This window comes from Gallinula chloropus (assembly GCF_964237585.1).
Source record: "Gallinula chloropus genome assembly, chromosome: 3".
Lineage (NCBI taxonomy): Eukaryota > Metazoa > Chordata > Aves > Gruiformes > Rallidae > Gallinula > Gallinula chloropus.
The window spans coordinates 68,184,369-68,328,205 of record NC_140087.1 but is presented as its reverse complement, the minus strand read 5'-3'; the positions used below and the strand labels follow the sequence as shown (position 1 = coordinate 68,328,205).

General features: G+C 45.4%; 2 protein-coding genes across 3 annotated transcripts in view; one reads left to right on the top strand and one right to left on the bottom strand.

Moving 5' to 3' along the window:
* Positions 1-40,202: 40,202 nt before the first annotated feature.
* On the top strand, positions 40,203-102,620 carry SPRED2 (sprouty related EVH1 domain containing 2; the record flags this gene model as incomplete). The annotated part of the gene is made up of 6 exons (XM_084261311.1): positions 40,203-40,249; positions 77,750-77,927; positions 79,290-79,458; positions 82,273-82,337; positions 101,403-101,552; positions 101,970-102,620. The coding sequence occupies 6 exons, from the start codon at positions 40,203-40,205 to the stop codon at positions 102,618-102,620; spliced, it is 1,260 nt and encodes a 419-aa protein (XP_084117437.1).
* A 26,489-nt stretch (positions 102,621-129,109) lies between these two features.
* Positions 129,110-143,837, bottom strand: part of ACTR2 (actin related protein 2) — a gene marked incomplete at its 5' end in the record, with an annotated part of 22,715 nt that continues 7,987 nt past the window's right edge. The window contains 8 exons of one of the 2 annotated variants that reach the window (XM_084262423.1): positions 129,110-130,855; positions 132,089-132,221; positions 132,593-132,738; positions 133,414-133,563; positions 134,509-134,645; positions 137,006-137,078; positions 141,048-141,263; positions 143,269-143,283. In XM_084262423.1, coding sequence (XP_084118549.1) covers positions 130,685-130,855; positions 132,089-132,221; positions 132,593-132,738; positions 133,414-133,563; positions 134,509-134,645; positions 137,006-137,078; positions 141,048-141,263; positions 143,269-143,283 — 1,041 coding nt within the window. In that variant the 3' untranslated portion in view covers positions 129,110-130,684. The remainder of the gene's footprint in view (positions 130,856-132,088; positions 132,222-132,592; positions 132,739-133,413; positions 133,564-134,508; positions 134,646-137,005; positions 137,079-141,047; positions 141,264-143,268; positions 143,284-143,837) is intronic. The other variant, XM_084262422.1, reaches the window with a different exon arrangement.

Below are 143,837 nucleotides of genomic sequence, written 5' to 3'. Positions count from 1 at the left end.
GAAAGCCTGAGGAAAGCATATTATCCATGAAACACAGACTTACCAAAAAAAAACCCATAAAAAACCCTCGATATTTTGAATTTAGCTTACCTTGGATCATCCCTGCTAGTTTAATGGAAAGATACATCAGCATGCAAACACTGACATACGGGTTAAGAACAGCTGAAACCTAGGGCACAGTTTTCTTCCTGTTCTCATTTCTGAAATAAACTCATTTGGAGCCAGGATGTTCCTCGGCTTTTGTATCACCAAACTCATGAGTAAAACCTAAATGATTCCTGGTAAAATACTTCTGGAACATTCAGCATTAAATACACTTATTCCTCCTTCACATTGTACACTGCATGTACCTGATGGCACAAGCTAATGGAAAAATGTGCTGGTTTTCTGTGTTCACTTGTGTTCCTCTGAACAAGTACAGAAAATACTGAAGATTTTCTCCTAAGTTACTTTGGAAAAGCTCCTACAGTCGTTCTTGCAGTATAGTGAGCAATTCCTCTAATAAATGCAACACCCAGAAAGACTGAGTTTGTGTGACGGAGACACATCCCTAGAGCTGGGAATCATTTTCAGGCTTTGGATCCAGCTAAAAGGAGATGCATTAACAAATGCAGATGATGCATTGCTGTTCCCCTTTGAAGGAGGTCTGACTGGTACACGTGATGAATTCTCAGACCCTTACATGATATAAATAAATTGCCATGATTTTTAAAATAATTATTTAGAGCATCAGACAAGCTTTTTCAGTTTGAGATTTAAACGAGAGAGACCATGCTTTTTCGCATTGATAGTCCATACCTTGGACAGCGCTGACAACAATTAAAATGGGGTAAAAAGGTTTCCCAAATACAATAACAATTTCAGTTCATTAAGACAGGAAAATACCAGAATCCTAAAAACAGTACTATTTTATTGGCAGGCTACTGAGGGGGTGGGGGTGGGGGGAATGAGAATTTATCTGTTGGCCAGCAATACAAATCAAAATAACTGCAGGTAGCCGTGGGGCTAGATTCTGCTCTTATTTACACCATCCAGGTAATTCCATTTATAGCAGTGGGATTACTCCAGGAAGATATTATGGGAAGGATGCTATTGTACACCTCCTGTAGTACAGAGCCCTCCAAGGAGAATTTGGCTCCATGCATTTACGCTTTCTATCAGGAACATACCACTAAGGGGCTATAATGAAGTGTTAAATAAAGCAAAATAAAAATAGGGACTTCTGGGTCAGGTTTTAACTCCAGCTCCTGGCACAAGGTTCCAATGGATTTACCAAGTTAGCACTGTGTCTGGGAGGTGCAGCAAAGTATGAGGCGTAAAGGGCTCATTTCTTTACTAATCCCTGTTATCATTAGCTGGAGTCAAGAATAAGGTGATGCAGAGTGAAGATGTCAGAAAAAAAGATCAAATAACTCGAACAGGCAATAAGAGCACACTTACTAGCTGCAGCAGCTGGCTTACAGGTGGTAGTCCTTCCTCCTAAAGAACAGCCAGCACAGCAAACACTCTTCAGGGTTAAACATGGGATGCTGCTCAGGAGAATAAAAGAAGATATGATCTTCAAATGAATTCTCCATTGCAGGAGCCCTGAAGTAAGGTATCAACCTAGGAGGAGGAAGATAAACTTTGTATTTTCACAGGCCTTGATGTTTCCTTATGCTCCCTTACGTTTCTGAGTCACCCTGGAAGAAGTATCAGCTCAGGCTGAATGTATCACTGGAAGGTAAGCGAGTGATGTGACTGAGGATCTGTCCCCTGCAACGGCTCACACTAGACATGAAAATGATGTCTTTGGTTGAGGTCAGTGGGCCAGGAAATGTTCATGCACGTGAGAAATTCAAAATGGTGCGAGCAGGAATGGCAGTAGAATTTGACTCCCTGCCACTAGGTCAGGCAGCAGAGTCTTCATCTTGGTGGCTGTTTTTTCCTGACCTTTCTCAGTTGTGGCCCAGGGGTGGAGCGTATTAAGACAGATGTACTGCCTCCATCGGACCCCTTCAGCTCCTAAGTAGGCTCTCGTGACCTCGTCACAGTAAACTGTGAAACAAATGATCTGCAATATAAAATGACTTCCAACCAAACTGATTCAATTTCACAGGTCTTTAAGGATCAAATGCTTAAGGACATGGTTTCAAGAGAATGTATGCAGATGCTTTTAATTAGATACAGAAAGAAGTGCTCTGCTGAATGAGAAGCTAATGTGCAGCTGTGAAAGAGAAAGGTTGGCTTGTTAAATGCAAGATTTCTCACATACCTGGAATAATACACCTGCTTAAGTTTGAAAGCAATAGCCGTTTTCTACCTACACTACCCACTGAAGGACAGGCAACCAAGCACGTCTTTTGTCTGCACTGAAGTTGCAGGAAAGTCTCAGGCAAACAATTCAGCAGAGAGAAAAGTGTGATTTACATGGCACAATGTGGATGATGTTTTTCTTTACAAAACACTGCAGGTTGATGGCAGGGTATCGACACAGAGAAGTTATCCTCTATTCCAAAGTTATTCACCTTTGGAAGATACTGCTCCAACAGCTGATAACACACTGAGACAGGAGTCCTGCCCCAGAAATAATTTCCCATCAATCTCAATCACTCTGAAAGGCTCAGCCACCAAAGGTTCCCAAGTCAGCTGGCACACAAATGTCCAGACCCTGCCAATAGTTTGTGATCCACTTACTGTAAACACACAGCTAATGAATGTTCATTCCCTTGATGATTCTTTTGGAAAGCAGAGATGTGTCTAAGAGTCTTTAGGAGCTGTGTGGTACTCCAAAAAATTGATAAATATTCTGTCACATCTTAAAACAGAGGCACCAATGCCTTCAGCCAAATAAATAATGCTAATCTTGTATAAAGACATGAGTTACCTCAGGAGCCCAAACATATTAATTTCATTATCACTGACCATCACAGTTGATAAACATTCTGACCCCATAGCATGGGGAAGGACAGGAACAGTCTAATGCAGATGAAAACTGTCAGCTGTTATGGAAGTCTTTGCACAGTTGTGATGGGAGTTTTGTGTCAGTCTGTGGATTACATATTTCCTCCATCAGCAATGGTCATTGCTAAGCCATAACAGTATCAGAAGGACAGAGACAGGTTCTTCTTAGTGATGACCAGCGATACAAGGAGCAATGGGTGCAAGCTGGAGTGCAAGCTAGAGCATAGGAAGTTCCATGTGAACATCAAGAGAAACTTTTTCACTGTGAGGGTGATAGAACACTGGGACAGACTGCCCAGAGAGGTTGTGGAGCCTCCTTCTCTGGAGACATTCAAAACCCACCTGGACATGTTTCTGTGTGACCTTATCAAGGTGATCCTGCTCTGGCAGGGGGGGTGGACTAGATGATGTTTCAAGGTCCCTTCCAACCCCTAACATTCTGTGATTCTGTGATAAAGTCCACTTATCTCCAGGATCTGAGACAGTGCAGTTATTCCAGCAAACAGCATGTCCCAGCTCTGGGAGATATGCTGACCTGCAAGCTAAATTGTGATGTGCCAGCATTGCTATCCACCTTCCCACTGAGCTAAGCCAGAACATGGCAACACAGTGCCAATAGCCTATAGGAAGACTTGAATCCTGTTTGTCTTGATGCCCAGAGGGACTGATCTTCTAAATAGCTGGGACAGGATAAAAATTGTTGTATAAATACACTCATGTGCAGAAAGACACTTAAAAAGAAAGTTGAAAATGAGGTTTTAACAGTATTTTGCTGAGAATCAGCATGAAAAAAAAAAAAAATGTGACCTGAGTTTCTTTCCACTACAAGTCCCTAGAGGCAGATGATGTGACCCTTTGAACACAGTAAGAATTTGTCAATATGAACTTGCAGAAGCTGGCACAGGCACAGTACATCTTCTGTAAGGCTGTTTTCACTGACTGCCATCTTAGAAAGCTTCGAGGCTTGAAGGAAGTTGAATGCAATCTTCCTGTCCTTCCTTCCACAGAGAGCGTGTCTTCCAAGGAAGGGAATAGGAAACCTGCCGCTGCGTGGGATCATGTTGCCATCTAGTGACCGCAGCCTGGAGAATACTCAAGCCCTATCACTCCTACACAAGCACAAGGCTGTGGGCGAAGCAAGTGTCTTGTCTATCTGAGACCTCAGTGGAAGTCTAAGCAGTTGCCAAGGTACACTGAATTATTTCTCCTAAAGTTACAAATCCCACTTAAGCAGAAACAGCAAGTTCCTTGGGCAGAGTGATAGCAAACTGAAAGCTCTCAGAGGTTGTAGCTCTCACAGTACCATTTTTGTGCCACCCTTCAGGTCTGGGGCCAATACAGCGCTTCACTTCCCCGAATTCACTCGGAAAGCTGGCAAGACCAGCCATGACACTCAGCCGTGGCCAGCTGCTCTCTGGCATTCCTCTGAGATTTGCTCAGCTGCCAAGCACGAAGAAGAACAAAACATCCCAGCCTGAATGGTACACCTGCCTTACTGCTCCTTGCACCTGGATTCAACAGCAGATTTTCCAGGGCAGGAGGAAAACAGAGTTACTTTCTACAGCCCAAAGGATATACATACAAAGTACACTTCTTTTAAATGGCCAAGATGTGTAGGCAAATAAAATTTGGAGATCCCACACAGAGGCACCCCTGAATTCAGGCATTCTGAAATACAACTCTGGCTGCCCTTTAGGCATCTTTTATCAATTCTGGCCCAAAGCACCCCAATCTCTATCCAAGCTGTTTGAGTGCTTTTCAAACTTACGATTATGGTGGCACACTTCTTTTCTGGCCACTTGAGATGGCAAACTTTCATTCATAAACATGTATGTGCTCAGTCCATTTGTATGTAGAGAACTGCACATATACATGTACATAAACTGTATTTATTTACACACACATACACAAAAAAAAAAAAAAAATCCTCTCCAGGATCAAATCTGTGGGGTTTTTTTTCCCTATATACACATTGCTACAAAGTCAGTCGTAGACAACTGGCCAAAGATAGAGAGATGCACTTCTTTGTGACTTCCTGCAGTAAGTCTTGTGCATTTTTCACCCTGCCTAAGCAATAGACATTACCACCCCACAGTGTCTGTGTACTGAAAACTACTTCTTCCCACAGCATCAGGTTTTGTGGAATTTGTTTTCCCCCTTGTCGAAATAAGGCCTTCTGTTTCTGCCTTCACAGTCACACATCAACCTGGATCAGTATCATCTTGTTGGGGCTGCCTGTAAACACACACACAGAGAAAACAAAAACAGTTCATGTGTTTTCTTCCTATTATTCTCTGTACTATCTCTTCCTTTTGCCTTGAGATCTGAAAAGCCACTGATTTGTTTTTACTAAAATATAAATAAAATAGAGGCCACATATTCTCTGATCAAATACAGACAATGAAAGGCGAATTTCAGCATGCTTTTCTCCTTAAGCTGTTATAGAAGTCTCAGAGTGGTTTCCTGAGAGATATGATACACAGAAGAATTGCTAGCAGATATAATTTACTAGCTCAAATTTATTAGAGATCAAAGAATGGGGAAAATAGGCCTCATTTTTCTTGTTCCCGGCAGTGGAACTTTTAGATCACTTAGAAAACCAAAAGGCAAGGGGAAAAGAACAACATGAGGATATACAATTGCACTGGGGAGAAAATCATGATCACACTGAATTACCTAAGGACAGCTTCCAAAAGCCTTCCTAATAATTAAATACATAAACCAAGTCAGATGCAGATTACTAAGCACCATGGGCCTTATCCTCAACAGCCAAAAATATACCTTGAGGTAGATAGGATAGTGTGAAAGTGACAAAAGACCTTCCTTCACTGTGGGGATGCTCTAGGGTTTGGGATGGGATAGTTCCAATGGAACATGGAGGAGAGCATGCAACTACATACGTTCCTGCCTGGGAAATAAGGAAATCACAATTTTTAAAATATTTTCCCTCAAAATGCACTAGCTGATGAAGCTAACCTCCACCAGTCCTGTGAGATTTGCTCAACATTTCCTGTTAAGCACAAAGAAGAAAAGAAACACAAAGGAAAATGAAGGATGGCCTCGTGCAGGATTGCTACTTTTTTCTCTATTATGCTATATATGATTATTAGTAGTAGTCAATTATTTTTTCCCCAAAAATAACTCACTAGTTGAGACTAGAGACTAAGTTTTTGTTCTACTCTCTCTTATGGGAACTTATATTCCTCAGGCAACTCCATAAAATCAGGTCTTCTTTTAGTCTTTAGCAAAGTGCTTCCCTTCCAAAGAGACCACCCAGTAGAAAGTAGGCAGTTCCATAGTTTCATATTCTTCGAGGAGCAAAATGCTGAGTTCAAGCCCCAAACCCAGCCACCAAGGAGTTAACATGTTGAGCAGCTACTTCATGTTCTGCAGCTATGTATGTACTGATTAGCAGTGGTTGGAATAAAAGACTACAGCCCAAGGAAGGCGGAGCATTCTCAGAAACAGCAGTCTGGCAAGAAACTGTCAAAGGAATAGATCCAGAACCCCCAAGAAGAATGAGACAGACTGACTGGGAACAGTTAAGAAAAATCGCTGCATTCTCTATAACAGGGATCACAGAGCATCTTTCTGAAGTTGTGGGGTCCCTGGAAATCCCCATTAACACAGGATATAGAAGGGACTAAAAGACCAATAGACTGGACCATTCCTAATCTCACAGAGGCTAAGAGCAAACCCCCTTGCAAGGAGAGTGGAAAGTCTTCCCCAGCATTATCTCCCTATCAAATGTGCTGAAGATGGCAACAGTGCTTCTAGAGCAGGTTTCATCCCAGTGCAAACCAGACAGCTGCTGGGTCCTTCTTTTAGGAGTCGTTCACCACAGCTGTCTATTTCAAACAGCAAAGCAAAATGCTCCAATGCTAGCTGCCAGTCTCTCCACTCTTCCTATCTGACCAGAAGTTGTACTGGACAAAGCTATCCAAAGGCAAAAGATAAGAGTACACATCCAAGGCCTTAGCTCTTTGATCACTCTAATGAAAGACAATACTAATGATTAGCAATGACTATTGAGTGGCTGAACTGCCTGATTGACTGACATTACCAGCTCCTTCTATGCAGACCACCAGTCCGGTCTAGGAACTTTCTTACTGAATCTTAGCCAGTTCCAGCTTGGGAAGCAGGCAGCAGTAGTCATCTCAGGGAAAGACACAAGACACTACAGATCAACAACAGTCTGTTCTCCATCCTTGATTTTGAACTCCACCTTGATTCTATCAAGTTTTGTGTTTTCTTCAAAAAGCACGTTTAGCATACACTGATATGAAACTGGTTATCTTAATTAAGAAGACAAAGAAGATTTCTTCTCTCTCTGTTGCTGGCTGAGCTTTGGTCTCAATGTAGTCTAGCAGCAATGAGTTTCACTGGCTACATAATGCTTCACATTACGTACAGATGCATTCCCACAGGGCAGCTGTGATCCTTTCCAGGAATCAGCAGCTTTAAAGTTCTGATACAGTGAGCACGGCCTCTGTGGTCATCACTGCTTCTTTCTTTTTCCTGTGAGACCTCAGAGGACAAGGGCATGTTTCCAGCTGGTCCTGTGTCACAGGATGATAATCACAATACAAAAGTAGCTCTCCCCTCCCCCCCCCAAAAAAAAACCAACCCCAGTTTATTAACACTATTAAACAATCTTTAAGGGTTCTTTTTAATAAACTGATTTTAAGGAGCAGGGCTCCTTAAAGATCAGAGGCTTAACTGGACCCATGTTTCAAGCTGGAGTGAGGGCAAGTTACAGATCAGGCTAATCAGCGCTCTCACAAAACAGGAGTGAATAGGGGACTGAATGCGTGATACAGAAATATATGGAATATATATGCGTGAGACAGAGATATGACAGGAGGAAACCGTGTGCAGGGACTCAAAGGTGTGAGTCCCATTGCTACACAGGGGATGTGCCAGCAAGTTGTATTCCACAGATGATGAAACAAAGAGAAAAATTATTCCATCATCTGTTCCATCAATCCTACATTATTCCTTATTTGGGGAACTTTATCACATCCTATCTCCTTCATCCTTGTAAGGCAAATGAGTCTGTTCTATAGCAGTGACATCCTTCTGGTACATGAGGATGAGACAAGTTGAATGCACTGCATGACCTCAGCACTTCCATTGAGTACTTCTGTGCCTATACACCTCTTTGGGTACAAAGACAGGAGCAAAGGTTGTGACTTGCATCCCATCAGTCAACAGGTATTCTCAAATTCCCCCGAGCGTAACATACCTGGGTAGAGCAAAGAGACAGTCCTGTTTCTCTGGACTAACATTCTCAGGTCTGGCCTGGAAAAGCCAGATAAATCCATGCCCCGACCTTCAGAGGTATCACAGAATTGCATAATGGTTGAGGATGGAAGGAGGTCATCTTGTCCAACCGCCGTGCTCAGGTAGGGTCACCTACAGCAGGCTGTCCAGGAACATCAGCCTTGTTCCTAATGGTTTTAGTGGGAAGTTCTGGTGCTTTGAGCACCTGTGCAGGACAGATTTCTCACCTTATTGGAGGTAACAATAAATAGATGAGGAAAGCAAGTGCTAATATTTCACAGGAAGTAGTGTTATTTGGAATGGAGATATGGACTTCGATACTAAAGACTGTTCATAAAGCAACTACTTCTATGTATGCAAATAAGGGTAGAAATGTTTAAAATATTTATGTGCAGGATTAATTCACAGACTGTAAAACTCTGACTGCAATCTTACATCAGAATGAGCCATCTGCTTATTTATCCATCTTAGTAAACTGAAAATACAAAGAACAGCAAAACCACACAAACCATCCCCTCCTCTGAAGGCAAATACATGCTGTTGTCTCAACACTGAAACAAAAATAAAAGCAATCATCTTTGAAAATTAATTAATTTATTGAACTCTTAAAGACCAAATCTGAAACAGTTGTTAAAAAATAAGGCTGTTTAGGCTGTAGAACAATTCAGTAATGAAAAATCCTATTATTCTCTTTGAAGTGCTTTGAAAGGGACTGCTATCAACTTTACAGGTGGGAAAGCTAAGGCCTTAAGAGGTAATATGATTTACTTGAGGTCACTTCACCACTTAGTAGCAGAAAGAGCAATATCAAAAATGTTTCTTAACCCCAGCCCACCGCCACCTTCCTTCCTTTAGCCTTACCTCTGTCACAGGCCCGGAACAGCAGTGGATAACCCATCTCTTTGCTTGTGGGCCCTCCCATTGTGCTTGCATCGCAATCCATGCGGAAGCCTAGGGGGGTGTAACAGCACTGGAGGACACCCTGCCACAGATCGCTTCTTCCTTACGCAACTAAAGAAGCTCAGATGCAGCAAGGCCTGAAGAAAAGCCAGCACCGTTCCATACTGATGTGAAAAGGCCTTTTGCGGGAGATGAGTGCGAGTGCTCGGGTTTAGGTAATCACAGCCAGTCAAGCGGGGCCATTCCAGGTAGCCCTGCGAGGAGTTGGGCTCGTACGGGTCCCTTCCAACTTAGATATTCCATGCCGGGGAAAGGCTTTGAACAACTTGCCCCGAGCTGAGTAACTTGAGGGCGCTGCGTCCCCCTCCCCAACGGGACCCCCACGGCCCACGCTCCTTATTCTCCCGCCCCGCACTGCATCCCCCGCACGCGGTACGAGAACGCACCGGCGCTCCCGTTCTGTGTGCCCGCGCCGCGGCGCCCACCCCACCCCACCCCAGCCCGGCCCGGTGCCCGCCGCTGTTCCCTATGCAGGTATCTCCATCTTCAGAACCGTTACGTCCCCAGGTCGGGCTTGGCGAAGCGCTGCCAGCGGCAGGCTGGAGCAGGGTGCCGCGGCTGGAGGCTTGGCCAGCCCAACCAGCACGTTCAGGATGACCCGGCGGAGGAAATCCTTTCCACCGGCGGCTCGGAATTAGCTCTGCCAGCCGAGCGGGGCCGTGAGCCGGTGAGGCAGAGGCAGGTGCCCCGGCGGACGGAGCCCCCTGGTCGGGGCGCCCTGACCGGAATGCTCCGCCCGGCGCGCGCCTCGCCACCAGATGTCGCCCGCCCCTCAGGCAGCGCCGGGGCCGGCGGGGCGGCCCGGGGGGAGCAGCCCCCGCAGGGCCAGCCCCGGCACCGCTTCGGCGGCAGGGCGGGGTGGTGGCGGCGACAGCTCACCGTGGCCGCCCCGGGACCTGCCGGCTTCCACCTGGCGGCGGCGCCTGGCCGGCGCGGAAATGCGCCGCCGGGCGAGCGGCCGCCATGTCGCGGAGCCGCTCGCCGCCCCTTTCCAAGGCCGTGGGGCTGTCGGCTTTCGGGGGCTGCTGGCCGCCTGCCCTCTGCCCCTCAGAGCTGCTGCTTCTTTCTTGGAGACCCTGGGGAAAAGCCACGGCGCCGGTGTCGGTCGCTGGAAAAGGGAGACTGTAGGCACTTGGTTTGGGGACGAAAAGGGCTGCCTGGGGCTGCCTCCCCTCAGCGGGGCTCCTGCTAAACTGCAAGTGCTGGCTTCAAACCAGCTGCCCTCCTTGCACCCAGGGCTGGGAGGCTCCAGCTCTGCGAGACTGTACAGGGACAGTTTTGCTTTGCAAAACTCTTCCTTTCCATGGCCAGTTCATGCTGCTCTGCTCCTGTGACACCCCTGCCCTTCAGTCCAACCTGGCTTTCACCATGCCTTTGGGACACTGACAAAATACCCCAATCCAGCAGTCTATACAATAGAATCCCAGAGCAGTTTGGGTTGGAAGGGACCCCAAAGCCCATTTAATTCCAACGCCCTGCCATGGGCAGGGACACCCTAATTAGACCAGGTTGCCCAAAGCCCCATCCAACCCTGGCCAGGGATGGGGCAGACACAGCTTCTCTGGGCAGCCTAGCCAGGGCCTCATCACCCTCACAGTGAGGAATTTCTTCCTAATGTCTAATAATCTAAAGCTTAAATCAGTTACCCCTTATCCCATCACTGCATTCCCAGACAACCAGTCCCTTTCCAGCTTTCCTGTAGCCTCTCAGGCTCTGGAAGGCTGCAGTAAGATGTCCTCAGAGGCTTCTCTTCTCCAGGCTGAACAAGCCCAACTCTCTCAGCCTGTCTTCATAGGAGAGGTGCTCCAGCCCCATGACTAACCTTGTAGCTCTCCTCTGGACTTGCTCCAACAGCTCAGTGACTTTCTTGTACTGAGGACCCTGGATCTGGATGCAATACTCTAGGTGAGGTCTCACAAGAGCAGAGCAGAGGGGCAGAATCTCCTTTGTCAACCTGCTGGCCACACTTCTCTTGATGCCACCCGGGGTATGGTTGGCCTAAGCATCTAAGAGGGCGCCCGCTATTTCCTGCTGCTTGGAGCATGCAGCAACATCTTATGGTGATTCAGTGTTAAGGTAAAGCTACGATCTTTACTAAATCCCTCTCTCTGGACTGAACATCCCCCCCAGAAATGACCAGATGCAACAACTTGATCTTAAAGTGAGTCTCTTGCTAGGCTCCGGAGCCTCCACTCCTTTTCAGTTGACTCCTGGAAGGCAGTTACAAGTTAGGACTGAAAGACCTGGCTGGGATGCAAACAGCTGCTCTGCTGGAAGATGTATCCACCTCCCACTTACTTGTCAGCTCCTGCCTGCTAGAGGGTTACCACCTTCCTGACTCTGTAGGTCGGATCACCTTATCTAAGTGCTGCCTAATCCACTTCAGGCACAGTCAGCCAGCCTGGCTCAAACACTCTGAACTGGTGGGCTAAGCTCAGCCAACAGATGGTCCTTGAAGCCCATAATGGATGCTGGATGGACAATTCCATCAAAGTGACAGTGGTGTTATCTTTCCACAGGTCAACCAGAGAGAGAAGAGAATGAGTGAAGGAGCATTTTCCTGGACTGTCACTCTCCAGTGGCTTTCCAAGCCAAGTGACCCTTTTCAGACATACCACTAATTCCTTTCACTAAAGATCTTCCGTGTTCCCAGAGGAGGCTTCCTATCCCTGCCATATATAACATCTAGATCCAGCCCAGAGCACATGTGTTAGTACTCTGGTTCTGACTCCAGGAGACTCACACACATATAACCATAAGTGTGGGGGAGACGGGAAGAACAAGGTCACCCACAGCAGCCTCTGAGCAATCCTGTAACGTAAATGACGTAGGAGTGTTCAGAACAGGAATCTGCTCTCAGAAAATATTTGCCCTCTGTGACACGAAGAGTCCTGCTGATGTCAGTGAAACAGGAGTGGCAAGCCCTGGTCCTCAGTAAGGAGTCAGATTTCCCCTTTTTTTAATATATTTACAGGGTTATTATGAACATCTGGAAAACAAATTCTTTCTTAACGATTGACAAGATTTTGACCATTTCCCTTCAGACAGCTGGCTTAGAGTAGAAAGACACAGACTCTAGGGTTTAGATGCTCTCTTGTTTTCATATGTAGCTTCTTCCACACAAGAACCAAGAAAAGTTTCTGCTTACACATAATTGTATTTGCCAGCAAACCATAACTGCTGGGGGGGGGGGGAATTTTTCCCTAAGGCTGCATTTAAACCCAAGCATCCTCCTTCCTTCTCAAGGTAGTGCTTATTACTACACGACAGTCATAATGGTACTTGTGTTGTAGGATCCCATGTTTGTTGGATACCTCTGGAAAAGAAGATCGAACAATCCCAAACTCTGTGCAGGAGGTTAGGAGAGTTACATAGTGATTAAACGCACAAGGAGGAGAGAAGTAAACCTGGCGCGCGGGAGAATCCTTCCTAATTGACTCCCTGGATCAGATTTTGCTGGCAACCATTGGAAGTGAAGATTGAAAGAGTTTAACCGCTCCCATTTTCAAAACATGATTAAGTGACTTTTAAGAGGAAAATATCACACTTCATTAAGAATTTCATTGGAGCTGCCATGAATTATGTTCTAAACAAGCTATACTTAATCGCTGTCTTTGCTTACATTGGTTCCATCGACTCAAGTGCATTCTAGGGGAGGGTATTTTTTGTTACCATGGTAAAAATAATTTTAACTGTATATGATCAGCATTGCCCCCTCTGTTTGCTCATAATCTCTTCTACTCCTCCAGTTTCCCCTTCCAAGTATATAAGCATCAAGATTTTTTTCCTTCTTCCTTTCACTCACATAGGTAACAGAGAAACAATATCCAGCGATGGCACCCATTTATTAACTGGTCTGGATGAAGACCAGCTCTCTTTGTACAGCTAAGCGTTCAAGACAAATCAAAAGAACTTAATAGCTGGAAGATAAACTCTCTTTTTTTAGCCTGGCTTCCTAATGAAATGAGGCTTATGTGATCCTGCTGCTTTGCTCTCCTTTTCCACTCTCCTCCCCCATCAAAGGCTTTTAAACCTGTTGGCCAATTCCAGCTAAATTTGGCAGAGAGGAAAATAGTATCCTTGCAGCCTCACCAAGCTTAATGAAAATCAACGCTGGGCTGAGAAGACATCTCCAAATGAATGCCCTTGTTTTAGGAAGGCCGTGTAGTTCCACAGGCATCCATCTGGCTCCCGGGGTCACCCAGCAGCGTGCACACACCAGCCAGCCTATATATTGGTTACTTGAGCTTTCCTACCACAAGTGTCTGTTGCTTGGCTGGCTGGCGCTGTGATATAGGAAAGCAGGTGAGACTTACGTGCTGGGGAGAACTGGGGCTGTGGTTACAGGGTTCTGCATAGAGAGGCATGCAAAAAAGACACACGGGAAGCAGCTTTCTCTACATCAGCTGCATCCAGATCAGCTACTGTCAGTGACTGATACTACCCACCTGGTAATAGCCACCTTCAAACAGCACAGTAATCCAAACCAGCACACTCCTTTCCCCCTTTTGCTGTTCTACATAAGCAATTTGGTAGGGCACGTACAAGAAGATTCCCTGTACAAAATGCTGAACAGGAATATTCCTTATCTTCCTTAGCCACTGCCTCCAGACAACCTATATTATGCCCTTTGCATCCTGGGTGGGAGCCAGGACTGCTAGAGTGATGAATCAATAACCTCCATAAGGAAAATGAAATGGAGGAGGCTCTTATTCAGTACATTTCTCTTTTGTTAATTGTTGCTATATTTTATTCCAGCCACCCATCCTTCCGAACAGCTGGGACTGTGACTCAGCTTCAGCAGCTTACATGCTCAGAAGAGAGAGGAGTCACCCTCCAGGGGCTGATTTCACTATGGCCTCATAAGCTCCATGGCTCGGCAGGCTTGTCCCTCACATGGGATCCCTGTCTTGTCCCAGGCAGCCGACCACAATGCACAAGGACAAGGACAGATACAGGATCAGGCCAGAAAAATAATCCTGCTAGCAGGACAGCTGCATAGGGAAACTCTAGCCTTGCTCACCTGGTATCACTGTCCTGTCCTCATCAGACACATAATGTAAGTGACAGAGCATGAACTGGGTGTAAAGACTGAGAGAAAGAAGACCCACTCTCCAGCCCTGCTGCAGAAATGCCATCACCTGATGGACAGGTAATGCAAACTAAGAAGGGCAATTATTTCTTTGGCTGTGGCACTTAAACCCAGTAGATTTGGTTTGTCAGTCATGAGTCAGCTCTGAACCAAGCCTGTGCCTTCTAGGTACGGTATAGATGCTTCAGAGCTGACACCTAATAAGTTACTCTCTATGTATGGAAAGCGTAACACTGCTGTTCCTAGGTAGCAATTACACTAGACAGCAGGTTGGAAGGAGGGGTTCACATAACTGGCAACCAGAAAAAAGGAGTCAAAATAAAGTTAATGAGGTTCCTTTTTAAGGTTACTGCTGTGCCTCCTCAAAATAGATCAAGGTCCCTTAGGTGGAAATTGAGGGGAAAGCATAGTGAAAGCAAAACAAAAAAACAATGAATAGTAACAGGAAAATAAACTAGAAATATATGTCAAAGACAGAGACAAACCAGACTGGTCTTTCCAAGCCTCACCCTTTAAGCCCCAGCTCCTGGAGCCCGGAGATTGCATACAGTCCCCAGTCTCATTAAAGCAAGCTATTTTCTCCTTCTTGATATCCTTTGCAAAGAAGACTTCAAAACCATGACACGGGAGTGCTGTAAAAAGCCAGAAAAGGCACCCAGGTTCAGCCAGCAAACACTGGGTCTTTAAATCCAAAGTGGCCTGGTAGTTCTTCAAGGTTTGCCCCACAACTTTCCAACAGTGGTGTTCAAAATGCTGGGAATGGGTTGGATGAATTAACAGTTTGGGCCCTGGAAACACTATACAACTATGCTGCTTTCTGAACATAATGAGACTATTTCAAAGTGTGTGTGGGGGGGAATAAGTGTTTATGTGCAAACATGTACATTTCAGGTCAAAGAGAAACCTAGTACCAGAAGGTAAACAAGGAGGGCAGAGATGGCCCCTGTCAGGCTAATGTTCTAGGGGCATTGATAGACATCCATACTGCTAAAAGACCCAGCTCGCACCGCAGTGACAGCAGGATGCTATAATGATATTGGAAGCTGACTGCCAGTCTTCTACTACTGATGTTTTAGAATAGGTCAGACACCACAACCCATATTTAGAGATTGCTTTTCAGAGACACTGGCCACCCACAATTCCTACAGGGCTGGGCACAGACACCAAGCCAACAGCTGTAAAGCTGTTATTTCCAATGTTGTGTTTCCAGTCGACACACAAAGCTTAGGTAGGGAACATATTGTCAGGAATGTCTTCTGGGTTTGTCTTTTATTATTTTTTTCAGCCTGTTTCCCAGCTAGTCTCACTGAGGAACAAGAAAATCAAATGACTTGCATGGAGGTCATGGAGTGAGTCATCAGCTCAGCCCAGTGACGGTCAAATAATGCTTATTTGTAAAACTGTAATTTTATAGTGCTCTACTGCATAGCTTTAAAAATGAATGTATGGGAAAAATACACCCACATATGACAAACGTACTTATACTCTCTCCACTTTGGGTGGACGTTCTGTTAGTCACAGGGAAGCATCTGTGTAAAGCTTTTTTTGTTGCTGCTTTTTGCTTCTCTAGACATTTCATCAAATGGTCCCTGAGTCAGAAGAAGTGGGTTTTTCTATTAAAGTCTGTGTGGAGGCTGCATTCCAAAGCTGTTGGAGGATTCAAAGATAAATATTCCTACTTTGGGGAAAGAGAAGGAAAAAAAAATTCAAACATCTTTGATTTAAAAAAAAAAAATCAACAACAACAACAACAGCACTCCAAGCTGAATGTAATGTTTACAAAGACAGCAAATAACTAATGATCCTGCTTGATAGTCACTTTGGAACTGAAACCTGTGAGGAGTTTCATTAAGGCACAAGTTCCTTTAAAACTGCTTTCAGTTGTATAGCGTATGTGCCTGCCGCGCTGAAAAAAAGGGTATTGATTCATATTGAAACTAATTCCAACAGCAACAAAATATTAGCCAGCAACCTCACGCAGCCACTGTGTGATGAACAAAGCTCTTTGGAGCAGGAGCCATCTCTGTTCTGTGATTTGTATTTTGTGTGGTGAGGGTGGAATGCAAGCCTGTAATAATCTGTCTCAAGGAAATATTTGGGGGTGAGCATATAGGGTATGGCTCCTTCGGCTCCCTACTTGGGAAGCCTCACGCATCCTCACAGATGTGTGGCTCGCTCCAACAGCATGAGGGAGAGGTGTGCCGCGGAAGATGGTAGAAGCGCCCCATCCTGTGAACGCCTGTATCCCATAGACATGTCAAGCCTGCAGCTGGAGAACATGCTGGAGATGTAGCACAAGGAGGTCAGACTTGAACTTAAATCTAGGTACGGTGCTCAAAGTAGCATCCCTGCCTTAGTTCAGGCAGCTGCTGAGCAGTGCCTTCAGACCCGCAGTTCTTGCTGCCATGTGCAGTAGAAATTACAAAGTCAGTGCTCTCCTTGCAGAGCGTCTGTCATCATCCCTTCTATGAGGGTACCTAAGCCTGGATGAGCTTGGCAGGATTTTGGCCTCCCTTGTGAGGCAGAAAGAGTGTTTTCTCCTTTTTGCCTTGGGTGGGCCAACAGGCAGGATGGAGGGACTGACTCATCCAAGGGCAGGGAAACCCACAGCAAAGCTGGGCCCAAAGGCAGTGACCAAAATTGAGTTCTCACCCCATCCCATTTTGCCCATGAGGCGATGAGCCTCTAAAAGTGGAGCTTTGCAGAAGAACTGTTGAGAGAGACTGCACAGGAAAAGGAGACAATTTTGTTTGAGCTGGCCAGGTCCTAGCCTCACACAGCTGATATGATCATGACCTAGGGAAAAACAGTCCTCCAGCAACAGTGCTGAGCCTGGCGCACCTCATCTCCGATAGCCAGATCACCAAGGCAATTACAGCTCACGTCCAAGAAAAGCTAAGAAGATGAATGAAGAAAAATGTTGAAATATTAGATCATCAGCAGAACAATGAAAACCCAAACCAGATACAAACAACATTATTGCCTTTTTTTTTTTTTTTCAAACTTCAAGCTGAAAACCTGTTTGGGCCAGAATTCTTTGGAATCGTGCTACTGAATGTGCCTATGGTTGGGAGATAAAAAAAGAGGCGTTAAAAGCTGCTAGGAGATGTGATCATCACAATGAGGGACTGGTTGCAGCCTGCAGGAACCTGAAAAGAAACTGGTGAGTGCAGGAGTTAGAAGGCATTGCTATGACAACAAAGCAAACCACCCCTGAAGAGAATAGAAAATATGTATAGCCATGCCAAGATCATAAGCAAAGAAATGTATATTCTAAGAGGAGGCAAATGAAACATTGACTTGGAAAACAAAATGACGCCTGTAGCATGATTTCTTCTTTATACATGGCACCTCTTCAGGAAAAGCATGCATTTAGCAGAGGGGAAGAAACTTTCATCAAAGCACCTCTTTGCCCAGTCCTTACACTTTGAGGAGGTAACAGAAAGATCTGTGCTCTATGTTTGCACTCTCAGATTTCGGTAAGCTGTGGTTGTTTCAGCTATCCATAAGGTGGTCTCTATGCTTTTTTCCCAACCAACACTTACTGTACTTGTGAACAAACTTAATTCTAACTTTCTTACATTTTCCCTCCTAATAAAATTAATCTCATTTACCAGAAGATGCCTTTTTATTGACATTCAAAGCCTAGGATACTCCACGGAGGGTTAAACCTAGAAATTCCTCTAGCATTCTGGCAGAGAAGGTTTCCATGTTCTTCTACAGCTGCGCATAAGTCATTACAAGATCGGTCCAAGAGGTTGTCTGGACCATACCTAGCAGAAAGCTCCCTGGCGACACTGATGCTTGATGACAGTCAACCCCTGAAATTAGAGCCAGCATGGATGTTGACATAACGGTCCACACTTTGTGTGCTCAGCCAGGAGGGGGAAAATCCTCTGGTTCCCAAAGCAAAGGAGCAAATGAGCAAGCTGGAGTAATACTCTATAACAGGAGTGTGGTGAAGAGGTGGTGAGCAGGATCAAGGGCTTGTCGCAGGGAGCAGAGCTAGGCAGTTCTGTGCCACAGGATTGTTCTGCATAGGGGATGGCTTACACAGAAGAACTGCACAGATGCTGTGGGGACAGAGCACTATCAGTCTTTACCTGGACAGTCAATGGCTTTTAAGATTTATCTTCTAATTTAGCTCAGGGATGGTAGGGCAGAGGGTGTTATATACACAGGCTCAAGGATCTCTACAAGGTCCTCCTGGTGCAGACTCCTGCCTCCCTCCAGCAGAGCGGAGGGGTTCTGCATCACTTCCTGGCATAAATTACTTTCCTGCTTTGGCCTCAGAGATTTCATTCCCCTATGGCACTCCTTAGCCTGAGACTGAAACACAGAGCTCAGCTGTTACAAACACATGCTGTACGCTGTAACACGTCTGGAACATCAGCAAACTAACACATGAAAAACATTGTTCCGGCCTAGGACTTATCTTGCTGTAACAACAACTACAACAAAAGTGTAATTGTCCTTGCCCATCCTGTGAAAGCTACTGCCATGAAGCAGCACACGTTGAACCCCTTCGCAGAGACACGGCCTGTGCCACCAAAGGGAATTTCAGCCTACGGCAACACCACCTACGTACCCAGACACGCTAAACTGTCAGAAACACTCATCTGTCAGCATAGCTCTGTCTACACCAGCGCCTTGCCAGCAGTGGGGGAGTTGATTTCTTTCCACACCCTAGAATTACACTGGCAAACTCCACAGGTTACACTAAGCCACAGAGTGCAGGCCACGTGTGCGTACACTTTATTTGCCTTCATTTGATCCTGTGCATTAAAGGCAGCTGGGCTTCCTCTCTTTCCAACTAAATAATAATTACACCTATTGTTCCCAGTGGGCAAAGAGACCCTGTTCGCACATATCCAGAAAGACAAGGCGTATAATTAACACCTTGCTGGGATAGAGAGCTTTTGTTCAGGTTAGTTATTACATGTCTTGCAGCCTGAAAACAGTGCTTCTTACATTCATTTCAGCTCATTTCCTCCCTGCCTCAGAGCTTAACTCCCTGCTTCTTCCCAGGTCTCTGTGCGTGAGTATGTCCAGCAGCAGGGCTCGGTAAGCTGGGGCCAACAGCTTAATCCAGATGTCTGAAGCAGGGGGTCCCAAACCCTCACATGCATCCTGCATTCCTGCATACAGACATGTGCTGTGGTTGTCACAGCTGCTGCTAGACCCGTTTGCAAGCAAATGGCAAAAGTCTTCAATGAAGATGCAAGGCAGAGGACAAGCCTCCCACCTCAAGACTAAGTTCCACCAAATGGCTGCTCTTAAATAACAACTCGTTGCTCTCCTTTTCCTCCTTCCTTTCTCTTTTCTTCTTTATTCCACTTCCATCCTCATGGCAGCTCTCATTCTCACTCTGCGTTTTGTCCCTTCCCATGTGCTGGACTCCACCCTCTGCTGACCAGTGTGGTCAAAAATTCTCCTTTTGCATGTGTAGGTGGATTTGAGGTTTTACTTTTTCATTTTAGGTTTCCCTTTTCAAGCCTCTGGTTCAGTGCATTCAACTGAAGGATCCCAGGCAGGCTGAAGACTGGACCAAAGGGAGAAGCAGAACAGTCACAGTTGAGGGCAGAGAAATGTGGGATGTGCTCCCCTCTGCTAGCAGCAACATGCCATTAGGTCAGCTCAAGCTCTCTTCTGTAACTTTGCCATTTGTTTTACCAACACAGCGATTTGGATTACAGTGCTGCAAGGAGGTAGGGAAGGTTGAACTACATCATTTTGTCAGTAATGATGTTGCCTAGGTACAGTTATAGCACCAAAGAATCACTTCATTTCAGGGCCAAAACCCCATAGGCAAAAGCAGCCTATTGCCAGAGTAAAGTCTATCTCTGACACATCTGTGGTTACTGCCTTCTCAGGAAGGCAGCTCTCAAACCCCTTTTTGGACATGGTGCTCCCCAGCACACAGAAAGGCCCGATCACTCATTCGGGCAGAGCAGGAAACTTCTGCGCCTCCAGATTTGATGTACTGACAAGACCGCCGCTTGCACCCATAGGCACCAGCACTTGTGAACACAAGGCAGAGAGCAGGAGCTGAAGAACAGAAGCTACGCTCAAGACATGAGGAACCAGCACAAGAGCAGAAACCAAATGGTTTGGCACAATCAGTACAGGTTGTGGCCATCGACTGACAAAGGAGCAGCTGCGGCTGCTGCCTCACAGCAGCAGTAGGTCTTGGCAAGCAGCGGGGTTACCAACGCCCAACTGACAAGCATTTCATCACTTTGTTCCAAGCTCAGTCCAGCTGGTACTACCTGATTTGGCAAGGTCTCTGATTTGGCAAGGTCTCTGCAACCCCAGGGCAGTGTTTTGCCCACTGAGAGCTTTAACCATAAATATCCAAAGCCTCATACCAATACAACCTGTGTGAGAAGGAGCACTTACCTCAGCTTAAAGACCAAGTACTAAGTTTCCTTGATGGGTCCACCCTCTGTTGCCTATCATCAACATGAAGCCAGAGGTCAGCTCTGTATCAGAGCACTCCCAAATCAGCTGGATTAGTTTAAAACCCGTTTGTCAGCTCCATAAACTAACATGGTGCACAGCTGGGTTGGTAGCATGTAACATTTTCACTGCCTCAAAACAAAGCAGCACCTATGCTTTGAGGAGGAAAGGTCTAAAAAAGACCATTTCACACCTGTACTAATTTAATAAAACCAGTAATAGCTGTGTTTTGTAAATGGAAAGTGCAACCACACTCATGCAGACTAAAAACTGCTGTACAGCACGCAGTTCTGTCCTCTTCTGCAGCCTCTAAATGCAATGGCATTGACACCTTGGGGTTTCACCCTTCCAATTAACTAACAAGCTTTATCTCCCTCTGGTGCAACTGAAAGGTGATTCTGTGATCTCAGGAAACACTAATTGCTCTTCTCCCCCTCCCCATTCTAATTTAAATAACATCCAGTCCCACCCTCCCAAATAGCCACTGTAAGGAGCTCTAAAAAGGTGTGCACCCAGCATAACGAGATTGTGGCAGACAGGTAAGCAATTAGGCAAAACATGCAGCAATTTCTACAACAGCCATGCAAAGGCACTGCTCATTTCCTGTGACAACTGCTGTGCCTAAATGATGTAGGATGTTTAAAGTGATTTGACACATGACAACTTGCTAATAATCTCTGGTTTCAGACCTCAGTGTTACAAAGTACTGTGAAAGTCCCTTATGTATGCACCCCACCAAAATCGGTAGGACATAGGCAAGCATCTAACACCACCATGATAGCAACGTCCCTAAAACACATGGTGGTATTATTGGACTGTGTTTTGAAATGTTGTTAGAATTAGCAGTTTAAAGCAAAAAAAAAAAAAAAAAACAAAAAAACAAACCCAACCCAAAACAAAGCAATAACCCAGCCCCAGCTTCAGTTCTCTTTCCAATTCTATGTTCAACAGTATTTCAGCAGCTGCCTCTGGAGAGGCTAAAATATCTCTGCAAGAGCTAGGCACTGCCAGGAGAAGGACACAGACTGCTCTAGATGGGCATTGCTTCCCCTGTCCCATGAAGCCAGCAACCAGAGCAGCGTTGTTTCAGATCCTTTTGTAACAGCAAGTTGGGAGAGTTCAGCAGTGCCCAGCAGGCCAGGCAGAGGCACAAAGGATTTGCCCTGGACACCCCTTTTCTACTTTCCATAGGAGGTCTTTAATCTGCTTTTGCTGCTGGTGACTGGAGATAATAGCAGCTGTACTGCCTTGAGATATTTTTCTCACAGATCTCATCCGGTTCCCAGTCCATTCCCTGGACGAAAAGTTATCTACTGTCCCAGTTACCTCTAAAGCGTGGCTCCAGGCTTGCCCTGAAAAAGGCCCTGTTGTGAGGATACGGGGGAAGTAAGAATAAAGAGAAATGCAGCAGCAAAAGTGGACCACATCATCTGATTAAAATCTCAGGTTTTACTCACGGTTTACTGAAACTAGACTCTCCCCCTCCCCCCCACTTCCAAATTTTCTCATGGCAGAATGAATTACTCTATCAACAAGTGTAAAAGGAAATGATTAATTTACCTCTCCCATCCAAACTGATTACCGAGACTTCCATATCTTCAGGACCTGAGTAATGAATGAGCTTCCTGTGATTATAGCCAGGCACCCGGAGAGGGCTCTGGTGTTAGCGTTCACGCCTCTGGGTCAAAAGCTGTAAGGACCACACAGCATATCTGTGCTCATCAGAGACAGCAGCAATGTTTGAGCATGGCTAACTCACCCCTGTAGTCTTTGACCTTGGGCACAGTAGTAATCTTGTTTTAAAAAAAAAATAACCACCTCTGTTTCACACAGCACAACGTGGCACATGGAGCACTAGGCTAATGGGAAAAGGCTGGAATCCTGGTTTCCCTGCCATGCAGACCAGAGCAAGGGTAGCACGCCAGCTTGGACTTTTCTTTCTGAAATGGGAGGCTTCGCTTGCTGGGAGAAACACAAGAGGAATCGGAAGCTCCTATCTCGCAGAAAGACCGAACGCTGCCAGCAATTAATGGATGGTGCCTTGCTTTCTTACATGACAAGCCTCACTCCTGGTGAGATGGGAATTCAGCGTGAGCTGGAAGCTGCAGTTTCTTACACAGCTCCTTCTCTTGTGGTGGCATGGTTCCCAGTCGCTGCTCTTACCGTGTGCCAGGCAAAAATCTGTTCTGCTATCTTTGGCCTCCATGCTATCAAATGCTGACCCTGATTCAGAGCTGTGCTGGTCTGAGTTAAATGGCGTGGCAGTGAGACAGCACTGATGTGCTCGCTCCCTGTTGCTAACAGCAGTGGGAAAACCAGGCTGGAGATCCAAGCTGGGATGTGATGGTCACCCTCTGTTCTGTCCTTCAGATCAGGTGGTGAGCCAAATGCTCTTCTCCAGCTGCTTTCAAGGTAGAAATTACAAACGGCCACTGTCATTCTCAAAACGAATAAAGAACAAAGCTCAGCTGCAGCACACAGGCCAGCACCTCCCTTCCCCCCGGAGGAAAATGGTTTCTGTGTTAAACTTTCACAACTAAACCTGAAACCCAGTGATGTTTGTTTTAGGTTTTGTTACAAACCTAGAACACGGGCCAAGTTTGGGGAAGAAGAAAAAAAAAAAGGCAACAAAAACCTGGGCAAAGTTTCAAGCAAATCAAGACCGATTTATGGTTTTGACTGGAAACCATACTCAACTCACTACTTTCACAGGGGTTTGATCTGAAACCAGGCACAATCTGGCAGCCTGAAGCTGACTTTCGCTTCGGGTTAAATGGAAAGCCAAGCCCAATGCATCTGCCCAAGTATCCAGGTCTATGGGCTCCTCAGAGGAAGGAAGTATTCAGTCTCAGATGCTCTAGAGATCCTGTAACAGCAGCAGCAGTACCTACACACTGGTGTAAGTCACTCCAGCCTCACATGGGTGACACATTGGACTTCAGGACAGTATTGTAATATATGCTGAGAGCTTTCAGTATAAAATACATCATATAATTGCAACTTTTCTATTCCACTCCCCCCCCCCCCCATTTCCTTTAATTGTTTGTTTTGCTTTTAATCTCTTTGCTGCTTTGGTACGGTTGGCTTGTTATCAGATCACAGACAAAAATTCTGGTGGCCTTGTATCAAAGGCCCTAAGTTGCTGCAGTAATTGAGAACGCTGCTGTAGCGCTGATAGCGATTCACCAATTCGCTGGGAGATAAGGCGCATGCCTTGCTACGCGCATAGGCCGCGTTATCTCTGAGCTCTCTTCTGCCTCTGCCTCACGCTGATACGTTGTGTACGTTTTAGGCCTGCTTTCAAAATACGAAACAGAAGGGCCCGTTTGAGAAAAGTGATGGCGACCGTGCCATTGCTAGAGTGACAGCACAGGCGTCAGCCTTTCCCAGAGGCAGAAGGAAGGCCGAAGCAAATAATGGACAACCAAAACCATTATTTCACGGTCCGTGCCTGGCTTCTACTATTATTTCGCATCGTTAAGTGTAACGTCTTGCCTCTCCCTGCCAGCCCTCTGTTTTCCAAGTCCCACTTAATACCTTCTAGATGTGGACAGCGAGGGTTTATGCATCCTTGAGTCTGATAAGATGCTCCAGACACACAGCCGCTCGCAACACAACAGCCCAAAGCCAGCACACCAGTACTGGGGCCCTGCATCCTGCGCCTCACACAGATGTATGTGTGTGCTTGTCTATACGCTGGGAGTAGACTTTCATGGGATTAGCCACTGGGAACATTAAGTGCATGCTTCAGTTTCTGTGGGACTGGCAGGCCTATCTATTAGCAAGAGAAACAGATACATAAATGCTACTTTGCACGTACCCAGTCCCCCATCCTAAATCTTTGTATTTCAATTAGATTAAACTCTGCAGAAACGTATTATTTCATGAAAAAAAAAAATGCCACAAAGAACAATCCTTTGTATAGGATATCAAAGAGCCATCTTGAGACATGGCTCCAGTCGAGTTGGCACGGAAGAGGTAAAGCATCCCCAGCCACGAATCCTTCCCAAACCAGCAGGAAGCCACAGGGAAGTTTGCTTGTTGGAGCCAGGCTCCTGGAAACGTGCTGCTCTCTGTAGTGGTTTCAACAACAACAACAAAAAATCCAGCAGCAAGTATGATGGCCTTAACATATGAGCTACCCGCCTTATGAGCTTCAGTGGGTGCAGGGGAATTGTTTTGTCACTGACCATTTCCCCAGGTCCCTGCTGAGATGGGCTTTGCCTCCCAAGTGGTCCTTTCCCAGTGTGAGGATACAGGTGGAGAAACAGCTGTGCCGGCTGAGTGGCTCCCACCACCACTGTCCCCACAGGTCCATCAACCTGGTCCCTTCAAAATCTGCTCTTTACTCTAATTATTGAGCTCATTTTCACCTTCCTGACAGAAGCAAATTGGAGACAGGCTGCAAGCAGCAAACATCTGCCTGCACCTTCACTGTCACATCTCCCACAGGCCTTGGCTTCCTTCTCCGTGACACCTTGAGCCCCGGCAAGCCATGACAGCCACCTCTGGGCACTCCTCCAAGCTGGGGGACCAGCCAGTGGGTTTCACCCACAATTCTTCACCTCTGCATGGACTTTGCATAGGGTTAAACCAAAGCAGAGCTTAGCCCAGCACTGCCAGCCCTTGCAAGACAGAAGGCAGTTTGGGTTGGTATTCCTGTACTTACCCTTCCCAAATGCGCCAGGCTGCATGATCTTTGCAGGCGCAAATCACCTGAGGTGACCAAGGTTAGCCATGATCCTCTGGATGTTAATAACAGCCACCAACGATGCCACCATTTGGTCTGTGCGCAGAGCTGCCAAGCAGCCAACCAAATTCCTCCTTAATATCACCCCAACGAAAGGAAGGTTATTCCGGCAGGGGTAATTCTTATGTCTTCATGCTAGACATGTGGAGATCCTTAAATCCAGATTTCTATTTACATTTAAAGTATCCTTCTCAGAGGGTAAGTGAATTAGTCAGCTGTGCTGTCTACTAAGGCAGACTGAAAAAATGAAGAAACTATTCCAGCTGAAGCACAGCTGGACAACTTTTCTTGTTCTTATTATTTGATGCCCTTCAGGATATAAAGAAAGTCCGTGCTCCATTGTTCCAGTGACAGAATAAGGCCTGCTGAGACCTCACCACTTCATTACAAAACATTGCATGCTGGAGCAACCACAGAAGGCCACAGCTAGCCAGCTCCGGGAAAATCAGAAAAAGAGTTTGCTAGCTTAAAGTGGCTCAAATTCAGAATTTCTATCCCCTGCTAGTCAGAACACACAGCATTATTTGTTGGTCTGGAAGGAAATGCTGGTCACTTAAGCTGCCAGTTACCATACATCTGGTTTTAAAGGGGTACTGACTTCACATTAGACGTTACAGCTGGAATGTGAAGCTCTAGGACTTGACTGTCTTCTGGACATTGTAGTGCAGCCACCGTTCCCCTGGACCAGCTCCTGCCTGTCCCTGCCCAAGAGTGCCAACGAGCCAGGCAAACACTTGAGCTGCAAACCACATTTGAGCTTCAGTCAGTTGCTTGGGATGTTTCTCTCATGCCTATCAGCATCACCTCTCTTATCAGGAGTGAGCACAAGGCACTTTGCTTCTCTCTACATCCCTAGCCTTGCCTGATGGTGAGCAAGCAAGCTCCCAGTTTGAGCACACCTCCACACTCGTAGCACCAACAGAGCCAACCTTGGAAGACAGAGGCCTGCAGAGCCCCACCAGGGATGGGGTACATTCTAATAACACTAGCCCCCGGTGCCTCTTGCATGACCCTACACATCTACCTCTATGCGACCTGCCAGCAAACTGAGAAACCCCGGAGCCTATTGGGATGAAAGGCTGGTGCCAGTGATCCGGTTGTTAGAAAACCAACCATCCAGTGGCACAGCCACTTAAAACCAAGCACCATAAAGCTGTATGCATCCATCCCCTGTTGCTTCGAGTCTTTTCCTCACTGCTGCTTCTTCAATATCTTTGCCTTCAGCCATAGCCCAGGCTCTACCCCAGGCACTGTTGTGAGTCTCCACCTGTGCCCTGGAGACACATCCAGGAGTTGCAAGCACTCCCCCGGGCCTTAAGGTAGTAGAGCTTCCAGCCACCCGTTCCCCAGGTTAAACGCCTCCCTTTTCTTGTTTCTGCCAAAGCATATTGCTCAGCAGGAGTTGAATGAGGCCAAAAAACCCCAAAACATTTCTAGGAAAAAAAAAAAGACAAACCCAAAACATGCAATTTTGGAGCTTCCAAAATGAGTGAAGCATGGCAAATACTTTCAACTGTATCCAAAATATAGGGGGAAAGACATACATATCTACATTTCTTGAACGAAACTGTTTTGTAAATGCCACAGCATTTTATTTCAATGCCTCTTAAGCACAACCCTTTGATTTGCTATTTTGAAGTGGCATTTTCCACTCAAAAGAGACCTGAAATAGAAGAAAGTGTGAGAAGCAAGAGGGGTAACTAACCTCAAAACAAAACATTACATTCAACATGCGATTCGTGTTGACCCAAAATAACACGTTGGGTTTTTTCTCATTTCCCTCAAGCAAAAAAAAAAATAAGGGAGGAGGAAGGGAAGGAGTAGGGAATTGACCCAATCCAAGTCTTTTTCTCTCCACTTTCCAGCTCAGCCCCTGAACTGTGGCATATTCTCTGCTTTGTGCCTCCTTGCCATGCAAACACGGAGTGAGCAGCAAACTGATCTGCTTTGGGGCAAACCAAACCCTCAGGTGTCTTGCCTTTGCTCAGTCTTAACTGGAACGTATGAAGCGCGTCGGTATTACCCGGGCTGCCTGACTCATGAATTTCAGGAGCATCTAGAAGGTGCATTGCAGATGATAGAACCTTTGCATAGCACGTGAGGCAGGGTGAGGGGAATCGGTTCATGTTTAATCTTTTCTTCCTAACCCTGTCACACTCACTGTACGGCTTTGGCAAGTTGATTCACTGGTGTGACTCAGTTTCCCTGACTCCAGAGCAGAAACAGGCTTTATCAGCACAGCAAGTGGCTGTGCCGGCTCATGGGTGTGCTCTCCCAAAACCATCACATTAACCTCTGCACTCACGTGCAGAAAAGTTTCTTTCCTGCTATTTCGGCATCTACAGAATACAGAAAGGCTGTAATGGTCTAACCCTGCCTAAGGCAGGTGTCTCTTTTGGGATATAACTCTTGTTTGCAAGGGCAGCCAAGCCTTGAGAAAAACAGCTTCTTCCCTCCCCCCATTTCCACTTTTCACTTTTTTTTTTGCATCTTCCTCCGCGGTTTCCGGCGGTTCCTTACAGCCCCACAACAGACAGCTGTGATCACTGTACCTGTGAGTGTGTGTCTGACTTTTTCCTCCCCAAGAGATTTGTCTAGAAGATAAGCAGAAGCTTGCGGAAATCCCGTGACACCGACCGTACGGCAGCTCTTTCTAGCGGTGATCCCAGTGACAGTTTGTCCTTCTGGAGGTCCTGCTGACAGACACGTCCGTGCATTTTGCACCCCCTGAAAAACTGAAGTAAAGCTTTGGGTGTCTTACACTGTGGCCCCAAACACATGAAGCTCCACTGCTGCTCTGTGGTTTTGCTGTGGCCAAGCTTGCTTTCATTTTTATGTGGTGGAGGGGAACGCGGCATCTGGCTTTCACCCAGGGAATCCCTGCACTGTGGTCCTGCATGCTGCACCCTAAAGATACCACACACGCAAGGACGATCCCTCCCTCTGCATGGGATCAACAGGGAATTCATCCCCCGAGATCTAGGAGAACAGAGGTATAATAAATGCAGTGAAATTATGAAGTGCTTTGTTGAGTGATGACTCTGAAGGGAGAAAGGAGCAGTGAAGAGATGAAGAGTTGGGGAGGAGGGTGAGATGGGTCAGGCACGTGTCACCTGCATGGGAGAATCCCATTGTCTTGTCATGGAGTGAGGCCAGTTAATTAAGAAGGGTTTGTTGGGAGAAAAAAACTTACCCAGAAAAGGAAATCAGGACAAAACAATATTCCAAAGATGCCTGTTAGGAGGCCAGGATGGACCTAAGCCTTTGGGATCTGGTCAGGTGGAAGCGGGGTGCAGACCCCCTGTGGTTTGGCTGAGGTTGTAGTTGAGTTCAGGGGCTCCTAAGAACAGGCAGCCAGATTTCAGCCTTTCCAAAGGAGCCTCCTTAGGTCCTGACAGCCACCTTCTCCTCAGCATCATGCCAAACCTTCCCAAGGCAGACCCTACCACATTCAACACAAACCCACACAAATACACATGAAAAGACAAAGCCAGGCCCTCCTCTCTCCCTTGAGCTAGGACTGTGTACAACGTATCAGACCTTCCCAGTTCCACTCCAAGGAAAGGTTTATATGCATATGCTTTGCTTTTTTTCCTAGTTTGGAAAAGCAGAAAAATATTTCTTGGGCTTTTCTTTCAAAAATCACTATGCTGTCATATTTTTGCAGCAAAATATTTCAATTAGGGTTTTATTGTTCTTTCTTTTTGTCAGTAAGATGAATTTAGTATCTGGTTCCATAGACACAGCAAGAGTGTAAATCAGAAATTAGAGGAAACTGGGAAGTCCCAAGTGGACCTACCTGGCTACAGAGCAAAGATTTAAGATTTATTTGAGGACACGGAAGTAGAAAGAACAACAACATTTCCTCTGGGAGGAGCATCTCTTGTATTCATGGCTTTCAGTTTAAACAGAAATGTCCTCCCTCAGCGATTTTGCATCACAGTGAACTTGGGAGATGTAACGCAACTGGAAGAGGGCAGGGAGGGGAATCCCTAGGACTTGATGACAACATTAAGTAAATCCAGAAACTCTCCTACAGGAAACAAAAGTCAAAAGAGGAAAAGGAAAAAGGTCAACACCACCTTCCAGTTTAAAACTCTCTGTAAGCCATTGTTTTGCAAATGAAAACGTCAAGGGAGGCAGTGTCTTCTGGTGGTGAATATTCCCGTATTTCCTCCTCCTTTTGAACTTGGCCAGCACATTTGTGTGGAACCTGGTAACCCCACAGGCAGCTACACACTTACTGCAGTGCCTAGACACGGGAGAGCAGTGTGCCTCCGGAGTGAGCCCAGGATACTCCAACTGCCATGCTCTACCAGAGCAACTGCCAGTATCTGATACTTGAAGGGGATTGCAAAACCTTTCCCCCCAGCCATGAGTTACAGGTAAAGACTGTCAGGGAATAGAGGCAGAAGAGGTAAGTCTCACTCCAGCAAGAGTTTGGGGAGAAATTCGATGGAGCCAGTGGTCTCTGAATCTACCCATTCAGCTCCCAGGAACCATTGAGGTGGAGGATGAATTTGGCATCAATCCCATATGAACCCAGAAAGGAGGAATGTGGTTCTGCCTGGATGCACAGCCCATGGCAAGGTTTCCATAGCTGCATACTTTCCGGGAGCTATGTTAAAAGCCAGCTGCTGGTCTCACCGTGGTATATGTATATCCAAAATAAAGGCACCAGTGGTGCTACTCCTGGTCCACACCACCATACTGGAGAGGAGAAATTTTCATCAGTAGTTTTAAAGTCACCTAGAGCTCAATGGTAATTCTTCATACCAGGCATGATCACCCCTTCTCAGCCTGAAAACCACTACCCAAAATCTTCACACCACAGGGAGCCACCAGACCTTGACCCCCCAGCCCAAAATCCATGGTGTGGAGGAGCTGGGAGGGAGAAAGGGAGAGTTACCTCATCCCCAAGCTCCGCAGCTCCCTGGGTGCCTGGCCACAGGGGTTCCCACACAGGCTCACACCCTCCCAGGCAATCGGCCACCCTCACTTCAGCACCAAGACCAATTTTTGCAATCGCACCCTTCTTCAAACCAGTGGGAATTAGAGGGTTTGTGACCCGACTTCCATGATTCAGGCGCTTGCAATTCTGCGGGATGTGGGTGCTTCCCTCGCGCGGGACATCTGAAAGGGCAAGCCTTGCTCATCCTCAAAATTACATACAGTGTTTGGATCTCTTTCATGTCGCAGCACAACTTCCTGGCTGAATGCATATGCTGCACCCCTTTATGGTAAGCGTGTTTTAATTTAGGCCTCTGTGATGTAAGACCCTGAAAAGTGCATTTAAAATTGAAAAGGCAGCTGGTCCTCTACACTAAAGGCACAAATAAGATACCGCAGAACATTTTCTGTTGGGCGTGCCTTCTTCAAACACACCTTCATTAGAAAGATTAAAATTCAGAAGACAGGCAGCATATGTCTTACAGTCATTATTTTAAAAAAAAAAATAGAAGTTGGGGGAAGCATTATAATGAAGAATCTAAGTTTAATTCTTTATCCAAGTTGCATGTTGGCACAAGTGCAAAGGAAAGGGCTTTTGTTTAGGCAGCAGAAACTATTTGTAGGTGAAAACACTTCTTTGGAGGGTGAAAAAAGCGTTTCATCTCTAGAGAGTTATTTTCAAACCTGGAAATCTGGGTGTCAAGAATTTTCCTAGGGTGGATGTGCACACTGGAGCACTTTTACTCAGGCCACACTGGGCAAACGATTACAACCATGTTCAGTTTGATGGGGCAGCTCTTTGTTTTAATCCACACTGGCACAAGTTGTGAGAAGAGAATAAGCAGGGTGGTGTTCAGGCTTGAAGTGCTTCCCAAAATTCTCCTAAGGTTGGAGTAATTCTGGTGTGTCTCACAAGCAGGTTAGAATTTATTCCTGTCCTTTCTGACAGTAAATCACAGGGAAACAGAGGGGCTTGGGTGATTGGAATACCACTACAGACAGGCAATTAGACACATGTAAATAAGCACAGGAAACTAAATTCAAGTGCAGTTGTCTTCCTATCATCGATGACTCCCAAGTGCTCCTGAGTCTGAGTTCTCCCCAACACCTGGGTATCTCCTTGGGCTGTGATTTCTTCATTGCTTCTGCTGCAAGGGAAGATCAGCACTCTTCTCCATCTTTACAAAGGACTGTGAAGGATGCTCATGAAGATCGGTATGTCAGACCAGACATGATTACACAGATGTACCAACTATATCAAAAGCTACAATATATCATTTATTACCTGGGTGATTATCTTTTTGCAAGATCTTGTGTTCCTCAGTGATTATCTCCCCACCACTCCCTACCCACTCCCCACCCCCCCGCTTTGGAAAATTAATATGAGAAACTTCTGTGTAATGAAGTGCCACTGTTAAAAGATCAAGGTCCCTTTTGGAGTAATGGTGTGCAGCAAAGTAAGTTGCTGCAAAGCTTCCACTCCTTTCTGGTACAGCAGATTTTATGGTCAAGTAAAGCTCTGGCTGTGATTTTGGTGACAACAGTGGCACAAAGTCCTTTCTGCTGTCCGTATTCTTCAGAAAGCAGGAGGCAGCAAGCTCTGGTGCCCCTTCTCAAAGGCTGCTTTGCTTATCCTGTTACTAGCAGAGGAAAAGTCCATCAGCAGAGGGGATAGTGTTGACTTTGACTTGCAACAGCAAGGTGAAATCTCCTTTGCTTTGCACCCTCCCAGGATTTTAAATCTACCTATCTTTCTTTCAGGAAGACAAAGATTTAGCCTGGTTTGCCTGTGACCCCAAAGAGGAGAAGGGACAAAAATCAGACTGCCATCTCCCAGGCCTTTGATCAAGTCTTGTAGGAAACCTTTCACATTTGTTACTTCCTTAGACTCAGAAACGTCAAAGAGAAGACCCAAATCTCTTTAGAGCTGAGCAGGAACCAATCTGTAAGCAGCTTTTCAATGTCACAGTTACCCTGAGCATTTTATGTGGTAACAAATTAAATACTAGTAGCGTGGCGATGGCTTTGGTAGGAAGAGCAGCAGCCACATGTAATGCATACTGCCCATGCAGTTAGGGTAATTCCCTGAGTTTTGGGAGGCTACACTGTGTGGGAGGAACAGATCTGGTAGGAGAGAAGCAGCAGGACACAAAAAATAAAAGCAGAGCCCTGGATTCCGTGATAGGTCCGATGAAGACGAAATTAATGGCATTAAACAAAATACCATCAGTCACCAAAATGTCTTCTTTATAGCCTCTCTAGCTCCCTGGGTAAAAAAAATAAAAGAAGTGATAAAATGCTTAAAATGCCAGACAGTGCTGCCAAGTTGGGGATGTAATAAGAAGGTAGGTATCTGGATACTGCTGCAGATCTTGTTCTTTGTTCCCCCAGAAATGTAGGGCAATTGAAAACCTTTCTGAAGAGAAGCCCAGAGTTTTGCAGAGCTGGATGCCCACGCTGAAGCTGTGTGACGCTGAAGCTGCGCGTGGTCCCAGCGCACACGCGTGTTCCCCGTGTTGTCAATGGGACAGCTCCAATGTGTGAAATCCAGAGGCAGGAATTTGCCATAAGCCACTAAAGGTAAAACATAAAGTCTCTTCTGATCCTGGTGCCTTCAGCGGGGTCGAATCAGGCAGTTGCCATCAGTGCCACATAACTCCTCCTGTACAACCCACCCCTCCAGCCACATTTTGTTAGGCTGCAGTTAAACAATTATCACGTGTTAAAAGTACATGCAGGAGGGGATGAAATTCTCTTCCTAAACACAGCTTTCAGCACGTCCATCTGAGTGTAAATGATGGGGTTTATAAACTCCAAGAGAAAAACAGAATCAAAGGCAAATATTTACCTGCCACGGATCTAGGAGGTTTCCTTCACACTCCCTGCAACATTAAGTCAATACCCCTGACTGCGGAAATTAAGCTTATTTTCCAGAATGTCTTCCATTTGCTGTTTCCCAGCACTTTCTAAATGATTCTTCATCACAATAAACCTTAAATTAACCCCCACTCCTTCCCGCTGCAATTTTAGCACAATGGTGTCTATGACTGTAGAATGACCCATAAAAAGCCCTTCAGCTGCCACTTCAGTAGGCCCCATATCTTGGGTTGTTTTTACTTCCAGCTTTTAAGGTCAGAATGTGCACCCACCAATAACCAGCCCATTTTTTTTTTTTTTCTGCTAAGAGACAGGAGAGGCTTCTACATGAAACAAGGGAGTTTTGTGAGCAGGCAGCGAGCTCTGGGGAGGCGAGCTGGTGCTTTTAGCTTTGCAGGCCTGAAACTCTCATAACCTGGCCTTGCATTTCTGGACTTCATTAGCCCTGGCAGCAAACGCTGCTGGAGATGCGGCTGGCGGTGAGCGTGTCAAAGGCCTTGCACCCGGTTTCTGCACATGGCAGCCTCTGTTAATAACCACGCACAGAGCAGAGCTGTACGTCTTCATTCCCTTGCAGACAGAGCTGGCACACATACCAGAGTGTATGTATAGTCCTGAAAGATTTGTGTGGGGCGACTAATTACTTTTCTCCTTCGAAGTGGGCAGGGAAGCATAATATGTTCATGATTACAAGGGCATAAAAGGAGCATGTGATTATTTTCCATGGGAATCCTTGGGAACAGCAATGCAAACATCTCAGAGGATGGCTGTCTAAGGTGGTGCTCTCTACAGGACCATTAAACCCTCCTCCCAGCTTCTCAACCTTCTACTACAACTAATCCCTGGCAGTGGCATCCAGCAGCACACAGGCTTAGCCATGAACTTTCTTCATCTTGACCTATCCACCTCCGAGTCCTCCCAGGACACTCAGAAGCCATATGCTATATTTGCCTAGCTGGAGTTGTTATGAGGATGTTACCACAAGGGAAAATATCTGCCTGGAGAAGAGGGTGGACTGCTACCCTTTGAAATTAAATATTGTCAAGCATCTGTAAAGGACTGCGTGGGTTGGTGTCGCGGAGCAGCCCTGAAGCCGAGGGCTCAGTTAAGGAGGATGCAAGCAAGGGACATGCAGCGCTTGTTCCACTCGTTTCCCCTGCGTACCATATGTCACTGACGCCTGACCCAGCCACATCCTCATTTCCATATATCAAAAGCTTAATTTAGCTCCAGAAGCCTTTCCCAATCAATACCTGTGCGGGGGTGTTCTGCCACGGCCAGGCCTGGACTGGGTAAACCTGGGATTATAACAGCTCAGGAACTGAACTAGGGCCCTCTGGTCACACAGTGATGCCAGATGAGAAAGGCAGGGCAAGCCATGAAAACTAGTTTTGCCAAAGAGTTCCTTCTAACACCTGCTGAGGCCAGACAGAAAGCTCTGGAGCAGAGGAGAGATGCAGGTTTTAGCTCTGTGAGAAGAGGAGGAACACTGGTTATCGAGTGAAGTTTGAGTATTGGAAGGCAACTTTCTTAAAATGTGCTTAATTTTCCAAGCCCAATTCCAATGATTCCCAGGGAGGGGAGAAAAAGGTGTTTACAACTCCAGCATTTTTTCCCAGATCCATCCACTTTTGTGTTCCCTGAAGTAAAAACAGATTATTTGGCATCTGTTTATTCAGTTCCCATGAGGCGCCTGGAAACAGCTGTATCATAAATGCCGAAACCTCTCAAGGGTGGAAAAGGCATCTTGAGAGGAGAGTGGCCCTTCCCTCAAGCCAGAAGTAGCCCAGCTTTAGAACTAATCCTGACGTTGTTAGTGCATCTGTGACACTGGCAGAGTTTGTGCACACTTATTTTTCGATCTGATGGTCCACGGCATCCTCTGAACCAGGAACGTGCAGAAGCAAAGAGCTGCTGAGGAACCAATGGCGACACGTGAAGGTTTTGTACCAGGTTTTTTCCTTCCAAGCATTCGGCAAAATAAGAAGCAGTCCTGCACCCATCTCTTGTTGTGCCCATGCCGGGGACCCGGCTCTAGTGGGACTCCCAGGAAACGTCTGAAGGAATCACCCCTGACAACGGTGCTGTCTCACTAAACCTGCTAGTGCCACCCCGTCACCAGGGTGAGATCTGGGGGTTGGGAGGGAGGCTGAAGCACTGAACTCAAGATCAGAACATTTTCCTGCTATCTGCACCACAAAGACTGTGTGTCATGTGCTCATGAGATTACAATTTGGGTTTGTTATCATCCCTTTATATCAAAAGGAAGTTATGCACACAAGGGAAACACCAAACCATCATGACAGAAGGGCTATAAATCACTTACTGCTGAATATCAAGAGGACATGAGAGCACCCAGTAGGAAAGCAAGAGTTTTGAAAAGCCCTCTTTTCCTCACAATCCCCTCATTTCAGTAAGCTTGCTTTTCTTTTGGGAGAGGGTGAAGGAGATCACATGATTTCAAGATAAGAACTACAAATTAATCCAGGTTTGCCCCATATGTGTGACTCATGGCTGACTGCAAGCATTGGTCAATGCCTTCCTAGTCATCAGGATGTTGCCATGGCCCAGGTGGATCCTGTGGCATCCAGAATGGGCTTGAGCTCCTGCTCTACCTCTGCTTTCAGCTGAAAGCACCAAGCTGATCCTCTAACCAGACATTTTATGGAACCAGTGAGCACTGGGTTGTTTTGAATATCTTTACTCTCCTTCCCCATTTCTCCCTTCCCCTTCTCCCCCCACCCTGACCAGCAGCCCCAGCATCTCTAAAGTTGTGCAGAGGCACATGCGTGCAGTAGCAAAGAGCTCACATAAGCTTTCTTACCAGTTACTGTTACACAAAACAAGAAATGGAGAAAACAGTGGGACAGTGAGCTCTGGGGCAAAGCAATCCATATTGCAGCAAGGATCTCTTTCTGCTTCCCTGCTTTGCTCTTCCCATCCTTTAGAAGGATGTCCTGGAAAGAACACGAGGAGCCCTCTGCCTCCTCTTTCCCTGGCAGGTGCCCAAAATCCTCCCAACATTTCTCTAAACCGCCTGCTGAAATCCCACTCCCACTAAAAAAAAAAACAACAACAAAAAAACCCCAAACTTTGTATTTCCAAACTCCATGACCTCCCAAAATGTGTCAACAACTCTGAAAGCTTTTAAGCTGACTGCAAATGTTGCAGACCATTTCTGTAGCTCTTACATTCTGCGTGATTATAATGGGGGAAAACACGGGTGTAATCATTGCTTTTAAAATGTGATTGCTGCTCGAAAGAATTATCAGGGAGGGGGGTAACTGTCTGGAGGATGGCATGATTCAGGACTGCTGACTTCTACTCCTCACTCATTCAAAGTCACCGTGTGAGTCAGTGGAAAAGTCACTGAGACTAGCACAGTCAACAAAGTACTGACATTCACATTTAGGTTCCTAAATCAACAGTGTGGAAGGTTTCAGCTCAAAGGTATGGGTTTTAAAAGAAAGAGTGGGTGAAGGGAGCAGGCTACATTGCAAGCCCTGCAGTAAATGCCATCCCAAACTGGGCCGCTTCAAATTCCAGTGCTTCTTACCCCCTCCCCCGAAAAAAAAGCACCGGCTAAAAGTGTAACACCACTTTGGGGAAGTCCATTTTCAATCCAAGCAGAAGCAAGGTCCATATAGCAGGTCCTCTGCAATGGCTGAAATATTACTCCGCAAAATTAATGTTCCTTTTAAACATCCAATGCAGAATACCTATAGCACGCAAATAGTTAGCATGCAGAAGCTGCTGTTTTGAAGCTCTGCCACCAATGGCTAATTAATTCTAGGTACCGTAACGATCGCATGGCAGGGAAGCGCTATTCTGTGTGTAAGCAGAAGCTCTGTATACAAACAGCACAATGCACGAACAGAAATCGCACCTCCGAGAGCCTTTTCATTCAGAAAAGTCAGTCATCTTGAAAGCGCTACTCACAAGAGCCGGCATGGTAACCTGAATTTTAGAGAAATAAAATTCAGCGTTTCTCTGTGTGAAAGCAAAAGGAAGAGGGTTGCGCGGTGAGAGAAATCGTTCAGAGAATAAATAGCTTGGCAGCTTCCGAATTAGCGGGGCAGTGAAAGCAGAGATCAAGTGAGAGATCTTGCAAATCCACAGGAAATGACTCAAGAAACTAGATCGAGTAAAACTTCAGCTTCCAAGCCTCAAACATATTTGCTGCTTGCCATTGGGGCAGGTACACACACACACACACACACGTACACAACAATACACCCGGATCATACAGTCAAGCTCTCAGGCATTAATCAGACGGTGATTAATACCCAGACCTCCTCAGCGGTATATGCATTATAATGGCCTTTTAATTACATGACTGCACGCTGGGTTTTTCACGTGGCCATAACTTTGTCCTTATTCTGGGTCTGTAGTAGCCAACTGCTAAATGCCACACTCCCCACTTCACGCGCATCGATGCTCCTGCTGACCATGGACATTTTTGGCATGAAAGATGCTAAGGATGTTAGACATCTGTGCAATCCCAGCAGCATTTGGGGGAAAAAACATACATAGGATGGGTGGAAGTGTGTCAAATCATTACATCTGGTCTTTTATGGCACAGCAGCTGAAGCCGTTCCTGCCATTTCCTTGCTCCCAACTGCTTACTCCTGCCCTGACACTTCCTTTCGCTGCCAACCCAGCTCTGCCAAGATGTTTATCGTGCCATTCTGCAAGTTGGATCCTTGAATAACTTTCCAAAATAAAGATGTATTGGGGGGTGGGGGGTATTCTTAGCTGGGACCATTTAGCAGACCCAGCAGTGCAACTCCCCAGCGGGGCGGGGGGAGTGGGGTGGTACATTAGCAGAGCCAAGGAGGTATCAAACTGCTTTGCAGAGGAATGAATGGGTGGGAAGGGGATGGAGGGAGAGGCAGCATTGCCACCCAAATAAGTATGCCACAGGCTGCCAAGGGGAGCACTCTCATATGTGAGCTGGTGCTATGGCCAAACCTCTAGCAATGGCAAGTGTGGTGCAACGCCACCAAAGCTGGAGATCCTGGCATCATCTCCATAGGACATGCTGCTTATCCCTGTGGGTAACCTCCCATAAAGACGACCTCAAAGTTTTCATCAGCTCTTGCCTCCATCGCTTTACTAGCAGTCCACAGATTTTTCTCCAAGTTTCCACTTCTGTTCCTGAAAAGAAAATTTACAGCACTTAGAAACTGAAACCCAACAGAGCAGAAACACAATTTCCATGGCAAAATCTGGACTAAACCCCATAGGCTAGACTTGAAAGACAAATCGGTAAGCGGGTTCCTTAGAAATCACAACCGTACAGGGTCTGCATATCCCTGAGCAGTGGGAGCAGAGATGGGACGTGTCCCCACCCACAATAGGAAAGAGATGCTGCAGTTGAGGAGCCCACAGAGAGCCCAGAAGTGCAAGGTGATGTGTTTGCATGGCACAGACAGATTTCTTCTCCCAGGTCACAGAGGACCTGATGGAGAAGCAAAAAGTCACTGCTAGTTACTCAACTTCACCCACCAAACATTCCTTTCTAAAGTCAGCTCCCGTCACCCCTTCCTCTGTGGACCAGGCAAGTTTCCAGCTCAGAAGATGGCAAGGTGTAGCTGAGGAGGCACCAGAGAGTCTTCACAGGTACAATACTGTTCAGTGTGGCAAAACCCAATTAAAATTACCTGCACAAATCACTGCATGATGCTAGCAAGCATGCCTGCGCTCATGCCATAGTGCTGCTGAGCACGGCTCCGAGGGTTGATTTGAGCTCTTGTAGAGGGCAGGATGGGTGGTAAGAATGTGAGCGTGGAGGAACCTCTGACCATGGCTCCGTGGGGTAACGCCAGCTCCCCGAGCTCCTCTATCAACAGGCTGTTAAACTCCCCGCTGCGCACACGGCATCGCGCTCATCGCTTACGGGAAAGTAAAGCCTTCCTAGGGGTCTTGTCAGCCATGATGAGGAGCTGCGCCGAGCCAGGCTGGGTCGGGCAGAACCGACCTGAGCTGGGCCAGGCTGGGTCGGGTTGAACCCTGCCAAGCTGGGCAAAGTTGGGTTGAAGCCAGCCAGGCCCGGCAGGGCTGAGAAGGGCGAGATCGGGCTGAGCCGGGCCTTACTAGGTTAGGCTAAACGGAACTGAGCGGGGCCGAGCCCGGCTGAACTCAGCCGGGACAGGCTGAAGTGAGCCGAGAGCCGGGCCGGGCCGGGCCGGGCCGAGCCGCGGCGGGCGGGGCGCGGGGGCTGCGGCGCGGGGGGCGGTGCCGGCGGGCGGAGGCGAGCGCAGCGGCGGCCGCACCCCGGGCACTGCGCCGCGGGGGCTCGGTGGGCCGGGCCGGGGCGGGCCGCGCCGCCGCGGGGGAGGTGCCACTGGCAGGCGTGTCTCCTCCTTCCTCGCCGCCGCGGCTCCCTCCCTCCCGCCTGGGTCCGGCGCTGCCCTGCCCGCTCCCGGCGGCCGCGGCCGCTCGGCAGCGCCGCCGCTTCCTGCTGGGGTTCCCTCCCTCTCCGCTCCGCCGCCACCCGCGGCGCCCCGACATGGCGTGAGCGCGGCCATGGGGCTGGCCCGGCGCCGCCGCCTGCCCCCGGGCGCTGCGCCGCTCCCCCGGGCCCGGACCCCGCGCCGCCGCCGTCGCCGCCGCGCCCCGCCGCGCCCCCGCGGCGCGCTGACCGCCGCCTCTCCTCCTCCGCCCCCTGCCGCCGCCGCCCGGCGACAAGCGCGGCCGTAGCCCCCTCCCACCCCCACCCCCCCCCCTCCTTTCCACCCCCTTCCCCCCCATCCCCCGCCGCCGCCCGCGCTCCCGCGCCGTCGGGCCCGGCGCGGCCGCCAGCCCCGGCCCGCCGCGGCGCGGCCTCCCCCGCCATGTGAAGCGCAGGAAGATGCGGAGGCGCAGCCCGGCCGCCCGCGGCGAGGGATGAGCCTAGACGGGGAGAAGATGACCGAGGAAGCCTACCCTGACGAGTGAGCGGGGCCGGGGCCGGGCGGGGGCGGTGGACGGACGGACGGGCGGGCGGGCGGGCGGGGGCCGCCTTTTGTTGCCCCGGCGGGAGCCGGTGCGGATCCCTCAAAACACACACACCCCCACCCCCCACGCCGGTCCCCCACACGCACACAGACCGCGGGCGGACAGAGGGACACGGACACGCGCGTACGTGTGCGCGCTGCCCGCCCGCGCATCCGCCATTTCGCGCTCCCCCCCGGCCGCGCTCATTTGCATACCGCCTTTTCATTCATAAAAACCCCGGGAGGCGCGGGGCCGCCGGGGTGCGGGGGGCGGTGGTGGGGGGGGGAAAGGACGGGACGCTGCCCCCCTCTCCGCCGGGCGTCCCTCGCCGCCACCTCTCGAGGTGCGGGGGGGGACGGACGGAGGGGGAGGGGAGTCGGGGCGCCCGGCGGGGGCGGCCTGCGGCGGAAGCGGGCGGCGCGGCGGTGCGCTCCCCCTTCCCCCTCCCCGCATCCCCGGGGTTGGGGGGCTGGGGGTGGGGAGGGGGTGCCGGGAAGCGGCGGGAGGTGGTGTTGGGGGAGGAGGACGGGGACACGACGACGACACGACGTCGCGGATCCCCGCCCCGGTCGCCGCCGTTTTGTGAATAAGAGGGCGGCCGCCGCCGCCGTCACATGACGCCGCATTCATAAACCCGGTCACCGGCGGCCTCCCCATTCACCGCCACCCCCTCCCCGCCGCGGGGGGAGCTGCTGCACCCCCGCACACGCACCCCCCTCTACAACACCCCATTCCCGCGCAGGCACCCCTGCTCGGGGACGCTTCCCACCCCCACCCCACCCCACCCCCCAAACCAACCCTCCGGGGGAGGCTGCACCGAGGCTTCCAAAATGCCCGACGGTGCTCTTTGCCCTTCTTGAAAACCAGCCCTCCCCCGAAATCAGACCCAGGAGGAACTCGGGCGGCGTTACAGGAAAGGCTGTTACAAGCCCAAACGTTGTTCCTGGCTATCTCTTTTTTTTCTGGGCTTTGACAGTCGAGAGCCATGACTCACTGGCGTGCAGTGCTGGTGCCGTGCCAAGCGCCATAGGATGTGCCGCGCTTTAAAATGACTGCTCGCGGGGCTCGGAAAGCGCCGCCGGAATTGGGCAACTTTTCCGACTCGGTTCTGGAATCTGAAGGGAAAAAAAAAAGATACTGGGGAAAAAAAAAAAAAACTCCTAAAGGGCAGCACGCACCTTCCTACCGTCAGATGGATTTTTAAGGCTGTTTACTGGAGAAACGTGAGCGGCGAAGGAAATGGCTCCTGCCTGCAACGCGCCTGTTACGGGGAATTGTTATTTTGGCACCTCTTAATGAAGAGGCTATAAATACGCATTTATATGGTAGCTTCTGAAATCGGGGCTATTTTGAAGTCGCTTAGGGTTCTTCCCTCCCTCCCCTCACCCCCACAAAAAAAAACCCCAAGTTGCATTTTTGTTGGGTGGATGACCTAGTAGGCTGGAAAAATGTGGCCAACTCATTTCCAATAAAAGCCCACTGGTTCTTGGTTTGGGGTTTGTTTTGGTTTTTTCTTTGTTTCGTTTCTCAAATTGGACGAGAGGAAGAGAGGTGGGTCTGTGTCTCTGGGCTTACTGGCACGGGGCAAACCTTCATGCACTACATCTGGTTAAGCTGGTGCTCTCCAACCTCCATCTCGCTGGCAGGCGTTGCTCTGAATGCGCTTTCTTGCAGGGCTTGGTGTGAAGGTGAGGGTTGGTGTAAAACAGTGAGTGCTTGGCTCCGATGGTTAGGGTTGATTGGTTTGGGTTTTGGGTTTTTTCCTTAATTGGAGGCTGCAGTTTGTTTTGGAGCAAATTCTTCTTCTACATGCTGCTGCGCTGACACAACAAGGGAGGCTTTGGCAGATGGGCTTTTGTGTGTGTCCTACCTGGGCTGGGGAGGGAGGGAGACTCTCGGGTCCCCCCACTCTCCTGGGGTCAACCCAGCAGTGCTGTGCTTCGGTCCTTGGGAGATGGAGAGTGCTGGTGGCCCTGGGGAGCTGGTACCCGACCTGCTTTGCAGCCCAGCATTGGTTGGATGTGTTGGTTTTCAGTGTAAATGATGTGACATGATCCTTACCCCGGTGCACATCCCGAATGTCTGTTTGCGGGGCTGCAGTTGGGCTTGTCACAGTTTAGCAAGGGCCGCCTTCGCCTTGCAGGGCACAGCAAGGTGGTTTAGGTAAGCCATGGCTTCCTCCGTAAGCTCCTCACTTCCAGCCTTGCATTGATTGATAGCGTCGCTGAGGCCGGTGACTCATGGGTTGTTTTTCATTTCGGTGGTGGGTGAAGTGATTTAATTTTTTTTGTTTTGTTTTGTTTTCAACATATATGGTGTTAAAAGAAATAAGGACAGGCTCTCCTGATAAGTTTTCTCAAGCTGTCAGAACAATGGTAGTATAGCGTGCTATTTGCCCTAGATATCTGGCTTTAATTTGCATAGCTATTCTCATTTCACTGAGTGCACTGTGAGCAAATGTTAACAGCCAGATCACCAAAAATAAAAAAGGACCAGTGTCAGGATGCTTTTTAAAATAACTCTCTTCAACTGAATGATGTGGGTGTTTGTTTCCTTCCCTCCCCCTCCACCCCCCTCCATTTTTGGCTTTTTTAAAATTCTTTGAGCACCGCTCGATAGCGGTTTGAGTTTTGAAACGATTTATAAAAACCGAGGAGGGAGAAAATAGTGCTCAGGATGCTGGAAACTCATTGGTCCCTTCATGACTGCACCATTTCAGATCGATACTTAGAGGTCAATTTGTCATTGCAAAGTGAGCGCCTCTTTCTGCATCTCAGCCTTTAGTTCTGCATCCCTCCTTCCCCCCACCCCACCCCGCCCCATCACCGCTCCGTTTCCTCTTCGCACATTGCAGGGCAGAGGGAAATGGTGGGACGCTCCCGGTAACCAGACTGTGGCACAAAGCTTTAGTGCTGAGCCAAAGTGGTGGGGTGAGAGATTTTCAGGCAGCACCGCCTGCACCCGGGAAGAGGGGCAGCTGCCTGCCCACTGCTAGTGGTGACCTGCTCCGCTGCCGACAGCTCCCGGGTGGGCTGCTGGCTCCTTTCCACTCATAAGTAGGAGGATGGAGCCGAACCCTTAAAGTGATTCGGTTACGCCCGGAGGCTGCCGCCTGCTCGTTCCGATGCACGGTTCCAAGAAAGTCACAGGAAGTAATTAAATGGAAAAGGTCAGAGAACGAGGAAGTGTTGGTCCGCAGCCTCTCGCTGCTTGGGATGGAGCTGCGACGCCCTGCCCGAGCCAGGCAGACTTCATCTGGGGGTGTCCCAGCTGCTCAGCCAACACGTGCTTGATTTATTCCAGCGAGCCCTGAGCGTGTGTGCCAAGTGCTTGCAAGTGGGACCGGTCCCCTGGAGGTTTTTAACAAGCTGGGTTAAGTGGGATACGTCTCGGGCAGTACAGGGAGTCGCTGTGATGTCATGTGGGACGGCAAAATGTGGCGAGAGAGCAGGCTGATGCTTCGGGGCAATGTATTTTTTCCTGTTCCAGGGAAAGAAAATTAAATTTGACTCAACCCTTCTTTGTCCTTTCACTTGTCCAAAATCTTGCTTCTCCATCGCTGAGCGGGGACCGACAGTGTGACCAGCGGCACTTGCTCTGAACACTGAGTCTTGCAGTGTTGAAGTTTTGCCCTTTACACTGAAAAAACACCCCCCCCCCCCCCCCCAATTTTATTTTTATCACACTTTTTTGCCCAATACTGATGACTTCTCTGTAGCTGTCATAAGCGTCTCATTCAGCCAACTTTCTTTTTTCTGCTGCAAGCTTAAGCTTGGGGAGAAAGGCACGGGACATGCCGTATGTCATGACATTATTGCTCGCAAATAGGACAGGAAATGAAGGATTGCCAAAATACAACTGTTTATTTCTTGGCCTGAAAACATGCCTGTTTAAAATACGACATGTAAGTGGCTGCTTTGTTCGGTTACTGGGAGAAGTTGCTGTTTATGAGGGAATAAGAGTTTACCCTTTCTACTTGGATATGGCTTGGAAAGGAGCGGTGGGCGTAAAATGGATGGAGGGGGTGTTTGGTTGGACAACTGGACAGCAGGCCAGTGGGAAGAGGGTTGCCACGAATAGGAGGGAGCCAGGGTTGAATTTCTCTCCATATTAGTCCACGCTATGACTGCAGGCAGCCCTTGGGGGTAACCCTGATCCTCTGTTGAATGGGAGAAACATGAGCAACCTGCCTTTGGGCCAGAAAGTAAGGGGTGTTTTTTTTTCCTGATGAGGCTCCCCTCAGCAAGAAACGTGGTGGAACGATGTTAGCGTGGCACGGATGCTGCATCAGCAATAGGATCGTCTTCAACCTGTTTTTGCAGCCTGTTTTTTATCTTGCTGGGGCGCACCCTCGAGCGTGGGTTAAAAGGTAGGCTTTATCTGCTCGTTTTAATTAAATCCCGAGGCTGCAAACAAAAGTACATTGTGCGGTGAGGCTCACTCTTAACATGGACTTGGTTTGCTGGTAGCTGGATTTAAACCACAAAATTGTTTCCGGTTGGCCACCAAACTGCAGGGAAGTGCTGGTAATTGTACTCCTTTTTCTGGACCAGGCTGGAAAAGAGGAGCTGAGGGCTGAGAGACAACTTAACGATTGGTTTCAGTCCCTCTTTTTGCTTTCTTACGCATTCTGGCAGTCTTGAGGAATGGGTAAATTCAGTTCTCTTCCCTCCAGCAGAATAAGAATAAACCGTCCTTCAAAGATATTAAACCTGGGAGAGAAGTACTGGGTAAGTTTGGGTACAAAACAGTGCAGGTGGGCAGCCTCATCCCATCATATGCAGGATTGCATGTTGATCCAGCATGTTGAGTGTCAGCGCCCTGTTTCCACAGAAGTTGAGATCTTGTGGCTCATTGGCAGAGGTGTACCTCTTTCTTGCTTTGATGTTAGGACCAGCTTTAGGAACGTTAGGACCAGCTTTAGGACTGAGCTGTAGGAACTGCCACCTTCAACAAATTCAGTAAAAAAAGAAGTGTTTTCTTTTTCCTTCCCTTCCACCCACCCCTTTAAGAGAAGAGGGTAATCCTTCTTGCAGGAGATGTACAGGTGTGAAGAGGGCATAGAGGATCAGTAAAACTAAAAGTACAGCTCTGGAGACGGCGTGTTTGGTACATGCTGTGTTTGCGAAGGGGAGCATTGGGGTTCTGGAGGACTCCCACTTCTGAAGCAATGTATAAATTTAAAAAGAAAGACAATTTAAAAGGTCAGTTGACTAAAAAAGGCACAGATAGACTGCTGAGTTGATTGACAGCAGATGTGAGCCGCAGTGGTCCCTGCTTCTGTGGACTACCAAAAGCAAGTGAGAAGCTGTTGTCACATACATCCTGGCAGCATTAAGAGAGGTCTTCTCCAAGCCTGCAGCAAAGCAGAGCAGTGCAGCATCTCAGCACCTTGCACTGACCCTTTCTTTCCACCTTAGCATGGGTCAACTCAGATGGTGGTTTCTAATGCTTTTTTGTTGTTGTTTTGTTTCTTACCTGTTGGTTTTCTGCCAAGATTTTGTGCATCTTCTTTTCCTTCCTTTCCTTCCCTTTTCCTTGCCCACATCCACCCCCTTCCCTTGTCAAATTTCCATTAATCATTTCTTTTTCTGGTGCTTGCTCAGTACTGAAAACCTGATACTCCAAAGCTACAGAGAAATGCAGCTGGGCTATGCCAGCAGCCTGCTTGATGCCTGCCCGTTGTGCCTAACACTCATCTTTGGTTTTGGATCAGCTTTTTGAAGCAAAAATTGGACTTGCCCACATAGTTCCTCATACAAGGCTGGCCTGGCTGGCTGCTGGTCCCCTCTGCTCAGTGAGTCAAGGGTGCTGCCTTGCGGAAACTGAGCCGAGGTGAACCCTGCTGATGCAGCAAGAGTAGTGTTTTGGGCATTGCTTTGCTGTGCTCCTGCCCACTGGTGCAGTTGTTTTGGGTGTTTTATCATGCCATTGTGGCCAACAGAGTTGATACCCCCAAATACAGCGATGCTCCTCGCCTCTATTCCTGCTGCAGCTAGATGCCAAACAAATGTTGGGTGGGCAGTGGAAGGTCATGTCCTTTATGTCCAGTAGGATGTATTCACTCTTGTCTTATCGCTGTCCCTCATCCAGCAAAATATCTCATGGTTCCTCCCTGTCCTGCACCCATCACACCCAGGGAAGCAGGCTTACCCAGCAGCAGCTGGACGGCTCTTGAGCACAGGAGGCTTAGCCTTGCCTCTGAGGCTGGAGCAGCTCTCCACATGGAGCTGATGTGGGGCTGTTCCCTCCTTCTCCTGGGTTTCTGTGTTTTCCTGCCCACTTTCTCTGGTACGTTTCTTGTTCTGTGCTTTCATTTCCTTCCCCCTGCACTCGTGAGTTTTTGGTTTCTTCTTCTCCCCCCGTGCCCCCCCTCCTCCCCCCCACTTCTTCTCACACCATTCCTGTCTGGAAGCAAGATTTCTGCCATCAACATGTCTCCTGCTGCAAACCAAACCCTCTGGCGATACTTCCTCCCTAGCATCAGGGGAAGGTGGTCTCCCATCATGTGTACCTGATGTAGATAGGCACTGGGGCAAAACGCTGTCCACTTCCTGCAGTAGAAGCTTCACCTTAGAAGTCAGCTGTGTTTTACCCAAAGCAGCATTACAAAGTCTGCTCTCAAGGCCGCTAAAGACGTTTACTGCTGTTGCAGTAGGTCTAAGTGAGATTTAACCCAAATTACTATTTTTGTCTCTAGTCTGCTCGTTCTTAGACTTTTTGAATAACTAACTTACTTTGTCTTTCTTTGCTTGCAACTCACAGCTCAAGGATTGTGTTTTGGTTTGGTGGTTGGGGTTTTCCCCCCTCCCCTTTGTTCTCAACTGTAATCAGAGGAGAGATCTGGATCTGTCTCAGCTGAGCCCTACAGCTGATGGTGATTCCAGCTAGGAAGGAAACTTCTTGCCAACAGGCATGGGGAGGAGGTCTTGTAGAGCTCTTTAACAGAATCACCTGATTTCCCCATCTGTGATGTCTTCAAAGGTGAGATTATGGAGTTGCCCACCACCCCCAAGACCTTGGACTTAGATGTGAAGAAAAGTGTTTGATGGCATGAAGTCTACCGTGGTGGTGGAGCTTCTTCCTTGCTAGCTAGTGCTTTTTGTCTGAGGTGCTACAGAATCTAGGCAAGATGCAAGCCAGAAATGAACTGCCTAAACAATTAAAAAGACTTTTGTTTGCACGTGTGTAAAGTAAAGGCCTTGTTACCCATGTGTATCTCTCTCCAGGAACAAAAAGTGTGTTTCTCTTATTGAGAGCAGCCGCTTGGGTTTTTTGGGGTTTTTTAACTGGAAAAGTTGAGTTGGTCGCTGTTACACCTCGGCTGTTGCTTTTTGTGAGACTTGCATTGATAGTGTTGGGAGATGTGTGGTAAAACCTGATAGTGTCTTTTGATCTAGCGTATGGGGAAACACGTGTCTCTGCTTGTAAGGACCTGTGCTGCTGTGCAAGGACAGGAGCGTGTTCCACACATGCACTCGAGTACCAAGGAGGTCTGGAAACACTTAGATTAGTTTTTTAATTGAATTATATATGCGTCCTGTTTGGATAGTCTCATTACTTATGGGGGTGTTTTTTGCAAGTTAAAAGTGGGTCTGAAGCCAAGGCAGCTTCTCTCCCTGCACTGTACGTTAGAGCTTTTCAGTGTTGCTTGCCTGCTCAGTGTGTGTAGTTAGGAGAAAGATTAGTTTCCTTTGTAATAGCTGAAACACGCCAGAGGTGTTTGCACAGCAGTCAAGAGTTTCAAAACTCTGTGGGAAATCACGAAGCTTCTTCCCTAAACACCGGAGCCTGTTGCAGCACCACGGTCTTGCTTATCAGCTCCTTCCTCATCCCTCCCCTTGCGTGTGGAAAGATGTTTCTTAAACAATGTGATTTTATAGCAGCTAAGTCCATGCTTAGGATTAGTTGATGCCACTAGCAGCAATTAGCATCTGAGCTAAAGCACATCTGGGTAACTTTTTAATTACTCTTTTGCTGAGTCTCTAGACCGTTTATGCTTTTTGCTTATGAATTCACATACTGGTGGTGGAAAGCACTTTTTAAAGGGATGGGGGAATGTGAGGGGAAAGTTCTCCTATAGCCTTGTTTATATGTCTTTATAGGTGTGGGGGCAATGCTCGTTTTTCTGCAACCGAGATCCCTCCTCGCCTGTAGCACCTTCAGCAGGTCCCCACGGTGAGGGGGCCGTTGCCCAAAAAGATGCCTGTCCTGCTCGCCCCCTTCTTCCAGTGACTGCGCAGCGGTGGAGAGCTCAGCTCGCCTCCGCTCGCTGCATTTCTTCCGCCGACATGTCCAAACACTCCCGTCTGGGTTTAAGTGCTTGGAAGGCAGGCTGGCTGTTTGCGTGGTTTTACGAGTGGAAAGGTATGCCCCCAAGCTGATATAAGGTTACTAACGCTTCAAGTTGCGGCATATAAGGGAGTGTGTGCTTTGCCTCCAGTTGAGACGAAATGAGGCAAAGGGAGTGTGTGTGAATAGAATAGCTGGGTTCATGCCCCGGTAGCGAGCAGCAGCTCCAGTGCCTCTTCACATGCATCCTTCCCCACCCCCGCAGCCCATCACCCCACCCCTTGGCTAAGGCACCAGGAGGGTACCACTGGCATGGTGGTTTGTGGGGTCTTTACACAATCTCTGAGAGCTGAAAAAAAAAGCATCCAGGTGTTAATACTGGAGAGCTAGGGGTTTGGTGTTTTTATTTTCCAGGAATCAAAGGGGTGCTCTGACGAGTTGCTGGAAGGCAGCAGCGGAGCTGGCGAGTGGACTTGGCCGCTGCTGCAGGGCTGGGTCTGGGGTTGCAGGTTATTTACAAACAGTCTGGCTCTTAAAAATTACATAGAGATCAGAAAATATCACCCGAGCTAATTCAAAGCATGCTCCGAGTTTTTCCAGCTGTTTTAATTCGATAGTGCGGTTCCTTTAGCCCTCAGACCTTTCCATCTCTACATCTTTTGTCTGTACTGCATGGGTGGGGGCGCAGGGGCAGAAGTCCAGTGGCACAATGGGGAGCCAAGTGTCTTTTATTTTGCCTTAGATGCCGAATGCGATGGGTCCTCACAGTGTCGCCAAGCCAAGCGATGCACCCTCCTCTGCTTCCAGGTTGGCTCTTGAAGAGCTGTGTGGGAGAGTATGCTGCTGAAAGTGGGGGCTAGACCTGCCTTCTACCATCTTCTCCACAGTTTTGGAAATAGAGGTGCCTTTTTTGATCATGTTTCTTAAAATTCAAGGTGCACAATTCCTTAGTACTGATTTTTTTTTTTAAATTATTTAATTTTTATTTTTTTAACTGCTGTTAAAACCCCCCACTGCCTTGGTGGGGATAGAGAACCAGGGACCAGACATCCCTGTTAGACCACGGCATAAATCCCGATATTTCAGAGCTCATTACACTCCACATTTTTAAAGCATGTGAGTATAAATTACAGAAAAGGCATTGGTATTTCGGCAGAGCACACTTGTGCCTTTTTTTTCTTTTTTAAATACTGGTGAAATTACAGCAAAAAACTTTTTCAATGGAGATATACAGCTCTGCCAACATAATTCATCCTCGACTGAAACTTGGCATGGGAGGTGTTAAGCTGATTGCAGCCCGCCGTTGCTTTACATGTTGTTGCTGGATGTGTATAGTTGGGTGGATGTGCAGATAGAAAGGTTAGGAAATGTTAGAGGGGTTTGTAAAATCATGGTTCCAGTGCTTGTGTTGCTTGAATGACCTTGTGTTTTTAAAAAGGCATCTGATGTTTAGTTGAACTAGGGGAAAAACGTACTGCAGAGCTTGTTGTCTGTGTTTCAAAACAAGAATAAAAGATTGCAGTACAATTAAACCACTAGAGCTGCTTAAGAGAAAAATTTCCTGTTTTATTTTTTGGGGCTTGATTGTAGTGGGTTTTTTTTTCCTACCAGTATTTAGCATTTGGGTATACTGCATGAGAGCCTGAATGTGGGGTGGCTGGAAAAGTTAGTAAACAATGCTGAAGATGAGCTTCTGCTTGTTGTCCGAAGGAAATGTAGAGAGTTAACTAGCTTGTTTTAAAAAAATAAATAATAAAGGAGGAGTGATGGGGCTGGGGGGGGGAGGAAACGACACAAAATGCATTTTTGAAGACCCAAACAATTTTGTGTGTTATAGTCACAGATAACTGGCGGTATTTTCCAATGAAAAAACCACATGAAGAAGAGCTGTGATTTTCCTATGTTTCACGCACCGTAGTGACTTGGAGCTTGGTCCTGCTGAGCTGCAGGATATACAGCCTCTGTCCCTCTACGCCCTGGGTATAAATGTTGTGGGTAGGCAGGCTGGTGTGGAGAGGAGCTGGCGGATCTGGAGGCGTAGGGAGAGCATGGTCTCACAAATGCACTCAGGAAGTTCTAGAAATACCCTTTATAAACACTGCATCCTACAGGAAGAACCTTAGAGCCCAAATAAACCGTTTCCCCCTATGCCTATGTATACATAAACTCTACTAGTTTGGAAGATCTTATCGGGTCAGTGATGTGCTTTTTTACAGTAGTTCCTGAAACAAGTTCTGTGATAAATAACAACTTTTGTCCTTGCTGAGCTGTTTGTCAGGCCTGACTGTGCTTTTATCATTCATTCAAAAGTCTGTGCCTCCCTTGCCCTCACCCAGAAGTCCTAAACCTTCCCAGGTCAGTGCGCCTGGGTAAGTGACCATGTTTGGTTAAAATCCTTCCAGACATGGAGTGGTGTGGCTTGGTGTGGATGGGCAGAGGCAGGAGGAGGGTGGGGGATTTTATCCATTCAACTTGATGTGTGCGTGGAGGGGGGGGGGTCATTCCGGAGTTGTGCTTGCATGTGTGTGGTGCGCTTAGGAATTATTACAGGCAGCAGACAAAGGGGAGGCAGAAATTAGCCTTATTTTAATGCCTGGGATTGAACTAGAATTGAAGAATTTCTTGGTTCTGGGATTGCCGTGGCCATGTTGCATGATGCTGGGCTGGATGGTGTTAAAATAGGCATGCTTGCAGTACAGTGATGTTCAACTTCACTCCTGTGTTTGCACTATAAAAAAATATCCTTGCATCTCTTCCAGCTTTATTATAGTCACATAAATGTCTGTGGACCCAGAGGCCAGGAGGTAGCTGGGGTCTCCCAGTTTTTGGATGTGGAGGTTGGTGTGGCCGTTGACCTCAGCCATGCCAGTCCTTCCCCAGTGAGTGGCTAAGAAGGCTTTTGAAATCACAGCCTACAAATGAAAAAAAGTTACAGCTTAATGAGGTCTGCACCAACCACTCATTTGTTTTGGTTCTGCATGCATGCCTTTAAACCGGATTCCAGAAATAAATTTCCAGGGTGTGCAGAAAAGCCCCCTCTTTCCCCCCCCCCGCTCCCCACCCCAAACATGAAGACAACCCTTCGCTGAAGTTAACAGCCACATGGACTATTTCAGAAATAGTGATCGTGAAGATCCATAGATTGAAACACAAAAACCCCTGGCTGAGGCATTTTTGGGGGAGGTTGGGGGAGTTTGGCTGCTGAGCACTGAAATGCTGCTGGGGTTAGTGCCTCTGCACCCATGTATCTCCATGCTGTCTTGGTCAGGAGAGCTCATGGTGAAGTGTAAACTGGATTAGTTTGTTGATATCACTTGCTGTTCTGTACAGAAGTAATGAAAAAGCATTTCTATCAGCTTTGTTGCTGGTGGGGGTGTTTGGGTGGTTTGTTAGTTAGCTGTTTCGGGGTTGGTTTTTTTTCCTGCTTTCCTTTACTATATCTCTAAGGAAGCGTGGGCTACCTTTATCAGAGTATTGGTGGAATAGCTTCCCCAACCTTTCATAAGGTCGAATAAAAAAAACAAACACCCCTCCTTATGGGAAGGAAGGGATGGAGAAAGAAGGCTGTTTGTGTACACTTTCCCATTCATGTTTTGAAAAGAAAATATATAAACTTCTGGAGTTGTCGCAGTAACTCATGTGATTAAAGGAGCTGAGAGTCAGGAGCTTAATTTGGCTTCTCAGTGCTGACTTAAAGACAGAAAAAACAGAGGAGAGTGAGCAGGAGAGCACTTGCAGCTTGGTTTTGCATCTGTTGGACAAAATGCACTCCAAATTCTGCAGTGATTTAAGCAATAAAATCACAGGGTGCTTTGGCAACTCACTTCTCTTTGGGTTACAGTGGTCTCTAAGGTTCATGTGTTGTCTTGGGATGAAATGGTACAGAGGAAAGTGTCTCCTGTGTTCCAGCAGTTAAATGTTGAGATTTCAGTAAAACGCATTCCCTCTGTGTAAGCTTTGTATCAAGAAAAAAATAGTTAAATGGTACTAGACTCTACCTCTTCTGCTTCCTCACTGCTGCAGGGTTAGGAGAAACAATTTTTCACAAGAGCATTTGGTTGTGGTTGTACATGAGTCTGGTACCCTGCTGAAAACGAGTACCCAACTGCAAGTAGTACTTCCCTGTATATGTTTTAAGAAGGAAAAAGTTGATCTGATATCTGTGCTTGTGGTATGAGTGGTAGAGGTGGGACTAGAAATGAGCAATCCCAGTTGGACTTTCTCCAGATGATCATCCGCCTTGGGTCATTGGTGTCAAGCCCAGGCTACCTACTTGTGCTGTAGACATGTAAAGCAGTGTTGGTCCAGCAGAAAAGCAACCCCTGCCCTGTAAGTGAGGGTAGAAAAACATGAATGCTTTGCCAGGAGCTTCTGGATCTGTGTTATCTGATGGGTCATCAGTGGAACAGTAGGAGACAATATATAACATATGTTTGTTGCAGTTAATGCTGTAAAGGACTCATTCGGTAGACTGCCAGGGGTCTAGCTGAGAGCTGCTGCTGGTGGTTGCAGGGAACGTGCTTGTGCCCGGAAGAGGTTGCATCTTCAGATGGTTAACATTAACTGTCTTTCAGCTTTGAACTGAGCATCAGAGATCTTTCACATCCTCTCTTTATCTTTTTATGAAAGTGACAGTCCAGATATTAGGATGCATTAAAAAATACTTGGTAAACAGCCAATGTCACTTTTGAGTGCGGTTAGTACTGGGTTTTTTGGAGTGTGTGTGTAAGCAAACACCCCTGTGTGTAAATGGGGGGTGGTGGGGGCAGAAGGAAAGAGAAGGGAAGGATGGGGTGGCAGAGAAATTCGTGACCTTAATTGGCAGTGGGTCAGCAGAAAACGTATTAATGAATTTTGTACTGATCTTGCCAGTTTGTGGTTCTGTAAGCTGTCATGATGTGAACCTGGGCAGGCGAAGGTGGCGACTGTTTTTCTTTCATCAGTGGAACTGAACCTTCCTGGTGTTTGCAGACAGTGACTTTCAGTGTCAGGTGGTGTGCGTCTTCCTTGGCTTGTTGTCTGGATGTGCGTTTCCTGTCAGGTACAGAGCACCTGGCTTGTTTTCTTACCCGTTAAGCCTAGAACCATGTCTTAGTTTCTGGCTTCTGGCAGGATCCAGATGCCCAGCCGCATGGCAGGGTAGCTGGGGACCTGCTGTTGGCTTCAACCCAACCGCTGGCTCAGGCTCATCCTCACTGCCTTGTGCTCTTGGCGTGACCCAGATGTGCAGCTTCGGGTGACCCAGGGGTACAACAACAGCAGTTGGATGCATTTGCTTGGCAGTACTGACTTGCTATGATGCTTGCAGAGGAAATCCCGATTCTTCTGTCTTCCGTGAAGCGGTGAGAAGCATGAGGTCACACTGAGTGACTGTTTGCAAAGTAGCCTGAGGGGGGACGTGGATGCTTTGGGGTTCACAAGTTCTTTAATTGAAAGAGGCTCCCAAGAGCTAATGCCCAACTGCTCTTCTAGCTGAATCTGTTGTTTCCTTAGGTAGAAGGAATCAATGCTCAGCCCCTTTCCTCTGCTTCTGCGTCTGACTTCTGCCAGCGAGAAACCTCTGCTGATCCCTGAACTGTGTAAAAACGGTTAAGCACCTGGTTCAGGCATCTCTTGCCATATAATTCATAAAGAGGATTTAGGAACTCCCTTGATAGCAAAGGTAAATTTTTAAAACCCAGAGAAAACTCAAGATGGGAGAGAAGGAAAATGTGGCTCGTTGGGAGGTGCTGCATTGCAGGGAACCCGAGTGCTGCTGTGCAAGAGTTTCTTTGCTTAATTGAGTAAAAGAAGTTGAAAGGTTTGTGCATGTTCTCGCTATTTTATATTTAACTTTTTGTGAAAACTGTAGCCTTTAAATATGGGGAAGGAAATACCGAAGGTGCTAAAAACCCGGTCTCTATACTCATTTTATTTTGGAACATCGTGAATAAAGGAACTTCTCTATTTTGCAGAAATGTGGCTTTGTAATTTATGTGATCTACTTAAAATGCTAAATATTCTAACCTCTGCTGTGCTTAAGGAAGATATTTGCTGTATGTGGTAACTTACCTCTGCAGGTTAGCCTTGATTTTGTCAAGAGTGCCTTGTTCTGAATAAAGGTCAGAAGGTGGTTAGTGTCCTCCTTCCAATCAAATGTCTGCAGGAAGACGTGGGAAATGTCTCTGAGGTTTGCTCTTTGTGGGTTTTTGTACTAAAACACACAACAACCTGGCAAGGGGGGATATGCAAGTTTGCAAGAAACCTGTTTAAGAAAGTATTTCCTGTATGTTTGGAGCCAGAGAGGTAACTTGAAGATGCAGTCTCCTGCCCGAGCACAGCCAGTAGCCTCTGTGAGGCACTACCTTTGACAACAGTTCAAGGATAGGTTTGCAATAGGCTCCTTCAGCGTGTGGGTGCACACATGCCTTGGTAGCTTCCCGGGTTGTGCAGGCTTTCTCCCCATGTTGTGTCGCTTAATTTAGATAGTATCTGGCTGTAGCTCTAGTTTTGTGAAAGATTTTTGCCTTGTAGTGGTCCTCTGCATTACGGATCATGTGTGTGTTAGTCTGTCCGTGCCAGAGAGCAGGAATGTTGCAGGGTAGATTTTGATTTTATTTTATTCCCTCAGCTAGGCAGCGTGCTGAACATGTTCTTCGTTTTGGCTAAAATTAAACCTTCTCCCCACCCCAAGTTGCTCTCCCACCCTTGGACTTCCACGACGTGAAGCATGAGAGACATGCAGAGGACACCATAGGTTGGCATGATGTTTCAATCAACTATTAAATTCTTGAGCCTAGGATATGACCTAATTAAGCTTGAAGAGCATGCTTGCCCCAGGTGAACAGAATGCCTGCCTGAACAAGCACTGGGGCACCGAGCAAAAATTACTCCATATCAAAGAAGAAACTTTGAAACTTAAGTGGCAGCCCATGGATGCGGCTGTGGCCCTGCCAGCTGTTAGCAGGTTAAAGCTGTTAAAATCTGCTGCTTGGAAATGGCATGGGCTTGTCAGAGCTGTCCCGTGCCCCTTCCACAGCAGCGTTTCAGGAAAGCAAGCGAGGAGCCGCCTTGAGCTTGCAGTGCCGCTTGCTTGGCAGAGGGTCACGAGGAAGTTCCGAGTGCTATCCAGGAGTGGGATTTTTGGAATAGTCCCCGTACCATCCTTCATACTGACAACAGCTGGTCATTGTAGGCATGATGGGTGTCTGGGGTCCCTGGCACCAGACCCCAGCCTTTCCTGTTGCTACCTTGCTTGGCAAGAAGGTCCATGGTCTGTAAATACTATGGAAACTTTTTAAGCTGCTTGATTTTCTTGCTAATTATTATTTCATATTTTAATTCTGATGTCATTGGCATGCGTCTCTTACTTGCTGAAATGCCCGTGGACCTCAAACGCTGGTTGATTTAATGGATACAGCAAAAACGCCCTGTGCAGCCAGGGCTGTGGAAAGCCAAGAAGCCATGAGATGCCCCAGAAGAGATGTCTGACACTTTGAGCATCAGCTGGCTTACAGCTGTCCTCCAGCACCGCATGCACTGTTACCAAGGCTGCCAAAGCTCAAGAGAGCTTCCCTGGACAAGGCACCCATCATTTTCTTCTGCTTTTTGTCTTCATGCTATTTTTATATGCTTAGAAGAAAGGGGCTTGAAGAGCCATCTATGACTTCTGAAAGCATCTCTTGGATATTGGCGGACTATGGAGAAAAATAGACTGCTGTATTTTGCTAATTGGCTCACACTTGATGAACTGCCTTGGTGGCAGGAGTCAGAGTTTGGTGTTTTTGTTGGAAGTACTGCCCCTGATTTTGGTATCTCGTTCTTTCATCTTCACCTATAGCAAAGAAGGGTGAAACCAGAATATCTGCGCATTGTTTCAGGATTGAAATGATATTTCTGGGTGACATTTCAGGGTGCAAAGCATGGGGAACCTTGGCACACACTGTATATGGGTGCAGCTTCACTGCTGCCTCAAGTACTTAATTAGTTGGAGAGCCTGATCTTTCATAGGGCTCATGATAGAGATTTCCAAGAAGCCAGCGCGTGGGGTCTCCGCCTGTGTCTGTTGCTGTTATTCCAATTTCTGCTTGTAATTGGTAATTAAACAACTCACATCAATACCATCAGTTAACATGAGGAGCTGATAGATGGTGTAAAACGTTTTGTCACGTGAAACCCTGGTACTGTAGTGTGCATGGGAAACAAAGCAAAAATTAGGAGAGATTAACAGCTGGGCTACTTGGATGTGCAGCAATTTGGCAGGATTTTCATGTAAGTCATCACTTGAGAAGGGAATGTGAATTGGCACAAGGCAGGTGCCCACTGGCTAGCCTGGCTGGCTCGGGTGGGTTTTTGAGCACAAACCTTCGCTTATCCGTTGTCATCGAGGAGTGTGTCGATGCACTCTGCAGCGCTGGCATTTCTCTAGACAGGAATAACTTGGGTGAAGTGAAATTTTAAGTTGTTTCAGACTTCTAACATTACTTCTCTGATTTTACTGCAGTTTAATTGACCATGCTGTTGTTGCTGTCAGTCATTGTCCTGGTTGACATGCACAAAATCAGAAAACCTGTGGCTTGGTATAGTCTGTGTCACACAAACAGCAGATGTTTAGTATTTGATACAATATTGAGATATTTATATATCTAGTCAAATGTGCCATACAGTAAGCACACAAATAACATCTAGATCTTCAGTGCACTTGTGGCAGAGGCCAAACCCAAGTGGAAAGCTAGGTTGATAGTACTGCACTGGATTATTTCTTATTAATGTAGGTCATTGTCCTCCATAGTTAACTAACATCTGCTAACTATTTTGGAAACTTAATTATATTTCCTAAGCAATGAATGCTTCAAAGGGATCACTACCAGTGGACAAAAATAATTCAGTAGTATACAGTACTGAAGAGCAAGATGACAATAACATTTCAGAAACATAAATACTTAAATAATTTCTTTTTTTGGTTTCAAGTTATACTCCATTTCTGTAGTTAAAGCTGGGAACTCCGCAGAGAAACGTGAGTCTAATTCAGTTCTTAGAGTGGTGTTCAGTAGATCACTGTAGCATTGGTTGCAGTGGGAATGATCTGGATCTTGTGCAGGCTTTGGCAAGAATGAGTTGGAGAAGTCACTTCAAAAAGTTCCTGAGCAAGGATAAATTGATGTGGTGTCACTGTCCCCTACTCTTCCCACCTCCTTTAGTAGCAGAAGACCCCTGGGCAGTGCTGTGCTTCAGCCTGACTAACCTAATTAAGACTGCTTACATGTAAGATGTGACATGAGTCTGAGGGCTCCTTGTGGTGCCACCATAGGCTAGTGTGGGATGCTTGAGATGGAAGAAAAGGTTAATGCCTCCAGACAGGGTGGTTGTGTCTGTTCAGCTTAAGTGACTTGTGGTGGTCCAAAAATAGCTGTGTCACCAGGTCGCAGCAGAAGTGGTGGTTGGCTTCAGCATATCCCCTCTGCATCCTTGGAGGGGCTGTCATTCATGGCAGTGGTATCTTTACATTGACCAGAACAAAAACCAAGGCGGGGGAGGGTCCAGAACAGCTTTTCTGGATAGTTTGCTTGTGGCAAAACACTTCCATACTGGAATATTACAGCAAATTTGGCAAAATGCATATATGGAGGTATATATGCCTTTGTCCTCTGGGTGGGGGCGGGAAATGCAACAACAGGAGAACTTGATTTATGGGTGTCACCTACAGAACATTGTCCACACAGGGACAAGCCTTTCTGTGACTACTGATGACTTTAAACAAGGTGAAAACTGAATAACAATGTTGGCTAGGGAGGCAGCTATTCTGTAAGGTGCAGGATGGGCTCCCCAGATTGCCAGCTCTGGGGACCTGGGTGAGGAAACTCTTGGCAGCTGCTTTTGTATAGAGAATAGTGTGATCTGCAGATGGAGGCTTTTGCTGGTATCTTAAGCTTCAGAAAAACAAATATTCCCTCAAAATAACATAAAAAAAATAAACTTCCACTTCTTCCTGTTTTTATAGTTTGCTTATTTCCTCAGTGTCATGGTTTTGTCTCCAGTACTGTAGATTATTAATCTTCAGAGGATCAGGACCTTCATAGAAGTATTTCCTGTACATGTTTATCTGTCTCTTTAGCAAATTAGTATCTACTTGTTCTCTTCTGAATTTTTCTGCAAATAATAGGAAACTCTCCCTCAGTAATAAGGCTTTTTGCTAGAAAAAATAGCTAGATGAATCACTGCCAGGGGTTAAAGTACCTTTTGTATGACTTGGTTGATGGCATCCTTTAGGACATCTGCAAGTAGCCCCAAATTCCAGAGGTCACTTGTCTTTGTGTTGGTTTTGGCGAAGCATTACTTCAGCTAAACTTCATTTATTTGGTTCTAAGCGCATCTGGAGGTCTCCTGTTTGTTACCTAGATTTCTGAAGAGAGATGCTGCCACATCTAGAGCTTGTTTCAAGACAGTCATGGATTTCCACCTAATTTATTAGCAAGGCGAGTATTGGCTGTGAGTCAGCAGACAACTGCCTGATTTCTACACCTAGCTCTTGCTTTGCCTTGTTATAATCGCAGAGTCACAGACTGATTTGGGTTGGAAGGGACCTGAAAAAATCATGTAGTCCCACCCTCCTGCCAGGGGCAGGGACACCTCTCACTAGCCCAGGTTGCCCAAAGCCCAGTCCATCCTGGCCTTCAACACTGCCAGGGATGGGGCAGCCACGGCTTCTCTGGGCAGCCTGTGCCAGCACCTCACCACCCTCACAGGGCAGGACTTCTTCCTTGTATCTAATGTAAAACTACTCTCTTTCGTAACAGGATGGAGGCAATCTTTTCAGTCACTGCACTTCTAACTCTTGTTACTTTAAGTTAATCTCAGCTCAGTTTTTAAATACATGAATGAAATATGTTCATTTAAATATATTAGTTCTAAAACATGCATGCATGCACAGGGTGGATGGGGACTTAACTCCTAAGCTCTCCATGGACTTGTTAGAGCCCAGATGCATTTGGTCAGGCTGAAGCAAGGATACAATTTCTCCCTTCTACCTCCAAACCGATGGTTTGCATCATTCGCAGAGAAGCAGCTTGTGGGACTTTTAAGGAATAGCTTTTTGAATGCCCCATAGCCCCACCTTGTACATAGTGCTTGATCAGACTTAGAAAGGCTTGGGGTTTGGGTTTTGCTTGGAGTTTTTTGCAGACAACGTGACAACTTGTGATGTACCATCATGGTGTGAATTGTTCAGCGAAGCTCATATTCAACTTGCTTTGGAGCAATGTGTGTGTTATTTCTCTCCCTTCACACGCCAAAGCACCATCACTGTTTTCTCTGAATATTAATTTCCAGTAGACAGCGTGGCCTTGCAGGGCGGTCTTGGCCCGTTGGGCTTCCACCACTGTCTTGCCTGGGAACCAAAACATGCCTGTGGAGTGCTGGGCACAGAGCTACCCATCTGTTGCATGGCTGTAGTGGAGACCTATCTTCAGACCAAGGCTCTGCCTTCCTAAAATTCTTCCTGCAGCAAGATATTAGTGGACATAGTGGCAAAGGCAGGTAAATCCAAGGCAAGGAAGCCAGAGACACATAACTTCATGAAAGCATCATAAGGAAAAAGAAAACCAAGTTTGTAGCAGTGGCGTCGAGGGATAAGCATGCACCTCCTGTTGATTCTGTGTCCTTGCTAAACAGGAATTAAACCCCTAGTTAAATCTGAGGTTTAAAGGGAGGAAAAAAAGAAGGCTTTTTAGATTGCGATAAACACTTGTGGTTCCATTATCTGCTGAACAGTCATGGAGTGGCTGTCACACAGCTTGAGACAGTGAAAAACAAGTGGGAAGTTTGAAAAAAAAAAAAAAAAATCAGGTTGTATCTCATTCCTCCCTCCTAGACATTACCTTAAAAATTTCCTGGAGGTGGGTAGTGTATGGTATAGGCTGAGCGTTGCTCAAAGATAAAAGGTAAATACTTTGTTCTTACGGATCTGCAGCAAGATGATGATGTCACTTTTCTTCTGCTTTCAGTTTTTTGATGTTTTTAATCAGGCCTGCTAAATGAGTAGACTTGCGTAAGCTGTTACTAGGTGTTTTCTAAGCTTAACTTTTTTTTGGTCTTGTGGGGACACTGATGTTCTGGTGTTCCCTGGCACACCCAGATGATCTGAGATTGCTGACACTGAATGCTCCGAAAACTCTGACAGGAACAGGATGAGAAGCTCCTTCACTGTCTTTGCTGCCAAAGGGAAAGGTCATAGGAGGCTTCAGTCACCTTCAGGCATGCCAGTAGGACTCTGGCTGACCCTCGGCAGATGTACCCAAAACTTAACTTCTTTGGAAAGAAATGGCATGAAACCACTAAAGTGAAGCGTGTTGAACAACTTACCATTACCCACCAAAACAAGAATATCAGATGACCACAAGGTAATCCCCCACGATTGACTCCTCTGCCCTACACCAACAGAGTAGCTCTTGCCAGTGGTGTATTCGGTAGGCACTTCACGCTGCCGTGTCGCCTCGCGTTCAAAAGATCTGCCTGTAAAACGGAGCGCAGGAAGTACAAGCCGTTAAGTGTGAGTGACGCTTGTGACCGGGTGAAGGATGATGGTAGGAAGAGAGCACGCAACTGCCTGCAGCTTGAGGAAACGCTTGTTTGTTTGTGCTTCTTCCAAAGCCCTTCTGCTTCGCAAGGGAAGCGGCGGCCGAGATGTAAACAGGAAAGCTGGCTGCAGGGAGGCCGAAGTTGAGGTTGGGAGATGCACACTGCTGGCCACAGGAAAGCAAAGGTGTTGGTGAGGAATATCCAGTTGCTGTAGGTTTGGGGTAATCTGAAAGCTGTGCTTTCTGATGTTGTCAAGAAAGTTAATGCTAGGGAAGCCGTGTTCTAGGCAGGAGGGGAAACCTGCCCCGTATCATTTCTTTGCTGCTTAAGAGGCAAACTGTGAGGATGGGTACCCTAAATTAACAATAAAATTCCCATGCTACTAAAAATCAAGGCAGTGTCTCATGAGCATTAAATGTCTTCCTTTAAGGCTATAAAGTAGCAGCTTGTTCCCAAGAGCAGTGAGAAAGAACTGGGCAAGGTATGTTTTAAGGGCAAGATAATGTGTTACTGAAATGTGGAGGAAAGGCAGAAAGATCTTGAAAATTTGAACTGGTCCCATCAAGCAGGCCCCTGGCAAAACAGGGAGTATTAAGAGCTGGTCAACACAGTTCTGTGGAAGCTTTCAGTGGATTTAGAAATGTAGGTGGATAAAGGTTATCATATCGTGGTGCTTGCCTCGCAGTCTGCTGTATCTTGCTGCCTTTGCAGGTGCTTTTAGTGTAAAGCACTGAGTCCTGAGTGAGGGCTTCACCAAAGGCAGTGCCAGCATTCAGGAGAGCAGCAAGAGTGGTTTGAAGCCAAAGAAGAAACTGGAGAAGCCAAAGTGGATATATGTGGTCAGGTGTAGCTATAGTTAGGCTGGGAATATTTCACAGAATCACAAGGTTGGAAAAGACCTTTGAAGATCATCAAGTCCAACCAATCCCATCCAAAGATAAACTATATCCCTATATTTGCATAGGAAAAAAGTTTTATCCTGCAGAAAGGGACCACTGGTTAGAAGTGAAAAGAAGATAAAACAAACCAACTTTTTTTTTCCTTAGGAATATTGTGGATGTGTTGTCAGTTGAGATGAGTTGCAGATAAACTGGAGTAAAGTGCCTGTTAGATGAGACCGTCTCGTTGAAGCTGGAATGAAACAACAGTTTGATTTAGGAGCAGAGAGCCAAGTGAAGCTCCTCAACCCATGTTGTGAGCAGTTGGTTTTCTCAGGGGCCAGAGGTACGAATCCCTTCATGGCAGTGATCAGTCTGCTCTAGAGGCAACAAGCTCTTCAGGTGGGTGACTTGAAGAGGCATTTGAGTTCTGTCATCTGGTCGGTCCAGGAGATGCTGGTGCAAGGAAAATGCAGATTCAGGTGGAAATGAAGAAGAGGCAGGATATCAAAAGCACTTCCCTTTTGAACTAAGTACTTAGGTGTGGAAAAAAGGCAGGAGGAAGTTCTCAGGGTTTTACTAGCCTTTTTTTATCAGTTTTTTAATCAAGAAAATCGTAGTTCACAGCCTGCCCTGTGATGATCGAGTCAACGTTACATGAGTGCAAAGTACAGGGTTGGATTTCCTGGGGTGTATTACAGCTGTTTGTCCAGGTATCAATTAGGAGCTATGGAGGAAGGGTTTAATTAGAGGAAAAGCAAGCAAGGCTTTTCCGGCACGGAGGAGCTTGGTGCATGTCATTTGTGTAACCTCTCTTCTGGTCATGGATGTTTATTTGGAGTCAACTAAGACGCTCTCAGCGGCTTTCCTTTGATCTGTCTGCAGGAAAATTAAATCCACATGGCTTCCATCCAGAACCTTTCTGCATCCTGGATGGAAATACCCATCGATGTTGGGGTTGGTTTTTATTGTCGTCCAGATGTGCAGAGGTCCGTTCATCTGTTAGAATGACATGTCTGTCCAAGACCTAAGCTTTAAAACACCCAGAAAACAGAAAGTTGTTGCAAGCTGCCAGTCACCTGAAGATGGACTTCTTAAACTGATGTATGAAGCGTTGCCTTGGTTTGCAGAGTTTGAAATGGTGAAGACATGCTGCTTCTGACTTACTGTGCTCGTTTAGCATCTCTGTGATTTATAAGTAGGTTTTGCCTTTGCTAGGACCTGGGATAGTACTGTATGTAAATACCTGGATGTCTGCAATAGTTCAGCTGGGATGGTGGCTCTCAGCCTGGGCCCTGAGCTGCAGAGTGGTTGCTGCCAGGCATGAATGGCAATGTGTTCCTACCGTGCTGGTGGCTTGCAGCTTGCTGGAGCTGACTGGGGAGGGGGGGTGGGGAGATTTGAATCCTCTTGGGTTTGGATGAGATGATGTCTACAAGAGATTAAGTACTGCAGCTTTCCTCCTTCCTTAGTTTTACTGCAGTACTTGAGGTACATTTGCTTTGGGAAAGCAACATCCTTGTTTTACCCGCTTAAACTCTGGGTAAAGTCTGCACTGAGAAATGCGAAAGCAAAATTGAGCTGTGCCATGGCCAGAACTTCATGGACCACTTGTCCCTCAGCAGGCTCCTCGACTGCTGAAGCTCTGTTCTGCTGTCCTTTCAATAGCACCTCACTTTTGTGCAGCATAGGAAAGCCTTGCTCCAGTTTAATGAAAAACAGGGAAATTGTGGTAATGGTACATTGGGAGGCACATTTTAGTGCTCTGGAATATTAACCAAGCACATGATAAAAGGTTGCTTCTAAGGATAGGCTTTTCTGCTCTTTCTCCTATTTCTGCTGTACTTCCAGCTCTTCCCTACAACATGAGTGGAATAATCGCTACAGTCAAGAAAACTCTGTGGGCTGCAATGACAGTGTGAATGAAAGGGGTCTCTGAAGTGTTGGACAAAAAGGCTATGCTTCACCTGTCCATGAGGTCTTTTGTTTGGAGATCCAAACAATACCAGAGAAGAGCACCCTTCTTTACCCCTCACAGAGCACAGCAAGCAATGTTTAGGCAATATTGCTACAGCAAATCTTGAATAACACGCCTCAGGTAGGTTGCCTGGTGTTCCCAGACAATGAGGTGTTACAGGTTTCAGTGTGTGCTGGACAGAACTGGGGCTGCAGGTAGCTGGAAGCCTGTGCTGTGCCAGAGTTATGTGCTGAAGCATCTTTTGCCTCATTCAGCAGCTATCAGGGCTTGGTCCTGTGTGCTCCACAAGTGTTGTGCTGCAGATATTCAGCCTGTTAATAAGACCAGCATTGATGAGGTGACTGAATTTGATTCTCCTAATCACAGTTGTTCCAGCAGCTACAGTAAAAACAGGCTCCTCTTGCTCCAGCCACAGTCTCAGCTCTTTGAACCATGCTTGTAGTTGGCCAGCAAGCAGTGGAAAGCAGATCTGCTGCCTTCTTGGCTCTCCAGTCTCAATGTTTACTTCACATTTCTAAGAGCAAAACCCTGTAGTAACATGCTTCCTACTGGAAACTGGGGAAAACGTTCTTGTATTAGAGCATCTCTAATCTGTGCTAGGAAGTTGTACACAGACTTTGGACGATATGCACCTAGCTACTAGGGATGGGTGTGCTGTGAACACAGAAGTATTTATGGGGGAGAAAATAGTAATTAAAAAAAAAGCAGCCCAGCAGCACCAGCAACCCCAAAACTGAGTTTTATTAGCTTAGCCTTAAGTCTAAAGAATGTTTGCAAAAGCAAAAACCCAACTGGTGATTCAGTTGAAACTCACAACTATCCAGTGACTTGATAACCGCATCCTTTGGGAGAAAATGCTTGAGAGCAGGCTTGAAGCGTTCTTCCTGACTTACAGAACAACTTTTCCATGGGGATGGAAGGCCCGGGCTTTATTTGCATCTGTATGGATTGAGCTCTCTGCAACCAATAGCTTTTCTGCGCCCTGCATTTCCAGTGGCCCCAGCTCCCAGCACACAGGTGACAGGCCACACCTCGAGTACTGTGTGCAGTTCTGGGCTCCCCACCATAAGAAGGACATTGAGGTCCTCGAGCAAGTGCAGAGAAGGGCAACCAGGCTGGTGAAGGGGCTGGAGGGCAAATCCTTTGAGGAGCGGCTGAGGGAGCTGGGGGTGTTTAGCCTGGAGAAGAGGAGGCTGGGGGGAGACTTTATCACCACCTACAACCACCTGAAGGGAGGTTGTAGAGAGGTGGGCAATGGTCTCTTCAGCCAGGTGACAGGAGACAGGACAAGGGGAAATGGCATGAAGCTGTGCCAGGGCAGGTTTAGTTTGGATATTAGAAAAAAAATTTTACTAAAAGAGTTGTCAGGGCCTGGAACAGGCTGCCCAGGGAGGTGGTTGAATCACCTTCCCTGGATGTGTTTAAAAAAAGGGTAGATGAGGTACTTAGGGATATGGTTTAGCATAGGATGGGAATGGCTGGACTTGATGATCTTCAAAGGTCTCTTCCAACCTTGTGATTCTGTGACTTTGCAGAAAATACCCAACCAAGTCACATCTCAACATGAGCTCAGAGCTACACCACGGCACCCACCAAAATGCATGTGTTACAGCATGATGACTTTTCCATGTAAACCCACCTTCTTACGTGTAATGCTGGAATCACATGTGTTGACACTGTTCCTCCGTGCAGCCCTTACCTGGGTGCTCAGTGCCCATCTCACCCGCTGCTGTCCTCTGAGGTTCAAGGAGTATTGGTGGTGGCCTGGGCTGTGGAGCAGGGGCAAGGCGAGGAAACAAGGCAGCTTTTGGGGACATGTAACCACTCAGATTATTTCAAAAACATGATTACGACACGGTTTATTCAAAGATGGTTTTGTCTTACACTGGGAGGCTAATTTCATCTTCCTCCATCCCTTGGGAGCAAAACTTTAGAAACGGCTTAGAGGGGGGGAAAAAAAGGGCCGGGCATCTTTATTTGATTTTTCTGGCGGCTGATGCTTTGGACTTGTGCACTGACTTCTTGCTGGAGACAGCTGAGGACAGAGCCAATGGGCACCACGTTAAGCATTTGAGAGATAAAGCAGCACTGCTGTGGTGCTTGAAAAGGAAAGCAAGGCAATGAATCCTGGCACCACCTGGATAGGAGGAGTGGGGGTGTACAAGAAAAATCTGGTCTTAAATACTTTTTTAATTACTTGGATAGCATGATGCTCTGACTGGCTAATGAGTTACACAGTGGTCACACGTGTACTTTTACCAAAGCAGGGTACCCTTTGCCCAGGAAATTAGGACCTTTTTTCTGTTGAACATTGAAACCTGGTAAATGCAGCTGTCGCTTGATCCCCTGTAACACATTTCAAATGCTGCCTGTTGCCTTCAGTGTGGCTTTGGACTGCAGCTCGACTCCATTGTCGTGACAAAAATGCAGCCACGCTGTGAGTAGGTGCCTGTAGCTGTACCTGCACGCGTGCTCACAGGATGCTGGAGCGAAGCAGCAAAGAAAAGCTGCTGTCCTGGCGACTTGGGATATCCTCTGCATCCTCTGTCAGCCTGGTGCCTGTACACTGTGACTGTATTCAAGCGCTCACTGGTCTTGAACCATGCAAACACTGAGCTCAAGCCCGATGTTTTCAAGCATGTGTGTGATTTTTATGGCTGTAAAATGGGGATGTAGCTTTCTAAAGGATGCTATCCAGACCTCATCACCTTAGTCGCTGTTCTCCATCCTGGGAAAAAGGGATTTCTGCCCCAAGTCAAGGGTAAAACAGTTTGGATTGAAGGAAGGCAGAAGCAGCTACGCCTAGAAACACTGAAATTAGCTTTCTTCCCAACTCCTGCCTAATAATCGTCAGTGTAGATTAGTTCAGAAACCGGGCAAGTATTTTTAGAAGCTGCATTCAGAGCTCCAGTGTCACAATTTTTATTCTTCTTCTTGGGGCCGAGGCAGTTCTTGAGCAACATTTCTGCTTTAAAAATAAAAATGAGAGGGCATTTAGGGATGATCATGAGCACTGAGTGGGGGGGGACAGACTGGCTAAGAGGGGAGTTAAAGCGGTTCTGAAAGTTTTTGAGCAGCAAGGGGGAGAGTGCTTGAGACCAGCCACCCGTAACAAAGCTTGTGAGCAGGGATGTGGCTGCGCTGGCGCTTCTGTTGCTTGGGCTCCCTGCAGTGGCGTAGTGTATAGGGACCTATAGCTGATAGTTATACATACAGACTTGTTGCAAGCTGGAAGTATTTAAAGTCCTGGTGGAAATCCACGATGGAGGCAGGCACGTCGGGAGGCCGAGCGCTTCCCCGAAGCCTGTTGAGCTGTTTGGACCCTTGGTCCTAGCGCTGCGTTAGCAGCTTTTGGGTAATAAAGTGCAGCCAGGGTTACCGGAGGAGATGACGCCTGCTTTCAACTTTGGACCTGTTTGCAGTCCTGGGTGAGTGGGTGACGCGCCCGGCAGTCTGGTGCAACCTCTCGGCAGTGTGTTTGCTCCGGCAGCCACTGCTAAACACCCCCATTATTAGTTTATGGTGGTTGTATTGTAATAATTTTTATTTCCCCACCACCCCCAGCCTATAACCGGGGTGGGGAAGCAAAGATCTTTGGTCAGTGCGTGCGCTTGTGCTCTCTGAGCCCGGGAGGATGTTGCGAATGAGTAATGGTCCGGCCGGGGCTGTAATATGCAGAATACCTCTGGGATGACTCACCCAGCACAATGCAGCACATCCCTCAAGGAGACTGAATCACGCACGGAGGGGGGAAGCTGAAGCTGCTCGCTGGGCAGCAGCCAGCTGGGACGCGGGGCAGCCAACGCTGGCCGGTCGGGGAGGCTGGCGGTGGCAATGATGGTAAAACAGTGCGATTGGGGTGTAAGATGTAGAGGAAATGGAATCCCCCAGCAGGTAAGCGCCGGTGCTCTTGCTCTGTATAATTTCTTATTTTTATTTTACTTACTCTTTTGTTGGTTTGGTTTTTTACTTCCTCCACCTCCCCCGCCTGCCCCCACAGCCCTTCTGAATCTTTTCTACATCAACGTGTAATTTGTCAGTGGGTCTCTATGGTGGCTTCTGTGAAACACAGGCTTTCTTTTAATCTTGTGTGGAGGTTTTTTGCAGAAGTAATGGTTTGACATGCACCCTCTCTTAAATACCGAGGAGAAAATAGATGCTGCTTGGGAAGCTGCATCCCTTGATGGCCGTCTCCATGGATGCTTATTGGGGCTGGGGGGTTAAGGAGAGGTGGAGGGCAAAATCAGCGTGCATGTTTATTTTAATGTAGTTAAGAATGTCTTGGGTTTTTTTGTTGTTGGTTTTTTTTTTTTTATATAAATGTATTTACCTGGCAACAGAAGAAAACCCCTTTAGGAGAACAATTTCCTGCTTCCTCCCTGCCCCCTTTTGTGATATAGATTCAGCTGGAATTGAGTCACAGAATTAATTTTCTTTATATTTTTCAAAACACTGGCCACCCTTTGTAGCTGTATCGTGCCTGTCAAGGAGGATGTTTACAGGGGATAAATATAGTTTTATTCTTCACCCGTCAAGATGGAGGAGAGTAGGGGGAAAATGCAAATTGCTTAGGGTGAGCAATTTCCGTGGGGGTTTTTTTCTGTGTAAAGTTTGAATTTTTTGGAAATTCTCTGTGTATGCATGTGTGCATACATAATTACTGCTGTGTTCCAGAGTTACCATTGATTCTGTAGCTGAAGATAAGGACGCCTTGCGTTGTTCTCTATTGTGCTATAATACAGCTGCATTAGGATTGGTAGCGCTTAATCTGCAAAATGTGGGACTTAATCTGCAAAATTATATGGGGCAAGTGGGATGCCTCATCTGGACCGTGTGTTTGGCAGCGGTGTGAGCACCACAGCGGTTTATGGTGTGACAGCAGGAACTCATTGGATGGGGAAGAGGGTCATGTGGAAATCCCGTCGTCTTGTGAATTGAGAGATTTCTCCACTGCGTTCCTCCCTAATTTTTGGCAAGTGGTATTAAATCTCTACTTTCACTTTACGAAATCGGGAGGGTGGTAAAGCTTCTAAAGCTGGAATACAGTCACTTTATTTGTTGTATTTCTTGTTCTTGCTAAGTGTTGCCATTCATTGGTGACAGTAACGGGGTGTTTATGGTTGGTATGTGTTGGAGAAAAATTAGGAAGTTGGTTGTGCCTTTTTTCAGGGAGGGGGGGGAAATCAATTCAGGATGCAGATCTCATGCAACTACCTGTTTGGTGAAGCTTTTATGTGCTTTTTGCTTATCTTACATGTGGTATAAAACAAATACCATCTGTCATGCAATAACAACTTTATTTCTCATTACTGTAAATGATAATACTAATTAGCTTTCCTTGAAATCTGTTAATATTTTGTAGCCTTGCATGAAAATAGGAAGTCTTGAGTGTGTAACTACTGCCTGTACTGCACAGTGGCTTCAGGAGCTGCAGGATAAGTTAGTTAGATACGCTATCTTATTAAACTTGGTTTGAGTTGGGTTTTTTTGTTTGTTTTGCTGCTTCTTACAACTTTACAAGACATACTGTCTTGGCAACTATAATGATTTATTGCAGAATTGATCCATTAAACACTTTGAAGAAAAGTAAGGTGTTTTTAGGGGTGGTGGTGGTGCTGTGCTTTTGTTAGTTTGGGGTTCGGTGGGGTTTTTTTCTTCTATTAGATAAACCCCAAACCTGTAGTTTGCGATCACGGACAAAGCCACCATGCAGAGCTGCGAGGAGGCTGATCCCAAGGGGGTTCAGTGTCTCCAGTGAGATATGGAGGTTTGCTGTGATTTGATATTTTTTTTTTTTAAAAGAGGTTTCATTAAAAGTTTTGTCGTTAGCATGCATCCCAGTGGTGCTGTGGCTGTCTTTTTAGGGAGGGGAAAAAAAGTAGTAACTTGTGGGGGGATTTTTGTAGCAACTCTTGCTGTGGGTTTTGAACAGTGTGTTACACAAATGCTTCAGTACAATCGTGAGTAGTAAATTAATCTGCCCAGATGCATGTAGACTTTTAACTTCAATTCAGTGTTGATTGAGTAGTAAATTAGGTTCTGGGGATAGCCCTCAAAATACGTGGACCACAGCTTGCCCATCAGCAGGTACACAGGCCTGCATTTTTTCCCCCTAAAAATCATCTTTCAAGTTCACAGCGCACATATGTGGCACTCTGGGGGGGATTGCTGGACAAGGCTGGTGCTGGAGGAGAGGTTATGCTGGCCAAAACCCCATTTGTTCTATGCAGGGCTAAACCACAGAGCCCTATGGCTGTGCGAATAGCAGCCAGAGCCCCTGGATCCCTAAGGATCCCCCCCAGATTGTAAGGAATGAGGGCCCTGTCTGCAGCAGAGGATTGGTCTTGTCCCCTGGTTTGGTGCATCCAAATCATCTGGGATGTTGCACTTTAAAAATGCACTGTGAGTTACTCTCGTGGCAGCAGCTAATGCTTGTGTGCGTGTGATTTTTAAAATAATAAAAATATTGGTATTGATGTATGTGAAAAATACCTCTAAATATAATGTCCTGGACAAAACATAATTTTTCATCATACATCCTGGAAGTATCAGAAATATTTATGGGATTATGAAATCACATTTCAGTAAGTAGAATAGAGCTGTTTCTCATAAACTCAGCTTTAGATGTTTAACAAACATTTTGGTGAAAGGGTTTCTTTGTTCATGGTTGCCTCAGCGTTTAAGGGAGATGTGGAGGCGGGTGGCTGGATTGTTGCAGGTGTCTTGGTTTTTTTGAGAAGTCCTTTTCCTTCTGAAAAAAAAAAACAAAACTGCTGTTAATCTGTCTTAGGGAAGCTTTTCAGATGGGCTGCAGCACTGGAAGCAAACCCAGGTGCTCTGGGCACCGGTCATAACCAGTGTCTTTATATTCTGCCTTTGGGGCCACCCTAGATCTAGAAAGGCATCAAGGAATGAAAAATAAAGTGAAAAGGTGGTACTCTGGGTTTGCTTCAGCCTCTTGGAGCTGTGCTGCTGGTGTGAAGGCATGTGTCATACGGGAAGACAAGTTTTTAAGGGGTCAAAGGCACTTGACTATCCCTGCCACATGCAGGCTTCTCATAGTCCATAGGAGTGATCATCCTTCTGGTTTGGGTTTGTTTTGCTGGTCATTAAAAGGTTTTGGGCAGGAAAACCCTCAGCAGTGACCCTTTGTATAAAACTACTCCTCTGGGGTGTTTCATGGGATGTGCAGGTAGGAATGTGTGTCTCTTCTAACTGGCAGTGATTTCCAAATCTTACCTGAGTGCTTCCTTTGGGGCAGGATTTTCTTCTTCCACCACCCGTGTTGCTGCACTAGCCATGTTCTTGGAGTTAATATTACATTTTTTCCTCCTTTGTGTGTGTGTGACATGGTCAGTGCATGAGCTGAACTCATGCAGCCGCACTCAGTTCGGTAGCCAGATGTGAACTGGGGAGTTGGAAGAAGAAACTCCTCTCTGTTTTCGGACGGAAGCTGGCAGGAAATACTAAATGCCAACAAAGATTTCTCATTTTGTTGAGATGGAGAGAAATGTCCTGGAATTGACTTGTAAGGTTGATACTGGTTTAACATGTAGTGCCCCTGGCCAGGCACGTTGCAAGACTAGTCCAGCATCTCTGGAGTGAAGCATGAAGTGCCTTGTTCTTACTCTGACCTGGGTGAAAACCAGAATTTCCGAGGTGCCTTTTTATTCTGGCACTATTGGATTTAAAAGACAAAAAAGAGGAAAAATACAGGTTGAAAATTTGTTGTAGTAGAGATGGGTTACAGATAGAGTAGCTCTGTGTTCCTGGTGCAGTGCAGAGGTGAGGGCAAGGAAAACTGTCGGGTAGTTCTCCGTGGTTTATCTCCTGGCTTCATCTCAACGTGGGATCTGACTGGAGGGCTGCACATGGCTTGTTTTTTTTTTTCTTGCTGATATTTAATGAAGCTTCAAACATGCTGGAAGGCTAAATGGTATCAAAATACCAACTTTGTCATGGCTTCATACACTAAGAAGTTTTCTTGTGACAAAGGGCAAACTTGAGGTTTTGAAGAAGGAAATGTTGGCAGGTATTTCACCCTTGCTAGAAGGTTCATGAACCAAGCATCTGATCAAGAAAGCAGGACAGTAAAAATAGCCGTTTTTCATGACTTCCATGAAAATGTCGCCACTTTTCTGGTGGCGGGCTGAACTCCAGGGAGGATCTTAGCAATGCAGTTTCCAGTGATGACCTGGGCGGAATGGGATAGCTTAAACTCTGGCTGTCGGAAGTTGCTGGGGCAAGAACAGAGGGCAAAGTAGAAGCACCATGAAATAGATCCAGCTCAGCCAAAGACAGGCTGTGCCTCAGTAATCATTAAGTTAAGTTTGCATGGATCTGTGTAGCTTGTTACATTTAAGCACACAGCATCTGCAGTTCAGTTGAGGCAGTTGGGCCAACCTCTGCCATGTTCCTGCTGTCCTTTTGGCTCGTCCCTGGCATCTGGGAAGGCAGATGTGTTACAGACAGCAGTCTCTGATTTTGAGAACCATTATATGCAGTTACCTCTCTGTCAGAGGCCTGGATCTCTCCTGGCCTTGTGAGCTGGGAAGCTGAGAAGTTGGGGAAGCATGGAATTGCTGTGTGGCTGTGTTCCTGTGGAGGTTTATACTTTTGTGTTGTGGTCAGTTAGTCGGGCTATAGGAAAATATATTGCTGAGTGATGGAAGGTGTGATTTAGATGCTAAATGTGACTCAAAGGAAAGTACAAAGTATAATGGGTTGGGCTATTTCCCTCCCCTGCCCCCAAGTTTTTTAGGTATCTCTGATGGTATTTGCAGATGCTGTTTTGAAACAAAGTGATAAAGAAGAGCGGCCAGTGAAGGGGAGCTGCTTGCCTGTTTCCGAGGCACTGGCAAAATTGGACCCTTAACTAGCAGAGGAATTATTTGCCATTTAGTCCTGGGTTTGAGCTTCTCTCTGCTCCCCTCCCCCCGTTATTTTTGCTGTAGTGTCATTGCCCTATGTGCCAGCCCTGGGTGGTGTCGGCTGCACTTAATTCGGCTTGTGCGTGCTGGGGGAAGGGGCTTGGTTTTTTTTTAATACACACCAAAAGCATTGCCCTTCTGGGCACAGATGCTTCACAGAAGTTAAGCCATGCACCTGCGGCTCCGTGAAGGATGGTAGTCACTCAGCGCTTCGTCTTCAGGAAAGCTCCTGACACCCTTCAGCGCAGAGATTACACATGCACTCCTCTTTTTTTTTTAATATACTTTTTTTTATAGATAATACGCACACCCACGAGCTATAATTTTTAAAGGGCTCTCTTTCCCTTCCAATAAAAACAGCACGTGGCTCTCTGCACCACCTTTACTCCCCGGGTTCACCATGGTTTTGTGCTGAGGGTGGGGCAGGCGCGCACCCTGAAGCAGCCGTGCAACACCCTGGCTGGCTGCCATGCAGCTGGCTAATCCCCGCAGATACTTTCTTCCCAAGCTTTTAAGGCTTGCTGAAGACAAATCTGTAGGGTTAAGATAGCACAGTATTCCATTTAAGAGCGTAATTAAGAATAGTTTGCATGAAACGCGGAGCACGTAGGCCATAAACCCAACAATTAGAGTGGTCTTAAAGTTTAAGAAGCCAATAAAAGAGAGGGGAGCTCAGGCTGCTGCTGCTCCAGGTTGCCCTTTTTTTTCTTTAGCTCTTTCATTTTTCATGATAGGAAAGCCCGGCGTTATCTAATCTCAGCGGAAATCGGTATCTCGTTAACGATAATGGGCCGAATATTTTCACGTACCTCATTAACCGTTTGTCTGGAACAGCCAAACTACAGCAGCTGCCCTGCTGAAAGTGCCGGTGGGCGGCTTGAACGTCGTGGTCTCGCTGCTTGGGTGCACTGAGGTTTCAGCAGTGACATGTGCCTGGGGTTTGCAGGTGGCACTGGAGGATTTTGAGCGCTTGCAACCGGCCAGAGCTTCGGTGTAGCCGTGTAAAACTAAATAGCAAAGAAAATAAACAGCTTTTATGCTGAGGAAGCAAGGGCCTTATATGGGCCTGAAATATTTGAGTACCTCCCAAGTATTTATCAACACTGGCATGAAGGGAAGAAGCATTGCCTATTCTAGGCTTGCGCATGGAAACGGGAGGCGAGAGTTTGACATATAAAACTGAAGGAAGCAGGAATTTGTGTGGCTTCTGAGTCCTAGTCCAGTGACAAACCTGAGGTGTCAAGTCTGAAGAAGCCTTCAAAACCTTTTTTTCTTTCTATCTTGTCTTTGTGGGTTGGTTGGTTTATTTTTTTTCCCTATATAGGACAATGTGTGAAGGGATTACATTAACAGAGCCAGAGCCCTGCTTACCTTGCCAAAGGTGAAGCCTTCTGCTCGACAAGTTCCTCTTCTAATAGGAGAGTGGAGGTCTTTTTGCTGTGGTAGGGGAACGGAAACTATCTTTTCTGGCTTGGTATATTTTAGGAGGTAGCTCTTCAGGTTGGGAAAGGTACAGTTTATACGGTGTCCTCTTGGGTATTTTGGGGTGACAGACAAATGTGGTGAGTAATGAGGAAAGGCGAAAAATATTAACATCGTTCCTTTAAGCTCGTCCTCCACCACATGTTCTTGAAAAGACAATAAATTATTCCCCACCATCAGTCCGTCCACTTTCCATTAAAGCAAATTACCAGATTGCTCTGCTTGGGTCAAAAACCTGCTATTCTATCTTGTTTCCTCATCCTCTTGGCCCCCAATCCCTGACCCTCTGACATCAGGAGGGGATCTTGGATGTGGGCAGATGCCAGCTCAAAAGCCTGGTCCAAAACCTGTCCTGGTTCTTGTTGGTCTCCAAGACCCTGAACCAAGTGCATGAGGCATCCCAGGGTCAAGATGCTGACCTCCAAAATAATAAAAGCCACTCAAAAGTAGAACCAGTATTTTTTGTTACTGAAACACCCATCTCTTCCCCTTGTAATCGTGACTTGTGGACATGCAGCTGATGGGCATGTAGGTGAAATGCATGGCCTTGGTGGCAGAGGTCAGAAGAGCCATGGGTCACGATATCAGCACAGATAGGAAAATAAAAAACATATGGTTCTCTGCCCCGCCAAATTGGGTTTATAATGGGCGGGGATAGTAGTCAGAGGACCTAGTTTAATGTGTAGGCATCCACTAGTATTCAAAGATAATTACAAGCTTGGAGAAGTCACCCAAGAGGTGATAGAAATGCAGAAATAACTGGTGCAAATTACAAAGTACGGAGTAGGTGCTGCTTTCTTAATTTTCCTTTAAGTGGACAATTCCTGCAGCAAAATAACTGAAGATGGTGTTGCTTTTGAGACAGCCGAAGGCTCTGGCTACTGTCATGAAAGTGCACAGTAAATCCCGCAGGAAGCTGTATTGCCAGTGGCAATACACAAGCCTGGAAGGAGGAGGAGAGCAGTTTGTGTGGATGACTTGTGGGAGGATGGGAAGGAAGGTGGTATCAAAGCAGCTCCAACATCAGAAGAGAGCTTAAAATTTAATGGGAGTTCCCCAGAAACAAGAGGAGTTAAAAGTAAGTCCAGAAAGGATCCTTGAGGAAGAGGAGGACTATGTAGAAATGCATAGTTGGCTTGCTTTGCTCTGTATCTGTTAATTGCTAGTCCTTATGGACCATATGGGAAAGGTAGAGGGAGATGAACAGAAGAAAATTATCTTGGGTGGAAGCAGCTCAGTTTTTGTACAGTGGGAAATGAGCTGAAGGATCTTGCTTAGTTCTGAGTGTCAGGATGCTAGGAGATTAAAACTGCCCCCAGTAAAAACTGGAAATGTGTTTCATTAGAGAATCGAAAGGTAACTGGATCTCCCTATAGACACCCTCGCCCCATTTCCTGCCCTGGGATGCTGCTTTAAGGACTTAGGGTGAAAAATATTCTCAAAAGCTTTGTTTCTTGGCTCCATGAAGGCCTTGTGTGGGTCAGCTGTGGTATGGGCCGCACATCTGAGCGTGCTGAAAAGCCTTTTACGAGCCAGTGCAAACCCCTTGAAGCAAGTGGGGATAAAACGGAAGCGCCAGCGTACTGTCCCCCTTGCGTGAGTCTGGTGAGAAAGTTAAGAGTATCTGTGAAGTAAATCCAGCGACGAGAAAATCACAGCACGTGTTCTGTGAGATCTGCCTGCCCACAGAAGGCATTTTCTGCTCCCCGGTGCCTCTGCCCAGAAGATGCTTGCTGCCTCTCTTGGTCTGTCCTCAAAACTGCCTTTGAGTAGGATCCGTGAGGCTGCTTGCTTAGGGATGAAATAAAATCTGGTAGTATTAAAGAGCAGGGAACTCAGACTTCAACTGTTAGAATTTGGATTATAAAAATTATGCAGAAATGCGTGAAAGCAAGGGGCAGTCTTAACAGGTGCAGGATGGAGAAAGCTACAGCTGCTTTTTTGGGATAGGAAGGTCTGGTTCTCTTTTCATGGTGTTCAGGATGGTCGGTGAACATGTGGATAGAGGGCACTCCTCAAGGAGAAATTCCTTTCCCTAAAGGATGCCTGTCACTCTGAAAGGCCTTCTCCTGGAGACTTACCCAGGTTGAGCTTTTGCTTCACAGCCTAGAGATGGACAATTCCTGGGCAATTCTCTTTGTGTGTGCTCTCTTGTAGCCCCTGTTGATGCTCGTTCCCATTTTTGCCCAGGTTTTAGTGCCCTGCAGCACTGGTGGGTGTCGTGACAGCTCTGCAGGTGACAGTGCTGCTGTTCTGCATGTCTGACATCTAACCATGCCATGGTGACCTCCTTCCTTATGAGGACGTCACAGCCATCAGTGCTGTTCTGAGCAGTTGCTGGGATCATTGTTGTCTAACATGTGAGAGGTTACACTGAGCTCTGTGAGGCCTTCAGAGCTAATTTGGGTATTTCCCAGAAGCTTTGTGGTGAGACCTGTTTTAGGCTGGAGTCCGATGTGTGTCCTGTGCAAGGTGTGGGGCTTCTGCTTGCATCTTGCAGTGGGCTTTCTGATCCCAAATAATCCTTTCCTTGGTGATGCTGGAGCAACTGCCCTGTGAAAAGGATGTGGGAAGAGCCACATGGAAGCGAAGCCTTCTGCTAGGGCGGGGAGGGTCTTTTGACCCCTGTGAAACACCTGGATTCGCCCCAAATCCCTCATTACTTTCAAAATAGGTTCTTGTGAAGTTATGACATGTCACCTTTGAAAGTGCCTTGAAGTGCAGGTGGAGCTATTTTAGGGACATGGTGTGGTCCTGGTGACCTGAGCTGACATGATTCCCAGCTCCTTTCATCTGAGATATTGGCTGGACCACACTGCTGGTTTTTTGTCCCCCGTAAGGGTGTCCCAGTTGTACAAGAACTTCACTGTTGTCCTTCAAAGCCCACTTCACTGATTTGATCACAAAAACCTTAAAAGACTTTTTTTCATGGGTTACCTGAGCTCTGTGTGTTCTTCCAGACCTGATGTGCCAGTGCATTCCCTGTGGGTGGTGGCTTTGGGGTGCTGCATGGCTCACTCCACTCTCTTGGTCACTGTCCCCAACAGCATGAGGGGAAAGAGTGTCCTGGATCATGTGCTGTTTGATCTGTATGTTGACATCTAGAAACCCAGTGGGTTTAGAAACCCAGTGGGTTCGTTCCTTTCTTGATTGATGGGTCTCTTCCCTGTGATGGCTTGAGTGATCAAGGCCATCTGGCATGGAGCTGGACTTCCATCCTGGACATAAACTTTGTGTTGGGACCAGAACAATGCTGTCTGAATACCACCCTCAAGAAAAACACTCCGATGAGGCTGTGTGATGCTCACAAAAGGTTTTCTTTTTGTTTTGTTGCCATTGCAGTGACAGCTATATTGTGCGAGTCAAAGCTGTGGTTATGACCCGAGATGACTCCAGTGGGGGATGGTTGCCACAAGAAGGAGGCGGTCTCAGTAGAGTTGGCGTCTGCAAGGTCACGTACCCAGAGGGCAATGGAAGAAGTGGATTTCTAATCCATGGTGAAAGGCAGAAAGACAAACTGGTAATAGAACCTAATTCAACTTTTGTCTCTCCTTACAATGACAATTATCCCAAATCTATTGCTATTATATTCTTGTGTGAGTTTTGGTGTTTTGGGTTTTTTTAAAATAAAAACCATATGTGCAACTAGCACCAGATTGGACAAACCAAACCCATCCTCATCTAGAATTGCCATCTTTTGCTATCTAGGTTGCCATGCGTCCACCTGGAAGGAACAGGTAAATTTTCAACATCTGTGTGCAAAGATGCCCTTTGATGATCAAGAAAGGGCCTGAATTGTTTCAGGTTTTTGGTGTTCTGTGTGGTGGTTCCCCCCTCCCCCAAGACCTAGCAGAGGTATGTGAGAAGTGAATTGGAGTGTAAAGAACTCATGAAGCCAGTCACATTGTACTGAGTAATGCAGTGCAAGCCTTTAAAACAGCCATGAATTATTTATGCTGCATGTGCCGTTCAAGGCTTGAAGGAGCAGAGTGAGAATATGAAGACAAGTTGTCTCTTATGAATCGACGCACTCGCTTTCTCCTGGTAGCTGTTTATCTAAAAAGGAGCTTGCTCTCCTTTCCCTGCACAAATCAATTCAATAAAGCCTTTTTCCTATTTCCAGGGTCCCTTTTCAATGTCACCGTTTATCTCGTGTCTGTATATTTGATTCTTCTGAAACTCACTCCTGTGAAGATACAGGCTGGCTTAAAGATACACTCCCTGCACAGGCTCTGCAAACTGAGTTTTTGGGGGAGTCAAAAAAAACCCCCTCCACTTCATTGTTTGAGCTGGAGATAATCCTGCTTTCAGGAAGACTTGACATTTTAAAGCTGTTCCATGTGCAGTCTGGCTGTTGTAACGCTATTTTGCTTAGGATGCTTTTTTTTATTTACTGTATTTTGGAGCCATATTTGTAGTTTTAGGGGACGGGGTAAAGACATGAAAGCCATTCCTGCTCTTTCTGAGCCATCACCCTAGAGATGTTTTTTGGCACAGCGAAGCCTGAGATGAGTGCCTTGCTGGGATGGGGGAAAGGTGGGGGAGAGTAACAGTACCTCCTAAATCTGCTGCTGGCGGGTGAAATTTCTGGTGAGCAAATTGAGGGAAGAGGCACTCCCTCCACCTGAGCCCCCAGTAGCCGTCACTTGTGCCACGCTGGCTCTGAAACAGGCTCCTGGTGTACTGAGGAAGGACCTACTCAAGGCATAAGCAAAAGATGAGTGTGCTGTGGCTGTGAGAACATTTTCAGCGTCTGATGTTTCTTAGTGGGGGGATGTTCCCCTACGCCAGATGTGACTTGGCTTGCTTTTAGGTCAGGCGGCTCTGTCCTTGGGGTTTGAAAAATTACTTTGTTCCTCTTTTGGGTCTGGTGCCCTCCCAGGTGGTGCTGGAGTGCTTTGTGAAGAAGGACCTGGTGTACACAAAGGCGAACCCCACCTTCCACCACTGGAAAGTCGACAACAGAAAGTTTGGGCTCACTTTTCAAAGCCCCGCCGACGCTAGAGCCTTCGACAGAGGAGTGAGGAAAGCCATTGAGGACCTCATTGAAGGTACCATGGTGGCAGCTGCCACTTTGACCCTTGGAAGAGTGGGGAAGGAAGGGGCTTTGAGTCAAGAGGTTGGGAAGAGCGGTGGGTTTAAAATGATTCCGTGGCCTTGGCCATCTCTTGGGCACTTACCCTGTGCTGAGCAAGGCCAGGCTTACTTTTATGAACTGAGATTTCTCATCCCTTAAGGAGAGAAGGGATTTCAGTACAAGCATTTTCCAATCCTTTCTGGCCTGGGCTGTCCAGACTTCCTCCCCCCTTCCCTTAATAATCATCGAGTCTGTTGTTGCTGCTTTTTTTGATAGGCTTGATGTTCACATTAGCGACAGTGACTCAAACAGCCCAGGCTCTTTACATGAAGCCAGATCTCATCTTACTGAGTCTTCGTTAAATCATCCTATGAATTCCTGTCTAGAGCTGAATAAAACTTTGGTTTGGTTGTTTTGTTGACTTTTTTCTGTAATTAGTTTTGTCTGCATCCTCTTAGTTGAATGGGAGTTCTTGAAAACTTTTGTTCTGCTGGTTTGGGTTTTTTAATTCTGAAAAAAAAAAAACCCAACCCACATTTTAATTGTCTCTGCTTTGAAGTTATGATAAGTATTTTTGCTTTTCATTGCAATCAGGCAATGGTAATACAGGTATCATTCAGTAGTACTTTATTTTAATGACATTAGATTCTTCATGGGGATTATTGATCGAATTTTAATAATCATGGCCCTTTATGAAGGGACTTAGTGGTCTGAGGCCTTTCTCTTTCTCAGCCAGTATGACCAGGACATTTTTATATACAGATAGTACTGGGCTTTTTGAGGATACTACCTTAAATGCATATGTCTATGTATTCCCTTTGAGGACACTAGCTCCATAACACAGCTTAAAGATGTGGATACCCTGTCCTTGTTTTGCCGTGGGAATGGTAGATACTGGGCGAGAAGTAATTCCCAAGGGCTCTTTCCTGGTAAATACCTCGTCAGTTTGAGGAAGGATCTTCTCAGCTCATTACTCATTTGCTTTTTCCTGTGCCATTAACGTAAAGGAGTTACAGCTAGACCTTTGCGCTTTCTTCTTGCTAAAACTGGGAGGCATTTTGAGTCATAGAAACAATGTTTTCAGTAAGTGGCGAGGGATTGTGCAAAGTTTGGAGGAGTTGATAGCTGTATTAAGTAGTGTTTTGGAGATGTCAGCACGTGGCAACTCCCTGTTCAGCTCTTTCTGATTGATTTTACAGTGGAGGTACTTAAAATCAAGTTCTGCTCTATCTCAGATACTTCAAAATCAGAAAATCTATATTTATCCCATTAAGAGCACAGGCTGATCCTCATGAATGTATTCCTTCTTAACTTCCAAATAAGGCTTTCTGAATGAAAAACAATAACTGGCTCATGCACACACACAGCATCAGGCAGTGGATTTCATTTATCCTTCATTTTTTGTTCATGTAGTTGATCAAATTTACGAGGTAATATTAATCACAACAAACTGTGTGCATTCAGAGCTTCACTTGATGCAGTCACTGCTTTATTATTAATATTTAACCAGTGGCTTGTTCCCTGTAGCATCAGAAGTGTAGAAGTTTTGTGCATGAGTACAGGAACCTTATGCAGCTCTGTAGATTTTTAGTTTCAAAGCTAATGTAGCAGAGAGCACAAATGTTTTCACATTACTTAACATTTTAAGTGGGCTTTCACACTTAGCTCTGCACATCTTTGGGATGATGCAGCTGAGAGCGGCTGAGTCTGGTGCGGATGGCATTATATAAAGTACATTATTTTTAAAATTTTCCAGAATGAAGGTGGTACAAACCGTTCAGCTATTTCAGTCAGGGATGTGCTGTGGCCTTAATTCAGTCTAACGGTGGCTTTACGTTAAAGAAAAGAAAGAAAAAGCTTTGACTTGGGGTTATTTCCCCTGTCAGAGCATCTTGCTGCACCCACCCTCCTGGGCAGCCTCATGGGGGGTGAGGCCAGCGGGGTCCTTGGACAAGAGTAGGGACAGGGACTGTCACCCCCTGTTTTTTACCCACAGCCTAAATTCCCTGCTGAGTGCTGCGATGGCATGTGCCACCCTCCCTGCTGCCCTTCTGCAATGTGGGGTGCTGGCCGGGCTCTTAAGCGCCTCTGAGGGGGTCACATGCAGGGGTGGGTAAAGGGGTTGGAGGAAGGGTTTTTTTAATAACATTTCCCACTTTTTTCAGACTACTGCCATGTCATTAATGAGAACCACACCCCAGTGTTTCATTCTTGTTATGGCTTTGCTCCTTTCAGCTCCCTTCAAATACTTTGCTTATGTGGGGCAAGGTGGTTCTCTGAGAAATAGCTGGTAACAGAGAAGACCTTTACAATATATAACAACTTCCAAAATTAGAAGAAGAAAAGCAACCCAGCCCAACTCTTCACTGTCGAAGTGAGGTTTATTTTTTTTTTAAATAGTCTCCCCCCCTCTCCCCCGATTTAGGGTATAGGTGAAGAATAACTCATACATGGTTTCTTGACAGCTGAGTATCTAGTCTCAAGCACTGATAAGTACGTAGCGTTACCATTCCTCAGAAATGAAGTCTTCCATAATTGGAAATGGTAACTGCTATTTTTAACGTAGCTAATTAGCATTGGCAGCCATGCAATTGCATGTCAAGAAACACTTTCAGATTTTACCTTTCCAACCCAGGTACCCACAGACGGGTTTTTCTTTCTTGATTTGAGCCATTCTTACACATCTACAGTGATAAAAACTTGTGAGGATCCAGATGTTTACCAGCCTAATAAAAACCAAGCTGAGTAGAACTGCTGTCTTTAAAAAGCTGTGTGTTTTTTTTTCTAGGGTCTACAACTTCCTCATCAACACTTCACAACGAGGCCGAGGTTGGCGATGATGATGTCTTCACTGTAAGTACCTCTCACCTGAGGTCATTCTCCTTTCTGCTCCAGTGTACATGGCCAGGTTGGGAAGGGCTTTTCTTTTCATGCCTCAGGGTTAGCTTCCCTGTCATTGTGTTTGGTCAGTAGGTGTGTTTTGTTTGGTGGAAGTGTATCCTCCCCAGAAGGTAAAGCCTTGAGTTTGTGTCAGCCTCCTGTCACCACGTGAAAAGCATGGCAGAGCAGATGTTGCCAGGGAGAGAAGTGAGAGAATGATAACTCCCAGATTTCCTGTCTTTGTCTGAGTGGTGCACACACATCTTAATACCTCTCTATGTCCTTGAGCTTCCCACAAGCTAGAGTAAATGGCTGCTACTCAGGTTCATACTCAAGGAAGTGAGATTTTTGGATTGCAGTTGTTAACAAAGTCAAACTTTAAAGGTGTTTTGCCTGTGCTTGAGAAGTAGAACGTTCAAACTGTTTTTCAGCTGGAGGAAGACACAGTAGCACGCTACCTACCTAACTAGCAGTGACTTAAGTAGGAGCAAGTTGCTTGTGCTTACTTTGTGGCAATATCTAAAATGTTCTGGAGCTTTTCTGAATTAGAAGCTGCTGTACCTGATAGACTTGCATTCTTTGAAAGAGATTTTTTTTTGAAAAAAAAAAAAATTGTCAGATGAAATAGTAATCTGATCACGGATATACCATGGTCTAAAAACAGGGTGCTCACAACAAATGCTTTGTCATTTCACTTCACTCGCAGACCTCCCATGCACATGTCAGATTATAAATCTTCTTGACCCACGGTGCAAGTGGGGACTGGACACACAAGGTGGGACATCCACAGCAGCAGCAAACTCAGTGTCAACTTTGGGATGCTTCCCTGCATATTTAGGGTGAATGAGGGAAAACCGAGGACCAGCATCAAACCCTTTGATAAGGGGCACTGGGAAGTGTTCGAAACCAAAAGGTGGTGTTGAGGATGATGTTTTGCTGAAAGGGGACCAGGGAAGGTTCCCTGCTGAGTTTTGAACACATTATCCCACCGACTGGCATGTTGTCTGCATCTGTCCTTTTGTGACGGCTCCAGGAGACAAACAACAGCAGGCAGGGTTAAAAGGTGACTTCCTGCGCTCCACAGCGCAACTATCATTAGCAGCTGCTTCCCAACTACCTGCCAGAAGTGATTTATAGGCGCTGGGATGGGACACACTAGGGGGAGGCACTGCTGGAGCCAGGGTGGTTTACCAATTTTTGCTGGTTTGTCCCCAGATTCTTCGGGTGAGACGTGTTCTGCTGGGTACGTTGGTCGTGCTGGGTGTGCGTGTGGCTCTTCTGTGCTTGTCAGAAAGGGGGTGACCAGCAAAACATGCCTCTGGTGGGAGTGTGCCAGCTCTCACAGGGTTAGCTGTGGAAATAGTGTTGAAAAGTAGCCTGTAGAAACAGAAAAGGATGTTTTTACTAAAATCCAACTGGCTGGCATTTAGGGACCTGGGAGTGCTCCTGACTCTTTCTCCAGAAGTTTGAGTGTTGATTTTTAAACTTGTAGGGTGCTTTTTTAGCTGGAGGAAGAAGTTATTGCCTTTTAGTAGGTGTTGCTTTACACTGGGAAAGGTGGATGACTGGTGTTCTGGCTACATCAGAATCTCAATTCAGCCATAGTTGATGCCTTCTTGTGATCTGGGGGGATGACAGACGGACATGTTCACAGTTTGGGTTGTGCCCTGCCTGACAGCATTCTCTGGATGTTGTGTCTTCTCCAGACTGAGAGGGACATCACCAATGGTAGCAGCTCATGCGATTCTGTTGGTAAAGCTGTTGCATCAGGGCCAGTGTGTTGTCATATTCTAAAATTAAGGCTTTAGCAGCATCTTTTCCCCCAATATTTCTTCCTCCCTTTCTCTGGATGAAGTGTCTCCTTTTGCTGTAGTCGTTAAACTCTTTGAAGTTCTCCACTTCCCATTTATCTGGGAATCTTGGTTGATGATGGAGTTACAAAGACTGCATAAGCCAGAAATAACAGCCTGAAGCGTGGAAGGGTTTTAGACCGCAAGAAATTCACAGGGCTGTGATATATTTTTACCCTTCTGTTTCGTTCTTTCTTTGCACTTCTTTTTGACTTGTATATGGTAGTCCATTTGGTCGTCCTTGCACACAAAAAATCTTCCTAACTTTCCTGTAAACCCTTTCCCCAGCCACAGCAGTGGATTTCTCAGGTTTGGATTTGTGGTTTGGGTTTTTCCCCCCCCCATGTTTTAAAGAGAAAGTACATTTGTTCTTTTTTATTTCCTAAGGTAGTTATTAAAATCTTCACAGTCCTCCCCCTCTCCCACACATGCATGAATAAACTTAACTGCGTGCGGCAGAATTTTCAAAAGCATCTGCATGATTGAGTCATTTAATCAGTCATTTACCCGTCTCTGAAAATCCTAGCCGTCGCTGCTGCCTCAAATATTTGGCCTGAGGTCCTGCCCCTCCGTGAAGATGTTTCAGTCTGTTCAACTGCAGCGGGTCCAAGGCTTTAACATCTCTTACACTGCTTTACAGATGGCAGCCCCAGCTTTATCTTGCACGTCAGCACCAATGTTTGCACCAGTGTCATGGTACCGGCTTTAAAACAATCACCCTCGTTACATATAGGCACCGACTGTTGGATAGTGACTGACACGGGGCTTTTAGACTATCCCTGATCCTGTCAGCTTTGGTATCACTCTGTGGGCCGGTGGCTTTGTGAGTATTTTTGTGCGTGCAAGTTGTACATTGTCTGTTTCTGTTACTCATCAGCCCGCATGCAACCCTTCTGGGCATCCCGCAGGGTATTTACACGGGGAAGAGGAGGTTTGCCCCAGAGGTAGAGCTCTCCCTCCAGCTGTGATCCTTTGTGACTCAATGGAGGACCATTTTCTTATACCAGAAGGTGCATTTTTTTGTTCTTAAGGAGGCGAATGTTCTGCAGCTGTGGATAGGTGACCGTTTGCTTGGGAAGCACCCCTGTTGTGGGTAGCCTTTTCTGCTCCCATCAGTATAACTTGCAGTGCCAAGACCATGACCTGGGCAGCAGCCCCTTGCCCCATCGCTGTCGTATCTGCTCCCCACCTGTCACTCTGAAGCATGGGTTGTATCTTTATAAAAACTGGACTTTGCCATCTCATCGTCTTCCCATGGATCAGACCTACAGCAGCGAGGCAAATGGATACAAACCTGTGCTCTGAAATTCATACCTAATAGGGCAGAAAGCAGACATGCATGGAAAGAAATGTTGCTGACTTGAGGGGAATATGCTTATTTCTTAAATGAAATCTCCATTTAGAAGACTTAACAATATGTAGTTGTGTTTCTTTAATTCCAGATCCTCAGTAGAGCCCATAAATGTTTTCCATATGTTAGCAAATAAATTTCTCCTGTCTTGTACGTTATAAATCGTCCTCTCAAGAGATGCAATCTGAGTAAGACTAGCCATCCGTTCTGTCTCCACTGGGGGAAACACTGTCTTTGCAACGGTCTGAGATTGTTCTGTTTGTCTTCATCCATCCAGCCTGTGCCTTCAGCCTTCTTTAATTAACATTCATTTCAGAAATAAAGTTTAATAAGGACTGAATATATTCTGTAGTTCCTCAGCCACAGAATTTGCCCTATAATTGGGTTCTTGTGCAAAAGTTTTCCCTTAATCCACACTTTTACTTTCAATTGCAGATAATAATCCCGCATGACCGTGAAGTGAAAAATAGGAGTTGAGTCCAAGGAAAGAAAAGTCTTCCAGAGTCTGCAGAGTGCCTGAAACGGTCTCTTTTAGCAACCCATCTGAAAAGGCAAAGGTGTTTGTTCCAAAACCTTATGCCCAGTTCAGCTGAAACCCTGCTCATGTTTTTCAGATAAATCCACAGCCTTGTGCCTGCTTTAGTGCTAGAGACAAGACTCCCACTGGCAGGAGGAGTGACAGCTCCCGCGTCAGTTCTGGTTTGTGAACCTAAAAATGGCTGCATTCCTCTTCTGGAGGGGGGAATGCTGAGAACACAACAAACCTCAACCTTACAAAGTTTGATGCGCCTGTTGCAATCGTAGTTGCTTCATGTCATCGGTCTTCTTAAAAAACAAATTAATTTTTGTTCAAAATGAGACTTGCAGGGTTTTGCAGGTGGAGCAGGCGTGGTTTCGAGGTGCCTGGCTGAGCTACAGGGCTGCATTTCAGGACTCCTAGACTGGATCCATCACTCCTCTTGCAGCCTCCTGGCTAAAAGCCTTGGTGCCTCAACTAGACGACAGGGAAAATATTCTCCTGCTTCAGTAAGGTGATATAGGCAGATCTTGCTGACACCACTTCTCTGTGCTGGCACTGGGATTCACCCCAGGCTTCCAGCAGAAGTTGTCAGACTCACGTTTTCACCACGAAGTTGTGTGTTTGGGAGCGATCTTGCGCTCCTTGTGCCTTTTTCTCAGCGTGAACGTGTGTTCCTGTGCCTTGGGGATGTTCAAGTTGGGAAGTTTGTCATGTGGCTTGGATGCTGCTGACAGTAGTTGAAGAGACAGACAATTACCCATTCTCTGCCGTAGAGGTCCAGATTGTGGCAGATGTTAGCGTTAACAGTCCTCCTTGCATCTCTTCTGGTTTCCTAATTAAAAAAACAGATTTCTCCCTGCTGCCTTTCCATGAAACCTTTTCCCTACTTTCATCTCCCATGTGGGCCTCAAGCGTGTTACAGCCTCACTATTAAAATTTATAAGATTTATGTTAGTTAGATAAACACTATATCTAATTTTTCTTGCTGGCTTGGTTGTTTCACATTCAGATGGTTCTTTTAAAGAACCACTATAGCTCTCTTTCTTTAACGTGTAGAAACCCAGTCCAGTTCCTTTGGAATAGTTTTGTAAGTTCCATGTGGTTCTGGAGCATCTCCTATCCCACCCCTCCGTGGAAATTGAGGTTGCTGAGAGTAGTCAAGCACCAAGTTGCAAGATTTATTTCTTTCACGAGATGCACTCAGGAACTGAGGAGCAGCAAGAGCATGCAATTTCCTTTTCTTAAGGCTGAGATAAAGTGACAGAAAAGAGAAATGCCTTTTGGAGGAGCAGAACTCTTTACGGGGTGCTGGGGTGCAGTGCTTTGGCTGTCATAGTGAGCAAATCCACCTTGTTTGCTCTGTAAGGCTGAGCAAAGGGATTGGAGGATTGTCCCAGTGTTAGGACTAGATGGCCTTACCTCTGTTATTCTTCCTGCTCAGCAGCCAGCTGTGCTTTGCATGTACGGCCGAAGGGTTTGTTGCTGCTAGCCACATCCTCTGATGTCTGGATTTTAGGCTTGCATTGTAAACCACAGCTATTCTAATTCAGATTTTAAGAGGAAAAAAAAAGTACTTGCCAAGAAGAGGGAAATACACAGGAACCAGCAGGCTCAAATCCCTCCCTAAAAAGAAGAAAAAGAAAAAAAACCACCAGAAAAACAAGCAGAAAAAACCATTCCTGGCTCCGAGCAATAAACTGGACTGAGATTTAGTCATAGCTTTTATAGCTGGGTTTCTCAGGTTGTACAGGGTGCTCTGGGCATCTTCATCCTGTCCTGCGCTCGGTCAGTGAACACCGATTTGTCAGTCACTGCTCACGTCTGAACATGGCTTTCACTCTTCCCCCTCCAGCACTGTGAATCTGCTTTGATTTGTTCCAGCAGACATACTACCAAGGTAGTCCCAGAGTCTGAAGTCATTGGTTTATCCCTAGTTTAACTGGGTTTTTCCTCCTGCCATTAATAGTAGGGTGTCTTGGCTTCTCAGTGAAATTGTTCCTGCTTTTTTTGCCAGGGGTCAGAAGGCAGGAGAGATGCCCCTGAAGTAGCGGAAAGGTCCTGAAGATGCAGCTATTTTAAGGCTAGCTTTTCTAATTCCTTTTTTTATTTTTTTTCCTGATTAACTCTGCCCATGACAAGTTCATGTTCCTTAGTGGGTATGGATAACGATGCTCAAAGAGGTTTCTCAGCTGTAGAAGTCAAGTGGAAAGTGTTTCTCTGGCTGTCAGGTTTCGTAGTGTGTTGTGTTTCTTCCTTCAAGACCCTTTGTTTAGTTTAGGTGATGCTGGAAACAAACCCCTTTGTTTTCTTACACTCTACTGACACAAAAAAGCTATACTCACTCTCATAATTTGATACCATTGTCTCTGAGACGAAGGTGTCGCTGCTGTGACCTGAGGTGGCAGCTGCTCTCCAAGTCCTTCAAAACTGTAGGGACAATTACTACATATTTCAGACTATAGGTCGCCCTTCCTCTCCCGCAGCCTGTCCCCTGGACAGCAGGAAGCACAAAAGCCATGCTGGTGTGGAGGTATGCAGCACACAGAATCTATTCTTACGTGCGTAATGCATTCATGAGACGTAAATCAAGTGAAGAGCCAAGGGGAACTGATAACTGTGGGATAGATTGGAAGCTTTATTTACATTTGTTAAAAGAAAGGAGGGGGAAGGAGAGGTCTTGCACAGTTTATGTATTGCTCTGTTATATTTATCATAGCTCTTTTTTTGCGTTCGGGTCAATCTCTGGTGGACAAAACAGGCTTTTCCTTGCTAGAGATCAGGAATAAGCAGTTTAGCACAATTCCCAAGTGTGCTGAACTTCAGTTGCTTTGGCACTATTTCAGTCTAAGGCATTAAAATAGTAAAACCTTCTCCGTGGTTTTTTTTCCTCCCGTTTTTAAACGGAGCTGTCAGTCTGCTTGTTTTACTGCACCCAGCCTACAGACTCCAGTCCCTGGCAAAGGTCGGGATCACCCAGCCACTACTGCTGTGCTTCCCAGAGGTCTGGCAGTCACTGCCCCCGATGGGAACTGTTGGAAATTCGGTCATGATCACCGGTGTGCACTCTGAAGAAATGAGAAAAGCATTTGCTGTCACAAAACAGGACTTCTTGTTGGTCTCGTTAGGAGCCCAGGTACGGGAAGCAGGTCCTTCCCTGCAAACACCAGCCTCCTTAGAGCTTGAGGAGTTCAGAGTGTCTATGAAGACAAGGCGAGGAGCATCTGTCATTCAGTAACAAATTAACTAAGCAGAAAATACCTGTATTGCCATCAGATACTCCCCAGTCTTGCTGTCATCTAGGTTTTTTTTATGTAGTTAATTACAGTAGCGACTTGGTTGTGTTGAGCTGCTTTGCTGAGGGTAAGCAATTTCTCTTGTCACAATTCTTCCTCTCAAGACTGTTCTTGTAGTGTATTTTCTGGCTCTGTACCATTCCCGCATGTAAACACAGTCAGTCCTGTGCTGGGATTGGGATATATCCTGCAGGAAACTGAAACATGATCATCTGCCGTGATGGAAGTTTCCTTATGGTTGTGTCTTGCCAGAACTTCTAAGTGTTGCAATTTGTGCACCAGTTCAGTATTGGGTTTTGTTCAGTTTGCTGCAGTGATTCAAAGGAGGTTTGTTGGTTTGGGGTTTTTTTGGTGGGGTGGTGGTGCCAGGTTTTTTTGTTTAACACCCGTTTTCCCCTTCCCATGTGCTTAGATGATGCTGTGGTAGCATATTTTAGTGTGCTGGCTCTTCCAGTTTTGTGCTCTATTGAATTATTTTGTTAGACTTGCATTCATACAAGCAATCTTCGGACTACCAAAAGCCCGTTTTCTTGTCACATGCAGTCATCTGAGGCTTTGCTGGCAAACCTGCCTGTAAGATTCCTTGTCCAAAGGTGACTTGACTCCCTAAGTGTAGTTTTGAGCTGATGGGTTTGTGATGTAAGAGCGTTGTAGCACCGTTTCACACTTGCGATCAACTAGCTGCAAGTTTGTCTTCTGAAAAAATAATTTGGCTGTCTAGTAATGTACTTAAACTGTGTGATGAGTTAAAGTGTGAAGCTGTTTGTGAGCGTGTTCTCCTTTAATTAATCTGGAGCTGAATGCTTTAGTGCCTTTGTGTGCTTGAAGCACAAATGTGTCAGAAACAAAACATGGCCAAGATGAAATCACCCTTTCTTAATGTACAGTAAAATGGAAGGAGAAACATTTTTTAAAAAACTTTTTTTAAAAAATTATTATTTTTTAACCTGGATTAGTTTCCTAGCTGGACCAGCACGTGGCCCCACAGCCAACAGCGGCAGCTCAAGTAAAGGGGGATGCAGGGGGTGAGCATTCAGAGATGGAGCTGGAATTGCTGGCTGCCGACAAAGCTGTCTCCAGCTTCCTGAAAGCGGGCTTTGCTCTTACCCCACAAAAGTAGCCACCATGGCCCTTGCTGTTCCCCTGGCATTGCTCTGATCCCTTGCCCTCAGCCAGGAGGAGCATTTGTGAGTCCAGCCTGCGTTTTCTGTGTTTGCAGCACAGTGGTTTTGCCTGCCTCAGCCTCACAGGCTGGCTTTGTGGCCTTCCCGCTTTGTGGCCTTCCCTCTTTGGCCTTGCTTTTGTTCAGCTGTGGTTCCCCAGGCATTTCTTCAGCATTACTTAAGGGGGACCTAATTTGAGGCAAGATGCCCATGAAAACCAAGTTATTCTCCAGCCAGCTTGGTTTCCCCACCTTGCTTTTGCAGCCCAAGCGTGCCAGGAGCAGAGCCGGCATGGGGGCGCAGGAATTGAGGTTAGAGGGGTTGTTTTAGCACCATGTGTGAAACCACAGCCAAGGGACACAGCTCGACTGATGCATCCTCAGCCTTGGTACCACTGAGAGCTAGCAGAGTGGCGAGGGTCCTCCTGCCGTCCTCCTCTTGACCACCGTGGCTGACCCCACACTGCGCCAGCCCAAGGAAGTGAACCAAAAACTAGTCCCATAAAAGAAAGTCAATACTTTTCCGGTGGTTTAGCTCCTTAAGCCAGCTTGCTGTAGGGCTGGAGAAGCAGAAGTGCTGGCTTAAGGGAAACTGTAAGAGTGATCAGCTAAGCAGACTGCAAAAAACCTCCACTGCCTCACTAACACTCACCATGCCGACTGAACTTTGCTGCACAGCCGCCAGCTGTGGATGCACAGCCCTCTGCAAGGCAGCCTCACTGCAGACCTGTGCTTCTGCCAGGGGTACAAGTAAGGTGGTTCTTGCACTTGTGGCTGAACTGGGATCATTGTTTACAGCATTTTCCTCCCCCGTGTTGCAACTGCCAGATTCAGGCTTCACTTGAGACGAGGAGATGGTGGGATAGCTGAGGCAGTGTCACTGGGGATGTTACAGCCAGATGTAACATCCTTTTAACTTGAAAATATTACTGTAGTTTTCCGTTGGTTCCTCCTTTAGCCCCTGCCCTGCAGTTAGCCCTTGAAGCATATCATCCTTCCTTTCACCTGTGCAGTGCTTGAAAATTCAGCTAAGGCAGAAAATGGCCTTTTCCGTTTATTTAGTGTACAACCCAAGGAAGTCTTCCTCAGCAAGCAGCCAGGTTTGTAAGCGTCAGTCTCTCTGGCTGCTGCATCCAAATAAAATGCTATGCCTCAGGGTGCTCGTGGGAGACAGCACCAGGGATGCTGGCTGGATTTGGGGTGTCTCACCCAGCCCTGGTCACCGCCTCTGAAGTTGAGAAGGAGCAGACCCCATGCAGGGTGTAAACAGGGTTGAAAAGGGGCAACCTCAGGCAGGCACAGAAGGCAGAGTGATGATTGACAACTTCCCACTCCATACATGGAGGGTTTAAGGAATCTCTGCATGGCGCACAGCCTGGTGGGGATGGAGCGATGCAGGTCTGGAGCAAGTGGGCAAAGCTGTGCTCAGCCCCAGCATCCAGCCTCTGCGTAATTCAGAGCGGGGAAAACCTTTGGCTCCTGGTGCCAAGAGCTGGAGCATCCGTCTTGGCGGTGGTATGAAGGGGTCCGAGTCAGAGCCATGAGGCTTCTTTTTGGGAGGGAAGCTCTCATTTCCACCAGCTGTTTAAGTACTGGCAAATCTGGATTGAGTCTCTTGTCTCATTGTAACAGGTAGAAAAGAAAAAAAAAAACCCAAAACACAGAAAATTTGGGCTCCTTGAAATGCGCACCCAAGTTTTGCTAGTCTAACCATAATTTGGTTGTATCCTCTGAAATTGTTTTGTTGGGGGTTTCTCTTTCTTTTTTTAACAGTTTAGAAAGGAAAAGGAGGAGTTTGGTAAAGCTAAACAATGAAGTGTGCTTTTACATTTCAAGAATGATTTTCCTTTTAAGTGGCAGGCTCCTCTCCGGTCACTCCTTTAAAGAAAAACAAAACAACCTTCTGACCGGTGTTCCCTCTGCCCCCAGGCATGTGTTTGGTAGTAACTGAGGACGAACAACAGAACACAAGAGTCCAGGGAGCTCAAAAATGGACCTCTGCCCAGTACAGAAATGCATTCTAAACAACTGCATCTAAATAGCCCTGTTTCCTTCCCTCACCTGCCTAATGTGTTTTGCCAAGGGTCTGCTTGCCCTGTATCTCATAAATATTTTACGAAAATTAAATCAGAAGTGATTATAGGAAGCAGTTCATCTATCTCTGGTTCTGTCTGCAAAAGGAGAAGGAAAGGCAGAAGTAAATAAGCACCGTTTTTAAGCGGAGCCTGACGTATTTGCAGTGCATGTGAAGAGGGTATTTTAAAAGTTTGCATCAGCTGTTGGGTTCTATTTTGGTGATGAATTCCAACTAAAATAATGTGGATGCTCATAACTGTGTGAATAAATGACCCCTAACTGACTTCTTAAAATATCGTATCAGTCTGCTGTAGGAAGTTTGCATTTAACTGCTTTTTTCCCCCCCTGTGTTTGTACCCTGATGTATTATATAGAAGGAGCGCTGCTGAATTTAGAGGCTGAAGTGTGGAATTTGTACCTAGAAAAGACGTTGGTGATGGATTAGGTGCACTGATTCTTTTAGCTTAACTAATCTACTTTTTTCATTAGCATTTTTCTCCCTCCCCAATGTTATTTCCCACCCTGCACTTGGAAACTTGTGTATAGAAGAGCTGAGATTCAGTGGTGAGCTATGTGGGACCATCTGTTCCCGGCTGTGCTTAGCAGCAGCTCAGGCTCTCGACATCCCCTGCACACGTCCAGTGTATAACACCCTCCCTGGGCTGAGCTCTGTTTCCTAGCATCTGTATCCATCTTCCAAAAGAGAAGCTTTTCGGCAGCATATCACATGCTAAGTTAAAATTAGGAGCCGGCTCTTTCCAATTCAGTCGCAGCTATGCTGATGACAAGCAGGTCGAAGTTGGAAGACTTTAAAGAGGAGCTGGCGCCCACCTCCCTCTCTAGACCCCTCGTGTCCGCACCCTCTGCTTTGCCATCAGGATGCAGGCCTCTGCAAGTGGTCAGCTGGGGAGAGGGAGCTGATAAGAAAATGATTTTGGGCTGAATTCCTGTGTTTCTCCACCCAAACATGTGCAGAGAGCTGGTGATGGGACTGATGGGAAGGAGTATGGACCTCGGTGGCTGTCTGTCACAGCCTTAGCAGAGGACAGCTGTGGTATCGTGGCTAATATTACTTGTTAGAGGAGGGAGGCTTTGCTAATCTTCAGAGCCGTTCGAACACAAATATTGGGCAGCTGGTCATCCCGACAATGCCGTCATCTGCACCAGGATGTCATTTCCAAGGCATAAACAGATTAACAGAGCCCTTCATGCAAAAAGGAAAAGCCTGCCTCTCTCCCTAGATGGTTTTAAGTGATTGGTTGGTTTAAACAGTTCTCAGGCTTAGGTGGAAAGATCCCACTGAAGCAGTGCAGCTCATCTCAGCATGGAGAAATCCAGTCGGGCCAAAGCAAGGAGTTACAGGAATGAAGAAGGAAACGTAGGAGTCCTGGTAAGGAGAAGCTCTCCAGATTGCTGAGGACACAAGCGCTTTGTGCGTAGGCAGAGCTGTCCCACTCAAGCACTGTTCCCTGGGATCGCTGTGCTCCCCAGGGAGCAGGTCCCGTAACTGGGGCTTGCGGTTTGGGTTTTTTTCCCCTTGCAACATTCTGTTTTTTCCCTTACATGCACCTGCTGCAAAGGCTTTCCCTTCCATTGAAGTGGTGCACTAGTGCAGTGGTGCACTAAGGGCAAGGCCAGGGGTACCACATGGGAAAGAAACGTTGTGTGGTCCCACTTGCAGCCTCTGGTCCTGAGCTGCATCCAAGTAAAATGGGATACCATCTCCAGTCCTCTGACTTCTGCCCGCGTTTCTCTTTGTATCTGCTCAAATACCTGATTTTTCAGAGATGCTGCCTTGTGTCACTGGCAGGTACTGAAACAGGAGAACCTCACTGTTTCCCCTTTGGCACATCTGAGCACTTGCCATAGCATTTAACCATGTCTGGTTCTCCTATGTTCCTTCTGCCCCTCAAAGTGAGCTGTTAAGCCACATCTGTTGTCCATGCAGAACTGACCCGTGATGCCGGAGGCAGGTTTAGCATTTCCTTAATGGAGATGATCTTGTGCACCAAATCCTTGTAAATATTCCATAAGTTTTGCTGACTTAAGACAACACATCCACCAGCATCTCTCTGGCACTGACAGCTATAACCACAGAACTTCAAAATAAGAATAAAAAAGGTAGTGGTCAAACTACCAGCTTTCTGCACTCAGTACTGGTCTTTGTGTAAGTGGTGACTAGGGAACAGTCCAAACATTGGAGAAGTTATAGTCCTGTTCTGGTTTTAGAAAAACCTGAATCTGGGCTGCTTGTAGTGCTTGTGTACAGCCAGTTTGTCTTTGAACCGTGCTGGAATGCGATCTAACGTGAAGTTTTTCTTTCGGTCTCTCTGCTAGGGAAGTGGACTAGATTCTGCTCCGGTAGCTCTCGGTGGCTGAGAGTGTTGAAACACGGCCACGATGTATGGAAGCGGTTTACTTCAGTGTAATTTCTGTCTTGTCTTGTCTTCAGTGACAGGAAACAAACAGAAATTTGACAAACTGTTTTCTTCTGTGGCTGTATCTTGCCATGACAAACAAAAAGCTTGTACTCAGGAGACAACAGGAGTCTCAGACCTTGAAAGTCTTTCACACTGAACCTTCCTCTTAGGTAATCTTGGTATAAGGAGCCTTTGAAGTGATCTGTCCTGGGTATACGGGACACTCATAGAGGTGGATGGAAAATGTCAGCTGTTTCCTTTTCTGATTTCTTTGAACAGAGAGAAAAATGTGTTTCGAGACAAAAATGAGGATTTTTGCTCTTCCTTTTCCTCATAAATTCAAAGTGCTGTATCTCTTCAGGCTTAAAAAAAAAAGGAATGAGGGGAAGGAAGGACTTGTTCTGGCAAGATTAAGCTGAGGGAGTTCTGGGAGACTCTATTTTATCTTAATTTCTTTGGAAAGGTGGAAGTTTCTTTGCTATGTGTCCAAAATAGCTCTCGGACTTCCTCTTTGTGGAGTTCATAAACAGAGGAGGCTCTGCAGATAAACTTCAGATTAGGGTTTAGCTCAGTACTGCTCACTTGTTGTATCATTTTGACTGCTTTTATAATTTTTCCTTTCCATATTGATAGCACAGCTGTGTGTTCCCTTATTCCAACAAATGAAGAGGGCCAAATGAAGAATTGCTGGCTTGTGCTGGGGCTCCCAAGGGATTGCACCTGGGCAGAGCACACAAACAAAGGGCTCTGGCTGCCTGTGAAGGGAGCTCATTGCATGGCTCTCAGTTGGAGGTGGTCGTGCTACGGGTCAGGGAGGATGCAGCTTGCTGGCTGTCACTCTTCTGGGCTCATCCTCATGAACTGCTGAGGGAGTTGGGTTTCTTGTCCTGGGGATGGTGGAGGTGTCTTGTCACATGATGAGGTGGTGATGGGCTCCTCTTTAACGTGTCCAGGTGTCCTGAAGCAAACATGAGAGCTGCTGCAAGTAGCTTTGTTGCAGAAGGCTGCCTTGGTGAAAAGGAGACTTTGAGCCCCGCCAGGTTTTGCATTTCTGTGCTGCGTGTTGACAGTCCCCCTCAGGTACAGGTGACACAGTGAGCGGGAGATGAGCAAAGCGGAGCGTGGCAGTAGAGAGCAGGATGGCTTGTAGATTTGCAAAGGCCAGGCTGGCACAGGTTTTTGTTTCCTTTAGGACTTGGGAAACTACTTGTTCAACATCATGATACTTCTATTCCCCCTCATCCTCTCCACTTCATGTAACCATTGGAGTCCGGGGGGAGGGGGGGGGGGATATTATAAAAATCATCTTGTCTTTCTTGACCCACAATTATTCTTGACAGCAAACTTGAGAATGCTTTAGCTGCTGAGAGCACTTCTGGAAGTTACAAGTGACAGAGCTCCATAATTTCCCTCCACCAGCTGATTTCCGACAAGCTGCCACAGACTGTATTGCTTCATAGTTTTGAGATGAATCTTTCTTTTCCATAGTCACCCTTGGATGATGTTGCATCACACAGGGTGAGACTGTTCTGTAAAACCATTAGAGGCGGGCAAGGTGATCAGTCCAGTTCCGGAGCAGAAGGCGGCTTCTCTTTCCCATTGGTTTTTATGATAGATGCTTATCTCAGAATATTGCTTAGGCACCTGAGTAGCCGGCCAGTCTTGTGTAACAAATCCATTTCAATGAGAAGTAAACTGCAGTAAATGATTAACATAATCTTCTTTACTAATGACTAGGGGTTTTTAATTTAATGAGTCACTTCTGAAAGTCTGAGGGGGAAACAGGGACGCTTTTTTTTTAATAATCACAGTGCAGTCGTTTGCATGTTGAAGCGCGGCGTTGGTTCTCAAACCAGCCGTATTAAGCATGCGGTACGTGTGCTTGCTCAGATACATGCAGCTTAACTTGCAAAAGGAAATGTGTAGCATGGGTTTCATGAAATGACTCTTATGGCCGTGGTTAATGATTTTGTTATCCAAGCAATGAAACCACAAGGCTTCACGACCGCCATAGCAATCACAAACCCCTGGTACGTGCGGCACAAATTTCCCTAATTGAGCATTTGAGGGCATGTTGGAACAGCGTTTCTTAGCGGACTTCCTGTTCCAACAACTTTAGTTTTGGGTTCGTTTCTCTTTATGTGGCGACTGGGCATGTTTTCAGTAGCTTCCCCTCAAAAACTAATAGTGGATCTGGATTGGTTTCAACAGACTTGAGAGGAGACACTGTTTCTCTGACAGTAGCTCAATGGAGTGGGACGTGTTCTTCCATCAGTGAAATAGCCTGGCTCCAGAGATCACATCCTTTCTAAATGCATTCCTGTAGGCAAGTGTGTTGTATTTGGGTGACCTGCAACACACCTCTCGTGTCTCCCCTGTGCTGGTGGTGAAAATTCCAGCCAAGACCTGGTCTTGTCATGGGGGACTGAAGCCGTTCCCTGCTTCCATCACTGACAAAGTCTTGCCATCATGTGTGTATAGTGACGCTTGGCTGAAGATGAGAGTACCTTTTCTTTGAGAACATGCCTCAGTTTTGCCAGTCACCAAGTCCAGGTTCAGTCTCGCTGGAGCAGGACCAAGAAAACAGTAGGCTTTTGAGGGCCTGAGCATCATGCCCTTGACCTTTGGTCACGTATTTTCTTCTGAGGATTTCCATGTGGCTTCTTGAACTGTGGTTTAATTATGGAAGTACCTCCTTATCTTTTAATCTTATCTATTTCAGTGAATGCTATGGATCCTTCTCTTCTGAAGGACGCCAGAATAATAATTACATCTGACTCATTCCCATGTGAGTCACAGTCCTGTAGTGTCCATTCCCACCTTGATGGTCCCTTCCGTCGTCTCTCTTCCAGACTGGGGAGATCTAGGCTATTTAGCTAGGTGCTTTTGAGAAGCCATCCCCTATCATTGATTGTCTTCACCATTGCTCTGTGAGTTTGCCATAGTTGAAATACCCTTACTGACACAGTGGGGAGGGGAGGCCAGAACCACATACAGACTGGGGAAGCACAGCAGATAGGTACAACGATGATGACTGTTGCTTCTTTTTTTTTCCTGACGCTTTTTTCATCTGCTGCTGAGCCACCAAGCTGACAGTGCCATGGGGCTGCCTCTTTAAACTCCAAGACCTCTTTCCTAAGCAGCAATAGCAAGCTCAGCATGCATCGTTGTACATGTTGGATCATGGTGTTTCTGTCATTTTGCACTTTAGTGGTAATTACGTTTTCTAACATCCAGTCTCTCAGCATTATGAGATTCTTATGCAAGTTGTCAGGGTCAGCTTTCATTTTTACTCTCTCAAATGACTTAAAATTCATCAGAAAACCGTGTCACCTTGTGGTTCACATCCTCTTAGGATTATTCCATGAGTGTGCTCACCAGAACAGGTATAGACACATAAGGTTCATTGGTGACCTTCTGCTAGAGAGGGAGGTATTTTCTACCCCTTTTTTCCAGTCTTCAAACCATTCATTCCTGTGTTGAGAGCCTTTTCTTCTACAGAAGCTTGACACCTTGGTGAGGGACCTTGTTGGAAAGCAGCAGTGCTTTGTGCCAGCCACCAGTCAGCAAGGTAACACTGCGTTTGTCAACCAGTTGCCCTCAAAATCACTAACCACGAGGCAGCACAAACTCTTTTTACGGAAGAGTTAGCAGAGACCTAGTCCCGAGTAGCTTACTCTCTCCCTTTCTGGGCGCTTAGAGTCAGTGTTTGTGTTGGCACGCTGCCTCTCTAATCTGAGGACATTGAACATGGAAATGTAGCAATTTTTAATAAGGTGAAAGCGGAGGCCAGAGCCCACCGCCTCTGTGGTATGCTGAAAACAGGTTTTGTAGCCATGTCAACACATGTGGAGGAGAGGCTCACTCGCCCTGCCAGGTCTGAAGGAGAATAAGGTGTGGAGGAAAGCAAGGGTAGATAAGCATCGGGCAAGATAAAAATCACTACAGCCTCTTTTCCAATTGCCTGTTGCAGAAATACTGCCTTCCCCGAGCAGCAGCAAATAGCACGCTGCTCGGAGGGCTGGTTATAGCTCCCAGCTGCCCCGCTGAGATTATCTAGCAGTTATATCCAGTTTGGGATTTTTATTTTCATCTAGGAGAGCGAGGGGGGTTGCAGGCCAGTATGCACAACCTCCTCCAGTTGGGGAATTTTCCCAGGCTTCGTTATTTTGACCACGAGCACCCACGATGTTTTGGGAGCGTATCCACGCAAGGCTTGTCCCAGCAGGGCTCGGACGCAGTTCCAGTGAAGGTGAAAGGGTCTGGCATGGCACCGTGTTAAGGCCCTGCCTCTTTTCTCCTTTGTGCCAGTCAAAGTTTAACTTTGAGAGCATGCTGTGGACTACTGCTGCCCAGGCTGTGGGGTGTGTGCGCCTTTCTGTTGTTCTGAGCAGCTTAAATTACAGCTCAGCATCCGGGTCTGCACCATGTACAGCACTGCAAAAGGGTAACTTGTACGAGGCGGCTGTTGTAACTACATCCTGACTCTTCTCTGGTTTTCCAAATAGGCTGGAACCTTAATGTTATTACAACATACTTGTAGAAGCTTCTTGTTTTCTTTTGAAATATCCCCAAATTATTTTAGATATTGTAGGAGCTCCGAGGTGTAGGCACAAGAATCAGCTTTGAAGGGTTTAAACCCCAGATTTGAAGTGCCTTTGTGTAGTAAGGTACAAAGAACACTGAGCTGATGAAATCAGCTCTTTAAAAGAGCCTGAATGTGAGTGCAGTTGTGTTTTAGAGGTGGTGGTAACTATATTAAGGGTAGTAGTTGTGCTTCTAGTACTCGTGAAAAAAACCAAACAACTCATGTACTCTAAAAGTCTGTTCCTAATGGGTGGTTCAGCCATTCAGAACACATCCTGCTTGTTGTACCCCTCAGATAACCCAGCCTGGCTTTACATCACACTGCAAACAGATACGTATGTTTGCTTTCAGCAAAAGAAGTTGGGAGTTCAGCGCTTTTTAAGCGCTATACATGTTAAAGAGGCTTGACATCTATTTTATGTTGCAAAGCTTTAAGGTGTGCTTACCTTTGGACAGTCTTGCAGAGCCTTGTTTTGAGAAAAAACAGATCCACACAATGAGCATCCTTGTGTTCTTTGAGTAAGAGATGTGTCTAGTACGATCCCTTGGAAAATAATATTTAGAGAGCGCATTTTTGGCAAGGAGAGGTTTTTCAGGTAAAACCAGTCTTCTCTCACTACTGATACAACTTCCCTCTGCTCTTCAGGGGTGTCTGTAGGTGACAGTTGTGGCAGATGGAAACCCTTCCCTTGGCCTCATAGCTGCAGCACAGTTTGTTAGATGGAGGGGGTTGGACATTTTTCTTAGTTCAAAGCACCAATATTTTAGGCACATGCCTAAAACAGCTCTTCTGATAGCTGTGCATGGAGGCTTTTTCTCCTGTTCCTGATCCGTTTGTGCGTTTAATGGCTGTCCTCTGATATTCATGGCAACATGAAAAAGCCCAACCAATCTATGAAAAGAAGCAGTGGGGAAAATACAGAATGTCTAGCTATTGTATGGAAGCTGTTTTACTAATGCAGAGCTGTGGAGAGAGGATGGCTAGGTCTGGTACCCTACGATGTGCTTCTCCAGGAGTAGAAGTACATGTATTAAGAAGCTGTGGCTATTTGCAACAGTGTGTTATTGTGTGATACTTCACCCTTTCACGATTGTTGTTGCGTAATGATGTAACTTACTAACCTCAAGAAGGTGGTCCCTGAGAGCCTGGAAGGTATAAAAATGCAAGTGACATTGCACATTAGAGATCAGTGACAGAATGAGGGGAAAAAAACCCAAAGGATTTAAAGGAAAGGTGGTAGTTCAGGTAGCGTGTGATCACCTGGAATTCAGTGACTGATTGGAGATGAACGTATAAAGGAGTTTTTGGCTTCGTGGGATGCCTGTAGGTTAAGAAAATTGCCAGTATTTTTGTAGCCTGGGTAACTAGTGGGGTACACCCGGGTGCACAGATGCTCGCTCTGAGTCTGCCAGCATGACTTACATGATTGCATCATTTAACGTAGTTTAACTCCGCTCATCGAGAAGTGTGAACGTTCATCATCCTGCAGTGCCCAGTATAACAAATACCATGCCAAGCGAATACAAGTAGCCTTGGTGAATGTCATGGGTAGGCTATGGAATATTATTTTTCCTTCTGTGTGGTGGCAGCTTTTATAGCCTGGCAACCAAGCTGCGTCTTTCAAGTGTTTTATGTGAAACTTTATGAAGCTGCCTGCCGTCAGGTGTTGTCAATATTGCAGGTGTGCGCAGTCTTGAGTGGCAAAACATCTCTCTTAATACGTGTGCAGTAACAGCTGAATGTATGACGATTCCCCCCCCCCTTTCTATTTAAAACAGAATGCTACAGATAGCTCCTCTAACTCCTCACAAAAAAGGGAACAGCCTGTGCGAACTCTGGCTTCTCCTGCATCCTGCGAACATCGAAGAATTTGCACTCGTGGGCACCTTCACGACCATTATAGCTCTGACCACTACCATCTAGAACAAGTAAGGTTTCTTCCCAGTGTTGCCACCTAAAGGGCTCTGTCTGCCATAGCTAGGACTGATCTTTGGTTTTCCCCCCACATCCCTGACAGATGGCTCCCTTCCTTTCTGCCCCTCTCCTCCTTAGTTAGCTTTAAATTGCTTCTAATTGTTAAAAATAATAAAAAGGGTTTACACTGTGATTTAGTGTGTTGTGTTGTACTACGCGCACACAGACCATTGTAGGTCTTTGATAGTTGTACTCATTCCTGAGCCAAAGGCTTGAAACTATGATGGGGCACTGTAAAGGGCGTACAAAGAAGGGAAGACAACATTTTTAAATACTGACTTTTCACTAGGAAAGGAGACAGTGATTGCTGATACCAAAAGTTGAGCTGATGTATCTTTTCTCCCTCTTCATCTCCCTCCCTGCCTCCACAGTCAGTACCGCGATCCTACCGGCATGTCAACTTTCCAGATGACGATGAGGAGATCGTACGCATCAATCCTCGGGAGAAGATTTGGATGACTGGATATGAGGACTATCGCCATGCCCCAGCACGAGGAAAGAACTTTGATCCTGATGACATGGACTCTTACGTACGTTTTGCCAAAAGCGAGGCCTCAAAACACGAATACACTTATCCTTACATAGACAACTCGGACTTTGACCTGAGTGAAGATATCAAGGGTGCTGTGATAAAGACTCAACCTGTCAAGTTCAAGCCCAGGCGGAAGGAAGATGGTGAGAGGTCGCGGTGCGTGTACTGCAGGGACATGTTCAACCATGAGGAGAACAAACGGGGTCAATGCCAGGATGCTCCAGACCGCGTCAAGACTTGCATCCATCGAGTGAGCTGTATGTGGTGCGCAGACACTATGCTCTATCACTGTATGTCCGATCCGGAAGGAGACTATACGGATCCTTGCTCGTGCGACACCAGTGATGAAATGTTTTGCCTCCGGTGGATGGCCCTTATCGCCTTGTCTTTCATTGCTCCATGTATGTGCTGTTACTTGCCGCTTCGGGCTTGTTACCACTGTGGGGTCATGTGCAGGTGCTGTGGTGGAAAACACAAAGCTGCTGGATGACTACAGATGCATTCAAAGTGTTATGTTTTTCCTGTAATTCAAGGAACACGTTGGTTTTGGAGCATTGAGATCACTCATTTTGATGCAGCCACTGTGCCCAACAGCATCCAGAAACCACCAGTTCGGATCACTTTACATTTGATCGTCTGGGGCTCACACTGCATTGATTTGCTCATCAAGTGTTCTAACTAACTAACCTACAGCATAGACTTTTGTATTATTAATCTGTAATCAAAACAGACTGTCTTGTACATGTTTATTTTATTTTTATTTTTTTCAGTTAAAAGTGAGTTTGAGAAAAGAACTGCTTTAAACGGTGGTGGATTGTAGAACATCTCCAGGTTGTGTCCGTCTTGCCTCCGCTTGTGCGGTACCATCAACATGTTAGCAAGCTTTGGCACTTCTAGAAAGGGGGTGGTGTAGTGAATGAAATCTCACTTGGAAGATACTTTAACTTGCTGTCAAGTTATTGTGCATGTATAGAAGGTGTGCTAGTAACAAACTTGTACCACAACACAGTATTTCTGTCACTGGTTTTCTTTGGGATTTTTGTTCTGTTTTCCAAAGCCAAAATAGCCATCTAAGCTGCAGTTTCTCTTCTAGAGTCCATCGTCATTTCCTTCAGCAAACATCTTAAATTATTTCTCTGTTTGTAAAGCTCTGTGAACAGAAAGCAAGGCTCAGTTACCATAGTCACATAACCATTGAGAATCTGGTAGTTCTCCTTACCTGTAATCATTTCAGACCACTACTTGAAAGGGAAACTTAAATTTTAGGGTTTTCTTCTTTCCCTAAATAACATTGGAAAAATAAAACTGTGTTTTCAGAGTTCTGCCCAAAAGAAGGGAACTTCTTCGTTAGCTAGCCATGTAATGATCTGTGAATAAAACACTAAGGTTCCAGATGAGGAAAGTTGTCTTTATGCAAAGAATTACTAACAATGCAACGTCCGAAGCACTATTATGGCAATTCTGGGGAAATGCTGCATTAAGTGGTGGATTATATGGAAAATCGTCTTTGTTTGTTTGTTTTTCTGTATAATACATGAGCATGAGAACATACGCGTCCACGGTGGAAACTCCATTTAGCAGTCTGAACAGGTCTTTAAAATCAGAAGCCAGGATGTTAACCGCCACTTCCATTTCCTGACCTGCGGTCCCGGTCCTCCAGATGCTTACACATGTCTTGACGCATTGCGTGTGCGATCGGCATTTCTGTGAGTCTGTGTGTAGGGTTAAGTATGTGAGTCTTTGCAGGAGCCAGACTGAAGCGTCTCCCTGACTTTCCCCTCCCCAGTTCACCACCCAGATTTATCAAGTGGATGCATAAGGTGCATACAGCAGGATAAGATTACTTTAAAATTTATTTTTTTTTAAAATGTCATGTTGTCTTGTGTACAAGGCTTGTAATTAGCTTGGAAAAAGAGTATTTTTCTAATATATTACAAGGAATAGCCAAATAATTTTTATTAAAAAAAAAAAAGATTTAGCGCAGTGAGCTCTAACTAGCATAGTACAATCTGAATACTTTGAGGCAGCTAGGGATTGGCTTGTCAAAGCTGGCACTGCTGTTCCTGCCATAATTTCTTTCTGCAGTAAATTGCCAGTGGGCGCATGTCCTTTCCCTCCCTCTATTGCACATTGACATCAGTCTTAAAAGAGAGGAATTTTTTTTTTTCTTAATTAATTTGCCAAATAAACGTAAAAGGAACGCTTGCCATTCTTTTCTTGGTGGAATGTCCCAACGGTTCTGCTGAGAGTTAATCACAGCTTTTTAGTCAACCGTGAATTAAGTATGCAATGTGCTTATACACTATAGAGTTTGGTAGGCTTAATTCGTAGCAGTTGCTGGGGATTTTTTCGGTTGGGGGAAAAAGAAAAGAATGATAGTGGAAAAGGGATGGAGTGTTACACTCTGGGTGATGTGTCTGGGTTTGTTGAATGAAATATAAATATTTTGTGCCTAATAGCAGTTGACAAATCTCTCAATGGTGTCTAGTAAACATCAAGCCAGCCTCTAGGAAAAAAAAAATTAATGGAACAACCTTTTCCTTTCATTTCTGTTCTCAAAGTTGTTTCATGTAAACAAACATCTGTAAGATCTTCTCTCTATAAAGCACAACACTACAAAAAGATCTTACAGCTTTTTGTCCGGTCTTGAAGTGCCCCTATTTATTTAAGTGAAGTAGACATACTCCAAGCCTTTCTGTATGTCTGGAAATAAAAGTTTGAAAAAAAAATCCCTCTTTTTTTTTCTTTTTTTAAAAAGTTTTTTCTTCCCTTTCTCCCTCTTTTTTTTAATACTTGTAGATTTTGCTACGTGTGATATTTGGTTTGTGAAGGCAGTGGTGTAAGGGCACAATGATAGAAATGGGTGTTTTTTTGTAAATATTTCTCCTTAATTTCCACACTGCTGCTGAACAGTGTGTAGCATTCTCCCAGTCAGCTTTGCAATACTGACATGAATCATTTGAGAGAAATTATTCAGATTTTATTTTTGTATCTGTGGTAACAAAACATTAACCAATTTATTTTTTTCCTGTTGTGGAAAGGGGGTTTTTTGTTTGTTTTTTTTCCAAGCTATCGCTCACGTTAACAAATTAAAGTGCCTGAAGCCTCATCATTATTGTATCTATATACTAAAAGTTAAAACCCTGTTGTATTGATTTTTATAAGCCTTTTTACCTCTGTGTAAAAAAAAATATATATACAAGTGTATGATGTACATTTTAGTTCTTAACTTCTTTTTTTATTGTTTCTAATATGTATGATCAGTGTAGCTATTGCTTTAAAATGTACCATGTAAATATAAATACATCATATCAAAATGACACTGTTTATCATTATTCGGCTGGCATGAAAACGAGGGAAAAATGAGATGGTGCCGGTAAACAAGGGGCCATCGCTAGAGCCACCTTCCCACTCGGGGTTCCTGAGGGGAAAAACGGATTCATTTTACTGGTTTTGGTGGGGGGTGCTGTTGGGCTTTGTCACAGGCCATACTTGCCCAAACACAGCAGGGACTATGGGGGTACATATGTTTTTCAAGTGTTCGTAGGTGTTTTTCAGGTGTTACACACAGTTTGTGAGAGGATGTCCCTGGGGTGGCCTGGCTTGGTGGTGCTGCGCCCTGAAGGCCTCAATGGCCATGACAGCAATAGCAGTCCGCCTCCTGTCCCTTCCCTTCTCCCTGGACCTTGGTCCCATGTGCTGCTTTGGGCTGGGCTAAGTATGTCATGTAGACAGTTTTATTTTGTTGTACCCAAGCTGAGCTTTTGAGGGGAAAATGGAGAGAAAGGCTGGCAGACATGGCTGCCAAGTGAGGGCAACCTTGCTCTTTGAGGTGCACAGTGGGAGTTTGCAGTTTGCTGCTGCTGCTGGGGCGAGATGCCTCAGGCAGCTGACACTGCTATCCCTGCTCAGAGGGGTTTCATGTGGAAGTTGGAAGAGGAATAACCCAGTCCAAATGGACGCCGGACTGCAGCTGATTGAGAAAACCAGTGAGTATATCTGAATTTTTTATGGTTATTTCCTCTGGGAGCTAGTGAACCCAACACTGCTGTGTTTTTCTAGAGGTAAGTGATAACCAAGCTGATAAAACAAGCCACTGATCCTTTTTTAAGATGTGCTGCAGCTTGTGCTGCTGAGTAACAAAGCTGCCTAGAATGGTGTGTAAGAGGGGAGGCAAAGAGCATGCAGGCCAAACTATGCTACTTGGATAAATGGTTTGCTCCCTGCTACAGTGGGGGATAGGTGCTTTTCATATGTAAGTATATCATCTGCACCCACCCAGCACATGCAGTGACCTGCCAGTTGTGTAAGTAACCTTGACAGTTGAATTTTTCAGTGCTTTGCTGAGATCCTGAACGTATGTTTGCTTTTTATTGGTTTATATTTGTATTAACATATTTCTAGAAACATTATATGTTCATATAGAGAAGAGATTTTGTTTACCTTTATGATACAGTACTTGATACAATTTAAGAAAGACACTGGAGCCTTCATGAGAGGCACATGCACTTTGGGTTACAAGGTGTGTTCAGGAAGACTCCTGTTGTACAGAAGATACTTCAGTCTGCATTGCTGTTCGCTCCATCCGCAGTAAAGCCAAGGGTAAAGTGACTCCAATAGCCTGTTGCTTGCAGTTTGTCATACTCTCTTTACTTAAACTATGGCAGGAAGACTTCAAGTCCAGCTTGTCCCATGGAAGGCCTGGCTAAGCTTTCTTGCAGCCTCCCGTGTCCTTTTGTCTGCAAATCAAAGGGGTTGCTTATACCTGGAGATTTCTAAACTGAACCAGTAAATGGTACATTCGAACCCTGGATCCATGGCAAATGCAAACACCACCAAGATACAAGGCACCTTGAAAGGCAATCAACCTCCTGATCAATGCAGAGGTCCCAGACTTACTCCTGCTGATCATCTGGGACAGCTACTGTCCTCCTGGCAAGATGCAGTCAAGGAAATCGTTTGGAGAGGACATAGATATTGTAAGCTTGCAACCATGTGAAACAGTGTTGAATATTTTATGGGTCTTAAAAAAACAACCTTTCACTAGTAAATGTAATACAAATTGCACTTCAGAATAATGTCCTTTCACCCAGGCTGAGTTTTAGATGCTGACAATTGTGGCTTGGCATTTTATAGCAGAGACTTGACACCAAATGTGCTGCTGCCATTGCCTGGATCAGAATAGCTCTCCCAGCCTCTTTCAGCTTTTGCAGCAGGAGGGTGCCAGCCCAGTTCGGCACCGGGACTCTCACCTGGGAAGGCATCCTTGGGTGAAGACAAATGTTATCACAGCAGTCACACCTGTGTAAGCTTTTCACCTTGCAGCCTATGAAACTGAAGAAACAGAGGGCAAGGAGAGGATTTTCTTGGCTGTGCTCACTCAGGAAACCTGCAAACACTTCCAAGAAGCCTCTCCTCTTAGAAGCACTATCAGATCAGGAATTGCAGGGGGAATGGGGAGCAACTGAGGGATAACCAGCCTCTGAGGGTGTCTCCAGCTACAACGGCTCTATTTTCCTGTAAGGCACCACATTACCAGTGTCACGTGTTTCTGAGGACTGCAGCTGCCCAGCATTACCTTCAGGGGGAGAATTCTTGCGTGAGGAGGGTTCACCGGCCTCCTGGACTTATCACTGTGTGAAAATGAAAAAGTCAAAGAGAGTTTGAATGGCCTGCAAGATGTTACGTGGGGAATTTGTGACTCAGGTATCCTGAGCACAAGTTCACTGTCTTAATCCAAAGGTTGTCTCTCCCATCACTCTGTCTGAAGATTAACTGGGAGTTTTGTGTTCCTACAGGATCCTGGAGGCAGGGAGCACAAACGTCATTGTGTGTGTTCGCAGTGCTTATCACAGGCAGAATTTGGCTTCTCCTGCAGACCAAACTCAGCCTTTTTCCCAAACCAGAGAGTGAGCTTGTAACACCGGCAACCGGAAACGCTGTCCTTGCTTCAGCACTCAAAGCTAGATGAGTTAACATCCTCCTAACGCCTTGTCCTTTTCCAGGATGTTCAGCCTTCTGGTATTTTCTTAACATTTTGAATTAGGCAATTAAATTCCTTAGTATCTTGGTGGCATACGTGGAAAAAAATAGAAAAATGTTTGGCTTCCACCCAGAGACAAGATATTTAAATGGTGGAAAGTATGTGTGTATTTTTGGGGTGGTACTTAGATCTCTACAAATATTTTTAGTTGCTTCCCTGCACTTGGGCACAACCATCCCGTGCCATTCATCTCTTTCCCCCATTCCCCACTTGTAAATTCATTTAGGAAGAGTTGACAGACTTTGGTTTGGCTTCTGCTAGATTTCAAGCCTGCTGCCTAATGTCGTGTGAGACAGGATCTCGCAGCAGCACTCTGATTAGTTGTAAAGAGAAAGTTTTCCAAGGACGGCAGCACATCCCAGCTCTCTGCATGCCTCATCACAGCCCTGTGCCCTAATGTATAGGTACTCTGAGGTGGCAAGGAAAGCACAAAATCAGTTTCAGACTCAATATAGTTCATGTAATGACACATACTTTGGGATGACTAAAGCCATACACAAAGTCATACACAGTCTTAAACTTAATTCTTATCTAGAATTCTTAAATCTATAGAGAGTGGAATATGAAATTATGTTTCTTTTTCTGCATTTTCTATGGTGTGATGTCATGACGAGCTGTAGAATTGACCAGCATCTTTTGAGAGAACTGACAGGACCAGTGTCAGACTTAGCACTTTGTGCCAGCATTTTTCTGGTTTCCATAATCTTAATTTCTATGTTTCAGCGTTGTGCCAGTGTTAGCTTATTAACTGTGTGAGCTCTTCTTGTGAGATTTTGATCTTACAAAAAAAGAACAGGGATAGGGAACTTGTCAGTATGAACAGTGAGATCCTTGATGTTGAAGGATCAGGTCTGATGTGTTCCCAAATGTACCCTATCTTCTAATCTGAGATTTCCGGTATTCAGATTATGTTTAGCTCTGACGTGATGCAGAAACTAAAAGCTCAGACACTTCTAAAATTTGAAACATTAATGTCCCTGTGCCCTGGAGGGCCATTTCCAACCTTAAAAAGCCCAATTCCAGAACTACTGAGCTCAAGTGATTTCACTTTAAAAGTGCTTGCTCTTTACAACTTCCTGAGGACCATGATAAAAGCCAGGCTAGAAAGTATAACTTTCAACCACTGTTTCCAAAAGCGCTAGCCACAGCTGAGAACAGAGAGCAGTTTGATGTGCGCAGCCAAAAGAAGCAACACTCTGCTGCTGGCTTTGTTTGGGAGTCTGAATGTGGCAAAATTCAAATCCCAAGCCATTTGTTTCAGAAAAATCTGAGCAAGGGGAAAAAAAAAAAAAAAGTAGAAGCCAGGACAGATTGTGTATGTATAGGATATATGGGTCACCCCAGATATGAAATACAGTGGGGTTTTGGGGGGGGGGGAAGGATGGACGACTGGTTGGTTTGGTTTTTGAGGTGTTCCTGGGGTCCCAAGGTCACAGTGATGTATTGGTATGGGGCCTGATGTACCCCTCCAGCTGCCCCCCTGTATTCCTGCTGGCATGGGCAGATGGTCTGTGCCCCTGAGAGGAGCATTCAGACCAACACTGCAGCTCAGGAAGCCAAGCAGGAAATGTATATACACATACATATGTGTGTGTGCATGCACGTGTAGCCTTTAGGACTAGAAGTCTGAAATTACCAGCAAGAGCTGAAAACCCAAGTGATAGTTACCCTTTAAATAAATAAATAAACAGGTAAAGCTCCAGCTGTGTGGCTGACCCTGGTGGCTTGGCAACAATGAATGGGGTTTTCTGTGCAGTGGCCCCAAGGATTGCGTATGGCTGCAGGATTTCTCTGTCTGCTTAGTGAATAGACCTCAGTGAACGTCCTCATCTTGGGGAAAACCCCAGAACCCCACTGAGTGGTTGAAGCAGCCACAGAAGTGGGAAGCCTTCCAAAGTAGAAGGAGAAATAGCGACAGGATGAAGCAGAGAGATGTATTGTGCTCAGAGGAGGCTTTGCTTTGCTGTCACTTGGGGGAACCACGGGCATTTTGGTGAGTAGGAAGGCTTGTGCATTCATTCATCTGCCTGAAAGGGAGTGGTTTGGGGCAAACCGTTTAGCCAGAGCAAGGCAGCCCTTGCAATGATGCCGGTGCCACAGATTAGATACAGTTTTTGCCAGCTGCCACAGAGCTGAGACACAGTTGTACTTCCATGTGTGACCAGAAGCACCACAGGCCTGGAGCAGGCTTCTGGCTGAGGGAAATCCTCACACTTTCCTCTCCATGTCTTTGCAGTGAGATTCCAAGGGCTGTAATATGTCAGAAAAGTAGCAGCAAATACATCTCATTTCAAAACTCTAGCACCCATCCCAGACACTATATTCTGTTTTCATGCTTCCCTAGACTTTGAACACATGGACTCCTTCCAGCATCAGGTAGGAGAAAACTTGAGAGGAACAGACCGTTCGATGGCAGGAGATTGTATTCCCCAGTTCCCTGAGGTAAAATCCTGACTCCACTTAAATCAGTGGCAAATTTCCATAGACTTAAGCAAAGCCAGGATTTGTCTCCTGGGATCTTCAGGATTTGGATGCCAGTATCTCAAGGTTTGGCACCCAAAGTAGGCCCTCCGCTGGCAACTTCTTAAGGTGAACTTTCCATGGTCGTCTCCCTACCCCATGCTCCTAAGGGACACTAGGTACAAGGACAGCCTAAATCCATGAAAAGGGATTTCTTTGCCTACACAGCACACCAGCTTCCCAGTCCTGTCTTTAAAGGGCTGTGTTAGAAATAGAGCCACTTTCTGCTCCTGCAGTTACAAGTAGGTGAGCGAGGAGCTAGAGTGGCCTGCTGAGAGCCAAGGGCGGGCTTTGTTGGAACCCAGGATCAATGGTTTTGGCCTTAACCCATCACCTTTTTTTCCTGTGCCCAATTGCCAGGTTGGACCTTCACAAACCAACTTGGAAAAGAAAAAAAGAGTAATGTTTTTGGTATACCATTTTTATGTGTTGTATAACATTTTGGTATGTGTTTGCTTAAAAAGGTGACAAACTGGCAGGGATGTTCCCTCAGCTGCCTTTCACTCGTTTCTGACAGCTCGTAGGGCTTTGAGGTGGCAGCAGTTCTTTCAACATTAGGTTGAATTTCCAGCCAAAGATTTAAAGGCTGAACGGGTGCTTATGTACATATCTACATGAGCTAAAGGACCTGTAACAAAGATGCACACCCAAAAGGACTGTGTTTTCAAACCCGCTCACATACATAACGTTTTAAGAGCTGTCACCATCAGAGCACGTTTTATGGCCAGTTCCTGAAGGAAGTGGTTGTAAAGATGTGGCATGAAGAGCAGAAAATCCAGGTGCTGAGCAGAGAGCTTTTGAACTTCCAGCAAACGCGTGATGCTTTTTTCTAACCAGAACAACTGCTGTTTGTGACCATCTGAACTCTGAGCTGCATGAAAAAGTCTGTGGGGTTCGTCAGGCTGATATCCTGTCTCTAACCACAGCCTGTACCAGATACTTCAAAGGGAGAGAATACAAGAAACTCTGTATTGGAATCATCTGCTAGCAGAGGAAATTTCTTCCCAACATCAGACAATTTGTCATTGATTTATCCCCTCAAAGAGGAAAGTTTATGTGCCTCTTCAAAACAAATCCAATTGAATGTGACAGTGATGAGAGTTTATTCATTAAACCTAACAATTTTTTATTTTAATTGTATTTTATTTCCCTGAAATATCACAACAACCCTTCCACCATTTTGTCTGGAGATTCTTCTAGTGCTGAAGTGATAGTTTGAGGGGTTTTCCCTAGAAATGTTTTTTTACAGATAGCCCTGCAAACGTGATCATCTTCAGGAGCTATGGCCCTATAGCAACCGTTTTGCAAATGCCAGTGTCTCCTCCTCCAAATCCTCCTCCTGGCAAGTGTTTTTAATCCCCTTTTATGGATCCTTTAACCTTAATATTCTTATTGTTGGGATGACACTGTGTTCTTATTGTTGTACAGTTTCTCTGAAGCCTCTTATGTGTCAAAAGACACAAAACTGACTGAGGATATGAGGTGGGTAGTGAAAAGACAGCACATTTATTGCTTTGTTTATTTGTCAGATTGCTGACACTGAGAATTGGATATTGGATTTATAATACTTGTTTTCTGGGACTCAGTGTCAGAGACGGCTGTGCTGTAGCTGTGAATATAAACTATGGTGAACTGGGGGCCAGAGATGAAGGTGTCAAGTCCGTATTTGGGTTCTTAAGTACAAACGGCTTTGCTCTGAGAGGTGTTGCAGGTCTTAATTTCTTCCTGAAACCTGAAAGATTTCCTCGATGGGTAGGTGTAAAACATTGGCCCCCACTGAGGTCAATGGCAAACATCCCAGTGGCTTCAGTAAAATATAATCACCCACAAAGTACAAGAGACTAATTATTGGCATCTATTTTTGTAAGAGCATGGTTAATACACAGAATAATACCAAAGTGCCTCTTCATGTTTGTTTATTTCTGCAAAGGTCTTCTACGCACTTTCTCATCCCCTATAAAGAAATACAGGAAAATTCTGCAGCCTGAGTTGCTACCACAATCTATTTAAGGGTAATATTTTTGGCCTTAGTCTCAAGTGAAAACAAGTGACTTGCTTAAAGCAAGGCCTGGCCAAGTGAGCAATTCAGCCAAATAGTAGAAACTCGGTGGTTCTGATGCAGAAACTCAATGGTTGATGTTTGGATCCGAACTTGAGACATCTCATTTGACTGTTGATTGCTTCAACATGGGCTACTGATGATCAGCATCTCCAGAAATTGGGTCTTAGACCACTGAAAAGAATAGGTATAGTTCTGTGCCTCATTGAATTTTATCATAGCTTGGAGTAAAACAACACACAGAAACTCAACTTTCACTTGGTTCCTAACGGATTTGAATTTGCACCATTAATCTTCTGCTTCTCTTACTCTCATAATGGTTCTTGAGCCACATGGCCAGTGAAAATCAGACTGAGGTCTTGAAGAAATTAATTTCCTACAGGCTTTAGAATAGGCAGCTAGGTGAAACAGAGAGCTGTTGGTACTCTTGCTGAGCTCATCCTTGATTCAACACCAGGAAAACATTGTGGGAAAAGCTGTGTAATGAATGCCCTATCTGTGGATAAATTCAGCTGTCAGTCATGCCATACTGGACACTAAACACCCACCTGCAAGAGCAGCTTTGCTTTCACACTAACACCAGTCATGCTCAGACACATCCCTTGGAAACCAAGTGCTGTTGTTTTCATCGCTTGTGGAGTACTTGTTTTAACAGATACCAGTGATATCTAGGAGGGAAGTGACATGTTTTCCCAATCAGGGCAAAGAAATGTGTCGAGTAATGCCCTGGGTTTTTTTCAGTCTGGTTCTTGCTGCTAAAGGGTCAGCTTCACAATCCCTTAATTCATCTGAGAGCGTTGGCTGTGTCTTTGAAGGGCTGTAGGTGGATGATTGGCTTTTTTTTTTTGCTGTCTCCAGATTGAAGGCTGCTTTCACCTTTTTTCCTCACTTGCTTGAGCATCAATGTGATACCTTTCCATTTACAAAATTGAATTATTATAGCTGGAAAGTCAATGATGCCAAGAGATTTCCTTGGGCCTCTACTTGCATGATGAGAGAGATTCCTGGACTTCATGTCTGGGTCTTGCTAATAATAATAATCCAAAGGGAATAGTCCAGCTGACTGTATGTAGGCCAGACTTAATCAATTAACACACTGACATAATGACATACCAGCTTATGAAACCTCCTAAATATGATCATGTGTGAAGAGGGCCACTGGCTGCAGGAAGTCTGATGGCTTCACAAATTAAAATAGCAGAGAATGGCAAGTATTTAGATCTGGGATTTCTAGAAAGCTACACCAAGACAGAAAGCAACATCGATTTCTGAAGAAATCTGCAACTTTCCATGCTAATATCCAAACTGAAACCAGGGGACATTGGTACCAAAAGTCAAGGGGACCATTCCTGTCTACGTCTTTGCAGAACAGGGTCCAGCATGTGGAAATGTTGCTTACTTTGGAACTTTTGGTTGTACACATCTCCTCACTGTTCAAGCTCATGTGAGCCAAAGTTTGCATAACAGCTCTTAAAAAAGTGGGCCTCAAAATGTCAAAGGGAGCCCCCTTTCATGTAAAAGATGAAAGCCACGTTGTCTTGGCTGAGTTCCAGCATCTATCCTTGTGTGTTCAAGCGGATGATGGAGGTTTTCTTGTGATGGCTCCTGAACCGGCTGCCCTTTTACAGCCGATAAAACTAAGTCGATTTGCCTTGATTTTGCTGTGGGCTAAATTGCATACAAAGGGGTTACAGTAAACCCTTAATTGGTGGCTGCTTGAATGTGTGTGCGAGCCCTTAGTTCACCCGTCTGTACGAGGAGGGCAAAAGCGGGGTCCCTTCCTTTTTGACCCTTTTGTCTAATCTGGTTTGATTGTAAGATCTTCCAGGCAGAGATTGTTACCACATGGTTGCACATTGTCTACTGGGACGGGGACCCTGGTCCCTGTGGTAAATAACAGCCTTCAACAGTTGCTCTCACGTGAATGAAATACGACCGGCAGAGTGATCCAAGTCATCTATCAAATAACCCCAGCTCCACCCACGTACAGCTCCTCCATATGAATCCTGAGGTTAATTAAAAGAATCTAAAGAATGATGGGTTAGGGTGATTTTTTGTTGAGCGCCAAAGATTGATGTATCCTCACAAGTTCTCCATGCTGTTCCTCCAGGCTGGGGTTTCGCATGGTTGCTGGCAAGTTCACGAAAGACCTGGGCTAGGTTTCTAGCTGCTCTGCGCAGGCTGTGCCGTACTACAGGTTTAAATATTCATTGCATTCTTCACATGGCAAATCATCTAAGTTGGAAAGTAGGACCCTAAGATTTTGCAAAGCTGCTTTTGCACAAAAGGCCATTAAAAATTCATCGTGACCGGGAAAAAACAGCAACACTGCCAGTAGTAGGGAACTTTATGTTGACTTGGCTAATGCTGCGTAGAGCTAAGTTAGAGCTAACCCACATTAATCCACTTAAATGGAAGGGTGAGCCTGATCCAGTAAAAGCAATAAATCCTCTTTAGAGCTGATCAGACTCCGGTTGCACTTTAGGAGAACAGGGCTGATGGCAAAGAGTTGGCAGGAGGTAACAGGATGGGGCCTGAATTTACAATGCAGCAGGTAATTTAACCCACAGCATACCCTTTCCCCCATATGAGCAGACCGGTTGTGGGTAGGACCGCATCCCAAAGCTCTTGGTGCCAGAAGTGGTATAATAGACTGTGGGACAGGGAAACTCTCTGCCAATACAGAGCTGGAAAGGTTGAAGCAGCTTTTCATCATCCCAGGGAGTGGGCACCCAAGATGCCTGTGTTGGCAGAGTTATTATCCCAGGCAGCTTGAGCAAAAGGAAGCAAAGATGGACAGACAAATGCCTGACCTGGAGCTGGTGAAGGTCTGCCTTGCCTTGGAGGCAGCCTGTGGATGTCAGGAGAAAAGGGCCAGCTGCTGCTGCTGCCTTGTTACGGGTGAGGGACTAACTGGGTTGCTGTTAAACTCCAGAGGATTACATCCGAACTGGCTCAGGAGCAAGCAGACCTGCACGCCTGGGAAGTGGCTGTTACTATCAGAGAGACATTTTCTCAAGGCTGACCCAAGGCATGGAACTAAATCCAGACTGGGTGAATATCTCTGTTTCCTTATTCCTCTGAGAAACCGGGCCTGCATTTAAAAGGCTGTTTAACACTTTGAAGCCACCCACAGTTCTGTCTTTGCCTCCCACACAAGCTCCAAGGAACTGACTCATTCCCACCGTATTTTCAGCTGCGCATAGATCCTGCTCGCAGCCCAGGAAGATCCCCATTCAGCCAAGCGAATCAAGCACACATTGTGACTTGAGTTAGCTGGTCTTGAAAGGGCTTTGCCTTGCCGACTAACAGTCAACTCTATCTGAAGACATCTGGCCTGCATTTTAAAGTAGAGTAGGCACCATACTCTTTAGTTAGCTGTATAATTTATGCCTTGTCTGCTGTTCTCTATTCATGATGCCTCCTTATGTTGACTGTTAAATAGCTGTCTGTGAAAATAAGTGACACTGTCATCTGCTGTTAACTGAGAAGAGGTCTGCTCTATGAGTAGGCATTCACCTCTCCTCTGCCCTTCTCCTTGGCAAACTCATGTTGCTTCTCTTCCCCGTGGGGATGCTGCTTTGGGGGTTGCAGAGCTTTAAAGAGTGAATGTACAGGTCTGAATGGTTCGTAACTCAGGAAAATCAATAAGCTTTTCTGCAAAGGGGAGCATAGTGGTGTCCCTCTGTCCCCTGTCAGTCTGGTGAGCAATAACGATCTATCCAATTTGGACTGAAGTCCTGACATCCCTCGATTTCTACCTTGATAATACTTCCACAACTGAGGAAAACAACTTGCTTCTTGCTGACATCATGCTGTCCTCCCGCTATGCTGTATCCACTGTGAGTCTTTAAAGCTTCATGCTATGCCTGAACAATTACGCCCACGTTTTGGCTGGGAAACAGAGACAAATGAAGGCAGTTAGAAGGAGGACATGGGAGCCCTGCCTTCCATTTTCCTGTTCTTCACACTGAGCTCATTACGGCCGTTCTTCCCTCTGCCTGGGAACAAATATCACCGGCAAATACCCTTTGGAGTCACTCCTCTGTGCCTTTTCCTTGCTTCTCTGCAGACATATCCCTGAGCTATTTGGGCTCTGGATTGCTTCTGCATGCCATGGCACCACAGCACAGACTCTACAGATAAACACGTGCAGGTTTTTGAGTGTAATCCTACTCGCTATACTCTTACAGAAGCGAGGGGGAGTAAACATCTTTTGCAGTACAAAGGAAGTGTCAACAAACTTAGAGAAGGGGGGGGGGGGAGGAACATCCAAAGGCATGCTCCATTTACAGCTTGTTGTATTTGGTTTCCTTCATGCAACTCACTGAATGTTTGTCCTCTGCAAAAATCTGGGGTGAGAGCCTGGTTCTTGTCTGTGCTATTAGCTAATGAAGTCAGGAATTTACCTCTGTCACCACCTGGGAATTGAATAATGTAAAACCCAGCTCCTCCATCCTACTGGCACTGGGCTGAGTTCCATCAGCTTCTGAGGAGGTTTTTGGAGTGCAGAGTCCTGACCTGCTCACAGTGGCTAGTATTAACTGAGACATGAATAAACAATAAAGGAGATAAAGGAGAGGCCGGGTTGAATGCAACAGCTGTTTCCTATGGACTCCTGAATAAATTCCGGCTCCTCTTGCTGAGGGGCTGTGCCTTTGTCCTCCTGCGAAGGAATGAACTGCTCTGGGAACCTTGTTCAGATATGAGAGCGGAGCGGCATTTGTTGATCATTAAAGGGTCAGCCCAAGAAGTTTTAAGAAGAAAAGATGCCTATTTTAGAGTGTAATTTATTTCAGGTAGTTCCATTGTTATTTACTTTAGCTCTGTTATCTTGCTTCAGCAGTGACTCAGGGAGCAGAATTACGCCCCAGTCTTGCATGTGTAGATCATATATGGCAAAGAGCAAAGTCCTTGGCCCAAGATAGCCTTTTGCTGACTCCAGATGTGCTCTGTCATAAAACACTTTGGAGGCCCGATGCTTGATTACATAAGCCACTCTGTGGTTTAACATTGATTTCAACAGAAGGAGTGATCCCTTCTCCGTGTAACTAAGCAAAAGGTTTGTCTTGAGCCTGTTGTAGTACTACAATATGTTTCTGAAGCTGAGCTTGTGGGAATGATGCCGTCAGCAAAGCAAGGGCTTCTGCTGTGCTCTACCCCCAGGAGTGCACAGCAAGTCTTGGGCTTCAGGCATTTACTCCTGATTGCCACCAGTGGGGCGGAGAGAAGAGCTTGGCCAGGAGAGGTGGATTTTCCTGGTACTTCTCTTGTGTAAGCTCATTCCATTTGTGTGGAAATCAAGAGTTTTTGTTTTCTAGATAGAGCCTTTAGTTATCTCAATGGTGCAGCAAGACTAAATTCCAACATCATGATCTGGAAACCAGAAAAATGCAACAATCTCCTTTACAGTTACTCCTACCAAGTTACTGTATCTGAAAATCCTTAACAAACTCCAAAGTTAAGAGGTAACCTCTTAACTTGCTGTTGGGTTAGTTTTTTTCAGAGGGAGGGTTGTTTTATGTTATGCTTGACAAATCTTCCTTGAGCTGATGTAACAAGGCCCCAGACCCTCTACACAGCCTGGCTGCTTTTGTTTACACGTGTGAAACCTGCAACAAATTTGGATTCCAGATTAGCTGCTCCTTATGCTCCCTCCCTCACTCCCTCTGCCTCCAAGCTGCAGAAGGGTAGCTGCAAACTGCAGCACTGTCAATGCAGAGACTTTCCCCACAAAATATAAAGAGTTTTAAGATTTTGATAAAGAGTTTGAACTAGCCACATTTAATTTTTTCCCTTTTTCTTTTTTTTTTTTTTCAAAGGAGGAAGTATAATCTACTTTAACAGATGAATCAGCAGATCCTGCTGTGGGTCCCCTGTTTTATTTACCTTTGCAAAACAAGGTACTTGGTTCCAGCTGCAATGGGGATTCAGAGCAGCTGGGTTAAGTGGGCTGCATAATGGGCCAGGGCAGCCACAACTACAAGGACTTTGTGGTTCTTGGGTGGCTACAGGGTACCTGGGCTGCTGGCAAACTGGTTACTTTGGGAAAACAGATCACACCAGCCCTGTCTTCTCAGTGAATCTGCAAGTGAATGGTGACTGGAGCTGTGATTGCATCTGCTACATACAGGTTGTCTGTATCTTCCTCTTTTTTATTTGAGGGAGTGGGTCGGGGCAGGGAGGAGAATAATAGCCCTGGAAAAGTAAAATCCAAGGGTAATTGAGCCTTAAAAGTTCTGTTATTGCTATATTTAAGCTATTAATTCCTTCCCTTGCAAAAAACCTGCATTATAGAAATATGAACCCACTAAACTTCTAATGCTCTTTTAGAAGAGGGTGACTTTGTTTTAAAGTTTATTATTAGCTAGAAGTTAAACACATCCCTTCAGCATTTCTTTTTTTCTTTCTATTTTTCACCAAGTCCTGCCCATCTCAACTGCTTTCCTGAGGCTCTTTTTTGTTTATCCTTCACAATTTCCTTCCTTCCTTCAAGTCCAGACCCCCTTGCTCCCCTGGGGCTTCCTATGATAGCTAGGCACTAATCATGTACTTCTGCCCCAGAAGCACAGATAGAGGCTTCCTCCCCCTGCTTCCAGTCAAAGGAGGATGTAAGGCATAATGGTAATCTTAAACAACACTGCTATTCATTGTTTGGGAGATCTGGGAAATATCCTTGAATTCAGCTTGCTAAATTAGCTGCTTCTTGAGTAACCCACAGCTGCCGCGTATCCATCCCATTACATTTTACAAAAATGCAGCAGTTCTCATTACATACGATGTTCTCTCAACATATGGATCTCCCATTAGTTTATGTCTCTGTGCAGTTCTGTTGCCATGAATGTACACACAGAAACATTTTCTTTTGTACTTAAAAAAAAAAAAAAAATCCCAACCAGAAACCCTCCAAAAAAACCAAAGCCCAACAATCCTTGAAAATAGATTAAAGACAGGCACTCGCAATTACTCAGATGGAGCAAAGATGTTGGAGCGCCTCAGAACACAGCCTCTGTCAGGAGCCCGTGCTTAGATTAAAATGTTGCTTCTGGCAGTAAAAGTGTAACTAGTCGTGGGATTTAAGGCTTCATCCTGCCTGCTGTGCACATGAATGTGTCTCTTGAAGTTGGCAGGTGTGTACTCTTGTGCACGCAGGCATTGGAAGTCAGATGAACCGTAAGTTTAAGGTGATGCTTAACCATCTATCTGAGGCTCCTTAAGGAAGCAGGAACATGGATTTGGGACTTGGTCTGGTGTGTTTTCTTCTTTACAGTGATTCACAGAGGAATCTGGTTTGAAAGAAAATAGATTCCTGGTGTTAGTGGATTTACACTCCCTACCCTTTTAATAACTTCTCTGGTATGAGTAGGGAACTTGAGCAAACCTTGGGGAGAAAGGTGTCTACGTCTCCTCCTGCTTGTGCACTTTTCTAGGCTTTGCCCCTCAAAGTGGAGCTGTCTTTTTGAGGACCACACAGACCTCCATCTTTGCTGTGCTCACTGTGAAATGGCTGCTTCCAGTAAGGTGTAATCCTTGATGTATCAAGTAATTTAAATAAAAATGTAATGTAGAACAAATTAAAATATTTCTTGGATCCCATGAGCACTGTGAACATCTCTCGTCTCCCATTCAGGCCTTATGTCATTGACTGGTGTCTGGCCAGGGGTGAGCACCAGCTGTGCTGTAAAAGGCAAAGTGCCACATGTCTGCATGCTGACTGTTGCCACTTTGCACAAACCATGTGTGTGCAGACCATGTCCTCCAAAGGGCATCCTCAGGTTATACCTGATCCCACAGTTGCCAGCAAATGTGTGACAGTGGTTTTAACTGTGTGGACACAAATAGTAAGCCAGCAGTATCCATCCCATTGCCTTCCTTCCCTACTCTCATCTACCTTGGTCCTCTCTGTTGTCTGTCTTTCCCTCTCTGTGTTTCTCTCCCATTCTGTTTATTTTCTTTATTCCACTTTTGCCTGGCCAGGAGCTGATGACTTGACTTGCTGCTGTAAGTTTGAGGCTCTGTCATACTTTCGGATGCTGACACGCTTACTCCTGCCAGCTCCAGGGATGTGATTTTTGGAGTTTCCAATTAATCACACTGAAAATGAAAAATATGTCATGACCTCCACTCTGATCCTGATTTGCACCTCTTTTCTCCTTTTACAACTGAACTACAACTATGTCTCCTCAAACATACCCACCTAACTACAGATACAGCCTGATTTACTCCTACATCTGAGCCTTCTGCGATGTCCATTTGTATCCGATACCTGCTTAGTGCTCCTGTGCCGCAGGAGGGGAGGATCATCTCTCTCCCACAGGAGCTATGGAGCAGTTGGAGACCCAAATCTGTGCAAGGGTGTAGCTCCCCTGCAGCCTGGGGGAGCTGCCAGTGCTAGGGGCTGTCACGTACCTTCTTCCATGCTGGCGTATGTGGGAGGGTGTGCAGGGGATCTCCAGGATTTGGTCAGCTGTGTGCAAGGAGCTGCCAAAACCTGGCAAATACAAGAGGCTGACGACACTGCTGCAGCCCCTTGAAGCCATTCAGGTGCTTCATCCTGTGCTATAAGGAGATGTCTCCTCCCTGTCAGGATGCATAGGGAGGAACTCTTTGCAAGAGAGGCCCTTCTCCTAGAGGAAGAGGGTTTTGGTTTCCTTTCAGTGGCCTCTAAATCATTTGTCCAGAGCACAGAAGTGTCTCTTCCCAGAGGTATTTAGGCCCATTCCTTTAGAAGTCATCTATGATCGTGTTAGTACTTGTGCATAAATGAATATAAATGGTGAATGTGGTCTGACTACTGGGCCCGTTTCCTCCCACAGCTGTCTCTGTGGGAGACCTGATCCAAAAACATCTTGTGCACACATCTTCCAGCCTGGCTCCACGGGCAAGCTTCATGGAGAACGCTCTGCTGGTGAGGCCTGTTGTGGTTTAGGCATGGACACAGCGCATAGCTGTTCGGTGCTGTCAGGGTCTCAGCAGATCTGCATTTGCTTCCCAGCACACATTTAGGTACCCAGGGAACTTGTATTTTAACTGACGAAAAGCTTATATGCCAAAGGCCTCCTGTTGTAAGGAAGGTTACAGCTGAGCAGAGGTTTGGAGGGACTGAACACTGGAGTTCTCTGCTCCAGCTGGCAAGGAAGTCCCACCCGCAGCTTAGGTGGTGTTTAGGACTCCAGATTTCAACCTGAGCACCAGCACCTGAAATCAAGTATAGAAACACCTGCATTATAGCAGCTTTTATTTTCTTTGGGCACGGTTCTGTGCATTTGTGGATTAATCCCAGGGAGATTTGTGGGGAATCAGCCTGGGACTCCTGTAGGAAACGATGGTCCCTGAAGCAGCAGGTTCTAAGAACAAATACTCCAAACGCCCTATTTTTTAACCATTAAATGAGCATATCCATACATGTTCTGGATATTAGATGCATTTGAGTAGGGAAAGGGATTCATTTTATGACTTGCATGTCCAAACTAATTGCTACTCTTATTTGTTTGAATACAAAATCCACATAACTGCTTGCAAACACTCTGCAGCGGATGTGTGTGTGCTCAGAAACTCTCAAGCAAGTAATTTTGGACTAGCACACTTGAAAAGGTTGTTTGCAGATGATCCACATGCCGACCACTTTTCTTAAGAAGGAGCCTAATTCAGAGTGTAGGGCAGGCAGCAAAAAGGTTCCCATTGCCTGAAATTAGTCACAAATAATTTTCTTGGCTCTTGGTTTTAATCACATGATCCAATTACAACTTAATCCCATCAATATGAAATAAATGTTCCCACCTTTGGTTATTTCCTCAGTGTGGAAAGCTGCTCACAGCCTCATGCCTGGCAATTAGTCCGTGTTTTGTGTTCTTGTAAAAAGGGGAAGGGGGATGGAGAAAAGATGGTTGGTGAAACACATGGCCTGAAAACCCTTCTTTTGGCCCAAAGAGGGAGGGGAGCAGCCCATGGAGACACTGTCATGGATCCAAGCAGGCTGGGGTTAAACAGTTTCCTCAGCTTTTCTCCCTAAATCAATTTGAATATTCTTGGCAAGCTCTGTTACTATGCATGGTGGGCAGCTGTGATTCAAGCGGGGATTTTTTTTTCCCCTTTCTACTGTCCCAGTCTTCCTGTCTTGTGCAGATGTGATCCTTTCCCTCTGTCTGCCTAACAGCTAATTATTTTACCAGACAAGCCAATAGTCTGAAGAAAACAGACCATGCATATTCCTGAAAGCAACAACTGTGTTACAATGTCGGGGGGGATGGGAAATTAAAAAAAAAAAAGAAGTCACTTCCTTCTGACCCACTCCACTCCTTAAGAAAACCTCCAAAAATAGCAAGATTTCTGATTTATAAGGGACCAACCTACCTCTCAAGTTAGTACCCCACTTTAACAGCAGAAACTTGCACCACGTATTTGGGGAAAGTAGGGGAAAAGCCATCTTGAATATAAAAGACATCCAGCTAACAGCCCTGCGATCAGCAGCAACCCAAAAATGTACACACCCCTGTTACTGCAAGAATGTGGACAAGAGCACATCAGCTGCTCCCCAGAAACTGCCTGAGATTTCATTCCCAGCCACAGTTATGCCTTTCTGATTAAAATCATTAGTCCCCGGGTCTGGAAAGGGCACAAATTCTGCTTTCTGTGTCTGGTGGTCATGTTTGCAGGGGCTTTTCTGGTGGGGTAAGTATCTGGGCTTTGTGGACCGCTACAAGGCCAACGGCTCCGAACCACCCTCTACGGTGTCGCAGGTGTGCGCGGGGAGCTACCAGGGAGCACCACAACCGCACAGTTGTGCTTTACAGCCTACAGGCTGCATGCCTGCCATGCTGGGGTTCAGGGGCAGGGCAGGCAGGGCAACGCTTGTTTCCAGCTCCCACAGAGGCCCAGCACCGGGTACTTGCTGGAGCTCTGCTGTGACACGAGCAGCATGTTGTCTTGCTGCGATCTGCAGAGCCCTGTTGACTGCCAGGAGAAGGCACTGCATCCCCCAACAGTGAAGCACAGCAGGTCAGGGATGTTCTATCAGCTCTGGAGGCTGGCCTGTTCCACCAATTTGTTGGGGTTGGGGGGTGGTGCTAGTTTAATCAGTGAGGTTCTTGTTATTTTTTGCAAGTGGGGCAATTGTGTACACCTGCTAAGAGGCAGGAATGAGGGCTCAGAAGGAAGGCACATGCCTCAAAATGAAGTAGAAGCTGTCTGGTACTTTTTGGAAAGTTAAATTAAAGAGTCTTAAGGTGCTAATTGTGGTGGGTTCAGCACTCTGCATAGAGGTATACTACTGCTGGTGGAGAAGCTGCAGGGTATTAATTGTACAGAGAATGCTGCTTTATTTTGACAGGCATCTCTCTTCCTAGGTGGCAACAGCATGCCCCAATGTGGGGTAAAACCAAAGCCTGTTCCCAGCACTTTGCATATGTACCAAGGGACCAAGTGCCCCAGATATATTCTCTTTAAAATTCTGCACAAGCAACTCTTTGAAATTAAAAGGCGACCCATACCACTCTGAAGTCCCACATCATCTGCCTTCCTGCGAAACCTTGGTCAGTGAATCCTCCTTAATTTGGAGCTGCAGCTCAAAAGTTGAGTTGCCTTTGAATAAGCAGTCTGCTCTTCTAAAAGCAAGTTCCCTGCCTCAATAACCCCTTACAGCATTCAGAGTATCAGGATGGGGAGAGCTCCTGGACTGCCTCATTCACCTTTTGAGGAACACGTGACTTCCCTAACAGTACTGGAACAAGAGCCAAAAGAATGAATATTCCTCATTTCTTCATTGCTGTTTTAAAAGCGCACAACCATTTAATTAGTTGTTTGCCCTCCGGGGCTGTAAGTTCTTGTATAATTAGATAATGAGCAATTATCATTACAGCATTTTGTTTTCACGTGGTACTATATGGATTCCAGCACTGACCATGTTTCAGAGGCTCCTGTTCCCAGTTATTACCCAGAAAGGCTATGGGAAGCACTAGCACCCCCTTTACAAGAAATCTTTCTTCCAGGGGACAGTCTACCAGTATTACAGGTGCCACCTGCTCTTACCCGCCTTGCCCCAGCGTGGTCTGAAGCGATGGGAAAACCCTAAAATACTCCAAGGAAATTATGTGGTTGGGTGCTTCCCGGAATACTGCCTTTCATGTCCTTAATGCCACCCTTGCCTTTCCTGCTTTGGCAGGGAAAGCTGACATCAGGGTTACACAGTGTGGTTTAGAACAGTTACTGGACAGCGCAAAGGTCTGAGATTTGGAGTAGCCCCCAGAAGGGCTGCTGAGCTAAGAAAAGCGCCTGGTGCAAGTCAGGACTTACAGGATGTACTTGTGTTGAGGTCAGCAACTGGCAATTAATTAATTCGTTAAAATACCTGGAGAGATTTAAAATGGGCACATGGTGAGAACATGCATGCAAGAGGAGGATCTTGAAACCACTTAAGCTTTAGGGCAAACAAAAAACAGATGGGAGATGGGCGCGGTGCTGAAAAGGTGTAGGCAAGGGGCCCATATCTGTCATTATTCCTGCAGCTACAATTTAATTACCATTCCTAGGCTTTGGGGAACTGAGATTTTTTTTTATTATTTAAAAAAAAAAAGGTATGGAAGGAACACAAGTACTGCGGTTGGAAGATGCCCCTTAGCATCATCCCAAGTCTCTGCTAAGACTTCTATTATGCTTTACTCATCACCCAGAATAGAAACTGTTTCCCTAATCTTAAATGTTAAGGAATTGCTTTCATAGAATCATAAATTCATAGAATGGTCTGGGTTGGAAGGCACCCCAAGGATCACAGAGTTCCAACCCCCCCCCCCGCCACAGGTAGGGCCACCAATCTCCAGGCCTCAATCTACACAAGGTTGCCCAGGGCCCCATCCAACCTGGCCTTGAACACCTCCAGGGATGGGGCATTCATCACCTCTCTGGGCAGCCCATTCCAGCACCTCACCACTCTCTCTGTGGAGAACTTCCCCCTAATATCTGATCTTAACCTTCCCTCCTTCAGCTTTAGTCCATTCCCCCTTGTCCTGCCATTATCTATCCTTTTAAAAAGTTGATTCCCCTCCTGTTTCTCTGCTCCCTTCAGCTACTGGAAGGCTGCAATGAGGTTCCCCCTGCAGCCTTCTCTTCTCCAGGCTGAACAAGCCCAGCTCCCCCAGCCTCTCCGCGTAGGGGAGGTGCTCCAACCCTCTAATCATCTTTGTGGCTCCTCTGAACCCACTCCAACAGTTCTACATCTTTCTTGTATTGCGGGCCCCAGACACAGATGGGGCCTCATGAGGGCAGAGTAGAGAGGGACGATCACCTCCCTGTCCCTGCTGGCCACCCCTCTTCTGATGGAGCCCAGGATACCATTGGCCTTCCGAGCTGCAAGAGCACACTGCTGGCTCATGTTAAGTTTCTCATCCACCATGACACCCAGGTCCTTCTCAGCAGAGCAAAGGGAAAAAATAAAATCCAGAAGCAAAGCCCCTCACTCCCCTCCTCCCTGGACCTCTCTGCTTGTTGTTTCAGCACCACCAGAGCAGAGCACAAGGCAGGCAAGCAGCCCCTCCCCAGCTCTCTGGGCAGTAAGACGTGCACTGCAAGCATCTTTCGTGCAGTTGTTACTGGGGACAATAGGCTGCAACAACAGGTTATAGAAAGGTGAATTGTTTACACGGAGGATACTAAAGCCAACCTCAGGGCTTTAATGCAGTGAAGGGAAGAGGCAAAATTAGCCTACTCTGAATGGAAAATACTTTTTTCTCATCTTGAGGCATATAGTGGCAAAGTGACAGTGACTTCCACCTCCAGGACAACAAATCAACCCATTAGAGAGGAAGAAGTATCACATGGCAAGGCTCATGTAAAGCAAAATTTGAGTTTAGATTTTAATACTTGCTGAAAAGGTCCAAACCAATTTTTTACAATACCGTTTTCCAGGTTGTTAGAACACAGAAAGAGATACATTTGGATTTTAAAAAAGCCAACAACCCAAACCAACTAACCAAACAGAAAGCCCCAAACTTGATTTTTCACAGTATTGAAGCAGCTCATGAAGCTTGTTGTGGAAAACAGATGAAGTGCCCGCAGGGAGGAATTCACTATTGAAAAAGTTGACTAGCAAATGTCAACTGAGCTGTATTTAGTCCTTTCCACACAAAAGCCACGTCAGGCAAAGAAGCCAGTGGGTAGGAGTAGGGAACGTGAACTACTGAGCAGAGGTAAAGCCTGACTGATTCCCACCCCTGTCACCCCACAGAATGCACAGTGATGGAACAAAGATTTTGGGTTTGGGTTTTTTGCTATTTAAAGCCTGTCTACATGTACTTAAGATGGCCTGTATTTGACCTAGCCACTGAGACAGATGTGCCCAGAGCCAAACTGCAGATACCGGTTCACCCTAAGGAGAACAAAGCCATTATCATACTGGGGACGTGATGCCTGGAGAACACACGTAGGGAAGAGCATGTACAATCACCCAGAGTGAAAAGTCTGGCTAAGCTCATTCCAAAAGCCAGATAAATGCATCATGAGTAGTAGACTAGCCACTAATCCAGAGGCAAAGTGAGAATTACCAAATTTCAGGGGGTAAGAGCTGCTTCAAACCAGTGCATCCTTCTAAATGCTACACATTACCCCTATACAATTCTTCTATCAGGTGCAAGGAGAGATGGAGCTGTAGTAGCATGTGAGGTCACAATGCCAAGATTTTTCCTAAACAGAGCATCATTATGTGGCTTCTGAGCCTAGTATTGCCTTCAGCATCTCTGACAAGTTGAGGGCTCTTCTAGTTTTTCAGTAGTGAGTAGAAAGCTTGAACTAGAAAAAAAAAAAATTCCTGTCCCAGGATAAAGGCCTTTATTTTCTTTTTAAAGGAACTAGGTTGGAGTCTTGGCCAGAGAATGGAGTAGGGGTGCATTTCTCACTCTGTGACAGCAGTCAATAGGGAATGTGTTTTGTCATGTCAGATTTCCTCAACATAAGGAGCTCAGAAGAGTTTCGGGATGGAAGTTAAGTTAGAGAAAAACTGACAGAGCCGATTTCCCAAAGGAAACAAACCAAACATGATCTACTTTGAAAAAAATCTGATTTTATTTTGTATTGAAAAGACCTGTCACTTTAAATAGATGTTTATTTCCATTCATGGTCCCAACCAGTGTTGTGTGTTAACATTATTCAGAACTGTATAAAAAGCCATTTGTGTTACATCAGTTAATGTCCTAGAACACTGGGGGGAGGGGTTTGAAGCAGCTTAACATTAAAAATAGGATGTTCCCAAGAAACTTACAACTTATGCAGCATCTTCTATTCTAATTTTATAGGAGCTGAAGCATGTTGCAAATACAACTCAAGTTATTTGGTCTTAAAAAAAACCCCAAAAACCCAACCAACTTTAAAACCAGATTGCTTTCATAGCAATATTGAAGCTGTCAGCTGAGAGAACACACACATACACTCTCGTGTGTGCAAACACACACATGGAGAACCACAATGAGCACAACTGGAACACCCCATTCAGTATTTGGATTATGTATGCGTTCTTCTGAATCCATGATAGCTGTAATTTAAAATGCTAATTGCTTTTTTATATATATATATATACACACACACACATGGTTTCCATGGAAACTCGAGATTCTGCACAATCAACTGACATTTATTACTCATGGTGCTGTGAAGTTCTCTAGTGAAAGGGCCAGATTCCAAAACCTTTACTCAAACATGCACATACCTAACTGAAGCCCATGAACAGGGGAGAAGATGGTTTAGAAAAGGGGTTGCAGGGTCAAGGCCTAGATTTGAAAAATCACATGACAGATTGTCATTCAAAAAAAGGGTTTTAAGTCATTCTTTGGTTTATTTCCATGATTCTCAATACTGTCCGAAAAGCCCAGAGACAGTCACATGAGAAACCATAGCTCTAAAGCAAGCCCACAGCATTTTTAAATCGTGTGTATTAAGTGTTCAGAAGACTACAGGAATTCAGAGTACCCCTTACATTCATGTCCCCAAAAATCTCGTAACTGCTTAAGTGCATGCGCCGAGGCATGACCGGCATGCCTGTAAATTCATATTGTTCAAGTTAAAGAGTAAATATAGCTGCAAAAAACCCCACCCACCTATAATTAAATGGTCATTACTAGCAATACTATAGCGACTGTCTTGTTATTAAAGAAATGCAGACATGGTTTCTGCCTGTTTGGCTGGCTCAGCCAAAAGGAAGCTGTCTGCTCCATTTAGAAAGAAAGCAAATTTGAAGAATCCAAGGGAGTTTAATATTTCCATGTTCCTGGGGTCAATTATTAATGCAAAGACGCAGACGAATGGCAAGTATATGAAAGTCTATCTCATACATTCCATAGTTTGGAAGTCAAAAGCAGAGCTTAACTTCCTTATGCTTAAATGTTATGGTAGGCTTGGAAAACCAGTAAGAACTGATACAGTATTTCCATGAAAAGCGAAGTAGGACTAAGTCTAACCGGCATTCGTATGCAAGCAGTTTTTGCTATGCTTTATGTAAGGCAGGTTTTATTGCAGAGATAGTTACCAGTCTGCTAGTAGGAAGAAAATACAGGCAACTATATTCAGAGAAGATGGCTGATAATTACTAGTGACAACTTCTATTTTTTCAGAACAACTCAGCTTTAATGTACTTTCTGGGAACAGCATTTTCATCACTGGTTTTCACCTCCTTCCCCATCCCACGTTAAGTATCAAAAATCAAGACTGGACAAAAAGAATTGAGGATATTTATCAACCAACAACATCTCGTATTCCAATGTTATTTTTAACTGGAACAAATATAGGTCATTCTTTATAACCTACTGCCAGCGGTTGTTTATAAATATCTGCTTGCTGCAATAAACACTGGTCATTGAAATATTCATTTGTAGTAACTACTTGGCACTAGGTTAATATACTTGTGAAGTTTAATGGAAGTGCTTCTAATGTACATACAAGCACTTAAAACAGACTTTTCAAACTTAGTTTTCGGGGGTTTACTACGTATAGTTACAGTTTTCACAAATGTTTCTGTAAGTTCTAAAACTCTTCAGAGGCTCCTGTCTCTGCATATCTAAGTTTCTCAAAAATTACAGAATAGCTAATTTAACATTCCTGTTCGCTATGCTGAGACAACATGGTACCAAAATTTAGCTATAAAAAGAGGCATTTTTGGTCAGACTGACCCCCAGTTGTCCCTTAACAGAAAAGCAACACAGCTCACACCCGTCTCCTCCCTCCAGAAAAAGACACCTAAGGCCACAAATTTACATTTGCCAGAATATCAGGTGTTTCTCTGTTTGTGGCAACTGTGTACATGTCCACTTAGAGAAATACAGTATGAAAGCCCCACCATCACCTTTAAGGATATATAAACCATCTCAGAAGCCACTTTAGGCAGCAGTGCTTATGGAACCACATTACATCAAAACAGTGTGTTAAAGCCATTCCAGCTAGTTAAACTAATTCCTAACGCTGTTCAATCAAAATTCCTAATTCCAGGAAAGAAAAAAAATCTTAATGTAGAGAGAGGCAAAAAGATGCAAAGATAACCACCACAATGATCCAATAGCAAAAACTCCTGTTTAACGGTTTTCTTATGCTAAAAAAGGCACACAACCCCTTGTGAACTAGAGACAAAAGCTAGCAGTACTACAGCAATAAACCCAGAAGAAAAAGCCTACCAGAATTACCCAATTGCCTACTGAGAAGGAACAATGAAGTAGACAGGCTGCTCTTGCTCCGTTTTGTTTGCAGGGAAGTGGTCAAATTTAATAGTCAAATTTAGCCACATTAAGAAACATTTAACAAAAGCTACCCCAAGAAACCAGAACAAAACCTGACCTTTGGGTCAAAAGGCCGTAGACAGGCTGTTCCATAGCATGTAGCTGAGTGAGTTCAGAGATTGGCAATGAAAGAAAAAACAAAACAAAAAAAGCTTTAGACATGTGATGGGAACAAGCTTTGGGATTTATCGAACAGTCACACCAAGCTTCTCCAGCACACGCACTCCCTTTTCTTGGTATTCTTGTCGGGTCATCCAGAAGTTGTCTTTGTCTTTCATGATGTCTGCTAGAACCGCGCCACCCAAAAACACCATGTGCTTTCGGCGAGGTGGATCTTCAATCCGGATCTTAAATTTCTACAGGGGAAGAAAAAAAACCAACAGAGAAACAGTTACTATGATTCTTGAAGCACAGCCTTTCAAAATAAAATCCTGCTTTCCACCAGAACAATGAAATGGAAACTGTTTAGTGAGAAAAATGCACCCAAAAAACCGCACAGGGCTAGCACAGGGCACTGCAGGAGCTCCCAGCTTGTGCAACTGAAGTAAAATAACTACTTTGCACTGGAAATGAGAGTCAACTATTGACAGTTTCCCAAAATTATACTTTCAGTGTATCCACAAAAAGCCCAGGAGTCAGAAGCAAAAGCAAAGACTGTATTTTTGCATCTCATGAACACAGTGAAATACTTCCTAAGCCACGATGGCTAAAATTAATAAAAGTTACCAGATCAAACACAAAATATTTTAAGAACTATACCAAGTTGTAGAAGGACAGATGGAACAGATTTAAATTTACACAATCTGGACCAGCTTAACTAATTAATATTCCTTTATACTCTTTGATGCTAAAGCGCTAACTTTAAGAGCAGAAATGACTACAGTCAAAGCTCTGTATGAAACATGGTTTGAGACTTAAAACATTCTGTACAATTGAGTCATTCCACGTAGCTGCAAAAGTTCTTCAGAGATTACTGTGTTTAGAACCAGGGAAGTTCAATTCAGTTCACCATTAGGAACTCCACTCAAAAGGAATTCTCTCTGCAAAAATCTCCTCCTTGAAAAGCAGATAGCATTACGATGCAGTGTTACCTCTGTAACCTGCGTGTGGCCATTGTCTACTTATCATAGTAGCCAATGAACGAGAGAAATACGTTCAACTTGAAGGTGTGAGAGAACTCTAGCCTCTTACACTTTTGAGTATTTCACTGGTAGCAGGAACCAAAAAACTTTCACAGATTAAAAAAAAAAATGCTTAATGATGACTTCAAAGCACAAAACCTCATTAGCTTAATTTAATCTACATTACAAATTGTGCCCTAGCACTTATCGGCCCATTTTACGTTCAAACTAACCCAAGACTTCAGGAATTACGTGCTATCAGCACAGTGCAGGTGGCTTTATTGTAAGCACATACACACAAGCGACCTACTCGAAACACAGGGGTGTGAAGAGCCAAGAGGCAGCAGCTTTGAGATCTGAACCGAGGGCCACCCCAGCTTCTGTCATTTCTGACTGCTTGGTTCCCTCTAGTGGATATTCCGGATAAACCTCTGCCCCACGCCAATAAAGCAGCGACTCGGTACCTACCGAGAGTTTTTCCACATCTCCCTTCAGAACTCGTTCCAGGTAGAGCTGTTTAAGTTCCCGCTCCAGTCGTGAAGGCAGCCCCGGGTACATGGTGGACCCTCCGGACAGCACAATGTGTTTGTAGAACTCAGACCTGACAAAGAAAAAAAAGCATTTCTAAAAACCCCCAGTGTCATCCAGCATACTCTGTAGCACAAGTAGGAACCCACACGGCCAGAGAAGTAAGTACCAAACCACAGTCACCACACAAAAAACAGCTCTTGTGTCACTTCAGCAGACTTGCCTCTGCTTTTCCAGGTATCTCAAAAGTAGAAAGTAATACTGCACTTTGGAGAGCCTATCCTTGTTTGTTCATGCCAAAAGAGTCAAATTTCCAGATAACCCATTAAAGCTCTGAGGAGTCATCTCAGACTGACTCCCTACTCCCCCAACAGTTGACAGCAAAAAGAGATTATTTTGTTTGAAGGCAGTTCTGGTGTCACCCTGACAGTGTTCTGCTCTTACCTGGTATCAATGTCAGCTGCCTGGATGGTGTTAAACAGCAGCTCAGCCACACCAACCCCCTCTACATTGATTAAGTGAGGCTGGAAAAGAGCCTCCGGTGCCTCAAACCGTTCTCCACCGACTTTGATAATCCTGCCATCTGGGAGCTAGTGAAGAAAAAACATGGTTTAGAAGACCACTTTTAGCCACTTGGATACTAAATAAACCAAGAGGAAATGACCTACATTGTTCCCTACTGTTTTAAACCAGGAAATTGTTGATAATTGTCACCACTGCAAGAAGTCATTCAGTACTACTGGAAAGATACAAATTCTTCAATCATTATGCAATTTACTTAGATCAGGGACCAGACACATCAATGCTGCCTTTCCAAACACTTCCTTGCAATACAGCTCCTAATATCTATTTAAGAGTAATGCTTTCCTGCAGTTCCCTTCCTTGCATGATCATTGGAAGTTTCCACTAAGAGCAAGTTTACCATTCTTGTCTCATATGTGTCACTGCTAGAGGGATGAAGCTGAAACAACATCCTGGAGAAGGCAAACTTACTCTAGCAAGTTCCCAAACGATGATATTCCGATGTCAAGGATCTACAATGGCAACGATGACTATAAAATGACTATAAAAGTCCTATGGAAAATTTGGTAAGAAAAGAAAGGTTTTAGAAGTTCTCTCAGAACCAAGTAAACTGATTCTACAGACTCATGTGTCTGGGAAGTGAGCTACTGCCAAGAAAAAAAATCAGAAGGAATCAAAGCTAGAGCTACCTGACTTTAAACCTGTGACATTTAAGACAAGAAAAACCATCTCAGAACACTCACCGTGTAGGATTCAACTAGTACAGTGGTCTCTAATGCCAGCTTCTGCTCCTGCTCAATGTTGTATCCCACATAACAGAGCTTTTCCTTGATCATGCGAACAGTCTCAAAGTCAGCAGAATGGTTGAAAGCATACCCTCGCAGTAAGAGGAGCTGGAGGGAACATACTACGTTAGCACCATGAGAGGAACAGCCCAGACCTCTTTACCAGTAGGTGGGTACATTCAAGTACATCTTAATAACTGCTCTCCCTTTTGTAACTTCTAATTCAGCAGTAAGCCAAATCTGTCACACTGTACCCATTCTTAGCAGAATAGTAGCAGCATTAATCCAAGTGGGAAACTTTCTTTGTCATGACAACTTTTGGTATAACCATTACAAAAACAAGTGAAAGATCACCAAAGTAACTCTTTTATTTAGGACTTGACTTCAGAACACTTCAGTATTCCAGCTTAACCATAAAATTTGTCAATACCAAATGTTGCTCATCTTTGAAAAAAACAAATAGTCTACAAAACGTACTGTCTTACTCAATAATCAGGGAAGAATCATTCCAGTGTTTTCCACAGTGTAAGAAAGAGTCTAAAAATAGATGTGTAGAACTGATAGAACACAATTTTGGTTTAATTTTCTGTATCTGGAAAGCCAGCTTTTCAGTTTTTCCTTCCCAAATATGGAATAAAATCCCTTCCTACAAGACTGCCACTGAGAAAACGTTTAGTCTCTGAAAAATATCAGTAATGCTACATGTGACTTAGAACAGGAACCGAAGCAATACAGAGAATCATAGAATCATAGAATTGTAGGGGTTGGAAGGGACCTCGAGAGATCATCGGGTCCAATCCCCCTGCCAAAGCAGCTCCCTCGGACATATCACTCAGATAGGCATCCAGGCAGGTCTTGAATATCTCCAGTGAAGGAGACTCCACCACCTCCCTGGGCAGCCTATTCCAGTGAGACTACAAACAGGAGTTTTTTATGTAATTAACAGATGAATAAAGGGAAAGTTATAGTGGTTTCTTGCTATCAAGTTAAAAATCCCTTGCACTTACGTACTACAGACACCAGCCTCAACCGCAAAACTTCTTTCCAGCTTACCTTAATGAGGTACCTAGTGATATCCCTCCCAGCAATGTCTAACCGTCTGGTGAGATGAGGGAGAGAGAAACCTTCATAAACTGGGCAAATATGAGTTACACCATCTCCAGAGTCCACAACAACACCAGTCAACAAACCTAAAAGAATGGGACGGATAGAATGACCAAGAGATACATTTAGCACCTTCATTAACAGAGCAGAATAGCAGCAAGTTAAGAACGGGATTTTTCATTGTAACCCTAACACAACCTGTTTCCCAGGTTGTTGTTTTGGGATAAGCAGGCACAATTTAAAATTCAGTTATTTCCATTCAAGTGTTTTTTAAACTTAGAAGTTTTCATAGTAACAGTATACTTTAAAAAGTATTGCCTCTATTTTTTCCTAGATGTTTATAACTCTGCCATTCACAATTTTATCTGGTGTTTTGACATCTTAAATTGCACTCTAATTAAAGAGAGTATCTAAGATCATTAAAAGCTTGTTGGGGCACAAATTCCTCCTCCGAATCAGCTGTATATGTACAACCTTATGTTAATTTCTCAAATATGAAGAAACCTACAGTTATTCAGGCCACAAGTTGTTACAATTGTCAGGATTTGTTGATTTTGACAGGCATTCAACAAAAAGCACCCCAGTGCTTTCATAACATAGGGAATATTTGGATTTTACAACACATATCTATCCCCCCCCCCTCCCCAAAACAGCATTACGCTGAATCAGATCCACTTTCATAGACCGAAGAAATTAACTCTGGTGAGAAAAGTTTACCATAAGACCCTTAAATTGTAAGGTGTACAGAGCTGAGATATCATTAGCATGTCAAAGCAGAAGTTTCTATACTTCACTAACAAAATAAATATGAAGCATAATTAATGGTCAAAGTTGATTAGAAAAGAGTTTCACAGTTTCTCACAAGCTACCTATAGCAAGAGAAAGTATTTTCAGGGAAGACCTTCAAATAATGAGGGAACATCTAATATGCAATGGCAAGGTTATATTGGTTTGGCTTCTGTAATTTGCTCAAGTGTTGTAAACAGAAGGCAAACAAATTAGCTATTTGCTTCGAATGAACCAAAGAACACACCTTGGTCCAGTTGTGTAATCAGATCTTCAGATTTATTAGTGAACTGGGGTAGCTGCCATGAAAACACAAGTCTTGCAATCTGACACATGAAGTAAGGAAGGAAACAGTCACAAGGGACTACACCTAACTCCCAAAGACTGTTGTGAGGAATCAGCAAAGAATTTCCTCATTAGAACTAGGTTTTGACATATAAACTCCTTTGCCTTTAAAAGGCACATGGGCACACAGAATTCCAGGTAAAAACAACATTTAGTCTTAAGAGAGTTTTAACAGCAGCAACAAAATGTAGTGCACTGAAGTGAGGCACACATCTGTATGTAGCTTTAGCCAGTACTGTAATCTTTAATGTAATAAATTGGTAGGATGTTTTAAAGGGCTTTTAAAATTGATTTTCAAAAGCAACTGCTCTATTTCCACGCCACTGAGTTTTTATATCTTAGAAGGCCTTCAAATTTCTTTTAGATGACAGCATGCAGAAATACTGTGGACTGCTCTAAGTTGTTTCACTTTTTGTTATTCAAAGAGTTAACTGAGCACCACATGGTAAAATACACATACCACTACAGCAGCACTTATGTTAGCCAATTCAGTACTGAGAAGCAATCAAACCAAAGAAAAAACAAGGGGGGAGGGGGGAAAAGGAGAAACAACACAAATCACAGAAAATTAATATCCAGGTCTGCAAACGTGGTTTTGGTTCAACTAGCTTTAATGACTTGCTTAACAGAACCACCCTTCCAGTACCCCACTGCTTTTGCTCTTGGACATAGAAACCATGGTGACACATTAATGGAAGAGGATATTTATCTCCTACTGTGTGACAGTGAAATAGACCAAGCTACTAGTAAACAGATGTAAGGAGTCATGTCATTCAAACTGATGTACTTGAGTAACTTCTTAAAATCCTAGATGGGTTGCAGTCAGCGGTAGAATTTCTATGTAACTCAGTAAATCCATTGTTTTCTCCCCAGGCTGAGGATCATTTATTCTAGTTTATCTACAGCAAAAGAATCAAGGTTTTTTTGGTTTTAAAACTGAAAATAGTGCAAAAGTTACCTAGTCATCTTCTTGAAATTTAATTATGGTAATAAATTTTTCCTTTATTGAAAAATCAAAAGCACACCATTAAAGACCTGGAAAGATGCCAAAGGCTAAATGACTACACCCTGAAACAATGACAGTTTTAATGAACCAGGTTTTAGCATTTACAAGCATGTCTCCACAGTTGGTTCATGAAAACAACATCAACAGTGGCACCTATCAATAGTTCCTCAAAGCAAAAAGCAAGCCCCTAAGTCAGAGCTGAACTTACAACAGCATGGAATTAAGCCCAAGACCCATCAATCCCGTATTAGTACTATAGCTCAGCAACATTTTTTTGAGCTAAGCAGATTTTAAGTTATCTTTGCCTACCTTGAGCATACAAAGTAAGAACAGCCTGAATGGCTACATACACCCCAGAAAACTGGTACGTCTCAAACATAACCTGTAAGATGAAGACAAAAATTAATGTCCAAAGCAGGTCAACTACTTAAAAGACATTTTGTGAGTGTTTGAAAACTGTTATTTCTACAATTCTGTATTTTTACTAATCAAAAACACTTTTCAAGAAATTTCATCACACAGATTCTACACAAACATTAGAAACACACTTGATTTATAGCAGTAAGTAGTACATTCAGTTCTACACCTCACCTGTTAATGCAAGACAAGCCATATGAAATATTCCACATCTGTTTAGCAACTTTCAGGAAACCCACACACCAATTTCTGCAGCCTTCCTAAGCTGCCTTCCAAAGTGCATAATGAGTAGGAGGCAGTACTTGTAGGCCAGCCAAGTACTTCATTACTGAAGAGTGACTTGGGAATGAAATGTTTGTTAAAGGTGTGTGCTCTAAATTTAATGAAGTTCAGGTATTTGTCTTCCTCCTATCAAGCCCTACAGACTTTGTACAACTGCAGACAAGGCTAAGTAAAGACCAGACTCCTACACATATGGGCCCAGCATCAGTGCAGTGTGCAGAGCAACTCGTGACATCTGAGCCACCTTCTTCCTTTCTTTAAAGCACAACTGATGGCAAATTTCTAAAATTAGTGCAAAATCCACTGCAAGTGAAAGAATACAGGTAGGCCCAGTTGGTTGCTGCATGCCAGAGGTCTCTGGAACTGTTACTGAAATGTGAAAATTAACTGCCTGTCTTGTAGACTAGTTCCCCCTAACTGCTAGACTAGTTCCAGTGAAGAAACAGTCTCAGATTAAAGGATGTACAGTTTATAGGACCGTGTCCTCTTTATAAACACAAAAAAGGCCAAGTAAACAAATTGTAGCATACAGCAGTTTTTCCCCTCAAAATGCTTTACCAGGAAAAACGGATGAAGTCTGATTATTCCAGCACATACAAAAGTTTTGCTATTCTGTGGCCTCCTAAGCACTTCTGCAACTTCTAGGATTAGAAAGTGATTAAATCCAGAGTACTCTCACAGCTCAAGTAAAAGATACCTAAACATTTTTAAAGAAAAAGAGCTGATGCCTAGCAATTTTAGAATTCTGAACTATTTAAAGAACATCCTCTGTTAGAATAGTGTGATTTTAAATGACTGGCCCTTATAAAAAACCTGATCCTTGCAAAGTCAAGTTAATTATTTCACAGCAGTATGGAGCACAGCGTAAAACCCCTGGGAAGACCGAGGCTGCCTTTCTCAGGAGCCCACAGTACAGCAGAAGTCAAGCAGAAAGGGACACAGAGGGACTAAGCCACAGAGCACCCTGCCACGAGAACATCACGCTTTGGGTTTTTATAAACCCTGGGCAATATGAAAGGAAATTTAATAAGCAGTCAGGTGCGTGGGCTAAGCGTGAGCAAGACATTACAAGGCTGGTTAGTAACTTCTGTACTGGCCAGAATTTAGCACATATTCTGTGCCTTCAGAAAAAAGCAACAGGAGTGCCTGCCAGAAAAGGAACTGTTGAAAGGGCAGCTCAAACAGAGATCCGGTTTGAGCAGTTGTCTAAACCAGCACTATTCCAATGGATGAGTCGTGCAGACAAGATGAGCACTTACAAAACAAAAATGCAGGAAAAATCTAAACTGTCATATTCACACCACAAAATGAATACTCAAATGCCATTAGTTAATGCCTTCACACATACTAAACCCTAGAAGCCATTGCAAAACCCTTTTATAAACTATATGAAGGCCTTTGGAGGGGGGGGGACGGACGTGTTATTCAATTCTTTCAAGACATCTAGGCCTGTTCTATCTGATAGGGAAAATGCCTTTGCACTGGACATATACATTAAGAAATATTAAGATGTAAACACCGAGCAGGATGTTCTGAAAAGATTCTTCTCACAACAGCAGCTTTCTGATTACCTACAAAGAAATAATCTAGGTGGACAGAGAAAGGAAAAACTAAAAATTGGGAACAGAGCTAAAGAATACTAGTTTGGGATTGGGAGAAGTGACAGTGCCACCCGATATGCCATTACAGTCTGTGTGCTCCCGAGGGCATTACAGAACAAGAATGTAGCAGGTAACTAGAAACAAACAGCAAACCATTAAGCTGAGGAGCTTAATGAGCTGAGGAGCAGTGCCTTCTGCATGTTACGAAAGAAACAGCACTGTAAAAAATATACATATTTAGCTGCCCTGTGAACACTTGCTACTGTTACTGTGTAGTTGAGTCTGATGGGGCGATGGGGTGAGGAAAGAGAATTACTGGAAGTAGAATGAAGTACAGTGCATATAATTAGCTATCATCTTGATGTGGTCCAGATGACCAAGCTTTTCTTTTAAAATGCTACTGCACTGTATCATAAAACGCAGAGACGTGATGATGTTTACTGCAGGCTCCAGGAAAAAGCCTTAATTCAGTCCTCTACTTCATACTGGGCTAGCCTCCCTATACTGGGCTAGCCTCCCTGAAAAAGATCACTCCATGTCAAATATGAAAAGCGCATAAATACATTGTAGTTAAGACAAATATTGCTAGTCCTTACAACACTGATCCATTTAAACTATTAATGGAAACAATAAGCTTCTGTTTAACTCAAATTTCAACTTACAAAAAAAAAAAAGGATTCTAGTTCTCCCTAATCCTCCAGATCATGACTAAGTATCTACAATCTCTGAAGTGGTTTAAAAAAGCAAATGGAGCAATTATCAGAGTTCAGAAGCCATACAAGACTTTTCAGTTTATGGTATAAAATTACTCAATACCAGAATAACTAAAATCCAGCCTTTTGTGTTTACAAGGAAAACAGAAACAAGACCACCATTGTAGACGGACGAAAAGAAAGAAGCCTGAACAGGAAATCCAGCCATTCCTGCCACATGGAGGCCACCCAGAATACTCTGCTATGCCTATCACACCACAGCTGACCAATATACAATGGTATACTAGTGTTGCATTATGTAATACTTAAGTAACAGGTGCTGAATGCCTGCAAACACTAAGAAATGCTGCATTTAGATTACACAGTTGCGCTTTTTTTTTTCCACTTGTTTTCCCTGACTCTGCTATACTTTGCTTGCCACCAAGTCACTGAAGAAAAAAAGTTAAACAAGTTAACTGCTGTGTTGTAAAAAACAATACTGTAGCTCTGAGGGTGTTAAACGAAAGGTACATTCTTACTAGCCTAAACAACAAATTTGAAAAAAAAAAAATAGACAGGAGCCTTGGTATTCAAAGTTCTGATAACTGATAAGTTTCAGACTTAGATTCCAGTCCTTGATTACATTTCTGTTACACTGAATACTTGCATTAATTGAAAATACCTATGATGCTCGAGGGGGGGGGGGAAAAATCAAACCATAACAAGAAACTAAACTTTTTGTCCTTATTAAACATTACCACTCTTCAAAATTGAGTCTTTGTCACATGGTATTAGCGCTAAACAACATACATCTGACAACTTGCATCACCACAAGGTTCAGATGGAGTTTAGGTCACCTGAGGCAGCACTCTGAGATCAAGGATTCAAAAGTCAGGCCTCTTCTTTGAAGGCTTTAATTGACAGTCCCTAGCATTAATCAAAGATTAATGAATTGGATGTCATCACACCTTTGTCTCTACTACTGCTCCATCTGGTGGCAGGCATCATCTTGCTCAAGGCTCAATCTCCCCTGAAGCATTACGGGCTTACGGAAGTCCAAGTCACTTAAGATCAACAACATTCATCCAATAGCTAGTGATCAATGTATCTTGGATACACAAAGATAAACGTGTCACTCCAATTCTGTGTTTGAATGGTGATATAGCTTGAGACAAAAAGCCAGCTTACAGCTTGTTTGGATTTAACCACAGTGGCCTTTGTGACTACAGCTAAGGATGCTTTGTTTAGCAAACAGGAGGACTGCTTTGCCTCAGACAGTTACCAGGTGTTCCAAGAAGGTAAAATCTCTTAGCGATGCTTCACTGACAATACACATCAGTTTCTACTAGACAGACATACCTCCACAATCTTCTCCCTATTCTTAGTTGGATTCATGGGAGGTTCCGTGAGTAATATTTTACAATTTTTTGTGTCAATATTAAGTTTTTCTGGTCCAAATGTGTAATCCCAGAGGTGCTTCATATCATCCCAGTTCCGAACTATGCCATTTTCCATCGGATAATTGACTTCCAGCATTGAGCGCAATTCACTTGCTTCATCACCAACCATGAGATCCTGTAAAATTTTAAGGGAGAAACATGTCAGTGCTTGCAAAGTTTTCTACATACCCAAATCCTCAAGAATGACAGTGAACGGCTGCAGTCTGTGTCCATCTGTGTTCTTACACGATACTCACATTTTAGAATGATTTTCAGGTACTTAGGAGAGGGGTAGAATATATTTCATGTATTAAATTTGCCTGTTACACATCCCAAACCTTTTTTTGAAATAAATTTAATCGAATTTGATTTTCCAATTAACCTTAAACAAACCAATAAACCCTGTTCTAGCTAGATGCTACAAAGACCTTAGTAAGTACAGGTGTTTCTCCACTGACACCTCCAAATTTCTTTTATTAAATGCTATGCTAAACACTAATTTCTAAGGGCTGAGATGCAAAATAGCACATAAGGGTAGTAGGTGGGATTGGCAGAGTAATTTTTCCATGCATGTTGCAAATTTCTGTGCACAATACCAAAAAAGGAATAATGAGCGGTGAATAAGCATACCGAACAGTAGCAAAAGCAAATAAGAGATCAGAAGTTCCACACTAGACGTTAAAAGAAACAATGGTTTACATACTACCCATGTCAGTAGGGTGTGAAGAGACACATTTAAATATAAAATATACCTTTGTCTATCCCATGCCAAAGTCCCACACCAAAAGCCCCAGTAATGCATTCTTACACAAACACGACCGACTAATGCAGAGTCTGTATAGTCGTTCCACATCAATTGAGCAATCTGTTTATTGAAGTTAGTTATGCAAACACTGCACATTCAAATTAGTAGCACTGCATCTTCTCCTTTCCCACATATTTCCCAGAGGAAGCAAGCACAGTAACACCTTATCTCTGCTCCCTATCATATCCCACACTTTTCTAAAGAAGCCTCAACTGACTTGATTGTATTTAGCCTATTTCTAGGCACCAACAGCACTGTTTCCGTACTAGTCTCACATTCATCTCACTGCAGAAAAGCCAGCTGCTTCACAAAACGATGCCACCGCAGTTTGCAGTTGCTGTGTGGCACAGAAAGCTTTGAAATGAGGGTCACACAACCTGCTATTTGACACTAGGGAAAAACGACGCCCAATGAAAAATCCAGCATCCTGTTTATAGTGCATTTTGTAAGTAACCCAAACAATTACTGTTGACCATAGAAAAAGGAAGTTAATTGAAAATAGTTTAAGCCAAACCATCCCTCTTCCAAGCCCTGTCCGTGACAAGGCGTCTTGTTTTCCCTTGCACAGCAGATAAACGTACAGAAGACAGAAGTCCAGGCTCTGGCATTTTAAAATTCAAACCTACTCTAGTGAAACTGTCCTATGTAAACTCCACCACAAAGCCACGTTGCTCCTGAGAATTTTAAGACGACAGGAACTCCACCAGCTAGAAGAATCAGAAGCTGCCTTTGTGCATTATTCTTTGAGGCTCTATGCTGCCCAACAGGACACAGCCCAGGAAAAGCCGCGATTCAAGCGTGCAGTGGAAGTTCCACAGAACTTTCACATCCTTTTAAGACAAAGTTAAAGGGCAGAACAATTGTTCTCAAGAGCATCCCAACAAACGTGCGCGCTCGGTAGGTGAAGAGGGAGGAGAGGACAACTGAATTTGCACAGAGGAATCAGTATTATGAAATTCAATGCTTCCACAACTTTGATACTCGTTAATATTTATCTCACTGAAATTAAAGGTTTTTCAAGCTCTTGGTTTGTAATACTAAATACAGGAAATTCTACCATTAAAGATGCTGAGCTCATGTTCATCCTAAAGAGTTATTCTTACATCTTGCAAAACTACAAGTTACATGGCATTTAGAGGCAACACAAAATACTCTCATTAATTAGTTATTAGGAAAACCCAAAGCAATGAACAACATCCAAAATCAGTATGTATTCAAATGTAAAATGTAGGACAAGACAAAACAATGAATAGCATTAAAAAAAAAAGACATAACAGCTACTAGGTCCCAATAAGCAAAAATGGTAAACAAACAGCACAGGGGCACCTCCACTTACCATCTTTTTGTTATTCTACTTCAACAGGTCAAGAAAGGTGAAGAAAGAAGGTAGAAGCAAGAAAGTCAGAAAAGGCCTAAATGAAATTCTCAAATTATTTTAAGCACACAGTAGAAGTAGGCTGAAGAGAGAGGCACGTACAGCAGGGAATGACCTGAGTTAGTTTAGTTAGGACCAAACATCCTCAGGATCTCAGATTAAAATGCCTCTAAAGGAAGCCATTGCTGCATGTCAGCAGTGTGGCACGTCACGTTAAACAAGAGCAGTTTATCTGCCTCTCTCTCACAAACAGGACTCTGCGCATAAGTATTCTGAACCACTGGAGTTCCATCCTGGGCAAGGCATTTATCTGAACCAGACAAGAGTCTGCACAAGGCATCTGGCCACAACTAGGAAGTCAGCAAAAGCCAAGAGCAGCATCTAGGCTTCTGCTTTTAGAGTTTTAGGGTTGCCATTTTAAGTAAAATAATCCCAGTAATAACTGAACTTTTGCTTTTATGCCCTGACCTGGGGACTCTTGAGTAGGAAGAAAAAGCTGTATCCCTGCTGCTGGCTGAAGTGAGAATCCA